This window comes from Equus quagga, chromosome 7 (genome assembly GCF_021613505.1).
Source record: "Equus quagga isolate Etosha38 chromosome 7, UCLA_HA_Equagga_1.0, whole genome shotgun sequence".
Lineage (NCBI taxonomy): Eukaryota > Metazoa > Chordata > Mammalia > Perissodactyla > Equidae > Equus > Equus quagga.
The window spans coordinates 114625944-114736024 of record NC_060273.1 but is presented as its reverse complement, the minus strand read 5'-3'; the positions used below and the strand labels follow the sequence as shown (position 1 = coordinate 114736024).

The following is a 110081-nucleotide window of genomic DNA, read 5'->3' as shown; positions in this document are numbered from 1 at the left end:
TCAGGCAGAATGAAAAATTTTATCAATAACGAATTCATCGTACAACCAACTATGTAAATGCAGAATGCATAAGACACATTACATACACACACATACGCACACCTAGTGTTTATCAAACATAGGGGGAAGAAAACTTTTCTGCCCCACATACAAACACTACATTTTTATTTATTTTACCCATCATAGTGAATACTGGCTCACGTGATATGTCCTAATCATTAACTGAATTAATTAGTTCAAAAGGAGCTCAATAGGAACTAGAAAATAGACACATTGTATTTGATTTCCCCTTTTGCTTTTTTGGTAAATAATACTGAGTATATTAATTGCAGACAGTCTCTTATTCTATATATCTGAGAATGCAAAATAAAAGTGTAGCAGATTAATGGGAGTAGTCTTGATAAATATATGAATAAAGTAAGTGAAAATATGTAATGCAGTAGAGATCAAAAGAATATATACGTAAAAAATTCAAAATATTTATTTTTAAAAAGTAATTCCTAAAACTGAAAAAAATTTGCTGTATATCAAATTGGTTACAACACCTAGAAATGATTTGTTTTGAGTAACTTGAGAACACAGTTCAGAACATCCCAAGACAAAAAGAACTAAAAAGACATCTTCAATTTCATTGTCATTTTCTTGGTAGTATTAATATTGGTTTTGTTATTTGAAATCATGTTCTTCCTAGTGTGAGATAAATACATTTTGGGGTTAATAATGTCAGGAATCAAGAATTTCAGCATAAAAGAAAAAAAGACCTAATTAGAAAATGAAAGAGCAAAGTAAAACACTGTGATGTTAACAGAATTGAAACTATCATCATGAACTCATGCTTTTTAAAAATACATTTTTTCTAGCTCTACAGATGGAAATGGCTAGAAACACTGCCAACTCAGTAGAAAAAGCACCCCTCATACCTAGATTCTGGGCTTTAAGATCATTCCCCACTGCAATGAAGAGATAGCTGATATTAGTCCGGGGCAGGAGAAGTACAAGGTGAAGCAGGGAAATCTCAGGCCAGAAAGGAAGAAAGTTTTTTGAAGATTAATGGGGTCCTGTTAAAAGGACACAGAAGCCAGCTTGAAGGGGCTCCTACTGACCTCCATTGTGATGATTTGCACTTTACAATGGAAGGATCAAGCCATCATCATGCAAATCCAATGGTCAATATAGGATCACTAGTTATGGGACAAACAGATATTATGTGTCTCCTAATATAATGCAATATGAAGATGATACCATCTATGACATATCCTAGTCAAAAATGTTGCAACCTGAATTAACTTTTAGATCTGTCTTCCAGTTTCCAATAAATACAGGAGATAGACAACCTAAATCAGTACTTCTCAAACTGAAGTGAAGGACCAATACTTTTATAAATTAAAAGTAAATTATCTTTGAAAAAGATATATATATATATACATAAAGCTAAATTCTTATTTATTTTTAAGTACTTATACAGTCAAATAAACTATCTTTTCTTTTTAAAGCTTCTGGTTTTCCTGTTAAGGAAGTTTTTCCAGGCCCTAAGTTATACATATAATTTCCTAAATTTTCTTCTGTTTTCTTTCTTTAAAAGTTAATTCATTATTTTAAAATTTTCAATCCATCTGTGCTGTATTTTTAATAGGCTATTATGTTCTTCCGTCTGAATATTCACTTGTTTTAGTATCCCTGATTAAAAAAACTGTTGCGTTCTCATTGATAAGAAACATCACTTCTGTTACACACACACACAGGGAACTATTTCTGAACTTCATCTTCTCGTCCACTGGTCTGTCTATTTCTACGTCATTGCAGTACTGATCTGACTACAGTGGCTTTACAGTGTGCTTCATTGTCTGTTAAGCAAAGTCTCTGCCACACTTCTTTTTCAGTCTGTTATTTCTAGTAGTCCCCCCCCCCCCCCACCCTGCTTATCTTGGCTTTTCCACTTGAATTTTCTACATATTCAGTATTATCTGAGGGGAAAAAGATTATTTTATCTCTTCTTTTTCCGTGTCCATACCAAGTATTTTTTTAATCTTATTTAACTGCATTCACTAGGACTTCCAAAATAATGCTGAGTAATAATAATTATAGCAGGAATGTCTATCTTGTTGCTATTTTCCATAAAAATAGCTTCAATATTTTGCTGCTTACCAAAACCAAAAGCAAATATTATCCTAAACAATCTTTATCATATTTAGTTTCTTTCCATTCCCATTCTGATTTTGATTGCTTTTATTGGGAATGGTTGTTGAATTTTATCAACTTCCATTTCATAATCTATGGATATGATCACTTTTTCCCCTCAATTTGTTGACATAATAAATTATGTATTAGCTTTCCTGATATTGGAACCATCTTTGCATTCTTGGAAAAAGAATTTGTACTTGATTCTAGTGTATTATTCCTTTGCTATTTTGCTGGACTTCATTTGCTAAGTTTTCATTTACAATTTCTGTGACTATATTCATAAGTGACATTGGTTCATGGCTTTCTTTTCTGTACTTAGGTTAGTACTAAATTTATGTGATTATGAATTAAGAAGACTTGCATCTTTCAAAGCTGTCTAGAACAATACCATCATAATTATTTGGAATTCCTTTTTCTTTCTTTTCTTTTTTAAAACAGATATAACTTACGTACAGTAAAATTCCCTATCCTTTTTTTTTAATGCTAGCTAGAACTCAGAACTATTCGTTCCTGATATTTTTTTAAAAGCTAGATTTACCAACTTTTAAATTTCATATATGTCTATTTATATATTGAAATTTTCTTCTTCTTGGGCAGTTTTGATAATTTATGTTTTATTAGGAAATCTTCTTGTATAAGATTTTCAAAATATTGTCACAGAGCTGCATGTAATTATTTTAATCTTCTGGATCTATATTATTTTTAATTTTATATATTTTTCTTTCTCTTTTTTCTTTAATCCATGCTCAGGATGAATTTAAGTGCAAAATTTCCTTATTTTCAGTCTTTCTTCTTTAATAATGAAGGTACTCCGAATGTATCTTTCACTTCATCCCATAGATTTTTGAAAGAAGAGTTCTTTTCAAGGCCTCCTTTGATTTCCTCTTTGCTCCAAGAGCTATCTTAATTATGTGTTATACTTTCCAAGTAATTAATATTTGATACGCTATTATTATTTATTTCTACTTGATTGCCTTTTAGATCAGAGAATATGGCGTGTAGAATCTCTACTTTCCTGATTTTATAATTTGCTTTGTGGCCAACTACATAAACAATTTTTCATAAATGTCCTAAGTCATACAAAAGAAACACATATTCTTTAGTCAAAGAATGTAAAAATACGGTAAACTGAGTTTATTGATTGTATTATTCATTTCTTTTCTAGCCCACTAATTTTTGCCTATTAGCTCTATTACTGAAAAAGAAATGTTAAAATCTTCCACAAATTGTTTTTTCATCAAGTTTTCCTCACATTTCTCACCATTTTCATATTGTATCAAGTTCTAGCAAGGATAAGGAGCTCAGAAATTCTCACACACTGGTAGTAAAAATGTAAGTTGGCATACCTACTTTGATAAACAATTAGTATTACCAAATACAGTTGAAGCTATGCATAGCCATGACCACCGATTCCAATCCTAGAAATATCCCCACAGCACCAAGAGACACGTACCAGAAGGTTCACTACTGCACTAATTGTAATGTCAGGAAATTGTAAGCAACTCAAACATCCATCAACTATAGAATTAATAAATAAATTAGAATACATCCATAATGGTTACTATACAGCATAAAAATGAAGAATTATAGCTACATGCAATATCATGAATAAATCTCAGAAATGTAATAATTTTGAATGAGAAAAGGCAAGATACAGGGAAAAAAAGCACAGTAAGATTCCATTTATATAAAGTTCAAACCCATTCAAAACTAAGCAGTATATTATGAGTACACATATATGTGGGAAAACTATAGAGAAAAAATCAAGGGAACAATTAACATAAAATTCAGGCTAGTGGCTGCTACCTCTGAGGGAAGGATGGATGTTTAAGAGACAGTATTGGACAAGCGCACATGAGGATTTCAAAGGTAATGGTAATGTACTTTTTCTAAAATAATCATGTGTGCAGATGTCAATGTACTATAATTCTTTATGCCTTACATCAATTTATAAATAAATATATGTATCTTCTCAATACTTAATAAAAACAATTAGATGAAATAACCTGATGAACAAATTGCTGTAACAACTATTGCAAAAAATATCATTAAAGGCTATTCTGGTAACAGTAAGGGGACTTCTTTCATTCATTCAGTATTTATTAAGCACCTACTATGTGTCATCACTGTTCAGCACTGGGGATAGAGTAGTAAACAAAACAGACAAAAACCCTTACCCTACTGGAGCTTAAATCCAGTGCAACAGACTCAAACTAGCTGTTTGCCATTTTCTACGAACCTAGAAAAGCCATTTCTTTCATTAGTAACTTGCTTAGATTTTGAGGTGAATGTTTCACAACTGTGTTCTATATAACATTTGAAAAAATTACATATGATATAAAATATTCCTGATTGAAAAGTAGACCCTATTTTAGCCTTAGAAAATTTTATATTATAAATCTATATTTTAAACCAAAATCTTTCTTTCCTTACATCTCACTCATCAAATCTACAGTCATCACCGTCCAATAAGGATTTTTGAGCAGCTACATATCTTCTGAGAGACTCCTCCACCTCCCTGGAAGCAGGCAATCTATAATTGAAGCATTTCAAGAAAGGCAATATTAAAAACATTTAAATACATATTAAATACATTTAAGTATCCATGGTCCATACATTCTTATGGCCTTTGGTTAGAAGTCTTAGATTTATCCACTGATGCCATAACCTCAGCAGAGCATGACTAAAAATACAGATTTTGTATTTTGGTCTCTCCACCTACAGTCATAGAATGTATAACTTAATTGCCTAGATACTTAAGCAGATCTCCCTGGTCAAACCAATAATGTTCAAACATAATGAAAAGGAAAAATGGTTATTCCATGTAATTCTACATAATTATAAAAAAGAATTATGTACACTCAACAGCGCTAAAAATGAAAACACTGAAGGATGCATTCCGCTCTTTCTTTTGACCCAACACCTTGAGAGCAGGTTGATGACACCTGTTTAAAGCTGAGCCCAGATAAGAGGTAATTCACCCATGTTGCAAATTGATCTAAACTTGCCATGAGACTGCATTTATTTTCACCCAGTACCAAGCAATCTTCTTAGGTATTTCTAAGTTACTTTGTACAGAAATAATTCTTACATGTTAAAAGCATAATAAATTGCCTACGGTCTTAAAGTGTGAAGATTACATATAACACTTATATTGATAACAAAATGCCTTTTATTTTAAAATAAGGTCTTCCTGACCAACGACTTAAATTGTATCTAAATTGTGGCCTTTACTCAATTTTTACATGAACAAGTCAATAAAACTCAAAACTAAATATGTCTAATATGTGTTATCTAGGCCATTAGAGCATTGGGAAAGCAAAGGACTGTTTTGTCTTTTACAGGGATGTTGTAAAACCAGATTCTATTTAAAGATAGGAAACAGAATGGTTATGTGGACCATATATAAGTATTACTATATCTACAAAGGATGAACCAGGCTCTGAGGATTTTAGAAAGTATCCCCAAACCAGTAAGTGGCAGAGCAAGGGCTCTTGTCTAGATTTTCTTTTCAAAACTTTGAATTCTTTTTATCACACATATTGCCTCTCTTAGTTGGAGTGAGTCGCTTTCAAGATTGGGGAGAAAAACAAGAGAATAACAATAGGAGAAATACTATTTAAGATAGTCTAAGAACTTTAGAAAAAGATACAGATTATAAAAAATTCTGTTGTGGATGGCTTTCACCTTCTCAATCAAAATCTGAGTGTTCACTGTAGGCCAGGCGAATGAGATACAAAAATGAACAGAAAAAGCCTTTGACCTAAATGAAGGAGCACATTATAAAACAGATACCTTCAGAGACAATTATAATAAAATATTACACAGGCAATAACACAAGACATGCAGAGGATGTTACCTGTGGAAGCAGGAGAAAGGGCGCCAACTTTGGGTAGCCGAAGTCAGCAAAACAGTTATTTGATCAACAAACATGTCAGGCACTGTGCGGAAAACTGGGCACAACGGTAAATAAACCAGACCGGATGGCGGCTCTCAAAGAGCTTGCATTATAGTGGGAAAAGAGACAGCAAACAAACCAGGTCATCCCATGTAGTATGGGATGCTATAACGGCAATGAAATAGAGCAATGCACAGAGAAGACTGGCCCACTACTTTAAATTGGAACGTCAAAGAAGAACTCCCAGGAGACAATGAAAAACACCTGAGAAGTCAGGGGTCTATGACACTTGAAATCGTTATTGCTTAATCTTTGGGGCAAAATAAGTAAGTTTTTAAAACTAAGCACCTTTATTCCACACACAGTTTACCTTCAGGCTATAGCGTATGTTTGCCATAGCTCAAAATCTCTTGATTCAATTTTCATCCTTTCCCATTTAAAAAAATAAAGATGCAAGAGCCCTGGTTCTGTCAATAACCAGAGCGGCTCTCCGCAGAGGCCGGTCCGGGGCGGCGGCGGCGTGCCGACCGCCCCGAGGGCCGTGCTCAGCGGGCCAGCTCTCCTGGAGCGCGGGGTCCCCTGAGGCCGCGGTGCACCTGGAGAGGCCAGAGGCAGGACCAGGGGCCAAGCGGGGGCCATCGCCGCGCAGCGCCCCCAGGCCCGCGCCGCCTTCGGGGCTGCAGCCCGCGCCTCCGCCCCGAGCTCATAACGCAGCATCCTAAGACACAGCTATTGCCAATTCCCATCACTCGCGACCAGAGTCCTTCTTTCCAGGTCCTCGCAGACCCCGTGGCACGTGCCTGACGTGTGTCGTCAGCACGTTACGCACGGGGCGGCGCGACGCGGGGGAGCCTGAGACAGACGCCCAGCTCCAGGCACAGCTGAGTCACGTGAGTTAGCAGGTCCTGTGATGCTCGGGGCTTCTCCAGCCATCCCCAGCCGCACTCTCCACTCCTGTCGCCGATTGTGGCGAAGGCACCGTGGGGGCAGGGGGCCGGGGAGGGGCTGTCTCTTCAACTGACCCCCCAACTCTGGACCCCCTTAGAGCCTTGGCGCCTGAGGCTTAAATGCCACCCCGAGAACCGCACTCCTGCCTAAGAGCGGAGACCCTCAGGCCACAGGGGTTTGGAGCTTTGCCTGTGGAGAAGAGCACATAGTGCAGAATGTGGCTGATTTATTTGTGGTGAAAACAAAGGCTCAAGGGACAAGAGCCTGGGATGCATCATTTTGAAGAAAATGGATGATGGTTTTAGGGAGAAAGCCTAAGAATAGTAACAGAAAGCTGAAGCATTTAATCTTAAAAGCTAACACTTTTTAATTTTTGTCAACCCAGTATCCCTTAATTTTCAGAGGTTTCTTCACCCCTCAATCCCCCTCCTCCCAAAGTATCAAGTTCCTCTTAAGTCACACCAGGAATAATTTTGGAAAATATCAAAAGTGATGTAGTATGATGTGCTGTGAATAAGGGACCCCAGGATTAGAAGTCAGGAGACTCTAGGATGTTAATACCAGGCTTGATCTGACCACCTGTAGAAGTTCCAGTCACTTAATCTCTTGGCTCAAATTTATTTATTTATTTTTATTTAATTTTTAAATTTTTTTAATTGTATTATTATTATTATTTTTTTTTTTGAGGAAGATTAGCCCTGAGCTAACTACTGCCAGTCCTCCTCTTTTTTTGCTGAGGAAGCCTGGCCCTGAGCTAACATCCTTGCCCATCTTCCTCTACTTTATATGTGGGATGCCTACCACAGCGTGGCGTGCCAAGCAGTGCCATGTCCCCACCCAGGATTGGCACCTGCGAACCTCAGGCCACCTAGAAGCGCGAACTTAACCGCTGCGCCACTGGGCCAGCCCCTTGGCTCAAATTTATTAATCAGTAGAGTGAGGGAGTTGAAATAGAGATCTACAAGATTTTGTCTGACCTTAGCAGTTGTCCTACATTATCACAGATAGTTGGTGCATATTTTTGTAGCTGTGATTTCCCCGAATCAAATAAAAAATTAAGGCATTTAGTATGGGGAAATCAAGGAGGTACCTAGAACATATTGACAGGGGAAAAAAATTAGAAAAATTCTTAGTCAAAGCCAAATCTCTAAAATTTAGCTCCTTAAGCCATTCGGTTTAAAAAATTTAATGCACGAATATAATTCCAAATTGGCCCTTCTCGGTTTGTATAAAGAATACAGGCTGTTGCTAAAATTGTTCAATTGTAACGAAGAGTGGGAAGACACATTTAGATCTCCTTGTTCCTTAGATCTTGCAACTTTCTTTTGTTACCAGCCAAAGTTTTCTCTTCCTGTGTTGTCTCAGCTTTCTTACTTCCTACTTAGATTAACCCTTTGCATTCTGGTCTTGTGGGGGATTTTCTTTATAAAGTCTCTATCACCAAATCTAAGCCTTTTCTCAGTCTTCATCTTTTTCAAGCTTTATAATATCTGATGTTATTAATCGCTTATACTTCTTAAGATAGCCTTTTTTTCTTTCGTAAGTTAATTTCCTATTTTATTTCCCTAGCTATTCTCTATGTCTTCTCTTTCTTCTTCCTGTCCTTTCTTCTCCACACTCCAGTCTTATACTTTATCCTTTTTATCATTAAACTCTGTTCCATGGCAATCACCTCTGAACCTTGGCTTAAATCATTATTTCTTGGTAGAAACTTCATAAATCTCTAGCTCTGATACTATCCTTTGTCCATAGTTTTCCAAATACTTGCTGAGCAAATAATAATAAATTATTGAATACTGACAGTCTAAGCACGTAATATATTGAATAAATATTATTAAAAAATTTAAAATGAAGTAACCTCAGATATGTGATAAATATACGGTATATACAGTACATATGTCTTGATACCATACCTCCTGTATATGTAAATGTGACAAAGGCTACTATATTTCAATATACATTTGTGTATCTTATAGTGCAATTATAAATACTGTTTTGGGGGGGGACAAAAGTTTATAGTTATGAATAATGATAATAATAAGACCTGTATTATCAACTCCTGAATAATGTCCTGCATCTTTACCATGTGGAAAGTGAATATTTGTATCATTAGAACAGCAGTTCTCAAGCTTTTTGTTCTCCAAATGTGTTATGCTCTTACAGATTATTGAGGACTCCATATAGCTTTTGTTTGTGTTATATCTATTGATAATGCCTTATTAGAAATTACTACTGAGAAATTTATAAAATATTTATTAATTCATATGGTAGGCAGCCTCTAAGATGGTCCCCAATGGTCCCTACCTCCTGGTATTCATGCCCTTGTGTAATCCCCTCCCCTTGAGTGTGGGCTGGATTTATCGACTCTTTTCAAAAAATATAATACAGCCAAAATGATGGGGTGTCAATTCCACGGTTAGGTTACAAAAGGACTGTGGCTTCTGTCTTGCTTGCCCTCTCTCTCTCTTTCTCTCAATCTCTCTCTCTGAGGAAACTCAGCTGCTATGTTGTGAGTTGTCCTGTGGAGAGACCCATGTGACAAGAACCGCTGTCTCTGGGCAACAGCAGTGAGGAACTGGGTCCTGTCAACATCCACATAAGTGAACTGAGAAGCAGATTCCCTTCCCCCGCAGTCAGGCCATAAGGTGACTGTGGCCCTGCTGACACCTTAATTACAGCTCTGTGAGAGACCCTGAGCCAGAGCTACCCAACTAAGCTGCACCTGGATTCCTGACCTACAGAACTGGCGAGATAATAAACATTTAGTATTTTAACCTGCTAAATTTTGGGGTAATTTGTTACACAGGAAAATACAACTAATACAATTCATTTAAAAATAACAATAATAACTTTTTCTATGAAAAATAACTATAGTTTCCAAAATGAAAAATGTAGTGAGATGCGTGGTATTGTTTTCATTTGCAGATCTCTCTAATGTTTAGTTTCTTAGAAGACATCTAGTTTCTCATCTCTTCTTCTGAATTTAATCTGTTGCAGTACATTGTTTTGGTTAAAACACATGTGGAAAATCCAGCCTTACACAGATATATAGTTGTAAAAGGAAGGAGTATCTTAATAGTCTTTCCAGATAATTGTGGATATTCTGCTTTGATCCTACACCAGCATTCAACAAGTGGTAGTTTCTTAAAGGTTAGTTGCGATGTAGAAACCATGTACTCTGTTGCGTTAAAATTGATCAGTCTGTCTTGCACTTTGAATGAATCTTTTATTAATGCATCATGCGTTGATCATTTGGATAATATTGGTTCTCTGAGATATGGAGATGTTCCACTGACACGTTTCATTATACAACAACCTCCCTGCACCACCCCCCCCAAACCCTTTTGTTTAAAAAACACTTTGATATTAATCACCACTGCTCTTATGAGAAAAGTCTTTAAATTTTAGGAAGCTGTTGTACTAGTTATCTAATATTGCATAGCAAATTACCCCAAACTTAGTAACTTTAAACAACAAATTTTTATTATCTCACAGTTTCTTTGGGGCAGGAATCCAGGAGTGGCTTAGCTGGGTGGTTCTGGTTCAGTATCTTTCAAGAGGTTGCAGTGAAGGTGTTGGCATTTTAAGGTTCAGCTGAGAGACAAGTCTACTTCTAAACTCACTCGTGTGCTGTTTGCAGGCTCCAGAAGATCCACTTCCAAGTTCACTCACCTGGTTGCTTGCAAGCCTCAGTTCCTTGCCATGTGGGCCTCTCCATAGGCTGCCCAAGTGTCCTCCTGATGAGGCAGCTGGCTTCCCTCTCCCAGGGCTACCTCACAACCTGGCAGCTTGTCCCATAGTGAGTGCTTCAAAAGAGAGAGGGAGAGAAAGAGAACAAGAAAGCCCACCCAAGACAGAACCACAGTTATTTTATAACCTAATCTCAATATGACAGCTCATCACTTCAGCCATATTCTATTTGCTAGAAATGGCCCAGCCAACAGTCAAGGGGAGGGAAACTAAGCCCTACCTCTTGAGAGGAGCTGGATCAAAGAATGTGGAGATGCCGCTACAAAACCAACATAAGTTGTCAAGCTCCTGGTGCCAGATGCAAGTTTTCCCAAATTCTATTTTTTTGCTTTAAAGCTCAAAGTCATCATTGACAATAAACACTGTCAGTTGTTTTCCTTGAAGTGACAGGCTTACTTCTTTCATTTTTGAGAAAATGTCTTGCTAAACATTCAACTCTGTACAACTGTGGTTTCTCTGTCAGCCATTCTTTTAAGTGAAAATGATAAGAAAAGCAGCAGGTTCAGCTCAAACAAGCATACTATTGCTTTTCCTTGGGGCAATCATGGATATTTCAGAATGCAGCAGAAGGGTTTTATGCATACTTCCTATTAAATCACACAGAATATTAGAATGGTGTATACTCAAGGGTCAATATTCAATCAAATTATCATTTTTACTGCTTCACCCAGGATATTCTTAAGTAAAATTGACTTTTTGGGGGAGGGATAGACTAGACTGCTCAGAATTTGACACTGGGAAAATCACTGTAAGAGGGGGTAAATCAGAAAAAGCTTTGTGGGAAAAAGTGTATCTTGAGATTGTCTGGGAATTACATTTAGACTGGCAGAGAGGAGGAAATGTGGGAGAGGAAAACAAGCAAAAATAGTGGGGCTGGAATGAAATGAGCCTGTTATGATCAAGAATAAAGAGAGGGAGGGGCCGGCTCCACGGCCGAGTGATTAAGTTCGCGCGCTCTGCTGCGGTGGCCCAGGGTTCGGATCCTGGGCGCAGACATGGCACTGCTCGTCAGGCCACGCTGAGGTGGTGTCCCACATCCCACAGGTGGAAGGACCTGCAACTAAGATATACAACTATGTACTGGGGGTGCTTGGGGAGATAAAGCAGAAAAAAAAAAAAGATTGGCAACAGTTGTTAGCTCAGGTGCCAATCTTTAAAAAAAAAAAAAAAAGAAAGAAAGAATAAAGAGAGGGAAAGCTAAGTTGGGAGCAAGCTGTGGACTTGATATGGACACACGTGAAGGGAACCAGCCCAATATCCTCACAAAATAGACCCCACGTGAAGGGGCAGTGTAAGAGACCAGGACTACTAGGAGTCCAAGGGCTTCTCAGGAATGTTATCCAGCCAGAAATGCAGTGGGAGGCTCCCAGCAGGGTTCCATGAGACTGTCACCTTTGACTATTTGCCACTCCTCAGGGCACCAATGCAAGTCACAACTGTACAGTTAAGTAAGAGCTTTCCCCCATTTGACCTTTTCTCCTTCCTTCTTGCAGCTTTGAAAAGACCAAAAGGAGCAGCTGATGAGGGAGAAGGGGTGCTGAGAAGAGGAAAAGCAGCTGACCACAACTCCTTCTCTTCTCCACTGTAGACTTTCAAGCCTGGGGCAAAACTCCACTGGGAGAGGGAAGAAGTTTTAAACGGAGTGAGATTGCAGTTTGGATTACTACACTCTGGATGGGACTTTCATTACTAAAAAGAGACTATTCATTTATTACCTGAGAGCAAGCACAAAACTGTGAAATCTCCCTGAGATCTCAAGGGAATGGGGATGGAGCACCATGAGATGACCAAGTTAACAGTGCAAGTTTGAAGGCAGTGGGAGAAAAGAGAGAGTTGCTTTCAGCATGTGCCCTGCTGAGTTCCACTCCTTTAATGAAGTGGTTACAATGAGTCTTCCCTGAACATATTTTTGCCAGGCTTAGGTTCTGCCGGGCATGTTTAAATGGATGCACAAGATGTATGCGTATTTAGGAGAATGATGTTTTCAGAGTGATTGGAGCCAGGCTAACCTGAGTTCATATCTTAGCTCTGCTACTTAAAAAATGTGACACATTGTTAATCTCTTGGCCTCTGAGCTTCCTCATCTATAAAATGAAGATAAATGATGTCTACCTCACAATGTTGTAGTAAAGAGGAAGTACGATAATATGTGTACAGTAACACAGTGTCTGGTACGTAGTGGGGACTCAATAAATGGTAGCAATGATTATGATCATCATGATCTTAGTGTCTCGACCTGACAAAAATGGTAGTTCAGAAAAATTTACCAAGCATTAGCATGCAAGATAGATTGAAGATGAATCAAGACTAGGAGCAGGGAGAAAAATTAGAAACATTGAGTAATAAAATGAGGCTAAAGTGGTAGCCACAGGGATGAAATAGAGGTGAAGGGACAAATTATAAGGAATATTTGAGAGGAAAATGAACAGAAGAGATAATGTCTTAGATAGAAACTGGTAAATAAAGGAGGATGAAGAGTCAAAGGCAGCTTAAATTTTTAAAGCTTGTTTGGATGGGAGAATAGTAGAAAAGGGAGAAATACAGACATTGGCAGAATGAGCATGTTGGGTGGGTAGGAGTGGTGGGGAGAAAATAGTTTTGTTTTGCTACAATTCAAATTTAGGTGATGGCGGGACTTCCAAGTGCAAATATCCTATAGATATTTGGAAAGTCATTTATTTAATCATTCAACAAATATTTCTTGAGAGCCTACTTGGTGTCAGACACCATGCTAGACTCTAGTGAGAACAATCTAGTAAAGAGTTGGAGTTTAAATGGGACATCTGGGTCAGACAGAAAGATCTGGGGCCTTCAGCAAGGAATGGGTGCCTGAAACCATACATATTAGTCAGTTTTCTAATGGAGAGTGTGAAGAAGAGACAATTTCTGAGAATATTCACAGTCAGAGGGACACAAGAAGTGGACAAATGGGTGAGAACTAAACCAGAATCACATATTGTGATTATTTTTATATTAAATTCTGACCATTTAATTATGACAAAAAAGCGGTTTCGTAGTAGCTGTTCATATTTTTTAAACTTTTTATTTTGGAATAATTATAGATTCACAGGAAGTGGCAAAAATATTAGAGCGGTCCCACTACCCTTCAGCCAGTTTCCCCCAGTGGCTACATCTTACATAACTATAGGACAATAGGACAACCAGGGAACTGACATTGGCATAATCCACGGACTTTATTCAGATTTCACTAGTTTTATGTGCACTCATTTGTGTGTATAATTCTGTGCCATGTTATCACATGTATGGATTTATGTAATCTTTCCTCTTTAATTATTAAAACTTTTTCTTTTTTCTCACTCCAGTTACTAACGTGATGTGAAGAATCCACACCACAGAAATTTTTTTAAAGTATTTTTTGTAGTTTACTGATACTCCCTAATGTTCAAACAACCAAATATAGCAAAGGTCCTAAAGATTTTTAAAATATTTAATTAGCAAGGACCTTGTATATGTTTTACTCTATTGACTATATTAAGCCAGAGAATATTCTGAGACCTTTAGCCAGTCACTCATTGTTCCTCACATTTTTTATCAGTAAAATATGTTATGATTTCTAAAGTCCTTTATAACCCCGCAGTTCTACAATTTTAGAATTCTAATTACTAGGTCTCTTGATGAAAAACAGAAACTTGTGATTACTACGATAAGTCTTGTGAGTCAGGGTCATTCTCTTCCTTATCAGGCCAGTGGCCAGGGGCACGGTTAGTCACTGTGTTACTGTAGTAAATAACGCCCTGTTAGCTTGAAAGATTTTCACATATCTTCCAGGGGTGGCTGCTTCCTCTGAAGGGCTTGCATGCATTAGGTAATGGGAGAATAAACTAATAATTGTTCTAACAAAAATAACATATTCTTTGAATGAAAATATTTATCACTCCATTATTTTTAATAACAATTTAACTAAAATATCATGAACTATTTCTATTTTGGCAACACACAGCATATTAGCATTGAGCTTCATCCCTCCTTTTTTTTTTTTTCTAAAGATTGGCACCTGAGCTAACAACTGTTGCCAATCTTTTTTTTTTTTCTCCTGCTTTATCTTCCCAAACCCCCCGTACATGGTTGTATACCTTAGTTGCAGGTCCTTCTAGTTGTGGGTTGTTGTGGGACGCCGCCTCAACGTGGCCTGACAAGTGGTGCCATGTCCGTGCCCAGGATCCGAACCCTGGGCCGCCGTACTGGAGCTCGAGAACTTAACCACTTGGCCACGGAGCCAGCCCCCCATTCCTCATTAATTAAATCAAAATTTGTGATGCTCTGACCTGGGCCAGATAAGGGGGAAGCTTCCTCTATTGAGGAAGAAAATAATATTAGGTCAATTGCCAAGAAAATTAGTATTTAGAAACTGGATCCTCCCTCCCCCCAAAAAAGATCTGTAATTAATTTCATGAAAGTAGTAAAAGCTTTTGTGCTTGCACAAAAGTGTTAGGAGAACATCCATGTGAGTAACATCAGTGTTAAAGTAAATATCTGTAGGCTGAATAAACACCACTTTGTAAAAGTGGCCATGAGATGTAGACTTTGTACAATAGTCACACTGGAAAGCTCGACAGACTTCCTGTGTTCTACATATTGATGGAAACACACAGAAATAGTAAACTTAGGTTTCTAATTCAGTAATGTTCTAGAAAAAAAAAAAGTGGACTAAATCACTTCCTGATGTTCCCCTTACTGAACTAAAGTTAATGGAGTATATTTAAATCTTGAAAGGATTGTTCAGTAGCTTGTTCCGTTTCGAACTGTGCTAGTGGTTCCATTTCATGACACCGAGATTCTCTCAAGGGAAAACTTAAGAACACAAAGTACTTGCTTTTAGTCAACAGAGTCGGCAGAGAAAAAAAACCTTCTCTCCAAGAAGTATAAAACATGACACAGTAAAACTCGTGTTTAAAAATAATTATGGCAAAAACAAAACAGAATATACGTATTATGTTATCTTCAAATTTTTGGAACCTGAGCCCAATCTGGGGCTCCAGATCTAGTTTGTTCTCATATTTAAGAATAAGTATCCACTTTGGAAATACCCATGAAGGAATGGAATAGCACACAGAGACCATTTGCTGAGCGCTACTGGGCACTAAGTCAGGAAGGGAGGCCTGAATATGCCCTGAGGTGTTAAGTGATTTTCCCCTGTCACACAGCTGCTGAGGAGCAAAAATGAGGCAAGAACCAAGTCTGTCTGACTTAGAATTTACTACTCTTAGGAATGCTCTATGCTGATATCCACAAGTCCTTCCTGTATCTTTATTTAAATAGAGCGGAATCTCTACGGAGGAGCATTCAGTATTTTGCTCCTATATATTGCATTCACTTCATTTACTTTCACAATAAAGCACCATTTGTATTAAATCAGATGACTTTTTAATTAAATTAAACTATATGTTTGAATGTTATTTTCTATTATTTTGGAAAAGGAAGATTAAAATTAAGTACAGATGGGGGAAAAAGCATTTGTAATGTATATAACAAAGGACTAAAATCTTCATTTCATATGGAATTCATGATTAAATATGTAAAAATACCAAAAGGAAAAAATGCTGGCAAAGACAATCACAAAGCATTCCTCCGTTTACTTAACAGAAGCTTTCTGAATGCTGTCCATAGACCCTGCACTGTGCTATGTGTTAGGGATAGAATGAACAAATATTTATTGACGTTGTGCCATATTGCTAAAAATGCTTTAACTAGGATAATTCCATTTTGCAAAAATATGTAAGTATATATATATATATAAATATCTGGAAGGATATATATCAAGCAGTTATCAATGAATGGTCAGATTTGTTTACTTGAAACAGAAAATAATGAACATGCATTTCTTTTTGTAATAAAGTTTTATAAAATAAAGTTTAATACTTTGGACTTAAAATTGTTCAAGTATTTCACCTATTGTCCAGGGTTTTCTGGTAATAAAAATATATTTCTCTTTTCTTATCCAATGGAAGATGGATTCCATTAGAAATGGGTTCCTTTCTTTCTGTTATACCACTATACCACCTCCTGGATCCTGCCCCAAGACACAATAGATATGCAAACACTGACAGACAGACATGCACATAGAGACACAAACACATAGACACAGGACAGTCTCCCCTACAGTAGACACTCACACACACTCCCCATGGAAACACACACAGAGATTCACAGTCTCATTAAAACTGACTTCCTTGTAAGTGAAAGAGTTTGCCGAGATCTGACGATTTTAATCTTGGAAATAGCTTTCACTATTCTCTAGTTTTTTTTCATTTGCAACTCCTGGATGCAATATTTTTCATGCTTGCATATTATCAAATGGATACATTTTTTTTTTTTAGTGGAAAAGTAGCTCTCTGATTGACCCCTTTTTGGGGTTTTGCTTTTGTGCCTAAATCATCTATTCTATTTTTTTCTGAGTACTAGACTATCTTGGGACATGTGACAGACGCATGGCTGTAGCAGCTGCTAGTCTAAGGAGACGGCAAACAGTTTTGGAGAATCCAAACAGATTAATATGGAACAGTTGATAGGAGACAGTAATTTTTTTCAGTTAATTTAAAAAATTGTTTTGTCTAGACTCATATGTATATAATGTTAAATGTTGTTAATCTATAAGAAATAATTTTCAATAAAATATGAGTATCCATTAATTAATAAAGTAAAGCATACATTAGATAAAACAAGCCCCCACAATACATCCCACATAAATATATATTATTAAATTATTTCACTCATGAAATACAATAATTTCATGTTAGTAGCATGTCAATTACTTTTTTTTTTTTCCAGTGAGGAAGATTGGCCCTGAGCTAACATTTGTTACCAATCTTCCTCTATTTTGTATGGGGGATGCTGCCACAGCATGGCTCAATGAGTGGTGCAGGTCCATGCCAAGCATATGAATCTGCAAATCCCAGGCCGCCAAAGCAGAGCGCATGAACTTAACCATTCTGCCATGGGCTGGCCCCGGTGACTATTTTTAAAAACATATTAATGGTTTAGCCACAATGAAAAGTTCTCTGATTCTCAACTTTTTCAGTTATACAACTATGTACAGAGCTAGTGATTAAAATTTTCTTTAAAAGTACAATAAAGTTTAGTTCATAATGTTTATGAAGTATATTTCCTAAATATAATTTTGTAAAAAGAAAACTGAGTATTTGTTGAGAGCCTGCTTTAAACCCAACACTACATTTATTTGAATGATGATAGGTGAGACTGAATTTCACTGTAATCTAATAGTTATCCAATTTTTTACCTCAGTATAAGAAGCCTTTTCATTTTTTTTAACGTTTTTTTTTTAAAGATTGACACCTGAGCTGACATCGTTGCCAATCTTTTTTTTCCCTCCTTCTTCTTCTCCCCAAAGCCTCCCGGTACATAGTTGTATATTCTAGTTGTGAGTGCCTCTGGTTGTGGCATGTGGGATGCTGCCTCAATGTGGCCTGACGAGCGGTGGCCATGTCCACGCCCAGGATCCAAACCGGTGAAACCCTGGGCCACCGAAGCAGAGGGCACGAACTTAACCACTCCGCCACGTGGCTGGCCCCTAAGCTTTTTCATTTTAAATGATTTTTTATAGCTAATAACTGTCAAGAAACACACAAACATTAACTGAAATCTCAAACAACACAAGAGTACTATATTTCTATTGTTTGTCCATGGTTTCTAATTCAAATGTAAATAGCTTAAGATTTCCATTATTCAGAAACCTTCCCAGATTTTCTTTTTTGATGAATCAGAAGGATTCGTCTATCTCCTTATTTTCCTACTTCTGTAAGGAAAGCTAGAGAGGCACAGAAGGAGAAAAGGAGGAAAGACGACATGTTTCCTATAGCGTCTGGGGGTCCTGGATTCCTGAAGCTCATCCGTTTGACCTCCTCCCAGCCCCAGCGACAACAAAAGAATCCGTCCCCCAGACCTTCTTTTAGACTGGTGAGTAACAAATCCTTTGATGGCCCATTTGGTTCCTTTAGTCCATGAAGTGTTCCAGAGTCAAGAGTGAACTCGGTTCCCTCCTAGAGGAGCTGCTCCACAGGTCAGTCTCAGAGAGATCCCAGGGCGACCCCCCGCTTTACAGCCAGAAGGTAAATTAAACTATTTCCCTCCCCACTCATTCCTTTAATCATTTAAATAAGTTCTTAAATTCTAATATTTCTCTCAGTAACCAGAAAAGAGAGCAATTTCTCTGCTTCTCAATCTTATCTAAACAGAAACTCTGAGTACATCATACAAACTTACAATATTCATTTTCCTTGAGAGATATATATATCATATAAAATACATTTATCATATAAAATTTGTAGTTTCAACAATATTTATTTTAATATATATCATTTAAAAATATATATCATATAAAAATTTGTATGTAAAATATATGTTTATTTTTTGCTTAATATTTCTGCTTTACAGCTAAAGAGACAAGTTCCTCACTAGCAGGAACACACCTTATCAAGTTACTTGTATAAAATAATGGGGCAATGGAAGGTTTGGTCTTGTCATTTTGACTCTACTGTTTTTGAACCTGAGGGTGTTTTGACACAAAAGCTTTTTTTTTTTTTTGCTGAGGAAGATTCACCCTGGCTAACATCTGTGCCAGTCTTCCTCCACTTTATATGTGAGTCACTACCGTAGCGTGGCTGATGAGTGCTGTAGGTCCATGCCCAGGATCCAGACCTGCAAACCTGGGCTGCTGAAACAGAGCACGCCAAACTTAACCACTGCACCATGGGGCTGGCCCCAGAATGTTTTAATTAAAATATTTAGCATCAGAAACCAACATTAAAGAATCTTAGAATTCTATAGTCAGCTAAGTTATCACTCAAGAAAAAAAAGTGAAATAAAGGGTTTTTTTCAGACAAAAGTCAGAGGAGTTTTACCACAGCTAGGGCCTATTCACTCTTATTCTTGAATGGTAACTTAGATGAGGAATTTTAGAAGAAGGAAATTCTGAAGGAAGGATGGATGTGAGAAGCAATATTAGTAAAAGGGACCTATTATCACATGGATAAATCTAAACAAACTTTGACCTTTAAAATAACAATAACAAGGACTCAGTTTAGTAGTTAAAAAAAAAGCTAAAATACTGGATGAGAATTACAAGTAAGGGGGGAATGGGATGGAGACATTGTATACATTAAATTTTACACGTTAACTGATAAAGAATTGACATTCACATGATGTTAAATTGTTCTATCCAAGAACATGTGTGCCAGATGACATTTTCCAAAGATGCTGCAACAACATCTCCCATTCCACATGCTCTTCTACAATGCAGCCTTAGCATTCTTCTCACTAAAAAATGGGGTCTATGTCCTCTCCCCTTTAATCTGAGCAGGCGTATCACTCACTTGTAACTGACAGAATGCAGCTGAAGTTACGCTTTGTGGATTCTAAGACTAGGTTACAAAAGGTGATGCAGTTTCCTCCTTGTTCAGTGGGACACTCTCTTCCGTATCCTTGAACAACCAAGCGAGAAATCCAGCTGCCCTAAGGCCTTTACCTTGTAAGGAAGCCACAAGGGGAGGGCATGTGTAGGCCATCTGGTTGTCCCCCAGCTGAAGTCTCAGCCAACTGCCAGCATCAACTGCCAGACATGTAAGTGAAGATGCCTCCAGATGATTCCAGCCCCAAGTCATTGGGCCGCTCAGAGCAGTTTCATCACTGCAAGCCATTAGAGTCTATGCCCCTGAGGCCCCAGACATGGTGCAGCAGAGACGAGTCCTTCCTCCTGTGTCCTGTCTGAATCTTTGACCCACAGAATTTGTGAGCATAATAAAATGGCTGTTTTAAGGCACTATTTTCAGAGTAATTTTCTTTGTTGTCCTAGAAATAGTAGCTAGAGGAAACAGGGAATGCTTTTTCGTTGGTTCAGTTTTTCCTACTGATGTTTAAGTTTTCTTCATATAGATTCATATGGTTCTTGTTCATTGAGTTCCAAAAGATTTTATACTATATGTTGCTATTATAAATAGAATATTTTCTTCTATTATATTTTCTAATTAGATGTTGTCTATATATATATGGATTAATTACATGCAGTCATTGTTCCTGGCCAATTTTCTTATTGTTCTAACAGTTTTCCTATTGATTCTCTTGGGATTTCCAGGCATACAATCATAGCTTCTGAAAATGATTTTTAGGGGCACCAAAGTACATAGAGCAATTATTAACAGATCTAAAGGGAGAAATTAAAAGTGACACAATAATAGTAGGGGACTGCAACACCCCACTTACTTGAATGGACAGATCATCCAGACAAAAAATCAACAAGGAAATAGTAGATTTAAACGAAACACTTGACCAGATGGACTTAATAGATATATAGACAGCATTCCATCCAAAACCAGCAGAATATACATTCAAGTACCCTTGGAACATTCTCAAAGATGAAAATGATGATTTTATTCCTTTTTTCCAATTTTTTATGTTTCTATTTTATTTTTCTTTTCTGTCTCAGGTAAATTAAGTTCTACACATGCTGAGTTTACATAAATGTATTAATTTTTAAGTGGCTACAGTTATCAAACTTTTCTTTTATGAGTAAGTTTTCTGAGGAACGACCAAGTGAAGATGCCTGGGCAACAGGATATATAGGGCTAATACTCAGGTGAGAAAGATGGGATCTCAGAGTTTGAAATTTGAGAATCATCAATGTATCGACAAGTGTAGAAGCTCTGAGAACAGATGAAAAGTCTCCAGGAGGAACAGGGTATAGCATGAGAAGAGAAAAGGTCTAGGATGGAAACCTAAGAAACTCCAGCATATAAAGACTGGCAGAGCAAGGTAACCCTGGGGGTGATCAGCAGAGAGGTGGAAAAAACAAGGAAGGTGCTTAGTAGTAGAAGGAAGAAAGATGGCATCTCAAGAAGGGGGGAACGGTGGATAAGTTCTTAAGAAACCTGAGGAGAGTCATTGGGATTGTGCACTATGGAAACCGTTGGTGACCTTGAAAACAGCGGTGCGACTGGAGTAGTGGGGATGAAAACTAGATTGTAGTGAGTTGAGAAATGAGTAGCATGTGAGAAAAGAGAGATTCATCTGTAAACAACCCTTTGAAGAAGTTTGGCTTAATCATTAGAATTAATAACAGGATTTAGCAAAATGTCTGAAGGCAAAAATCAATGTCAAAAATCAACTGTACTTTTATACATCAACAACAAACAGGTAGAAGATGAATAGGAAAAATATTTCCTTTATAATAACATCTAAAAATATCAGGTAGCTAGGAATAAACCTAAGAAAAGTCATGTAATGCCTCTATGGAGAAAGTTATAAAACTCATTGAAAAACATTTTAAAAGACCTACATAAATGGAGAGATATACTATGTTCATAAATTGGAAGATTAAATCCCAAATTGATTTATAGACAATGCAATCCCAATTAAAAATCTCAACTGATTTTTTCATGGAACTTGACAATCTGATCCTAAAATTTGTGTAGGATTGCAAAGGCCAAGAACAGGAAGAGAGACTTGAAAAAGTAGGATTGGGTGGAAGACCTATCTGAACACTATAATAATTAAGACAGCATGGTATTGGCAGGATAGCCAAATAGACCAACGGAAAAGCCCAGACCCAGGCATTCATAGACAGTGAATGTGTGAAATAGGGGGCAGTGCAGAGCACTAGGGAAATGATACTCTTTTCAATAAATGATGTTTGAACAACTGGATATCCACATGGAGAAAAATAAAGTTGCACACACATCTACTTTGCATCATATACAACAGTTATTTCCAGGTAGATTAAAGACCTACCTATGAAAGGTAAAATTTAAAATTTCTGAAAATAATACAGAAAAAATTTTATGATCTCAGGTTAGGGAGGAATTTCTTAAACAGGACAGAAAAAGTCCTAACTGTAAAGGAAATACGACTGATAAATTTGATTTCATTAAATTGAAGAACTTCAGAAAGGCAAAGAAAGTGAAAAGATAAACCACAGAATGGGAAGACACATTGGTATATAACCAACAAAGGACTACAATCTAGAATACAAAAATAATTCATTCAGATTAAGGAAAAAAGACGACCCAAGGTAAAAATGGGCAAAAGATTTCAACAGATACCTCATAAAAGAAGAAGTCCACAGGGCCAATAAAAATCAATCATATTATTTGTCAGGGAAATGCAAATTAAAATCAGAATGGCTTACTTCCCACCAGAACTGGCAAAAATTCTACAGTCTGAAAGTAACAGGATAGTTCCTTTGGTGAAGATGTAGAGAACCATAATCACTTATGACTATGTTTGTGGTGTAACATGGAGCTACCACTTTGGAAAATTGTCTGGCATTATCTGATAAAATTAAATTCATGCATATTTTATGATGTAGTAATCTCAGTCCTACATGTATACTGTAGAAAAAATAATGTACATAGGTGCATGGACAAGAATGTTCATAGCAGTAGTATTTATGACAGCCCCAAACTGGAAACAACACACATATTCATCAACACGAGAACGGGTGTATAAATCATAGTACATTCAGGTACTAGAATTCTACTCAGCAACGAAAATGAATGAACTGTTGTTACATGTAACAATATGGATGCAACTTCTGTAAATAACACTGAACAAAGGACGCACGACACAACAAAATACACACACCATGACTCCACTTAGATCAAGTTCAGAAGCAGACAACTATTTCCTCTGGGATTGCACACACGGTCGTGTATTGGCATACTCAAACTTGGTAACTGAGGGTTGTTTAATAAAAGGTGTGGGCAGGGCTTAGGAAAAGCTATCAGGAACAATGCAGTGTCCTAAGGCTCCTAACAGCAAGAGCCATAACCATCCCTAGGCATAAAGGGGTAAGCAGAGGGAATCCAGTAGGAGAGCAACGTGAAGAGGTAAGTTTCACAGGAACTGTGGCCTTTGGTTAGTGTGATGTTTAATTTAATGCTGGGCCGTGGTGCCCTGATATTTGGTGAAAATTTATCTGGATTTCTGTGACGGTGTTTTTTTTTTTTAATACAAAATTAACATTTAAATCAGTGGGTTTGAGTAATGCAGACTACTCTCCATAATATGGGTGGGCCTCACCCAATCAGTTGAAGGCTCTACCAGAATGAAGACTGACCTCCTCCAAGCAAGAAGGAATTCTTGCAGCAGATTGCCTTTGAACTTGAACTACAACTCTTCCCTAGTTCTCCAGCCATCTGGCCTTGCTGCAGATTTTGGATTTATCAGGACTCCACGATTACATAAGGCAATTCCTTAAAATAAATCTCTCTCTCCCTCATATATATATGAGGGAAAAAAAGTTGCTTTGAGCCAGATGGGGAAGAAAGAATTGTAGCTAGAAACTCAGACATGTCTAAAGGCTGATAGTAAAGAACAGTAGAGAGGTTAATGTTGAAGACACAGGAGAAGAAAGGGGAAATAGATGGAGCGCAGTCCCTCCAATAGTGACAGAGGAAGCACACGCAGCACTAGCAGAGGGATTGGGCTCAAATTAGATAAGGGATATTTATTGCACTGTAACTGAAGGAAAAAGAAAAGGACCTACGTGGCTGCCTGTAAATTTGTCAGCTTAGTAGTGGGAAGCTGAAGGGGGGTTCCCCACCTGATGCTTTGTTTTTCTCTGTGATAGAAAACATGAGGGAAGAGAAGCGGGGAAGGAGGATGTCAAAGTCAGAGATGGAGGACAATGAGGAGGCTTGAACCACTTTGGAGAAGAAGAGCGAGCACTAGCTAGGTTTGCCGGCGGTACTGAATGCCTGATTGAAGTTGGAGATTGGGAATTTGCAGCACCATCAATCTGCAGAGTTTTGAGATTTTCTACAATAAAATATAGCAACCCAGATATGGGTACAGAAAAGTCAGACACCTGGGTTGATCCAGGATTGAGGTTTCAGAATGAAGGACAATAGAACAAGGCATGTGAGGGTAGGAACAAGAAACACAACTTGAAATCTCAAGTGGCGTATGAAGGAAATGAAGACAGGAGAGGGCTGGCAGAGAGAGAGAAAGCGGAAAGGTCAAGAGTTTGGAGGTTCTACTAGAGCATGAGCAGGGAGCAACTGAATTATGGCAACAGAAGGATCGAAGGCTGTATGTCCCGGTTGCGGAACATTCAAATGCATTATTTTAGATGAGGAGTAGTTGCAGGTGGTAATAACACCTAGCGCCTGGCCATGGGAAACAAGTGATGAAGTGGAATGGAGGTGAGGGTCGCCAAAGATGAAGAAGTTGAGATGTTCAAAGGGGAATTCGTGCAGATATTGACATCATGGATGACCACAGACATATTGGAGCAGGGAGAAGAACAGTGAACGGGGTATGTGTGGGGAGGGTGAGGTGGGAAGGTTGACTGGGATGTTGCTGAATGACAGCAACAGGAGAGATAGAGGGGAATATAGTCTTCAGGAGGATGGAGGAGTAATGGTCTGGCTCTCTCCCTCCGCTCCAACTGGAATTCCAGAAGGTAAGCTAGAGCGGTTTGGCAGGAAGCAAAGTATGAGCAAACCTAGATGAGCAGGCTGTTGTAGCTGGGCCTGTAACAAGGATCTCAGGGAATGGGGCATGCTAAGTTAAACTGGCTACAAAGTTTTCAGGAAGAATTAGCCCTAGAAATGTCCTGAAATTGAGCAGTGGATGGTATTGGCGGCCTAGATGCCCAGACTGGCTCTGGAAGACTCAGAGCGTTTAGGTCACTCACCCATATGAGAACCTGGTAGTAAAAAGCACATGTGCATTATACACAATTATTTGCATACCTGTTCAGCAGGTTATCGGATTCCTTCAAAGCTCTAGGTTAAGAATCATACGTAGAAGGTGGCTTTGTAAATGTGGCTATTGGACGATTTTGGTGGCTAATTCCATGGTGCAGATAGATATGAATCTCTCCTAAAAGGCTGACCCTGCCAATCAGAAGCGAAAATATCAAATTGAACAAGGCATAAATTGGCTTAATGCAGTTTGCTCTGGAAAATAAGCTCTCTATGACAATTCAATGCTGCCATAATTCTAATTAAAGTATTTATATATGCAAAACATCCTGGGATCAAAATAACCTGTACCTTAGGTGCTTAATAAATGTTTGTTGAACTAAAAAGATAACAGTGGGCTTCCCATGTAGACTTTCCTACAGGGAAAGGACGATGTTGACCACATATTATAGATTCCTAGGCTCTTTTGTAGTTACCATTCTCATTATAAATGAGCAAATTAGTATTCTAGTTTACACACTGTCCTCTTGTGAATTGGGTTAGCACAAGCCTTGTCCCTTGAGTATGACCAGCTCTGGGCACTCTGACAAAATAAAGTTTCTGGATTTGCAAAACCAAGGAATGAGTCCTGGAAAATGTGACTTGACTGAGGCAATGTCATTCTGAGGCCAGCCTCAGCAGCCCAGCTGGCCTCTCCTTGTGACATTTCAAGCTTGGTTGTTTAGAACAGTGACTCTATTTAAATCAATTTGACCTCCTGCAATAAAAATCTTTGAGACCACGACGGAGTCATTAGCAAAACATTGTTGTAATCATAGTTAATGCAAGAGGGCTGAGTAATTAATTAGAAATCATAGAGAGTTAATAAAACATGCTGGCTGAAAATGCCTCCTAATTCTAGAGTCTAGCGTGGGGAGTTACTAATAGTGTAGAATTTGTAACTGTTCATGGGTAGTGGCCTAGTAACAGACCATTCCATTTTAAGGCTACAGCTAGTGAGTACTAAAATGCTTGTAACAAAACAAAGCAAAGAAAAGCAAAGCAAACTGCTTTTTTGTCTGTTTTATTGTGTTTGTATTATATTATACTTCATTGCTCCTTGTGTTATGCTAGGGTTGCACATTTCTGAGTGTCTCATTCTTTTTGTTCATAGAATCACAGACTTTTCCCACAATTCTGAAGAGTTAGACATAATGACCAGTAAAAACAGGATTTTTTTCCAGCATGGCAAACATTCCAATAACAATTTCTTTTTTTTTTCTGCTTTATTTCCCCCACCCCCCCCCCCCCCCCCCGTATACAGTTGTATATCCTAGTTGCATGTCCTTCCAGTTGTGGGATGTGGGACGCCGCCTCAACGTGGCCTGATGAGCAGTCCCATGTCTGCGCCCAGGATCTGAACCCTGGGCCGCCGCAGCGGAGCACACGAACTTAACCACTCGACCGCGGAGCCGGCCCCCAGTAACAATTTCTGATTATTCTTTTGTTTCTGTTCACCTACAAAAAGATAGTTTCTAACCAACCAGTCCAATGAAATGTCATTTCATGGCAGTTTTCACTGAAGAAAAGAGTTTTCTTGCCCCTCAGAATTTCATATATTCTTTTTAAGATTTACCAATTTCAATAGTAGTAAACCAAGGTACATGGAAGAAAAGTCACAGTACGAACAAGTCCCATCCTTTAATTCCACCTTGCATCAAGTAATTTAATTCTTCTTTTTATATTAAATCAGCAAGGATATGCTATGGCTTACAGGCCAACCTTGAGAAGACTTTTTAAAAACTCCTGGGTTTGCAGTGGGCAACTTATGCTGCTAGCTGGGTGGGAGGTTAGGGATGAGAGTGTTGGAGGGTTTGTTCAAGTCCCTCTCTTTGAGGGATATTTCAGTGGAAAGTTTGAGAAGCTCTCTTTGCCCCTGGGCTAAGTCCAGAAACACGTTTGCTCTGTTTTCCTTACTGATCACTTTACTGAGAAAGTCCGAATGCCTTTTAATATAGATTGAATTGCCCTTGTCCCTCCCTGATCCTAACGCTGGAAGGAGTTTGTCACGCGAGAACATCCTGAGGAAGCACAAGGAACAGGCCCCTTCATTAGCAGAAACTGTACAGGCCCTGCAGGAGCGGGGACAGCTCTTGGTGGGGAAGGGGTTTCGATCCGGTTGCAGTGGGGAAAGAAACTGGTGGTGTAGCTGGAGAGATGACAATAACTACACAAGTCCAGATATTTTCATTTGAAAGTGAGAAGAGAGAATAGCAATCAAAAATCACATCGAAGCCCCAGATTAAGATTTTTAAAAATTGAATGAGCTCTAAAGAGGAGCACGGAGATCAGTGTCAATAAGAATATGCTCAAGGGGACTGATGGAGAAGATGAGAAGCAGAAAAAATGTCCTTAAGATAAGCCAAAAAATATAAATGCCTCAGCCAAGTGATCTGTTAGAATGCCGAAAGGACTATTCTCCAAGTATACAAGCTGCCAACTTCACGTTTAATGGTATCAGTTGGGCTTTCCTCAGAGAAAAGATCTCTGAGAAAATTTCAATTGCTATTCACTATAAAATAGAGTTTTTAACTTCAGAGAGAATTATAGACTCAGAAGTGAAAAGTAAAAGTAAAAGGCAAGTCAAGAAAATAAGGATCAGAAGTATTGTGTGAGCGCAGAAGTCAGGTTAAGTGGCTTGTGATAGCTATTGAATGAAAAAGAAGAACATGTCAAAGCATGTGGGTGAAATACCCCCATTGGGATGATGCCCAATGGATGGCCGTAGCAGAGAAGCACGTACCCAAATACGGCAAGTAAGACGAATACAAGAGATGGGGAAGACTTAGGAATTTATCATTGTAAATGGCACATCTTTTAGTACAGTTAAAACTAGAGCCAGATTACAGGAATATTGAAAAGAATCTATTTTTTAATGTATTCAAGTTCTTCAAAAAGAAGGCCTATTAACAAAGTAATAGTGTGATTGAAATTACGCCATTTAAATCTAATATCCTATATTTCTGTATGGCTACAAATGGAAAACTTCACAAAATATTGTGCATAAATAATATTATGCTTGATTGTGATACTTGTATATCTGTTTTTCAAGGGCTAACTAACAGAGCAGGCATATTAAAGGCAAAACAATCAGATTTCTTTGAAATTCAACCCTTTGAAAAGTGCTTGTAGAAACAAGAAGTCCTGGTTCAAAGGAACATATGTTGTGGTATTTTTACGTAATATTTTAACTGGAAAACAGAACGGTTGTTTGAAAAACTTGATTGGGCACAATGATAGAGCTGGTGGATAATATAAATCCAATCAAATTAGCATTTTAGACCTTTTCTGAAAGAGCTTAGGCTAGTTGCATTTGGCACACAAATAACATCCTGGATTGCCACTTTACCGTCTCCAAACAGAATTGACGATATCACGGCCTTGCAATTTAGAAGTCCGCAATTCAGAAGAAAAGTGCAAGCTCTAGTTGTAAAAAGAAAAAAAAAAAAAAAGCTAATCTTGAATTTAATGATTTCTGTGTAAATTTGCAAACTCTATCTCTCATTAGATTAGTTAATACAATGCAAATACATTATTCACTGGGCTGATTTCTAGGCAAGCAGGTCTGCAGTTTATCTGTGTGCCTTCTATCTCCTCTTTACTTCCTCTCTCACAGCCGCCCTCGCCCAGCAGCCAGCCCCAAGCCCTGTTCTGCTTCCTGGCAGCCAGGCCTCCACTGTGGTGCCCTTCTAAACTCGCTCTCTAGAGCACAACACTAGGCACCTGACTGGAAGTCTCCAAACTTTTCTGACCGAGCACCCTATCAGAAAGGATTCTGCGCACACCCCCAAAATCCTTATAAAATACGTGTATATATTACTGTTAATATATTATGAATACAATAAAACATACTGAACTAGAAAATTTTCAATAGATGAGATAAAAATGAAGTAAATCATATTTTAAATAATTAAAAATGTATTAATAATAATACAAAATACATTTTCCTCTAACGTGTTACTGTTAATAATGCTTTTTAGGGAGAACAATAATTGAAGATGCCTCCTTATTTTTTAAATCTTGGTTGAACTTTTCATGCTACAGCAAGGCAGCTGTCTGCTTTTGTTGCAGTTCATTTAAAGGCTCTCTGAAAAGAGCTCGCAGAGATGTATAGATTTAAATGGAAGAACTGCCTCATTAGCTGGGTTACTAAATCATGATAGTACTTATTTTTCAGTCCTTTCACTCATCCGATTTTGGTTGAAATCTGATGATTACATTTCTGTCTTGTCTAATGTTATTGATTTGTTCCTGTAAACTAATCAGAAGATGTTGAACATTTTTATATTTTTAACAAATGGCTTCAAAATCCACAGAAATTTTATTAGGAGAATGTTTAAGTGGGTTAAAAAATCCTGTAAGCTATAAGAGTTTATATAGGTCACATGCATTGTTTTCAATCACAAAAATCACACAATGAAGGAAATATTTTCAAACATCAACAGAGCATAGTGGGTAAGGGCATAGGCCCTGGAGCCAATTGTCTAAGTCAGAATCCCAGCTCCTCTACTCACTACTTGCGTAGCTGTGGGCAAGTTAATTAGCCTCTCTGTGCCTCAATTTTCTCTCCTGTAAAATAGGATAATGATAGAACCTACTCAACAGGGGTGTTATGAAAATTAAGTCAGTCAATATTTGTAAAGCACTTAATATCTGGCATATGGTAAGTATATGTAAGTATGTAAAGATTATGGGGAGAATTCTCATTCCCTACTGTTTTAAGTGTAATAATTAAAATCCCTGTTGAAATCAGTTGGGTATTATCTAGCAAAGGTGGACATACACACACCCTGTGACCAAGCATACCCACCAAGATACTATGTTTTAAAACAAGAGTGGTCCTAGCAGCTTTGTTTGTAATAGACAAAAACTATAAATAACCCACATGTCCATCTACAATGGAATGGAAAAGTAAGTGGTCATTTATATATCCACTGGATGCTATTCAGCAATAAAAAGGAATGAAAACAGCAAACTACAGCTACATCAACATGAATGAATCTTACAAATTCTGATGAGCATAAGAACCAAGACACAGAAGGGTAAATACAGTGTGATGCCACTTATACCAAGTTCAAGGAGAAGGAAAAGCAAAATATTAGTTTAGGAATGCACGTATAGGTAGCAAAACTATAAGGAAAAATAAGTAAATAACCATCACAAAAGTCAGGCTCCTGATTATCTCTGAGGAAAAGAAGAGGATTGTAACTGAGGAGGGGCACAGTGGGTTTGTGTGTGTGAGTGTGAGTATGAGTGTGTGTATGCGTGTGTCCACCCTTGCATGTGTGTTGATAATGCTCTGTTTTCTGACCTGGGAGATGTTTAGGAATGTTTATTTTATAATTATTTATTAACTTATTGCACACTTATTATGCACTTTTCTGTATCTGTGTTATATATCACAATGAAGACACCTTTAAAAACTGCTATACAAGTCTCATTTTCACCAAATTAACTGCATTGTTAACATCCTATATTGTCGTGTTTCTGGCTCCAACTTCTTGGCTGGAATAACTGCTTATGAGATATACCTTGAATGAATTTCATGTGGTTGCTCTCACTGTATCCTTAGTATAGAATCCTTCCTTTTTTTAAAAAAAAAATACTTCTTTAGTCTAAACAATTAATCCATCAGTGGTTACACTTACACAAGTTTTGAATAAAACATAGGTGTTTTTTTTTTAAAAGTCTGTTATTATTTAAAATATCATTGAAAGACGTAGTAGGAAAAGAATATCTTTTCCAATATAGCTTGCCTTTAGTGGCTCACAAAAAACTGTCATTTTTAAATGTATTTCACTGTTGAAACACAATGTAGTAAACACCACACTGAAACAAAATCTATCAAATACCATAATTGAGACATATTAAAAACATCTGTGCTTGCAGTGTAACCTTACAGTAAACTTCCCACATTGTGTAACTTGTTCCAGCACTTGTGTCTTTGGGTCTTTGGCAACGTTTTATTTGCATATTCTCGAGGTATTTGCTGTCAAAGGAATGCAGTTGCTTTTTTCCATTTGTGTTCCATGTATTATTTCAGACATTTTTTCTTGGCAAGAAGAAAACTATTTTCCCAATCGTATGTTGCTTTTCGACTTTCATTTTTAAGAAAGTTCAGAAGAGGCTTTTTAGCATTTGCAATTGGTGAGTTTTCTTTAAAGTATTGGCTTGAATAGTATATTACTTACATATGCTGGAAATATTGTTGAGTTTTATCTTCATCTTTGGATGTCTTGTTTTTACATGGCCAGCTAATCATAATCAGATCAGAATATCCAGAATATAATTATCTGTTACCTATAATATGCACTTAGGATGAGGTCGATGTTAGCAATAGTAGATGTAAATCCATATTTAAAACAGTGTTCTTCATAATTTCAATTATTATGGTCAATTTCTTATCAGATCTGATTAGTCATTTGTTTTTTATTTTGTAATGTGCTCCCAAAGAGTGTTAGAAATGTCAGCTTAGCCAGTTGTGCCTGTTCTTGCATCATTAACACTATCTCCATTGGTCTGTGCTTTAACAGTTTGCTTAAATATCATCCATAAATCCACTTAGTCAGATTCAAAAACTGCAACATGGGGCAATATGTGGAAAGAGAACAAAGCACAGAGCCCTCCCCTCCCCCACTGTGTGCTGCTGTGCCCCCACCCTCTCCCCTGAACCCCCTCTACCTGCCCATTAACACAAGTGGGGGTGTTAGTGCCAATCTTCACATTAGATGTTAGTAAGGCTTAATTTATTCCCCTCCTTTTTTGGTAAAAAAAATATCTATCTATCTATCTATCTATCTATCTATCTATCTATCTATTTGTAAATAGGCGTTCCAACACCTTATTCTGGAATTTCAGAAGTCACCTTCTTCACCCCACTTTGCTCTTGCTCTAGATGGGCTTAAAATTTTGTTTGTTTTTAATGTTAGAAACCCCATCTTTTTAATGAAAATGAACATGAAACGCTGATACATATTAAGAAAGAAAAAAAGATGGCAGTAAGACTGCTCCGGTTGACTTTGAAACGGGAGGAGGAGGCGCTTGGACCTCTTTAAGCATCTCTCTTCCCACCTCCTCAGGCAGGCTTGAAGTTTCCTCCATGGAAACCTAGTTTCCTTGAAACACAGTTGGAAAAAATCTTATGCCAAGCCTCGGTCTTCAGACATGCCCTTAGCAATACTTGCTTCCTCTCTAGTCATTAAGGAACCAGCATGTTTTTCAAAGGCTGGTATGTTAATATTCATGATCTGGGGACCAGTGATAGCTCACTGAGTTACTGCACATGTACCTTACACTCATATGTGGGTACATTTTATCTGGGGATAAGAACATCCATCAGAATAAACATGAAATGGTGGCATTTCAGTCCTGAAAATAGGAAAACACATTGTTTGGACTGGAGGCCCTTCCTTGTGTGTTCCCCAGTGACCTTGAGGTTGAAGAACATATGATAATCTAGTTTGTTACACGCTGGTAAAAGCAAAAAATTTTTTTAAATGCTACAAATGAAGAAAAGTACAAACATATAAACCAAACAAAAATTGTAAATAAAAGAGGAATAATTATAAAAAAGTGGACTTAAGATAATTATGAAAAGAATCTTTAAAATATCAGGAAATGGACCATCTGTGATAACGTATTAGCCAAGATGAGTAACACTAGCTGCTGTAATAATTGACCCTGAAATGTCTGGCTTAACTCAATAAAGATCTATTTTCTCATTCATATCACAGTACAATGCATGCTGTGAGAAGGCTCTGCTGTAACCAGTCATTCAGGGACCCAGGCTCCTTCCACACTGCAGACCAACAGATTCAAACACATGGCTCCAATGTTTGACCTAGCTTCATCCAGTTGGTAGACGAAAAGATGTACGATAAAACAGAGTGGAGGGGCCAGCCCAGTGGCATAGTGGTTAAGTTTGCACACTCTGCTTCGGCGGCCTGGGGTTTGAGGGTTCGGATCCCAGGCATGGACGTGCACACTGCTCATCAAGCCGTGCTGTGGCAGCATCCACATACAAAATAAAGGCAGATTGCCACAGGTGTTAACCCAGGCACAATCTTCCTCAAGCAAAAAGAGGAAGATTGGCAACAGATGTTAGCTCAGGGCTAATCTTCCTCACCAAGAAAAAAAGGAAGAGAGAGTGGAGAAGGCACACCTCTTAATTGCTCAGTAGGGATCATATTCCACTAGTGAGAACTAATCACATGGCACTACCTTCTTGCAAAACCTTTGGGAAACGTAGTTTAGTTTTGGGTCCTGGAAGAGAAAAGGGGTTTGGTGAGCTTCTAGCCGGGCTTTGTCATATACACAGAGGTTGGTCTAGGGATTCCCGATCTATAACTTGAGTATCACCAGGTCTGACTTTGGAAATCTCTTGGGAAGCCTCTAGCACTCTCTTTTCTGCCTGTTGTAATAAAGGAATCTGCACACCAGCACAAATTCAGCTTTTGCTGTTCCGTGACCAAGCCATGATCTTCCATGTCTCTACACCTTTGCATGTGATTTGCATTTGATGTCTGTTCATTCTTTCCAATATTCCTTCTCTTCCAATCTCCTCTTCTTCCAAATCTAGCAAGTTCTTCCTCATATTTTAAGACCTAAGAAAATGTTTACTTCCTCTATGAACTTCTCTCTGATGACGCAGAAGGTGCAGATCTCTTCTTAATTCACTGAACTTTATCCTTGTACTTTGTACCTACCTCTATTATGCATAAGCCTATATTATAATTATTTAAGGAACGAGTATGTTTTCAAAATGATCGGATGCATTAATGCTCACAATATAGTGACTATAAACAAGAGACTTAGCTTCATGAGGATAAGGACTGAGTCATGTATTTTAGCATCTCCCATGCCTACTCAGCCCAGGCCTGGCTCACATAATTAATAACTGAAGAAAAAAATGAATGCTGTCTCCTTTCCTGTCACTTCCCAGTGTCTCTCTCACTCTCTCTTTTTTTGTATTGTGGTAAAAACCATGTAACACAAAATTTACCATCTTCCTTTTTAAGTGTTCATTACAGAAGTAACTAGAGGTACCTTGTTTGCAACAGATCTCAAGAACGCTTTCATCTTGCAAAACTGAAACTCCATCCTCATTGAAAAACTCCTCATTTCCCCCTCCCCTCAGCCACTAGTAACTACCATTCTACTTTCTGTTTCTGGGAGTTGGACTACCTTAGATGACTCATGTAAGTGAATAATGCTGTATTTCTCTTTCCATGACTGGCTTATTTCATTTAGCATAACCCCCTCAAGATTCATTACTGTTGTAACATATGACAGAATTTCCTTCTTTTTTAAGGCCAAATAATATTTCATTGTATGTACATACCCCATTTTTTAAATCCATTCATCCATCGTGGTGTCTTTAACTTACAGTTGCTGAAGGGGACTGATGAGGAAATCTATTTTCTATTGACCAAAGAGAAAGTGATCCTGTACTCTTAAATATTTCAGAATGGTTTAGGTTCTAGAAACTAAAAGAGAAACTATACTGAGTGGAAAGGGAAATCAGACTTCTTAAAAATCACTGACTACCTGAAGAACGGCTCCTATCACACCCTATCTGAGCAGAGACACTATTACACTACCGTCAACTGAGCAGCAAGGGCCCATAATAAACAACTGTTCACATTCCAAAGGCCTCTGACCCTGGTCTTTTCACGGCCCTGCTCAGTATCTCCTGTTTCATACCCTCAAAATAGCTCTGTTGAGAAAAGAAATAGCGAAATTTTAAAGTAGGGCAAAATAAATAAATGCATAAAGGAATAAACAAGAACCTTTTCAACACAGAGCACTTATCAGAGTTTTCACGTTTGTGGAGAAGCCGAGCCCGGAGAAACCTCTGACTTTCTCGGCGTTAGTGGCTTCCAGCGTTCATTTGCGTGGAGGTAGTTTTGAGGCCCTTTAGGGACCTTCCCAACCTTTACTTCAGTGCGTTATCAGGAAAGAATCTAGAGTATCCTTGCATTAGCATGATGCTTATTTTTTCAGTTAGTCTGAGGAGCTATTATTAAACATGTCGCCATTAACATGTACTGAAAAATCTTCAAGTAAACTTGCATTTAGCTTGTAAACACGTTAAACACCTCACACGTAACTTTTCAAAACTATCACAAGAACTCCAGCACTTAAAAAAAAATCCTGCCGTTGTGGGTAAAATATGCCAAATACAGCTTCAAATAGTAATTAATTCCCCCCAAGCGATATTAGCAAATTAATTGGTGTGTGAACAAAGAACCCTTTCTGCACCAGCATGAATGTTGCCTTTATTTTTTTCTCACAAGTATGATTTTGGAAAACAGCTGTAGTACATGTTGACAAATGACAAAGCAGCACACGTAGTAAAAGACTTCGGTCAAGGCCAAGAGAGGAAAACAAATCGGGGCTGCTGGAGCGGCCAGCGGGCTGCACCCCCTCGCCTCCCTCTTTCCCAGGCTTTCGGGAGCGGGGGCCTCCCCGCCCCACCCCCTTGCCCTGGCTCTGGTTACACCCTTTCGAGTTGAACAAACTTGCTGCAGGCGGATTGGCGACCGGGAGCTCCGGGGCTCGGATGGTGTATTTATTAATTTATACTCCGCCGCGCCCCGCGCCGGCCGCTGCTTTGTATCCGGCCGCCGCCGCCCGGCCCGGGGCCTCGGCGGGGAGCGCGTCCTCCGCATCCGCCCGACCCCCAAGGCCGGCACGTGCTGCGCCCGCCCGCGGGCCCGCGGAGGGGGCGGAGGCCCCGGCGCTTCTGCTAACCCCTCTCGGCCAGAAGGAGGAGCAGCGGCAGCAGCAGGAGGCGACAGCAACCCGGCCGAGGGAGCGCGGCGGAGAGGGGGCTGCGGCGCCCGGGCGCCCGGCGACGCTCGGCCGCGGTCGAGGAGGCGGGGAGCGGCGCGGCCGCCCGGGATGGTCCCCGGCACTTCCTGACTGGCTGGCAGCGCGCCCCTGGCCCCTCGGCTGGCTCGCTCGCTCGCTGGCTCGCGCGGGCCCGCTCTGCGTCGGCCGCGCCGCGGTGGAAGCGCGCGGGGGACTCGGCCGGGGATGAGCTGATTGCGGGTAAATCAGCCGCCGCCGGGCCCCGAGAGGCCGCGAGGAGCCGCTTTTCTCCGACTCGCCGCGCTGCCCCTGGATTGGCGATCATGTACGTACGCGTCGCGGTCCTGCCATTGTCTCCAGCCCAGCGCGTGCCGTGCGCCCCGGGCCGAGGGGCGCGTGCCCATCCTCGCGGCGCGCTGCCCCCCGCACTTCCTGTTCCGAGGAAGGCGATCCGCGCGCTGACCGCACGCCTCTTCTCCCCCTCGCCCCCTCTCTGTCGTGTAGGTCCATTCACATCGTGGCGCTGGGGAACGAGGGGGACTCGTTCCACCAGGACAATCGGCCGTCGGGGCTCATCCGCACTTACCTGGGGAGAAGCCCGCTGGTCTCAGGGGACGAAAGCAGCTTGTTGCTGAACGCGACCAGCACGGTCGCGCGTCCTGTGTTCACCGAGTATCAGGCCAGCGCGTTCGGGAATGTCAAGCTGGTGGTCCACGACTGTCCCGTCTGGGTAAGGGGCGGCAGCTGCTCGGTCCGAGGCTGACGGAGCTTTTCTTTCCATCCCCCCCACCCCCTTGTCCCCTTTCATGAATGTGGAATGTCCGGGTCATCTGGGCAGAGTTTTCAAACATTTTTGAGAAAATCTTTGGTCCTTTGTTTCATCGGGCAGGGGGCAGCCCAGTAGGAGAACACTCTTAGGAGGCAAAAAGCCCCAGTGGGAGAGTGGAGCACTTACTCGTATGCTGCACGACCGTGGGTTGTCCCTTGGTAGACAGCTGACAGTTGAATGTGTCAACCCCAAGGGACGGGGTCACTAAGTTTCACCAGCAGAGAGCAATGTTTTTTCATGCCTACCCTGTGGGTGATAGTGTAATATTAGTGTTCTAAAAATAAAAGTCTCTAAAAGTTCAACACAGGCAAAAATACTGTCCACTGGGGCAGGTCAGAAATAGGACCCCCGGAAAGGAGGGGAAAAGACGGGGACTGAGAATTAATTTTGAACGACTCATTTATAGCAGTATCCAGCTCTGAAAATTTTAATTTGTGATTTGACTTTTAATGGTGTAGATGCTCTTGATATAGTAGCCATTTGTTTTTAGGGACTCATAAATCGGAAATAATATTACTGATATTACTGATACTATTGGGAATGTTTAAAATCTTTAAAATTTGTCATGATTGAAATTGTAATGAAGTCGATAAATTCTAGTGTAATTCTTGAGTGATAAAAAGCAAAAGGAATCTACTTGACACATATACATGTTTTCAATACACAATAACATCGTATTTGGAATGTTTTCATTTAATCTTATTTGAATATTTCTGATTCTTTGCTGGTACTGGAGTTATATTGCAGCTAAAGATTACATTTCATAACAGAAGAAAGTTTAGTGTCTGAAAAGAAAATGCAAAGTATCATTATGTGAGGTTTTACATTTAAACAACAATTTTTAAAAACTTAATTGGGGGCTATAAGGGACTAGTGCATCTTTCTGAAGAAATGTATAGACTATACATAGAAAAATTTCTTATTTTGGAATTTCCATATTACAGAAAGAAAGATCACTTGTCCACGTAAATTTTTGCTTAAAGGGAAGTCGTGTTTTCATTACCAGGGACGCTGTTAAACTCCCAGTTATGACAATGATGATGCTAATCATAGTCAGCATTGATAGAGAACTTTTTGGCCGTAGTCTGTGAGGGCAAATGAAACACTTCTTTTACTTTGGTCATTTCATTGTGAAAGATCTTACGCTCTAAAAACTTACTGGTTCTGCATGTGGTTGAACAAATATTGAGTGAATAGAGTAAATAAATGTGGGAAAAAAAATAAGCTGAATTAGGATGTTAGGGTTACCTTTCCTGTTTTTTCTTTGAGCTGTTAACTCTTTCCTGTTTGTGTTGTTAACTTAGCAAAAAGCAATGCTTGTGATCGCATGTATTGTAGTAAATGAAATCCTCCAGATAGATTAAAATAAGCCTCAGTAGTCTGGGGTTTTTTTTGCCATGTACTTATTGTTATGTTTTGTTATGCTAATCACCTTTTGTTTGGTTAGACTCTGGTCTTGGGGTGTTGAGTTTGTGACGAGGTGCAATTTTCGGGGTTATGGTGGTTTTCAGATCTAGTAGAATATATTTGTAGAGCTACTCCTTATAAGGTGCTTTTCTTCTCGTGGTGATAAGTAAAAGCCCGTCAGAGATATTAAAGTTGCTTGTATTCATCAGTTGATGTTTGACATATGTACTGAATCAGAATATTAAATATGGCCGAGCAGATAGAGCACAGGTTTTGATATTAAAAGGACCTGATTTCAGATCCCCTCCTTGCTACCTAGTGGCTGTGTTCCCTGTAAGTCGCTTATCCTCTCTTAGCCTTACTTCCCTATGTATAAAATAAAATAAATGTAAAAACCCCTGTCTCCTAGTGCCGTGCTGAAGAATAAATGAGATAGTACATGTGGAGTTCTTAGCCCAGAGCCTAGCATGTAGCAGGTACTCAATAAGTGGTAGCTGCTAGAATAATAAAGTGTTCATCACAACTTCAGTATAGCCGTGTGTCACTTATGCTAAGCAAAAGTGAAGTGTACCCCCACGTCATTTAGGATTTGCACAAATACGGTACATTGAGGTAGCAGTGTTCGTACGTAGTAAGTGCTGTATTTGGAGCCTCACAATCAAGTAGAATAAACTTGTTTTACTGTAAAAATTCAGATTATTTTTAAAAAGATGAGTTCCATTCTCCAAACGTGGCTCCAGGCCTTGTGTTGCATAACCTCCTAGAGGAAATCCTGGAACTGATTTACAAGGGGTGGGAGAATTTGATTTCCTTCATGTTTCTAGAAACCAGTCGAGGATTTTCTGTTCGACATAGTTTTGAGAAGAAACGTGGCGTTGTTTCCTTGGAGCTAGAATGAGAGAGTTGTGCTTCTCTTTCCTAGTTTTCCCCTAGATCTGTAGCCTGTTTCTGGATCCTTGCCGTATATCCTTGGCAGTTTCTAAATAAATGTGGTTCAAATTCATTATCTGTAGCTCATTAGTTAGTATGTCTCTCTTGCACCCGCCCCTTTTTTGGCGCAGTTATATTATTATTTTATTTCTAGATCTTTTCCTGTTTATTAAAAATATTCCATAAAAAGCCGTGAGGTAATATATGCCGAGTTTTCTTGTGCAGGGTTTGAAGCTCTGATTTGTATTAAAAATAAAATTATTTTTAGTCTCTATATTCTCAATACCACTGTGTTGATGATGCCAAAACCCATTTTCTCGTGACATTTTCCCTTACATGTTTCCTTTTTCCCTGTACACCTCCCCAGTCATTCTGGAATTCCAAACTATTTGGAATGTGAAGAGCAGTTACTTTTGATTTGTTCTCTCAGAGTTAAATGGCTGCTTAATATTGGTCCCACTTGTATTTAGCGTTTTCTTTTTTTTTATCCCATTCATCTGACTCTCCTCTTTCTTTGTTATGCTCAGATACCCTGTTATATTTGTGTACTTTGAACTTGAATACTATAACAGATACAGTTGGAACGGAATGGGTTTTGTGGTTTGGGATTTGGAAATCAGCATAGAGCTCTGCTGGGAAGCTTTTCAATTTCTTGATCTGTGTCCCATTTCACTTCTCCCCCCCTTACACTTTCTACAAAGATCAAGACCTTGCATTTGGTGTTTATATTCCATAGTTCGCCTATTTTTAAAAATTGTTTTACTCTTCCTTAAAAATGCTCTGTGCATCCCACTTTCACCAAGGCGTTTACACCTGAAAATTCTGCAGTTCTTGTTACTCTGAGTGCACTTGTAGGAAACGGGTGGGAAGGGAGGGTATAGGGAATCGGGAGAGGCCTTGCTGGGGGCACGGGAGGTACTAGTGAGAAGAAGCTCTCTCTGCAAAAGGGCATTGCTGTGTGAGGCTTTTCCAGAATTTTCCATCATAGGATAAAAGCTCTGTCACATGGATTTTGGTTGAGTGATTCAGACACTGTTAACCCTATTTTGGACTCATAGTTCAGAGTGCAAACTTTCATAGCCCAACAGTTTTTGGACCTATTAGCCACATCTAGCTGTCTACTTTCTTAATCTAGATTTATTACATCCTAGAAATACACACCAGAGACCATATGAAAGGACAAATAATGATTAATAGTTAACTGGAATATGAGAAAAAACCTACTTGTACATATTTGGCAGTGGTGTTTGGATATATAAAGATATTTTCCTTATATCAATAGTCACACAAAAACTGAAAAATTGTTTCTAAAATATCAAAGCAATTTAAGAAGTAGCATCTGTAATAAATTAGTTTGGCCCTAATTCTAAATATTAATATTATTAACTATAGTCCAAAAGTAAAGATTTCAAAACTGGAAAGATTTTTTCCTGAATTTTTACTTTACATGAGCAAAATACATGAATTGCAAATATATTCCTTACCCTGTTAGCACCTTAGAAGACACAGTATCTTTTTGTGGAGGTATGTCCTCCCATACACGCTATATGTATACAGTACTGTCCAAGGATGGATAAAGTTGGAGATTATATTTGAGTTTTGAAAATATGGAACTCCACAGAATTCACACTGTACTACAATTCAGAACACTGAACAATCCTGCAGTGTCTAACTGGGTCACAGAAAATCCTTCGAAGCTTCCTAACTCATACTGATGCTCTTGCGTCTAATCCATAGTGTTACATTTTTGAAATTATTAGGTGATAAAAATATGGCATTATTTTAAAACAAAGTGCTTATTTTCAAGTACAAATGTTGAAAGAGGTTGCTTATTTCATCAGACTCTCAGGAATTCTGTAGAACTTTTACGACTGTATAGTCATCTAGGCTAAATGAAGAAGAATTTTTAAAAAAAGCTGGTGGGCTTCAAACATTTTTAATTTTATGTAGTTACTGTTTTAAAAAGTAAACTTCTTCGTATGAATTCTGAAAATTAAAATATAGCAAAGAATTTAAACAAAGATGTTACCATGTATTTCTTGATTGATTTGAAGACAAGCAGACTAAAGATTACTCTCTACATTTTGGTTTAGGACATTTTTGACAGTGATTGGTACACCTCTCGAAATCTCATTGGGGGCGCTGACATCATTGTGATCAAATACAACGTAAATGACAAGTTTTCATTCCATGAAGTAAGAGACAATTATATTCCGGTGATAAAAAGAGCATTAAATTCAGTTCCAGTAATCATTGCTGCTGTTGGTACCAGACAAAATGGTAAGTATTTGATCTTCTTTTTTATAATGAGAGTGCAGGTACTGTATTCATTTTACACAGAGCTAAGTTTATTAATGATTAATACAGTTTAGGAAAAAAACCAAAATGGTTGTGGATTCCAATGCCAGCTGTTCTCTCTTCATCATGGGATAGGATAATGAGACATCAAAGGAAAGTGTTGCAAATTTCTGCTGTGATTCTGATGGTTACAAATTTGTCTTCTAAACTGCTCTTCTGCAGTAACGAAGGAAGTTAGTAATTGTGTTTTGTTTTGTTTTGTTTGAGGAAGATTAGCCCTGAGCTAACTGCTGCCAGTCCTCCTCTTTTTTTTTTTTTCTGAGGAAGACTGGCCCTGAGCTAACATCCGTGCCCATCTTCCTCTACTTTATATGTGGGATGCCTACCACAGCATGGTGTGCCAAGTGGTGCCGTGTCCACACCCGGCATCCGAACTGGCAAACCCCAGGCTCCTGAAGCAGAATGTGCGCACTTAACTGCTGCGCCACTGAGCCAGTAATTGTGTTCTTTTGATATAGGAGAGATAGTAGGCTGATGCTGAGCACTGGAAAACTTTTTGTGTGTGTGTGAGGAAGATTGGCCCTGAGCTAACATCCTTGCCAATCTTCCTCTTTTTGCTTGAGGAAGATTGTTGCTGAACTAACATCTCTGCCAGTCTTTCTCTATTTTGTGTGTGTGATGCTGGTCCTTGCCTGGGATCCAAACCCGTGAACCCTGGGCCACCGAAGCAGAGTGCGTGAACTTAACCAATGTGCCACCGGGCTGGCCCCTGGAAAACTCTTTTTTGACAATCTAAAGGTCCATCCAGGTGGGAAGGGCAATTGTCCACATAAGGACGTGGGCTTGGGCGCTGGGCTTAGGTAGCTAGCAATGGGTGAGCTGAATTCTCTGACAACACTGCCCTAGGGGATGGATTATTTACTCTGTGGCTGATGGATCAGTTTGGTTCAGTCCGTTTCAGTAGTTGCTGCTATGCTTATTTTTGTCAGCTATCTCAGCGCCAACTCAATTCACTTTGATTTGGTGATGTTTTATAGTTCTTCTTAGTGGCATTCCCTCAGTAAAGCTGTCTTTAAAATTTTATTTTTATTCATTTATGTTTTGTACTTTTTTATTGAGGTGTAGCAAAGTAAAGGACAAAGTTCATTAATCTTAGTGTGCAGCTTAGAGCATGTTTACGCATAAGTACACACATGCACCTTTCACACAGACCAAGATGGAGAGCCTCTGCAGCCCTCTGGAAGGCTCTCTCATGCCTCTTCCAGTTAATAACACCCCTCCCCAGAGGGAACTGCTGTTCCAACTTCTAATAACATAGGTTAGTTGTACCTTCTCTTGAACTTCATACAAATGGAATTATACAGTGTGTAGTGTCTTGTGTCTAATTTCAGTTAGCCATGGTACTTTTGAGATTCATCTATGTTGTGCTTATCTATAATTTGTTCTTTTTATTGCTGCATATTATTGCATGATATGAATATGCCATAATTTTCTCACGCATTCCTTTGATGATGCTTAGGTTGTTACTTAGGAGTAGGATTGTTGGGTCATAGGGTGGGTGTATGTTTAGCATTAGAAGATCCAAATAAAGCAGGCTTGACCTTTCCTTGACCCCACATCCACTCTACTTCCCTATCTTTCGCATTGCTGGCCGTGATTCTTGAAAGAGTCATCCACGCTTCCTGAGCCCACTTCCTGGCTTCCCATTCATTCTTCAGTCCACCACAGTCTGACTTTGACTTTCACAATTACACTGAGTTTGTTCTCACTCGGGGTCACCAGTTATATGCTTATTGCCAAATTTAATACATTTTAATAACAATTCTCTCTTTGAAATGATTCAAACACACCTCTTGCTCCATTTAATAAAGCCACCCTTTCTTTCCCAGCTGTGCTAATTCTCTGTCTTCTTTACTGGCCCATCCCCTTCCCCCCACACCTGCACACTTACACCAACACTTCCTGTAGTTGTTGCCCAGGGTTCCATCCTTTGGTTTCACCTCTTCTTGCTGTTTACTTTGAGCACGAACTCACTGATCCGTTGCCCTAGCTTCCCCTGGATAGACATTGATGATCACCCAGTCTGTTTCTCTGGCTCCAGTCTCTCTCCTGACCCTTATCTCCACAGACATCTTCCTCTTTCTGCTGAATTCCTTGTCTCAGTGAATGATGCCAAACCGATCCATTCATCCGAACTACAATCATCCAGCCCAGCTTTCTCTCCCATTCCCCATATCCAGTTGACTAAGAAGCTCTTTTGATTTTCCATTTTATATAAATCTCAGACTCACTGTTTTCTCTTCACTTTCACTGGCTGTCAGACCCTAGTCATTTAATTCTCTGTCATAGTGGCCTTTTTGGTCTCCTAAAGGGGCAGTTCCAGATTTTGTAGGAGCTGAAATGTATACAATTTTAGAGGTCCTTTGTAAGGAAAAAACTACAAAATTACAAAATTAATTTCAAATTGTAAAAGTACGTGTATGTACAAAAGTGAATATTTATTTAGAAAGAGAAAAGAAAGCACAACAAATTTTAAATCTAAAAAAGCTGTCAAATACCACAAATATATATTTTAAAAGTTTCTGTTATTTAACACCTTGACACTTTAACTTTTCTTGTATTTGTTGGGCTGCATAGTCTCTGATCACCTCTTCATATAATAACCACTTTTTGATATTTTCTGTAGAGAGAACAAAAGATAGTTTTTCTTCCAGCATATTTCTTCACTCTCCACATCTTTTTGGTGCTGGGCTCTACAGTTTGTGTTGTGTTCGTCTTTCAGCTTGGCATCTTAGTGTCTTGACACCAAATAAATCCGCACAGTGGGTGGCAAAAGCATTCCCGAAGGCCATTCATGTACCAGGACACTTAACCATACAAGGAAGTGATGACAGACACAAATAATATCTCACTAAACCTAAATTTAAATTCCCCTTAGCATGATCCCCAAAATGCCCATGGTTACTCCAGAGCTGCTCTCACAGTGAAGTGAGTTGGAGTGGAAAGAGACATGGTCTTAACCAAATGTAATTAAAATATCTTATTTTGCAAATTTTACAAAAGCATATAACCACGTAAAAGAATCTGGTGCTCAGGGTTCTCCCAGGGCTTTGGGAAGAACCCACAAGAAAAGGGCCTTGAAGCTTAAGCTTCATCAGCTTCATGTTAAATTGGCCCGTGGTCTCTTATTCCTGCATTGCCTCTTTCTGAAATAAATCCTCTGGGTATAATCATCTCAGAATACAAGTCAGATCATGACACTCAATGCTTTAAATTCTTTAGAAACTTTCCTCTTTTCCCCTAACTTTTATTTGCTAAATTTCAAACCTAAGAAAATTGACAAAAGGACAATGAACCCCAGAAATTGCAAAGACACACACATGCGCGGATACACGCTTTTTCTCTCTACAACATTTGAGAGTAAATTGGAAACATTATGGGATCTCTTCAGTCCTAATTACTTAAGCCTGTATCATCTAAGAACAAAGCCCTCCTCCTATTAACCAGAATGCAGTCAGTCATCACTCAAGAAATGTAACTGTTATCTATTATACTATTATTTAAAATATAATTCATATTCATAATTCCCCGGTTGTTCCAAAGCTTTTTCCAATCCAGGATGAAATTAAGGGTTACTTATTGCATTTAGTTGTCTTGTCTCTCTAGTCCCTTTTAATCCAGAAGAGTTCCTTAGCTTTTTTGCTGGGGTAGGGAGGCATGAAGGAGGTGTCTTTCATGACATTCACATTTTTAAAGAATCCAAACCCATTATTTTGCATAAGTCCTTCAGCTGTGATAACTGTGGTTGCAAAATAGTGATTTTCTATCATCCCTTCTACACTTATTACTTGGTATTCTTCTGTAAATAGAGCCTTCCCTTCTCTCTGCTACTACATCTTTCTTTCAGAATCATTTTGATTCATGGGTTTGTTTTTTAAGTTCAATACTTTATAATCTCTTCTTCTCAGTATTCTTTCTGATGTTCACATTACCCCAACTTTTCCCAGAGGGAGCCTCTTCAAGCTGGCTTCAATTAATTTTTGAGTCTTTCCTTATTTTCTGGCATGAGATGTTCCAGGCTCACCTTAGACTGTGCCTACCCCAGCCCTGGAATCAGTTATTTCTTCAGGGAGCCTTGGTTTCTTTTAATGAGTAATGGGATTTAGAAACCAAGATCTGGGCTCTGGGGGTGCTCATTACTTTAGGTGTCTTTGCCTCTAGATACTTTCATTGGATAGAGCCATATATATGTGTATTTTAAATCATGGATTCCCACTGATGCCCTCACTCCAATCCAGTATTCGTATCCACTTTAATAGTTTTCTACTGTAAAGTCTTATCTGAAATACAAGATCCTTCATGATGTAGCCCCTGACTAATTCTAGGACCTTGTAGGACTCAATCCTCTGTGGCTTATATACCCATCACACTAAACTACTTGAAGAGCTTAATGTCTTTCTTTAGATCTGGCAAAGTCAACTTTCTAAATTCTTCAGATATCACTTTCCATCCATTTTCTCTATTCTCTCATTTTGGGTCTCTTGTTAGACTAATGTTGAAATTTCTGGATCTCTCCTGCATGTCTCTAATCTTTCTTTTATATTTCCTATTCCTTTATTTCTCTGTGTTGCATTATAGGAGAATTCCTTGGGCATTTTTTCTAGGTCACAAATTAGTTCTGCTGGGTCCGTTCTGCTATTCTGCTTTAAAATTTCAACAGCTTTTCATATCCAAGATCTCAAGTTGATTTATTTTTCATGATTTCTTGTTCCTATTTTAAGGATGCAAATACTTAAAAAAAAAAGAAAAAAAGAACCTTCTTTCAATTAATTATCCTTATTTTAAAATTCTGTTTTGATTGGTCTATTAAATCTGGTTTTGAGGGGAGCGTACCAAGTCTTCCCATTTGATGAGATTTTATTTCATGGTATGGATGCTTCTCAAATGTTGGGTAATTCTTAATTTCCCTAGTTTTGTAGTTTAGATACTCTGTTGAATTGATGCCTTCCTCCTCCTCTGCCCAACAGCTCTCTGGGGTAGGGGTGAGAATATACTCAGGATTCACAGGCCTGGCTGCTTCCACTGGGGTGCTCGGCCTAGTCTCCGCTCTGTTGCCCTTGGGCCGCCTCCTTGCTTCCGCATCCCATCGCTGAGCAGGGAGCACTTTTGATGCTGCCACAGTGCGTGAGATCCTGCCTGTACTCTGAGCTTCAGCTTCCCTCTTTGGTCCTGTGCTGTCTGCCGTCAGCCTCTCAGGCACTCCTAGTTTCTGGGCTAATGAGAATCTCTTCTCTAATTTTTGAGTGTTGCTGTATGTGCACACCTCCCTTCCTCCTTCTCTGTCTTCCTCCCTCCTCCGTCCCTCCTTTCTTCCTTCCTTTCTTCCTTCCTTTCTCCCTTCGTCTTTCTCCCCCTCCCCCTTTTTATTTCATCACTTTTTTGGTTTGGCAGGGAGGGGAGATTGCAGTGTGGGCTTAGCTTGCTATCTTGAAACTGGAAGTGACGCTGTGTTCCCTTTTTTCTCACATCCGGGCCTCTGCATATGCTATATCCCCTGATCAGAGTGCCTCTCTACACAACCCCTATGATGTCTGTGGAGCAAATTCATACTTGTCCATTAAATCGTTACCTCTTCTGTGAAGCCTTCTATGGTCCCCTCAGCAGAGTTAATTTCCTCTCTTCTGTTCCCATGGTGATTCTGTACACCTTTATTTTAGTACTTATTATATTGTGTTATAATTGTTTGCCGTCAAGTCTATCTTGGCTCCGTTGACTATGAGCTTCTTTTATCTGTGTATCCTTATATCCCTAGTATTTGATGGTAGGTGCTCAGTAAATATGTGTTCATTGAGCGGCCGAATGGTTTTATGAGTATACATAAGTGAAAAAAATCACTTTCACTAACAAGATGAAATTAATTTACCATATAAGATGTGATCACAAATCTAAACCTGGCTATTTAACTCATGGACATTTATTGTACCCCCCCCCCCCCGCCTATCTCTTGAAATACAGTGGTCCCCCCTTATCGCCATTTCACTTTCCATGGTTTCAGTTAAACCAAGATTAACCATGGTTCGAAAATATTAATTGAAAATTCCAGAAATAAACAATTCATAAATTTTAAATTGGTATGTCATTCTGAGTAGTGTGATGAAATTTCGCATCATCTAGCTCCATCCAGCCCCGTGATCATGAATTGTCTCTTTGTCCAGCGTGTCCCCGCTGTATAGCTGTATACTGCCACCCACCCCTTTATCACTTGGTAGCCGTCTTGTTATCAGATTGACTGTCACAGTATCGCAGTGCTTGTATTCAAGTAAGCCTTATTTTACTTAATAATGGCCACAAAGCACAAGAGTAGTGATGCTGGCAATTCGAATGTGCCGAAGAGAAGCTGTAAAGTGCTTCCTTTAAGTGAAAAGGTGGAAGTTCTCAACTTAATAAGGAAAAAAAAAAAGGTATGCTGCGGTTGCTAAGATCTACATAACTTTTATTACAGTATATTGTTATAATTGTTCTATTTTATTATTAGTTATTGATACTCTCCTACTGTGCTTAACATAAATTAAACTTTATCATAGGTATGTACGTACTGTATAGGAAAAAACCTACTATATATAGGGTTTGGTACTATCCAAGGTTTCAGGCCTCCACTAGGAGTCTTGGAACGTATCCCCCACGGATAAGGGTGGACGGCTGTACAAGAAACCGTGCTGGGTGTTCTCCTCTGGTAGCTCCTCTCTTGAACTCTTTTAGAATTAGTTCAGCAAACACTATCAGTCTCATTTCTTTCCTTTGTGATACATGTTTTGACAAGCTTGACTGTGTGTATATCTTCTTCATCATCTATGGCTCTGAATAAATTTTTGGCTTTTACTAAATCTCGAATCTATCTTTAAAGTAGAAATTTTTTTCCAAACATGCCTAGGGTGTATTCATCACCTGAAACTCCTGAAAATTCGCTTCCTGTCTTTGTGAAGTTCTGATAGAGCCTACTACATTGCTAGGCTAGAATTCTTAAAAGGATTTCTAAAACTTTCAAGCATTGGCAACATTGTAAGAATCACCCTATAGGTTCTGAAAGCCACTGCTTTGAAAAAGATGCCATTCATTTGAATTCCAGAGTTACATTGTGTTTGCTTTAAAAAAATAGACATTTTGTGATAACATCTTAAAAGACAATATGTAAGAAAGAAAAAAACTACAGTAACACTGTAGAAGTGTAACATTCTAATTCACAGAGTCCCCTGACTCTGAGGTAGGCTCACAGGAGTGAGCTCCTGAAGAAGGCGCCGTGATTTAAAATTCTTTTGGGTCCTCTGATTGTTCCTGATGAAATGCTTAACGAAGATTTATTTAATCCATAAATGTTGGTTGATTCTCCTACCCAACACATAATGACTAGGCATTTTTCCTTTTGAATGCATGTAAACAAAAGAAATGTCTTCTGTGTCGTAGAGGAGACATAAGGATTAGGTATAAGGAGGAACTTCCTAGGCATGTGTGTCAGGAAGATGCTTATGACTACACATGATGGAAAACCCCCCTCAGCTGAGTTAAACCTGAAATTAATTGTATTTTCCCTCAAATCAAGATTATTTGTTAAAAACTATTTCACACTATGTTCACTTAATTTTTCACTTGAAACATTACTGACTTTGCTTTATTTTTGTCTAGAAATAAAGTTTAATGAGATGATCTGCCTACCCACCCCATTCCATCAACATAAGGAGAGCTTTGTGGACATAAGAAGGACTCTGTCTTTAGAAACCAAAGGCACCGTTTATGAAGGCTTTGTAAAGAATGTGAAATACAAATGTGTTATTTTTCAAGATAGGCAAAATTTTGTATGAAAACTATATTTGCTCCAAACCTAAAATGATCTTTAAAAAAGTAAATGCAAAGACTCAGATTAGAATTTATAGCATAATTTAGAGAACCCAAACTTAATTTTTAAATCATGTATCTTTGAAATTAATAATTCTTTGCTCAAACTACATTTTTATCTTATTTTTTGATGTCCCTTTATCAGGTGGAACAAGTAACAGTTTTGTTGTTTCTCCATCTCTTAACACGCAGAGAAAGTTGGACAAGTGACGTGACTTCTCTGAGCCTCATTTTCCTTCTATGTAAAATGAGGAAGTGACTTCATGGTTTCTGAGCTCTAAAATGCTTTCAGTGAAGCTGAAATTATCTAAATCGTGTGTGTAGTACGCACATGCACTAACTATCCTTGGTATACACCCTATATGTGTGTATATGTGCTCCATCTATATGCAGTTCCTTGCTAGGGAGTGTGTCGTGTGTGCTGTAGGGAGTTGCCCAAATGCCCTTTCAAGGCCATTGTACTTACTCCCTCAGTTACTGGGCCTCTTGGCTGCTGATGGCTCACAGCTGAGTCCCTTTCCAGGCATTACCCTCTGCTGATAGAAGCTGTTTGCCCAAGGTTGTGTCCCCTCCATGCAGGCAGCCCTCCTCTAATTCCTGGTGGATTTAGGGATACAAAGGCCCAGCTGCCTTTCCCCAAATGGGGAACCACTCTAGAGCTCCAGAGCCCCTTGTAGAATCAGCTGAGGTCCCGGTTGCAGCTATATTGCAGTTTGCATTTTTCCTCTGCCCAGTCCTACTTCCCTCACTCCTCAGAAGAGTTGATCCCAAGATCACCGCCCAGTAAACCTCCTGCACACCAGTCTCTATCTCAGAGTCTGCTTCCCAGGGAAGCCAACCTACAACAACATGCATTTCTAGAAATGGATTTACCTTCTTTTGGCTGCCTTTTGAACAATGACATATCTGATGTTGTGGCATGAAACAAAACAAACCTAGCTGATGGATACAGGTTGAACGTATGTTTTTAGCCTCATTAAGGAGTGTCCTTATAGATAGGTTGATGTACCAGTTTCCCAGCCATAGATCTGTACATGATACAACCATGAATATTGGGACAGTTCACATTTCGAGTAAATACTTTTTATTCCTTCAGTTTTTTAATCTTGAAGAAAAAGATAAAGAGGGTCTGAATTTGGTCTCTGCAATTGAATGCTTTAGAGTCTAATAATGGAAATGTATGGATTAGTAAGAATGTACTTTATATGAAATCTACAAAGAGAGTGGCAATTTTGCAGCCTCAAAGAGTCAGGTCAATTTGGAGACTCTGTTAAAATAAAACTATAAGGCCTATTCAAACTTGGTGAATATATTTAAAGTTCCTTACAAAAAAAAAAAACCAACCCACTGTTTTCCATAGTTTCTAAGGGCAATCAAGTTGTTAAATTTGTATTGATACTCAGGATGTCAAGGTTGTGTAAAAGAAAGCAGGCCTGCCATTATTGGCTCTTCGGTCTAATTACTATAATAGCCTTGGTAATATCCATTCACCTATTTTTAAATTCTTCTATTTTCTAAAACACTGTTCATCCTTCTTGCAGTTAAAGCTTGTTTATTTTAGGGACTTTTCTATTATCATCGACATTTTTCATTCAGAGTCTAGTGAATAGTGGATGTACAAAATGCCCTTGAACTGTGGTTCTGGTATGAGCTCTTAATTTGTTGTTTAATGTTCAGGTTGTCTCTGTACATTTTTTTTCCTGTTTAATTTCAAAGCTCTTTGTTACTCACGTTCGTTTTCTCAGAAGAATTACCTTGTACGTGCCCACTGTGTACCTCAGACCGGGGGAGCTGTGTCAGCACGACGGAAGGGATCCAGCTTGCTAAGGAACTAGGCGCTACCTATCTGGAGCTGCACAGCCTTGACGATTTCTACATAGGAAAATATTTTGGTGGAGTGGTGAGTGGAAATTCTTGTTACATAAATTAAAGTCGTTTGTCAGGTTGGCTCTTTAGCTATTTTCCAGAACGTCAATTACAACTTTCATTTTAAAAGCATGATTTGTTTCAACCTTGAGAAGTAAAATAAGAGTAACTAGAAAAAGAGTTTTTTCAGAGTAAAATTACGATTTTATTTTTGTCTCCAAATGAAACACTTCCTATTGTCTAATAGGATATTTGGTGATACTTTATTAGTCTTTGTCGCACATAACAAAAGCATGTTTACTTACACAAACCTGTGATGTCGGTTTTGATAGTAATCTTTATACAGCTCAGTGAGCCTGGCAACCTGAACCAGAGGGCCCTGAAGGTTCTCTTTCATTTCTGTTTGCCACCTGAAAAGAATAATTTTTCTTCTCTATGTGTGCTTCGGCAAGATTTCTTGTACTTCTGGACTTGGTGTAGCTCAAAAATATCCAGAGGAGCTACTGATACAAATAGCTTCTTGTTGGATATGTGGGGAGCCAGAGCTTGCTGCTGTGTTGCAGTGGTGTTTACTGGGTCCTGTGGGCATTTTGAGGCCCATCTCAGCACACAGCACCTACCCTACAGTATTCGGACTGCATGGACTAGGTCCTTGGAGAAGACTGTGGACTTGTATCATTTAAGTATTAACTGACTTTGGAACTATCTTTCCAACTCTCTAAGAAGTGACTTCTTTAAACAGACAAATCTAGTAAACATGGATAAGAGGTTTAAACCAAAGTAAACCTTACATTAAGCAGGAGCACTTCGGTCTTCTCCATCAGTGCCCTAGCTCTTTGTCAAGGACTCTTTCCAATATGCCAGAATATTCATTATGTAGATTCCTGTAGAAATGTTGAGGTTTCCACAGATGACTATCGAAATTTCATTTGTTCATTTCTTGGAGTTGCTACACTCCAAATAAGAACCAAAAATAAAGTAAGAACCAAATATAAATGATTCTGACTTCTCTCAAATGTAATTGGCTGTTATTCACCCAGTAAGGGAAAGAAACATTAATAATACAGCATTAAGGAAGATATGCTCACAATATTAATATTATCAATTACTGTAAGAAACTTTTATCTTATTTATTGGTAGTGATAGGCAGTGGCTAGAAAGGTAGAGAGGGGTGGAATCTGATTTTCCTGTCAAGCAGATTACATTTTAGTGGTTTTAAAAATAAATCTTAATTTGGTCTAAGAATCTTGCATTTCCCTGAAATACCTAGGGAGTTAGGGGAAAAAATGTAGTTTGGTTTCATTTGTTGGAGAGGAAGTGGCTGGTTCTCTTGGGGGCCTTAGGTCTCCTTGTCCCCCATTTTAGAATCAGTCTTCCCACCTCCCAGCTCCCATTTTCCCATCCCTCTCTTCTTTCCCCTCCTTGTTTCTCTTTGTTCCTAATGCCTAGTTTTGCAGTTAGGGTTGGCGGCATGAGGAATATTGAAGATGTGGTCAAGGTGGGGAGAAAGACATGGTGGTCTCTTTTTTCCTTAACTCACAACTTGATGAGAATGTGGAAATAAGATCAGAATGATCTGTTTTCAGACTCTTGAGTAGTAAAGTACAACTGAGATCTTGAGTGTAAGAAATAATGGCATTTTCAAGAATATGGATGGAGATGATGTCAGACTGAAAGGAGCATTTAAAATCTTGTGTTTAAGAGTCAGGGATGAAGATCTGGCAAGAGGGGCAGGTGCCTCCAACTTTTAAAGAGCCCCATCTGGTCGTCCTCCACTTGCACTCCTCCCCACAGGGCATGAATTGATGGGGCCCCTTCTAGACCTGCACCATCCAACATGGTAGCCACTGGCCACATGTAGCTATTTGTATTTAAATCAGTTTTTAAAAATTCAGTTCTTCTGGCGCACTAGCCACGTTTCAGGTGCTCAGTAGCTACATGTGGCTAGTGGCTACTGTACTGAATAACACAGATATCACAGATATAATTTCCATCAACACAGAATAGAAAGTTCTATTGAACAGTGCTGTGACCATGCTCCAAAATCCAGGACCCCAGAATTCTCTGATGAGCCGGCCCTGAGTCTGTTGCCCCGGCCTATGCAGGCCTCTTTACTAGGTCCATCCTCCTGAAGGTGGACCACGTTGCTGCTGTGTACATCCCTAGGTCTGAGAGGTGGCCGAGGGGTGACTGCTTTTGAGGAATGGGAAAGGGGAAAGTGAGTGGAGCTTGGATATGTGAGTGCGGATGTCTACTTGTTTGCATGAAGATCCTCAAGGTGTGGGATGGAGCAGGGATGAGGAGAGAAGGGGCAGTCTTGGGGCCCAGGAGCTAGGGCCCAGCTTTCCCTGTGCCACATGAAACTCCAAGGAATCTGAGAATTTAAATCCGAACCTAGCCTACCAGACTTTTGTGATGATGTATTTGTCAGAGGAGGATAGAATATTTTTTACATGACAATTTGTTTTCTTGGTTTGTGATATTTAAATATTTGTGAATGTGGCATGTGATCCTCCATTTGTACTTTTGCCCCAGGCCTCATAGTGTAAGGCACAGGCCTGGAGCTGTGTAAGTGCATGTGGTGAAGATTTTTAATTTATAACATAAAGGATATATTTCAAAGTAGTTTTATTCAAGAAAAAAATAGAGCAGATGTGAACTTCCCTGGCTGATAGGAGCATCTGTGACACAGAGCCAGAGCTGTCCTGCCTTCAATTTTTCTAGTATTAACTGCTTTGGGTGCCACGAGACAGTTATTGACAGTCACACAGTTGTACTGCTTGGCTTTCTTGATTATTCAAGAGAATAAAGAGTTCTTCTTGAATGGATGGTTTATTTATGGTTAGACAAGGCACAATCTATTCTACTTGATGCATTTTTTTAAATAAAAAAATTGTTGAAAAGTGCTAAAGCATACATGTAAATAGTACTGTCATTAAAAAATATTTGGCAAATGTGATTTGGGGTATAAATTGTCATGTCAGATAGATAGTTTCTTGGCACTTTAATTAAAATTTGGTTCATCTTTTAGTTGGAGTATTTCATGATTCAAGCCTTAAATCAGAAGACAAGTGAAAAAATGAAGAAAAGGAAAATGAGCAGCTCGTTTCATGGAATTAGACCACCTCAGCTTGAACAACCAGGTGCGTTTATAACCCATGTCTACACTTTCAGTTGATATTTATTATAGATCATTTCATAAGTCCTAGAGCAATTGTCCTCAAATTTGAGTATGTTCAGGACTCACCTGACATTCTTCTTCGGGAAATCTGGGATGGGGCCCAGAATCTGCTTTTCAAATAAGCTTCCCTGGTGATTCTGAAGCAGGCGGTACTTGGACTATATTTTGAGGAATACTGGCTTAAAATCTTGAGCCTATCAATTCTTAAAAAAATAATATGTGTGGTGGAGAGCTGTTCCAGATTAAAGTCTGATGAGAAATAACAACCAAACACACTGCATGACCCTTGGTTGGCCACTTGTTCAATAAAAACATCTAAAAGACTTTCTTGTGACCGTTGGGTAAAACTTTAATATCGACTGGAAATTAGATGATATTATGGAATTACTGTTAATTTTCTTATGTGTGGTAATGGTATTGTGGTTAATGGAAGAATGTCCTTATTCTTAGGAGGTGAATGAGAAAGAGCCGAAGTATCCTGATAATTACAACTTACTTTTAGATGGTTCAGCAGTATGAGTGTGTGTGGATGTGAGTGTATCTATCCATCAATAAGGCAAAAAATGACAAAATGTTAATAATTGCAGAATCTAAGTGAAGGATATATGTGTGCCCGTTGTATCATTCTTTCAACTTTTTTCAATGTTTGAAAATGTTCATAATACGAAGTCAGAGGAAAGTAAAATAAATAAAATTACATCAACTGTTATCAGAATTTTTTGCTTAATTTTGTGATAGAAATAGAATAGTACTCTATCCAGATCAATTTGTTATGGATATTGTTTTAAAAAGTAGGGACTTGATAAATATTTGCTAAATGAATGGATGTAAATAAAAATCAGGAGAATGTAAATTAGGATAGGAGGTCAACTCCAGGTTTAAAAAAAAAATGCAGATATAGAGACCATAAATGACCCACGCTTGGCTTTGAGTTTCTGGTGTGCAAAGTGAGAGGGGAGACATGGTCTGCTATGTAGCAAACACAAGCGCTTTAAATACTTTTTGCATGAGAATATGGGTGAGGAAGAAGCCAAGTAAATAATGTAGATAGATTATTCTTTTGTTCTTTTTAATCAAAAAGAGAAAATACACCAGTTCCTCAGAGAAGCAAAGCCCTTCATGTCATTTAGCATTAAAAGAAATTTCTCATGTTGGTCTTCATTTGGGGGCACTAGGTGATAGTGTGGACAGGGCCTTCAAAAGCATCCTGTCGGCAAGGCAGTCTCAGCTCTCACAAGGCTGCTGCTTGTACCCTTGTGTTAGGAGAGCTGTGTTATTTCGCAGAACATTACCCAGGGCTCCAGGACGACACAGGTCTGGGTACACGTTCATTCTGGGGCTGACTTGTTCTGAGGGCAGATGCTGCGCTCTGGGCACGTGGCTTTCAGGCATTTCTCAGCCTTTAAGGTTCTGTGAAGGTGCCTCAGGCAGTGGAGAGGAGGGCGGGTGAGGCAGAGTTCAGGCAGAGCCCCTCCTCCGAGTACCTTGTTCCTGTCTGTTTTATAGACTGGAGTTTTGCTTTAGAATAAAGAATTTTTATTGCTAAAGCAGTTTGAATTCCTCTGATTTGGAGGATTGCATGTTCTTCAAGCAACCCTTCATAGATAACGCTTTCCTCAGCTCAGCTTTGGGTAAAAGTTAGACAGCTGACATTTTCCCGTTAGGATCTATGATCAGGCTCTAGGGCGTGGTCCACTGTGTGGATATGTTGAATTGATGAAGGGCTAGTCAGTCTTTGCTGGTGGTCAAACTAGGAAATAGCAAGTTACTTCATCTTTTGGAAATTAAGGAGCCTAGTTAACACTCTCCCTGAAGTGTGCTGAGGGGAAAAAGCTGGTTTGGGGCAAACATATTGTTTTACTAGGAGAAAAGCAATATTAATTTTAGGATCAAAATAAAATGGTGAAAATGGTTTCCAACAGTCGAGTCCAAGACTCAGAGCCCTGGCTTTGAGAGGCTGCAGTTTTCACAAGCTAGCCCTCCACCTCCACTTCCCGTCCCCGGAGGATAACGACCTCACTTGTGAGGTTGGCTTCTTCAGAACTTATTCAGCAATTTGTTTGAAATTTTTGTCGGGCGAAAGTAAAGAATGATGACTACCAGCACACTAAAGTTCAGTGTTTGGAGAAATAGTTTATTTTGGGACACACAAATAGTGAGAAATGCCATTTTATTGCTCTGTATGGCATTAGTATGTTTTTCATTTGCACTATAAAAAATACAGTATTTCCGTATGCCTGTGTTATCCCTGGATAATTAGTTTACATATGTTTATTATCAGGTTAAGCTATACAAAATTGCTATTTTTGTAGGTCAAAAATGGCCAAACAGTGGCAATTTCATATGGTTTAACCTAATGTTAAAAAATATTGTTTTGTTATGTTTAAAATAAACCTGAAATGATTGGATCTTTAGACCTAAAAAATAGTTTGTTATTTTTATTTTCTTTTTTTGAAACAGAAAAAATGCCTGTCTTAAAGGCTGAAGCATCGCATTATAACTCTGATTTAAATAACTTGCTGTTCTGCTGCCAGTGTGTGGATGTGGTATTTTACAACCCAGATTTAAAGGAAGTTGTAGAAGCCCACAAGATTGTTCTCTGCGCCGTAAGCCATGTTTTCATGCTGCTTTTCAATGTGAAGAGTCCTGCTGACATTCAGGATTCCAGCATCATCCGAACTACCCAGGATCTCTTCGCCATAAACAGAGATCCTGCCTTTTCAGGTGCTAGTCAGGATTCTCCAGGCAACCCACCATTACGAGTCATTGTTAAAGACGTCCTCTTCTGTTCTTGTTTATCGGACATTCTGCGCTTCATTTATTCAGGTATCTTGTCAAATGGTTCTGGTGCATTCTCTTGAACTTTTGAAGTGAAGTATGCCTGTGGTCCTCAGGTGAATTGGTTAGTTTTGGTTAGTTCTTCTTCCTACCACCTGAGGCAAAGATTATGCATGAAATAGTCTTTGTTTATATACACGAAGTGGACCAAGCTTTCTATCTTCCTTACAAATACTTGCCTTGGTTTAAAATCTACTTGTAAAAACAATAGTCTCTTTACCTACTGAGCATGTGTGTTAGTATTTTATTTAAAAAAAAATATCCAGAATGTGAAAATATAGGCATTTCTTGTCCAGTTTAACTTTAAAGAAATAATGCTTTTCAAGTGTATGTGAATATAAGTGTCTACATCTTAAAACCTAGCTATTTATTCTCCTTTCTGTCTGACTCTTTGATTTTGGAGGGAATTGAGGACAGAAGTTAGCAAGGTCATTGCATTCAGGTTAGGGACTGGAAAAGGTATTTAAAGATAGTTTAGCCTGAGATCTGATCAACTTTGGCTATAACTATTTTAGACTTTATTTTTTTTTCTTACTGTGCCCTTATATTTTCAAGATTCAACTTGGCAATTATTTTTCTTCTTGTCCTTTTAAAAAGTCAATAGCAACTATATTCTAAAGAACAGAAGTTTTATCTAGTCATGAGCAAATTGAAGGTGTCATATCTGAGGGTCCCATATAAGAATGGAAAAGAATGGATGTAAAATGGTTTTTAAAGTAAGCATCTAAACATAAAATTTCTGAGAACTTTTTCTCTTCTTTAATTTTCTTTTCCCACTTGGAATCATTTGCTGATGAAATATTAGATTAAGGTCATTCCTTCTCTGGAATGTATTAGGTGAAACATTTATAATCTGTTTTTAGACTTCAGAATTGGGGGCAGATAGGAAGTTTGTAAAGGTTTTCAAATAAAAAGTGTCATTTCATGTAGGTAGGAAAGTTTTGGGTAGCCTTCAGTTGAAATGATTGATATTAAAGATAAAATTTTACTTATTTCATTTGGGTTGTGGTTGTATAATTTTATAAGTGAAAATAAAAATTAATGGTTGTGAAAAATACAGTTACAGCATGCAGATTTAAGTGGATTAAAAATGTATATATGTTAGAGTAGAATATAGTGGTGGGTCTTAAATCCTTCGTTCAGTGACTGTTGGCTTGGAAAAGGCATAAGAAACCACTGCTACAGAGCGTTCCAGCACAGTGCCTTCAACATGGCCGCTTTTCTGTGTCAGCTGAATTAATGAGTAGACTCTAGCAGCTGTGAATCATCATATGGATAAACCAGACTAGGTAAAGACTTCAGTTAGTACTACACATTTTTGTGTTTAAACTTAGAATCTCACAATTCAGAATTTAAGACTAATGTTGAAAGACCAAAATGTATACTGTTAAAAAAAAGTCTTTAATGCTATGTTTGGAGAACTATAAAGGAAGTGTTTGGCTTTTCTTTTCAATGATCTTACTGTTGAAATTATGAATTATTCACCAAGTTTCCCACAATATCCATTGAGTACTTTCAAAGACACATGAACACTTTGAGGTCAGTTATATCCTCTCTAACGTGGTAGCAGTAAATAGCTAGACGTACCTCCAGTGACGGCACCTGATTGTCTTTCTCCTAGGGAGTGATTTTTTTTAAATTGCAAAATTAATACATGCAGATGGAATAAAGGGGGAAAGAAAAGAAAAATAAAATTTCTCCTCATCTCCTATTCCCCTTCCCCAGAGTCAATTATCTCTCATAAGTATTTTATGTGTTCACTCTAATGCTATTTGAAAGAATTTAATATATTGGGATATTTGCATTCAGGAAAATGTCATCTTTGGTAACTGCTGTTTTTCAGGAACCACAGGTAATGTCCCCTGACTGGAGCATGCATGGGAAGTGATGGCTCATAGGAGATGAGGCTGGCAAGGCCCGTGGGAGCTCTTCCTGCTGTTCTTAGAAGCTGTTCTAGAATTTTAACCATGATCAGACTCAGTTTTAGAAAGCTCATCTCTGGTGATGGTAGAAGGATGGAATAGAGCAGACAAGACAGAAGTCGAGTCAGGAGGCCCTGTTACTCTGGAGATCAACCTCAGGAAGGCCAATACTCTGACAACAGGTGGTTGGTGTTGGGGCTGGTCCATCATCTGGACCAGTGCTTTTCAAACCTTAAAGTGCAAACAAGTCAGCTGGGGATCTTGCTAATGTGCAGATTCTGATTTAGTAGGCCCAGGTGAGGCATGAGATGCTGCATTTCCAACAGCCTCAGGTGATGCTGATGCTCTGGACCACAAGCAGCTGCAACACCTGTGCTGGGAAGAACTGGGTACCAGCTATCGTCAGGGAATAAGGGCTTGGAATTCAGCACAGAGGCCCAGGAGAGGAACCCAGTTATCAGTCTCAGGGCACAAAGTCAGGGGTCAGATGCAAGACTGACTGATGTGGAGCTTTTTGGAGCTGGGGCTGTCGGTGCCGTGTTGTAGCCCTGGCCTGAAGTTGGGGAGAGCAGATGCTTAGTATTTGGGTGGAAACTAAGCGGGCCTGGGAATAGGATTCAAGGGCAGAGGGCACGATGGCAAGGAGAGCTACAAGCCCTTGACCAGTTCAGAGCATGGGCTTCCTAATCTGCCACAGAGCTCTTGCACTTCTGCTCTGTCCTTGTGTGTCACAGTCCAGACAAGAGGTGGTGTCAGGTATGAGCAGGGCCACAGGCCATTGACCTGGGGCTACAGGGAGACGCTGATTCTGGTTGAGCAGAAGGGAAAATGAATGCTTGAGCAGGTACCTATTAGTTATTCTTTAATTATTTACAGAGTATAACCTCAGACTCAAGGAAAAGTGACTTTAAGTCATTTTTAAAGAGATGTTAAAGCTGTATTTGCACAGTAATGAAAATTATGAAAAATGCAAAAAATTTAAGAGAAAAGAAATCAAATAGATTTCCACTCTCAAATCTCTGAACATTTATTGATGTTTTGTTTTACCCTCTAGTCTTTGTTTATGAACAGGTTACTGTTTTTTAAAAACATATTTTTATCAAATCAAACAAAAAATTTAAATCTACATTTTTTTCTCAGAGACTTCAATAAAGAGGCCGGGCTTGTGTGTCTTTTTGGTTTGTTTTTCTTGTTCTTGACGTTGAACATTTAAAAATTTTTGAACAGCGCACAAGTTTTAAGACCCAGTTATGCAATGGTTTCCTCGCAGAAGCCCCGGCCTACCCACCAGTTATGGCAGGGACCGTAGGAGACAGGAGCCGTTTGTGCTCCTGTCAGCTGGGTTGGTAAGAGAGGTAGAACTCCGTGACATGGCATGCTCAGGAATATTTGCCCTGAGCAAACATGGGCTGAAAAGCCATATTAAACCTATCTCCTGCCCTTTTTTTTAATGAACCAAATTGAAAGAATGTCTTGTTTTTTTTAGATAGTTTAGCATAGTTTTTTTTTTTTAATCTTTAGGAATTTGAAATTTTATATATATTGTGTCACCATTGGACATCTGGATCTTATATTTAGGAAGGACTTGTTTAATAATCTAGCTAACACTTTACACACATATGTACAGCTTCAGTTTATTTTCCTATTCAGATTTCTGAGCAAACAGACACAGTGATAGTGTCCGTTTTGTTTATGTTATTTTTCTATTGGATAAGACCCAACCCTGCATAATGTATAAGTACTTAATAATTAACACCAGAGGAGAAGGAGGAATCTGAAAAGTGAGGCCAGCAGTTTCCTGGTCTTCACAGAGTAATCCTTAAATGGCATATAATTGTGACATTCTTACAATACCCGATACAGTCTTTATGCTTGCAAATTCCTGAGTCACACGATCTCAGATGGTTAGGAATTGAAATATTTCTAAGAGCCTCAAGAATTTAGCTTTGAGCTCTTCCTGCCACAGATGGCTCTTAGAATTTCACGTCACTTACTGAAATGCTGCCAGCGTAAATGAATATGTGGACGAGCGTTCATCTTCAGTTTGCATCGTATTCTTCAGCTCTTGGAATTATTCTGTAGCATGCTCTTTTCTGCATTGCATTAAAAACACAGCTTAGTGTGCACAAACATACCACGCTCTCTAAAGAGTATAATAAATGCTTGGAAAGGAAAATCTCAGTCACTTTTGCAGACAAATAAGTTCTAGAGATCTGCTGTACAGACAACATTATGCCTATTGTTAACCATACTGTATTATACACTGAAAACCATTAAGAGGATATAGATTCCATGTTAAATGTTCTTTTGACAATAAAAAAAAATGAAAAGAAAATCCTAATCTGAGGATTATGGCTTTATTAGGACCTAAAAGTGTCAAAGGTGATTTGATTAGCATTTCTAATTATGAAAACAGCCTGATCATTAAAGTGTCCTGATGAACTAGTCTTACTTTCATTTTCGGTTATTGGATCTTTCTGTGTTTGTTCTCAAACAGATTTGTGACCTGTAGGGATTTACCTGCTCCTAATCCCATATGTTTAGATTTGTTGCTTGCTTTCTTTCAGATAATCTTCTGAATGGAGATATTGTGTAGGTGTTCTTTAAGTAATATAATTTTACTTTTAGGAGACAGTATCTGTGCTGCCCTTCAGCATGCATGAATGCAGACAATCAAAAATACCTACACCTACAGGTTGCTGCATCCCACTAACCCTGGGCTTTCACGATGGATGAAATGTCTAAAGGAAGAGCAGTGGTCATCAGCACTCAGTGCACTTTAAAATGACCTGGCAGACTTTTAAAATTGATGTCCGGACCCCAGCCCTAGAAATTCTAATTTAACTGGTCTGGGGATAAGACCTCCTCTGATGGTATTTTATGAAAGATCTCCAGATAAATTTAATGTGCAAGTAGAGTTGAGAATTACTGGCATAGAGTAAATTTTCTTGATCTGGGGTCCTTTGGTTTCTAAGGGATTCTTCTGCTCCTGACATTTTTATAGAGACTTTATTGTCTATGTGTGCATGGGAAATTTTCTGGAGAGACAATCTGAAGAATTTATCAGATTGTGAAAAAAGTGTGCGACTTTAAAGTTAAAAGTCATTAGTGCAGGAAGAGGGAAACAAAAGCACAGACTTGCTCTAGACTGCACACCTTTGGGAGTTGGAGGAGGAAGGGGAGCTAACAGTGAACTCAGGAAAAGGGTGATCAAAAGTAGGAAGAATCGGTGGTGTGCTGGAGCTGGCTGGCACCAGCTTGTGCGAGCCAATTGGATTTCTCTCTTCCCAATTCTGTATTCTGCGAAGTCATGTTGGTAGGTTGAATTTGGCCATGGTGGAAGTACTTACATCACAGAAATAGCAAATGCCTCAAATCAGGGCTCTCCTTTTCCCTCCCCCTAGGACACACTGTAGTAATCGTGACAGCCAGGTGAGGAGAAGTTTAACGACATGCGAGAGTGCCAAGTGCTGAGGGCTCAGCTGTGATGAGGCCTGAGAGCCGCTGGACCATCAGTCTAACTCTTCAGATTAGCTTTGGATCTCGTTGGTACAGGCTAGCTGCAATTGCCTGACCTCACTGGTTCAATTAATGCTTATTATGTGCCCTCCCCACTCCCATATATCCATGAAGGCATCTGGCAAAGTTCTGGATGTGGGGAGGGAAGCATCAGAAGAGACAGATTGAAAGCAGAAAGAAAAGCATCTTGAGTTACCCAGAGAGGGGAAGCGACTTGCTTAAAGTTACACCAGTAATTAGTGGCAGAAATAGAACTTGAACCTGCGTCTCCCCACTATGCCTGCCCACACTACACCTTTCTGAATTCTATTTTTAGGAGTTAGGACTTTCTATAAGCCATGAGATGGATGGGGATGATCTCTCGGAATATCGTGATCAGTTTGGAAATTTATCAGCATTGAGTAATAGGATAGATTCGATGGGAAAAAGGCCACTAGGGAGCAGAGAGGCTGATCGGAGGCTGCTGCAGGCCAAGTGACAGGGGTGCTTGGGGAGAAGGTGAACTTGTGCTGATCGTCAAAAAGGAGTTTCATAAGACACAGAGAAAGGGCTGACAGTGTGAGACAGAAGGAAGTGAGCCTAGGAAAAGATACCTTGGAAGGGGTTTGGGGTGAAGACAAGGGGAGAGAGGGACCAGGAGGGGTGATTTTGCTCCAATGCCACGGTCCTGTAGCACATCAGAAAATTATCTAGCTCCTTTCTTCAGGTTGGTTCTATAGAGTTGGCTATGGAGCATCCTGATGTGTTCCTGACAGTGCATGAGACCGTCCGAATGCATTTTGTTCCTACTGCTTATTCCTCTACCTGATGGTAGTCACTGCTCTCCATGATCAGAATGATTTAATTCAACCTTAGAAAAGACCACATGCGCCTTCTTACCTAGAGCAAGTAAATAGTTTGGGTGTTGGACCACTTGTGATGGTAACTCATATTCTGGCCATTGCCATTATCACTAGCTGACCACTACTATGGAGGGGTGACAGCTGTTCAGAGAGGAAGACTTTAGGTTTTGAGCAATAATTTAGAGGAAGGCAAACTGATTTTTTAAAAATGTAAGAGCTGTTTAAATGTTTTAGTGTAATTACAAAGATATATATTTGGTAAAGAAAATACTAAAAAAGGGGGAACACTGATATCTAATAAGAGTTTTTTTCTTCCTGCTTTATCAGAAAAATTCAGTATATATTAATTGGTTTACAGGTGCTTTCCAGTGGGAAGAATTGGAAGAAGATATCAGGAAGAAGTTGAAAGATTCTGGGGATGTTTCCAGTGTAATTGAGAAAGTTAAGTGCATTTTAAAAACACCAGGAAAGGTAAATCAGTTTATTGTAAGTTAGTTTACTTTGATTTTCTCTGAATTGTAACTAATATACTATGATGAATATGATATTGAGTTATGAGAAGAGTCAATAATATATAAATTTGTTGGCCTTAAGTCTGTTTTTTAACATTTAAATATTTACATCTTATTTCTCACTGTCTCTGATTTTAATTCATATAAGAATTACAATATGTGTGTGTCATGTCTGTAAAATCTTGGTTTGTGAATTCCGTCCTCTGAAACCTGCCCCTGGAGCTCCAGGAAGATGCGGTCCATGTCAAGAATGGAGGGCTGCTGAATGTGTCTAGTTACAGATAAGCTTTTGGAGGGGATGCTTTCTCACTCCTCACAGTTTAGGTCCACATAGTTTTCAGGAGCAAGGCAGTTTCTGCGTATCCCTTTTTCAGGAGTTCTGAGAAATCTCTTTGACCAGGTAGACAGTTAAGGATTTGTTTCTCATCTAGTATAGGTTCAAATTTATACATTAGGTCCAAAGATTATAAAAATACAGACTTTGTATGTAGTCATACACTTGTGCACGTTAAAACTCTAGTTGAGTTAGATTGTACAGAGTCTGTAAGAGGTTTAAAAGTAAATTTGTTAAGTTTTAAGACAACTACACTACACAATTTAGCCAGTGTATTCTTATTTCAGATTCTGTGATAAACAAATTAGCTACAGTAGATAAAAATGTGAGTTATGTGCAATGCCTGGCAGAATATAGGTTTATACTAAATGTAGGAAGAAGTGATTATTTCTTTAATGTTTTTATACAGATAACTGTCAATTCTACAACCTAAGTTTTTAACATTTTAAGTTAATATTTTAAAACTGAACTAGTTTTTATGAAGATTTGTGATTATTCTTTAATTGAGAAAATGGTCTTTTTTTAACAAACTGACATGGAATTAAAGGGCAAGACCTTTCTTATTTTAATAACATTTCAGCAGATATATAGAAGCTGTCCACTTTTACAGGTGTGTGGCAGGGTGCTAGCTTTCTTGCAGTCTAATTCAACTAAATAATACTTTTGTAGAAATGTGCACATAAACCTGCATTCTGTTGTTCAGAAGTTCTCTGGATTAACTCATTTATGGATCAGTGAAAATGTACATTATGTACAGCTGTGTTCTCTCCAAACTTCTGCCCTCCCATTTTTTTCCCCCAAATTCAAGGCATAGGTGAGAAGGGAATCTGTTTACATAGATTCATAATCTTTATATATATATATATATATATATAGTCATACCAAGTATATACACATAGGAATTTATACATATATTCATACCTAGTATACATCTACATAATATTCATGATATACAAATTCGTAACCTTTATCTGAATGATTAGGGCAGAGTGTTGCCTTTTGTTCTAAACCTGAGCCTTTCCTTGGGCCTGATTTTGAACACAGTCATTCCTTTGAGTACTGAAAATAAAACGAATCCTTGTTATGGAAGGGAAGGCTGAGGGCTGTATGATTCCATGATGTTGAACTAAATTCCCTCCTTTGCGCAGGAAGAGAGAAGAGTTCTGTGTTTTCTTCCCATGCTTTCCTGGGCTGAGGGTCTCTCTCATTCATTGAGTACAACACAGGGCTATAACAATGAATTGGGAATCAGAAAATGTACGTTTAAATTATGAGTCTGCCACGAATTTTCTCTGTGACTTTGAGCAAGTCTTCTCAGGGCTCTCTGTAAAATGGAATAACCTGGAGGATTTTGAAAGCCTGTGCTAGCTCTCAAATTCTCTGATGCTTTTTGTCTGTTTCTCTCCTTTATGTGTGGCAGTCACCTGAATCCTCTCCACAAACTCCTTCACTGGGGGTTAAGTATATTGTCAATAGGATCTGAGAAAATACTTTAAGGACCAGGAATTGTTTTGGTTCTCTGTCTTGCTCATGGGTATCATTCTGGAGAGTGTTGTCTTCTTCCTAATGAGGAAGGATAATATTTTTTTTTCCCTCTCACCAAACATTTTAACTTGCCACCATAGAAGATTAATCCGAAGTGGGAAGTAGGTGCCATTTATTCTTATTGCTAAAGTCATATGCTTGGTTATTTCTGAGGGATAAAGCTTTCTGAATTCCCTAGCTGGCAAGCAGAGGTCAGCATTCTGGCTGGGCTGAGGTTCTGAGATTCAGCAGGGGAAATGAGTAGAAGGTAAAGGAAGAGGGGCTGGCCCTCGATTTCTGGGATTGGCACAAAAGAATGTCTGAAAGATGACAGAAAGGATAAACAGAGCACCCAGTCCTGAGTGGGGAGCAGAGGAAGGCTGGAGACCACTGGGTCAGGCAGAGAAGCAATGGTCCTGGAGGCCGCCAGCTAGAGTGAGCCAGTGTGTGAGGACAGACAGGGCAAGTCAAGGAAGAGGTTCTCTGACTCCAGAGCAGAGACCCAGGCAGCCTGTCACGGGTTCCAGCAGTCCCGGCTGTGGGTAGGAAAGAGATCTAGGACTATAAGATTGTAGATTAAGATGGAGGTGAACCAATGTTTCACCCTCAGCTATTTTAATGTTGATCTAGTAGGCTGTAGGACATGGTGCGATAGGGGAAAAATAGGTATTTTTCGTAATTACAAGTGAAAATTTTGTATAGTATGTACCTTCTTTTTTTTATTGAGTTAATGATAGGTTACAATCTTGTGAAATTTCAGTTGTACATTAATGTTTGTCAGTCATGTTGTAGGTGCACCACTTCACCCTTTGTGCCCACCCCCCACCCCACCTTTCCCCTGGTATCCACTAAACTGTTCTTAGTCCACATTTTTAAATTCCTCATATGAGTGGAGTCATACACAGATTATCCTTCTCTAGCTGGCTTATTTCACTTAACATAGTATGTACTTTCTTAATTAGTGAACAAAGGAGCAGGCTGTATGTGTAAGGACTTTTTTGTGAGGCATTCATATGAGGTTGAACTGCTGTTGTCTGTTTCTCAGATGACAGAGACCCGTGGGGGAGCTCTGGACCCCACAGCTTCTCAGCCATAGAGTTGAGTGCTTGCTTAGCCAGTTCACTCACTGCTCTGAGTGCCGCGGAGGCCGCGTTGCTCACTGTCAGGCAGCAGATGTAGTTCTGGAGGATAAGTTCCCATGAAAGCTATGATCAGAGATGCCATAGAGTAGGTAAGCATTATTTCTTAAAACATTTAGGGCAATTTTCCAAATTCTCTAACCAGCCCATTTATGTTATCAAAGCATATTGTTCAATATTTGCCCTTGTATTTTTGTTTTTCCTTATAGATTAATTGCCTAAGGAATTGCAAAACCTATCAAGCCAGAAAACCTCTGTGGTTTTATAGCACTTCCCTCAAGTTTTTCCTTAACAAACCAATGCTTGCTGATGTTGTCTTCGAAATACAAGGTATAGTTCAATTTTTACAAAGTTCATTATTTGTTTTTATTTCTTGTTTTCTAACCTAATTTTCTATTTCAGCTTTGAATATTTCAGGTAAAGTAATGACTATTCTCTGTTGTGGGATGTAGATTAATACTGCCTAAATTTCAACAAAATCTTCAAGGGAAATGAAATGTTTTATCAAAATAAGGAAAGAAAATTATATTTTCCTTAGCTTTTTTTCTCCATAGCGTATGCTTCATTAACTTTCAGGGATGAGCAAGAGATGGGGTGATTTATAATATCACCCCATAAAATATTTTTGTTTGTATATTTAAGATCCTAGTTTTTTGAATCCTCTGAAACCAGCCCACTTAAAATTATATTGCCTCTAGCTTATTTTATTCAGCTCTCTTCCTTTTTACTGGAGGAAAAGGAACTAACCATGGGTTGAGGGTCATGCCTGGCTTACATCAGGCATCTGTAGATATAGCTACTTATTCCTGACGGCACTGAGAATTATCACCAGAGCAACTGAGAGCTGCTTTTTCTCTCTGTAGGAAAAAACTGCTACTTAATTTTAATAAAGATGAGCTGTTTAGTGCCCATTATTGATTATTTGCTTGGATAAGTTTGTCACTTTAGTAGATTAAAAGCATAATCTTAAAACAAATGGTCAGATACCCTCAATTATGCAAGAAGGATAGCAGTTGTTTCCAAATGAATTAAGTAGAACTTCAGATAGGCTATTATTTAAAGGAAGATATAATTCTAATTTTATGGTAGAAATGTATGGCAGCTAAGAGTCATTTACTATATAAAATTTTCCCCCAGAAAGATTCATTTTCCTTTTAATTTTGGCCATTAGCCAAGACAAACAATGAATTGGACATTTTCCAAAGTGCCTTCTGATACGCTGCAGTCAGCGCTGTCTGTAATGTGAGTGTAGGACATTGAGAATGGGACAAAAGAGTGACCTTGAAAGACATGAAAAATGATTTGGCAAAAGGAAAGCTGAGACCAAATTTACTTATAATTTGCATAGGAGTCATTAACACCTGCTTATAATTTGCGTTGATACCAAACATTGTGTTAGTGTAACCTACTGAAAAGATTTTCAAAAGGGAATATGCAACACGTGAAAATATGTGTTATATTAAAAGAAAAGAAAGAGCAGCGATGGGCTGGAAGGGCTAGTTGGATGGCAGCACGGATGCTTTGCAGCAGCTGCTGTGGTGTTCTTCGTAGCCTCCCCAGCTCGAAACCCAAGGCTTATCAGGCAGTCACGAGTAGGGAGAAGCAAGAATGAGTGGAAGCAGAGTGTGGCGACAGCTTCTGTGCTGTCAGCTGGAGGAGAGGCAAGCCTAGCTTCTGAAGAGTGAGGGGAGGGAAGCTTCCAGTGTGTAGAAGGCAGCAGTGTTGTCTCCTCCTCCAGAGGGCTGAGCCTGTGGTCTGGGGCCCTCGCTCCAGCCTTGGCTTTGCATTCAACCTGTGTGTGTCCTTGGGCAAGTCACTTCGCCTGTCTGGCCTTAAGTCTTCTCATTTGCAAAGTGAAGGTGAACCATATAGATTCTAAAAGGTCCCTTCTGTTGTTAAGCTTGATGAGGTGGTAGTCACAGGGCCTAGAAAGACCTGGCTGGGATCTTGCTTGGCTGCATACTTAATGTATAGCTTTGGCTGTGTTACCTGACGTTTCTGATCCTTTGTTTCCTTGCCTGTAAAATGGGGATACTCGTTTCCACCTGGTAGAGTGGTCACAGGGATTGAGAGGGTGTGTGTAAAGGTAGACACCCCTCCCGCCCCCCGCAATGGCAGCCAACACTGGTGAGTCACTGCACTTGGCCTGCGGAACCCAGGGCCGTGGGAAATCCTTCTTTTAAAATGTTCCAGGCCGTCACCCACAACCGGCTGGAGTTGACCTGGGGTATAAAACTTATTTACTGGGGCTGGCCTCGTGGCTGAATGGTTAAGTTTGCGCTCTGCTTTGGTGGCCCTGGAGTTTCACTGTTTCGGATGCTGGGCTTGGACCTAGTACTGTTCATCTAGCCATGCTGAGGTGGCGTCCCACACAGCACAGCCAGAATCTACACTATGGAATCTGCAACTAAGTACTGGGGGGCTTTGAGGAGAAAGCAAAAAAAAAGAAGAACAAGAGGATTGGCAACAGATGTTAGCTCAGGTGCCAATCTTTGAAAGAAAAAAACAAAAACCTATTTACTGTCCCTATAATAGATAGTCATTATTTATATTTATATAAATATATTTATATATATATATATATTTTTTTTTTTACTACCACCCCCAGTTTGTTGTTTGGGTTTGTATCTTTTTCCATTAAATAATTTTTTTTTTTTAAAAAGCTACTAGAGCAGCTCTGAAACTTGGTAAACATTTAGACCTGATCTAGAATGATATTAGTTTCCTTTTGACATTTGAATCTGCATCTCATGAAAAATACCTTTAGAAAGTCATGTTCCGTCCCTGTCTCCTTGTGTGGTACATATTCTAAGTCTCTTGAACCAGGGAAGTTTCCTGTTTTCAGAATAAAACCAAAAACAATTCTCAGAATTTAAGTTTTAAAACTTGGCAAGTAGTGTGAAGAATGTATGACAAATGTAGTATTTTATTCTACTATAAAATAAAAACAAAGACTTTAATAATCTATGCAAAGTTACTAGAAAACTTGGGCTTTTAAATTTTGTTTTACTGTTAAAACTCTTTTCCTTAAAAAGTTTCTTACAACTGTTAACAGCAATTAAATACTACAAAGGAAAGATTCTTTAGGCCTTGACATTTTCAAAGAACATGTTTATCTTTTAACTAGAAAATTGATGTCTTTTTCCCCTTGAGTAATTCTTCAGTGCTGTCCTATTGCTGTTTAGTATGTAAACACTGCATTATGCTCTTTCAGCATGTTTTAAACAGTGTTTATATATTTATACAGTTTATATACAATGCTTAAAAATGTGACTATACTGAGGTGTATTGTATTACAGTTTCACAACAGAACAATTTATAACACCAAAACAGCAGTTGAAAAAGGTGAGAAGCAGAGCTGGCCTGGTGGCATAGTGGTTAAGTTTGTGCTCTCTGCTTTGGCAGCCCAGGGTTCACAGGTTCGGATCCTGGGTGTGGACCTACACACTGCTCATGGAGCATGTATATAGGAGGTGTCCCACGTACAAAATAGAGGAAGACTGGCAACAGGTGTTAGCTCAGGGCCAATCTTCCTCACGAAAGAAAACAAAACAAAAAAACCAAAAAGTGGTGAGAAATAGAAGTTGATATTTTCTTAACTGGAGATATAATGGTTTTCCAAACTAAATTTTGAGTTTGAAATCGGCTTGAAAATGCTTTAAGATACTGAGTGTATTATTGATGATTTTGTAACCACATTATCAATGGAAAATTTCTGTTAAAATTCCAAGGTTACTTATCAAATTCCTTCCTCATCTACTGTCCTTTTGGTATTTTTGGCCAGTCTTAAATCCCTCTGCTTAACCCAAATGATAGTTTATCTAGTTTTGTTTAAGCCATGCTTCTAATTTTCCTTTTCTTTTTTTCATAGTACCCTATTTAAGATTTTAAAACCTTAAAATTACCAGTCAAATTGCTTTACCTGTTTGAATTCTTTGTTAATTACTATATACAGACATACGCAGCATTCTTTAATCATGGAAACTGGTTGTCCCTCGTCCATGAACACTGTAACATTGGGGGCAGGCGGCCTAAAGGCAAAGAGGCAGAGGGCCCAGAGGGGAGGATGCCTGCTGTAGGTGTGTGGTGACTGGCAGGGATGCTCCTGCGGCCGCTTCTCCCTGCTCCAGCAGGAGGTGCACCTGCGCAAATCGCAGTGGCGAGCAGAGAGCTGAGAACTGGCTACATATGTCGGGTGTTGCTTGTAGATCCTGAGGAATTATTGGCTTTGGAGAAAGTCGCTGGGCTTGATGGAGCTCTTTTTTTCTGAGCCAGAAGATGTTTTGCTTGGATTTAAAGAAGGCGAAGAACCCCATAATTGTAAATATTTAGAGAAGAATATATGCCCCCAAGAAGTATAAGATTTTTAGGGATGCATAGATGAAGACTCTTGGGCTGAGCAGAGTGGTTTGGCTCATAGAGTTGCTTTCTGGGAAGGGTCAGCTTTGTCACTCACACTGGCTGTGGTGTCATCCGCCAAACTAAAAGCTTGACTGCTCCAAAGCAGGGCAGCTTCGTCTTCCTCATCTTTGTATCTTCAATAGCAAACATGGTGATTGGCACATGGTGCGTGTTCAGTAACGATCCATTAAGCTGATCCAGACTGAACTGAAGGCTGGCTGTGGATTCATGGTTTCCTAAGGTGGTGGGAGTGAGAGAACTGCTTCTCCACCCCTGAGCCCCTGGCCACGTGTCCCCCATCTGGGGCTGCCTTGGTGCAGTGGCGTGGTAGCTGGAGGGCTTAGCAAGCTTTCCCTGGAGAGTCAGTTTAGTTTAATGAGCTTCAGTGAAGGGTATGAGCTGAGGGGCCTTTAAAATTGAAAGTAGCTGTGGCTCTCCCAGAAGCAGGCATTGTTCATTCAGGAAAGAGAGGTTCCCTGGGGAGGCAGTAAGCTGGGGAGACAGCAGGGCACCACCCCATCCCCCTCCAAATTTTCCGTGAGGTCTGAGATGCCTCCCTTGGCCTCACGAGAGATTCCCTTGCCGTTCCTGCTGAGATCTATGGACTACTTAGGCCAAGGATGGTTTACTTCCTATAGTCCTGTTTCTGACAAGGGAAAGCCTGGCCAGGACTGTTCTGTGAGTTGTTCAAGAAAGGTAATTGTGTTGTTTTCTCAGGAGGCATGTGGGCAGGAGTGGCTGGTGGTATTTCAAGCCAGTTGGAAAGGATGGATGTTTGGCTGTAAACACATGAAACAGAATATTTTATTCCCATGTTTCTATCTTCAGGAAATATAACCTAAGTAACAAATAGTTGCCTGACTTGCAAATTGTTGGTTTCAAAGTCAACTTTGAAATCTCTTTGTCAATTAAAAATTGAAAAGTCTCTGAATTAATGCTGTTTATCACCCCAAAATTTGGTTTCTGTACATCAGCTCAGCTGTGACTAATGCAATACCACTCTAATTAGAAGAAAGATTGGGAGAATAATACCTCTGCAAGTTTGTCTTACGAAGCTTTGTTTATCTTTTGAATCTTGTAGGTACGACGGTGCCAGCCCACAGGGCCATCCTGGTGGCCCGCTGTGAAGTGATGGCGGCCATGTTTAATGGGAACTACATGGAAGCAAAGAGTGTTCTCATTCCAGTTTATGGTGTTTCCAAAGAGACTTTCCTGTCGTTCTTAGAATACCTGTATACAGACTCCTGTTGCCCAGGTGAGCAGTATAAATGTCAGATAATATCTCACAATTCTTTCTTTCCCTGTTACCGATTTCGATAAGTTGCTTCCTGTGAAATCTGTTTTCATCTAAGGTTTATCAGAGTTGACATCATGGAATGTGCTAAGCAGGAGGATGTGGTGGTGGGACAGCAGTGTATTTTCAGTCAGTTCAAATGGAAGAGCAGTCATTGGGTACCTCTTATGGGCCCTCAGACTCCGGCATAAGTTCACATGTTCCAGCCGGTACCAACAGTGTGGTGACACTGTTGGCGCCCTAGAAATGGAGATGTCTCGTGGTACCCAGTGGCTACTCTGATTCTACAGACTGGGGCAGAGAGCTCCTTGCAGCACTGTCCCTTCCAGGAGAAGAAGAGGGTGGACAACTGCTTTTATGGCTCTGACTTCTGATGGAGGCACATTTAAGGACTTTGAATATTCTGAGACCCACCTTGGTCATCTCTCTAGCCCAGAGGATGTGAGGTTGTTTAAGGCCTTCTTCTCACATCTCCTAAAGTCAGACTCTCCTAGAGCTGACCTCTCTGGAAACTTTTCCTAAGATGTTTCGAATGCTCAGTGGACTGTAGGATTTATTTTCCTATTTACTGACCTAGGACTATCTTTGATTAGGAACTAACCATCTATGGCAGCTACAGGTTGGAACAGATCTTGCTGGGTTCCTCTACCTGGAGGCACCTTGGAGAAGCTGCACAATCCTTTCAAGGGGCCTTGGCGCCTTGGGATACTGGCATGGAAGCCCTTCCCTTTGATTAATCTTCATTCTTTGTCCACCAGATGGCTCCCACCACAAACATAACTAGAATAAGCCCCTCCTGGCTTCATCCAGGAGCCTGAGACCCTGGCTACAGACCCTAGCCAGGTGCCCTAGCAAATATAAAAAGAAAACACACATTTCAGACCATACCTCTCTTCAGGTTTACTGCTTTAATTTTTAGATTTGGAAGATTTCCTATGTTTGTTACTGAATACTCTTAAGTTTTAAACAAGTCATGAGCCCTCTAGTGAAAGGTATTAGAAGTTCCAAAAAAGAAAATTCTTTTTTAAATTGAGTTAATTCTGGTCTTGCAGCTGCTGCACAGTTTTAGAGCCAGTTAGAGTTGCTACTGTCAGTGTTAAAGACTGGTTATAATTTTTGCTTAATAAAAATGAGAGCATTGATTCTCATCAGAGTGCCTTATTATTATTATTTCAATACGAGCAAATTTGTATATTAAATAAAAAATTTGACCAGATTTGAAATAATAAGAAAATTTGGTGTCTCAGTCATCCTCTCAGTAGGGTAACTGAAGCTTCAAATTTTAGGTTTTATCTTGCTAATTAGGAAAAGTGCTCAGAAAAGCGATAATAACTATAGAACAAAAGCACTTTAAAAATAGATAAAAGGTGTGTGGGGAAAAGGAGTCACAATGAATAATCAAAAAGTTAAGTTGGACACTGGGATATTTTCACTGGGAAAATCACAAAAAGGTAATCCATTCATTATGTTAAATATTTATCATATACAGTGTTCTTGGTTCCTAGCTACAAAAGAATGTAAGAAGTTTAAGGAGGGATAAGAAAGAGAATTACAGTAGTCCCCCCTTACCCGAGGGGGATATGTTCCAAGACCCCCAGTGGATGCCTGAAACCATGGATGGTACTGAACCCTATGTGTATTATGTTTATTCCTAACTAGCAGGCTCATGGGCAGGTAGCATATAGAGTGTGGATACACTGGACAAAGGGATGATTTGTGTCGCAGGCAAGGTGGGGGACAGAGCTGGACGGTGACAGATTTTGTCATGCTATGGCGCACAATTTAGACCTTATGAATTATTTATTTTTGGAATTTTCTATTTAATATTTTTGAACTGTGCTTGACACGGAAAGCAAAACTGCAGATAAGGGCCGACTACTATTCATGAAAAATCAGATTCATAGAGAAACTGTTGAAAAAAAACCCCAGAAACAAACCTAAGTGATTGCCTAAGTCGGGGATGGGGCAGTGGGGAGTTATTGTTTAATGGACACTGAGTTTCAGTTTGGGAAGATGAAAAAGTTCAGGAGATGGATAGTGGTGATGGTTGCACAACAATGTGAATGTACTTAATGCCACTGTACTGTACACTTAAAAATGGTTAATGGTAAATTTTATGTTTATTTTATCACAATAAAAACAAAACAGACATACCTGGGGACTAAAGCCTGGGGATGAAAAATTGCAAGGATTTATTTTAGCTAGCAGAAAGAATTACCCCATAGCCCTAGAATCGATTATTAAGGGCAATTCTAGAATCTCCTTCTCTGGAGAGTTAAAAACAAAAGGAAACAAAAAACAATGCATAGATTCACTTCTGAGTGTGAAGGCTTAGAACGCTGACTTCTTCGGGGCTTTTTCTAGGCTTTCTGTTCTACGTTGGATGACATAGTCAGCATTTTTGTTGTTTAGTTTTAGGTCATGAAGGAAATGGCTTTATTGTCCGTTTTCTCTTCTTTCCCTTCCTGCATCAGCCGGCATTTTCCAGGCCATGTGTCTCCTGATCTGTGCCGAGATGTACCAGGTGTCCAGACTGCAGCACATCTGTGAGCTGTTCATCATCACACAGCTGCAGAGCATGCCGAGCCGGGAACTGGCGGCCATGAACCTCGATATAGTTGACCTGCTCAAAAAAGCCAAGGTAATTGGCCCTGTGTATCTGGTTATTTGATTTTTTAAAAATCTTATAAAAAGTCGTACTGCTTTTAAAAAATTTCTGTTTATTAAGAAATATATTAGTGCTTGTCTCGGTTTGGAATTTTGGCTAACTGAGGTTAAAGTACCCTCACAACAATTTCTGTGGCTAGATAATTTTGAAGCATAGGGTTTTTGAGCAGTCCATTTCTAAGGAGATAGAATTTTCCAATATGAATTTTTTTCAACTGAATAGTGGCCCGTATTAGAATCATTTGGGTATGGTACTCTATTATGTTGTATAGGCATTATAGGAAGTAGAGTTTACATTGAATTTCCCCAAAACGATCACATCTTAGGGTTCCTAAAAGGAAAATGACAAAATTGGTCCATACATACGATAGAGACGGTTCAGCTAAACTCATTTATTTGTTCATTCATTCATTCATTCACTTTGTGAACATATGTCAAAGTTCTGGTATTGTAGGAGGTATGTAGGAGGTATTGATGTACCTCATTAATCCTTTCGGAATGCCTTTTGTTGATATGTCTCATGGTATCAAGAAAATATTCAGTAGAAACATTTGAGTTGAGAATCAGTACAATACACCATGCTTCTTCTGGCTTCTTCTAAGCTTGGGCTGTTTTGTTGTTAAGAATTATATTGCCGCACATCTAGGCAACAGAGTTTACACAATTAAACTAGTTGTGAGTAACTACAATTACAAAGACTCTAGCATATGAGTTGGACAAAGGACTGGGCCAGGTCTGTAAATAAACTGGGTCTGCTTTCTTGAAATCTGCTTCTGGAACTCTCAGATGTTGTCCCAGTCCAACATCTGCCACCTCCTCATGACAACTCTCCTTTATCCCTGGGAACAGGAAGTTTACCTAGTTGAGTCATCCTGCCCTTGGTTAGTCCACCATTCCATCCCCTGCCTTAAGACAGTGCAGGGCTCATGCACACGGTCACGTGTACTGAGCTTGCAGTAAGCTGAACCTTCTAGGACTTTTTCACGGGAATATATTTGACCCATCATTACCGACTATCAAGACTTCGTAAAATATGATCTGGCAGACCACATATTGGTTATCCTACCAACTTTGACATCCAGAATTAGAAAAATATGACAACTTTGTCTTCATCCAAGTTGCTAAAATGGAGCCACACAATGGGCCAAAAGACAGACCTGTGACAGCCAAAGGCTTGCCTCCAGGTTGAGATGGATTTAAGCAACATGTATATTTCTGGACATAGAAGGGAATTCATTTAAAGCATATAGGTCTTCTCTTACTCTCTCCTTAACTGTTTTGAAGTTCATTTCTCTCATAATCAAGTCTTAAGATCCTATGTATTTAATATGAGAGATAAAAACAAATTAAAAAAATTGAGTAACTCTGATCTCTCTTTGTAATATATTTACATTGAGCTTGGGATAAATACCTGCCCTCTAGATTTAGTTTAAAAATTCTTTTTTATTCTTTCTACCATTATCACAACCTCAGTTCATTTTCGATGTGTCATTTTCATGCTGTTCTAACAAGTCTGTCATACTTTAAAAAATTGGACGCCAGCTCCTCTTTCCTTATCTTGTAGTATCCTTTTAAATAGTTTATGCAGAAGAGAACTTCCTGTATGGTTGCACTGATGTCTCTAGGTGTTCCCCGCCCCCAAACACATAGGCACTTGATTCCTTATCAGGGAGCGTCATTTATGGTTGCATTGTCATAAGTTCCTCCTGACCTGCTTTCCCTGACTGTGTGGTTTCTGACTACCTGATTATCCTTATTTTTTTCCCTTCAATTTTAAAAGTCTAAGACACCAGCCCTTTTTGAATTTTACTGTTTGTTTCTGAAAACTTTTCTATGTGGTAAGATTAAACCTACAGCTACTAGTTTTCCTTTATTCTATTCCTGGTGGTCCCTAATTTGGCAATTATGAATCCCAGCTAACAGGATAATGTTTCTTTCCCACTTCTCTTTGAAGTTCCTAGTTTGAGGTTCCACTTTACCAGCCAGGTCATCTGGTTGGTCAGAATTCAGTTAACCTTTCCCTCATTGTTTCTCTGACTTCTGGGAGGTGAAATTGTCTTTTAGCAGAATTAGACTTCCAGTAGCTCCCGGAATAATCAAACTTTCCAGTTACTCTGTTACCATCTCTGCCAGTTTTCTATTCTGTATCAGGAAAGCATTAGTTCATATCTTCGATATAGTTGAGCAGTTTTGGTATCTCTCACTTCTGCTTGCACTTTCCCCTAACCTCTCAATTCTTTACCATGGTCCTACCTTCAGCTTCATATATTTCCATTAAGTTGAACTCTTAACATGCAAGAGACGCGTCTTTCCCTTAATCCGATCAGTTCCTTCAGATTGAGGTGGAAATTTCCTTATCTTTACTTTCTTTAAACCTTATTCAGCCAAACTTTCCTATGAAGTCCTATTTACTCTTATATTAAAGTTTTAAACTCAATTTCTTCACTTATAATCTGTACATTAATATTTGGCTGCTTCAGGCCACCAGTTTTGTTTCTGACCTTTTTCTTTTGAGTTTCTGGATACTTTCTCCACCATTATAATTCTTCACAGAGCTGTTAAAGGCTATAGCATTTGGTTCATGTTTTTTTTTGTTTTAATGCCTTTCTTTTTTCTTCTGTTGTTTATTTCAGTTTAAACCAATTTTCTCAGAACAGCATATATTCTTTCAAAAACAGTAGTTCTTGCAGTGAGATTCATGCTATTTCTTGCCAAGAGCCCACAATTATGATATCTTAAATCTGGTCAACAATGAAATCCTTCATTTTAATCATGTTTTTGTAGCCAGATATTCATTTCTGTGATGTCTCTTCTCTTTAAAGTCACTGTCCTCAGACAATGTTCTAAACGTTTTTTGTAGGTTTTCTGCTCTGGTGGCTTCTGTTAAAATAGCTACACAGTCTTGCTCTATTCCCTTGAGATCACTCACATTCATCTGCTGAAAGATAAGGTGAAAAAAGATTGTTAAAATGTGACATGGGGTTAAATAAACTATAAAGTCTCTTAGAATTCAAAAATTCAGATTTCGTATAATGAAAATCAGAGACCTATGAATTTATGTGTTAGAATATTCCCGTGTTTTAACTTTTCAAAAGAGTGATACTTTAGTTTCTTCCTTAGCATCTGAGATTACAAATCTTTCTTCAATTTAGCGTTATTTATTGCTTATATAGTATTTTTGAGTGTCTTTAAAAGAGCTATATTTAGTCTAAAGATGGAAACAACCTAAATGTCCATGAACAAATGAATGGATAAACAAAATGTGGTATATACATACGGTGGGATATTATTCAGCCTTAAAAAAGAATGAAATTTTAATACATGTTGCAATGTGGATGAACCGTGAGGACATTAGGCTAAATAAAATAAAACAGACATAAAAGGACAAATATTGTATAATTTGACTTATATGAAGTACCAAGAATAGTCAAATTCATAGAAAGAAGGAAGAATACTTGTTACCCGGGACTGGGGTTGAGGAAAAGGGTACAGAGTTTCAGTTGGGGATGATAAAAAAGTTCCGGAATAGATAGTGGTGATGGTTGCACAATAACATGATTGTACTTAGTGCCACTGAACTGTAAACTTAAAGATGGTTAAAATGGTAACTTTTATGTTATGTGTATTTTACCACAGTAATAATAAGAGCTGTGCTCGTGCACCAAAGTTGCCTGCCAGCAAGTTGCTGTAGTCTGGATTGAGTGGTTAAGTGGATCAGTGAGTGTCACTGGGTGGGTACCAAGGTGATGATGTCATGGCCAAGTTGCTCTAAGTTTCCCTTCCATTAGCTGTTGGAACTTAGAATGAGAAATGTGCTGCTCAGTGTAACAGTCTAGTTAAGAGCAACTATTCAGACATAAGCTTCCCACAGAAATATTTATACGTTGCAACCCATACCCTTAGAATGATATTTCCTCCTTAAAATATTTTTTGGTTCACTCCTCAGGTGAACTTGTTTAGATATGGCCAAGGGTATACCTTTGCTAACCATAATCTTTTCTCTGCTACACAGATACAAGTGTAGTTAGTGAAGGTCATGACCTTAGATTAAAAGCTTAAACTAAGTCCTCAAGAACCTCAAATAGTCTGTTAACCACAGACGCAGCCGTGCATCTGCTTCAAGACTTCAGCCACTCCAGCAGCAGTAGCTCATTGTTTTTATGAGCCAGTGTCTTCATTGAGGTAATTTTGTTAGTATTTGTTAATAATACTCCGTATTCCTTTCTGCTGTCAGAGTAGGCTGAAGGCTGCGTTGTATACAGACACATTAAACATGGGTTTGGGCTCTCCATGAGTCCACCCAGACCACTATTAATCTGATCATCATGGTGATGCGTTATGAGCGGTATTGTTTCACTTTCCATTTTTCTTGCAGTTTCACCACTCTGACTGCCTTTCCACCTGGCTACTTCATTTCATTGCCACTAACTACCTCATCTTCAGTCAAAAGCCTGAGTTTCAGGATCTTTCAGGTAGATTGCCAATTACTGTTTTGAAAAGAAATCTTTATGTTGTTTGTAGATCTGAGACATAGTTTGTAAGAATAGTAGTTTTAAAAAATAAAAAGTCACTGTAATTCATTTCCTTTTAAATACGCAGTGTGGGAACTGATGACACTTTAACTTATGGTCACCTGTGTTACATAAGAGGCTTGACCTGCGTTACACCAAAAGTTTTCTAATGATTGGTTTATAGCTCCCATTTATTTTTAAATACATTTTTTCCCCTAAGTAGAGAGCTAAGGTGTCCTCAAGTGGCATTTGGTTGTGATAGACGAGATCTTGGTTTTAACCACCTAAGCAAGCAAAATTTAAACAGTATGTATTTTAAAATTTTTTCTTGTAAAGGAATTGTAACTATTATTTATTATTTACAATATGTAGTTCTATTGTACTGACATCTGTATCCACTAAGTATATCTATATAGGAGTTCATTATATTACTTGGAAATAATAGATTTTATTGATCAAAGTGTTGCAAAACTTTTTGAGCAGAGAGTATACATAATGTGATTTTTAAGGTAAATTATAAAGATTAAAACCAGTCACAGGGTGAGCTGCTCAGTGCTGCCTAAGAGGAAAGAGAATGAAAATAGAATAGTCATCAGAGTAGACCATCAGTTTAGATTCAACGTTTGCTCATGTTATTACCTAGAAGAGACTCAAAGAATAAGGAAGTTAAATAACACCTAGTCAAGTAGTTTCAAACTCTAAACAGAGAAATCTCCTTGGAGATGCCTGGAGGTCTTCTGAGATGGGGGCAGAGAGTGGAGAGAGGGGGAGGGCAGAGGGAGGGAAGAAGAGAGGCTGAAATTTCTAATTCTTTGACTCCTCCCTTGCACCTTCAAACAGTAGTTGCACTTGTATTTGTTTTATATTAGAATTCTCCATAAAATTTTACCTGTAAACGAGAACTTGCTGCTAAAAGATGTGAAAATCTCCGGTTTTACTCAGCTACTCCTTGTACAGTTAAGGAAACCAAGAAACACACAGTCAGTTTTGGGCAGATGTATTGGCAGAGGTATTTAGCCAGTCAAAAATAGGCATTGTATGCCTACTGGGAGCCTCCTTACGTAGAATTCACCTGTTAGTGCAATAGAGTAACATAATAAATCAAAGCAGAACAATAGATATTTACTAACCATCTACTTTCTGAAGGAAAAAACAAACTGATCCATTCATAAAAATAAGGCGTGCTTCTGCTTGCTGTTAGTGCCATCTAGTCAATTCCGACTCCTAGCGACATCGTGTACAGCAGAGCGGAACCCTGCCCAGTCTTTTTGCGCCATCCTCTCACCTTCCAGCACTCTAGCAGACGATGCTTCACTGCTATTCACAGGGTTTTCTTGGCCATTTTTTTGGAAATTGGTGGCCAGGTCCTTCTTCCTAGTCTGTCTTAGTCTGGAAGCTCCACTGAAACCTGTCCAACATGGTGACCCTGCTGGTATTTGAAATATTGGTGGCATAGCTTTCAGCGTCACAGCAACATGCAGCCACCACAGTATGACGACCAACAGACGGGTGGTGTGGTTCCCTGACCAGGAAATGAACCCAGGCCACAGAGGTGAGAGCACTGAATCTTGATCATTAGACCCCTGGTTGGTTAGTAGGGACATTGTTATAGAGTTATTCTTTAAGAATTCAATTAAAAATGAAAGTGAGTGAACCACCTTCATTGTGCCACCTTAGGTCACCTTCATTTATAAAAGAAGAGCAAGATTATTTGTCAGTTGCTCTTCTGTATAGATGTATGATACACATAGAGTACTATTGCTACCTTGGGAGAAAGATGCTTTATAAATCCTTTGAGTTATTAGTTTTTATTTTATTTTATTACTTATACAATTGCCTATACAATATGTTATGACCACCCGGCATGGTGAACAGCAGGTCTCCAGGGCGTAATCTGAGAAGGCAGGGTAAGAAGATGAGGCTGTGTCAGTGATTATCTTATGTTCCTTTGATGGGCACTCAAAGGGCATCTTGAGTGCTCTGACTCAGCAGTACCTGTTCATGTCTACGACCTGCTGTGATGTGTCCTCCTGGGCAGAGGAAGAAATCCCCGTGTAGATAAGAGAAAACTCAACAGTCTAAATCAGTGGTCGCAAACTGGCAGTCTGTGGGTTGAATGTAGCCTGCCAAGGGGTTTTATTCAGCCCACACAGTATTATTATTTTTTCAGTGTCAATATTTAAAAATTGTAACATGTAACATTTTAAAATTCCAAATTTCCGCTTCTTTTGAAAAGCTGGGATGTGGCTACTCTGGGCCCATCTTCCTATGTGGCACCAACCCGGAACTGAGCAGTAGCTGCCCATTTTAAAGGACCATGTCCTCTCCAGAGTGTCATAGTCACCTCTCTTCCCTATTGCCTTACACTAGGACTACTTCACATGGTCACTTGAAGTTGAAATGGGTTCTTAGCACAATCACTTTACAGCTTCCTTAAAGAACTGCCCATTTCCGGCTTCAAAAATTGTCAAATTATTATTGGAATTCTGTGCATTGTTTCCTCTTAACTGAGAATTTTTCTTCTTTAGCGGTGTTTAGAAATTGAAAAGTAATACTGGAAAAGATCTCAGGTCAATGCTGGCACTGATACATCAGAACACAGTTAAATAGCTTACTAAGTGTTAGATGTATTTTATATACTGGACTCTTATGAAAACAAACAGCAATGCACAGGAATATGAATTACCCTTGGTATTTAAGGATTTGTTACTCTCACAGTTTAATTTTCAATATTATATTTTGTATTATTTATTGTGGAGGCTTTTTTCGTGTTTTGTTTTTTGCTGGCTGCCAGAGCTCATCTGTGATGACTTTTCTCTTTTTTGTCTTAACTCAGGGAGTAGTCTTATGTAACCTTTGCTTCCTAATGAAACGTATAACTAATTTCCCTGAGCAGCTAGGTTGTTCCTTTTTGTCCAGTCCTGCATCCTGGATCAAGACCTTCATAATCCAAATTATAATACATGAAGTTAAACAGTAGATGGGAAGTGGAAACTGACTTAGCAGAAGGAAACCTAAGTGCCCTCATGTTCCACCACACGCCCAGCTGGTTGAGCAGTCTGGGATAGGTTGCTGAATGACCAAAGAAAAGACCCGGAGACAGCAAACGAGACATATGGGTCTACTGGAGAGTTACTTACAGGAAAGGTCCATTGGTGGATGGCTGGACAGGAAATGTGCACTTGCTACCACCCCCTGAGAGAAGCTTGCTTAAGTAGGCAGAGGAACAAAGCCTGCATGCTTGCCAAGGGGGACTGTCCCTATATGACCTGCATTCCAAGGACCAGAGTGCCCCCTAGAGGGCCTCTGTGTTCCCTCAGACCTGGAGGGTCTTTGTGCTAACTGTCCCATAAGAAAGCAGCTGGGTTGGTTAAGCCCAGGACTCTTATCATCATGAGTGCTGGTGCATAGCCCAGACAAGCAACCTCAAGGACACATGGTTTTAAACGGGGCGTGCTGGGTAGTGCCCCTATACCTCAGAAAGGAATACTGATGAGAACCAAGCTGATTCACCCAGCAGAATACCAAAAGCCTTAGGAATTCGAGGGAGTAGCTATTTCACAAAGCAGAATGAGGCTTGGGGCTGAAAGTAGTATAATTAGTTGAATGTTAAGAAGGTTTTGCTACACTCTCTCCCACCCAGGCAGGCAACTGCTTCTCCCTCATCATCACAGGAGATGGGAGGTTTATTCCCGGAGAAATTAAACCAAAAAAGTTATAGAATCATGAATTCTAGGGAGAATTGGGGTAAGAAGCTGGATTGAAAACATGGGGGTCATGTGAAAATATACACATTGTATAGTAAGCCTCCAGCCTCCTTCCCATATCCAGATTCTAGAATTCTGGCAGCCAGGTATTTGCCATCTTGAGTCCCATACTCTGGACATGAAATTGAAGCATCCTTCTCTGACCTCAGAAAAAAAACATATAGGTACAGTCATTTGGGAATTCTCTCAATGAACCCAACAGATATCTGGTCAACCACGGTGCAGTGTATTCCACCAGTCTAGTTCTACCCATGCCCAGAAGATTCCCAAACAGCTTTCCAGCATCTCACTCTTAAATACAAAGAGATGACTGAGGATCAACAGATGTTTGAGGCAATGTCCAACATGAAAGATACGAAAGCCAAATCAAAATGAATAAAAACAGAAGAGAAGGAACTTAGAGGAACAAAGAATAGAAGGAAACCTAAAATTAATATCCTCAAAGAATAAGAGATGTGTATCCATAAAGCAGGGTTAGAATGTTATAGAAAAGAAACAGCATTCATGGAGACAGAAAGTAGAATGGTGGGTGCCAGGGACTGGGGAGGGGAGGTAGTCGTTGTCTGATGGGTAAAGAGTTTCAGTTTTGCAAGAGGGAAAGAGTTCTGGGGATTGGCTGCACAACATTGTGAATGTACTTAACACCACTGAACTGCACACTTAGAAATGGTTAAGATGGCAAATGTTATGTTATGCATATTTCACCATAATTTAAAAGAAATAATAAAAGAGCAAGAAGTCGTTCTTGGAAATTAGAAATATGGTAGCAAAAAGAAAAAAACCCCAACTAAATAAATAAAGGAGTTGAAACATAAATAAAAAGAGTTGAAAGATAAAGGTAAGGAGATCTAGAAAGTAGGACAAAAAGATAAAGAGACAGATAGGAGAGAAACAATTTTTTAAAAATTGGAGGCTCAATTCAGGAGGTGAAGTATCTGAGTAATAGAAGTTAATATAGAAAAAAACCACTGGGGAGGAAATTATCAAAGAAATAATATATGAAGTTATCTCAGTACTGAAGGACCTGAGTCACCAGATTGAAAGGATCTGCTAAATGCTGAGTGCTGAGCTTGATGAATGGACGAGGTCCATCACTGAGACATGCAAGAACACCAACTATAAGTAGGAAAATCTAAAAGTTTACTGGATAAAAAAAAACCAACACAGAGTACTTACCAAGGACTATGAATCTGAATGGCAGTGGAGTTCTTAACAACCTGGGAAACTAGAAAGCGGTGGAGTACTGCCTTCAACATTAAGAGGGAAGTTTTCAACCTAGAACTCTATACCAAACCAAATTATCAGCTGTGTGTGAGGATAGATTAAAGACTAAAGACATTTCATCACAAGCAAGGTCTCAAAAATACTTATTCTGTACCCTCTTTTTAAGGAAACTAATAAAGGTTGTGGTTCACCAGAACTAGAGAATAAACAGAGTGAAGGGCCTGGAGGCCAGGGGTGGAGGGATATGACACAAAAGCATGAAGCGGGCCTGGAAGGCAAGAGTGCCAGGGCTCTGATGAGAAGGGAGGTCCCCAGGGCAGCAACTGCAATGACACCAGTACAGGAGTGGATAGATTACCCCATAACTGTGGCTGGGTGGAAAATAGAATTGAGAGGACTGTAAAGAGTTTGAAAGGTTTAGTTAGCTACAAAGAAAACTGATTAAATGAAAAAACAAGTTAGTTATCATCTCCAGGAAAAACAAGTCCCATTTGAAAAAAAAGAACATAATCAAATATTACCTGATTAATCAATGGACAAGATGTATATAATTGTAAATCACATAATAACATAAAGCCTGGTGACTGATTTAACCCAGAGTTGTGTTAAATGATTGTGGAAGGCTTGAGGAAAGGGTAGGGGTCCTATAGCAGAGCTTGGATCTCTTCTGTTAAATAAGAAATCAACAGTTAATATCTAAACTTGATCTAAAATAAGATATATTCAATTAACATTCTTTTTCTAAAATTTTTAGTGGAAGAGCGCAGTTTTGTTGAAAAGCACAGATGGCCGTCGAATATGTACTTGAAGCAGCTTGCGGAATACCGGAAGTATATTCACTCCCGGAAGTGTCGTTGCTTAGTAATGTAACCTGACGTTTTTACATACATACGCTCTTTTTATTATTGTGAAGAATGGGATACCTCTGGGTTCCAGTAAAATTCTTCTGACCAAAACCAATATGGGCGTTAAAAAAAAACAACAGAAAATCACCATACTGCTTAATGTTTTTCTTAGTTCTATTGTGATCTTAAAAGGGAACAAAATCTATGTAGGCTAAAACTAAGGCTTCACCCTAGTATATAAAGCTGTTGTACATCCATTTTTTCCCTTTAAGATGCCTTATTCCTCTAGTGATATTAATACCCCTCCCAGTTAAGCGACGTTTAAGTTTTAAAAAAATCATATAAGATTAATACAGAAATTTCATCATGTCTGATTACTTGCTCTATAAAAATAAGGGGCATTTCAGACCCAGTATGACTATATAATGAGAAATCTAGGGTAAGGCTGATCAATCTGAAATTTTAGGAATAGAAATTTACATAGGATTTTGAAAGTAAAATGCCACTTGGTTTCAAATCAGTGACAGTGTTTGAACCATCGTGAAAAAAAATTTCTGTTTGTATCTGGACAACCCAACTGAGACACCTTGTCTCTTCCCTGGGATTCTGGTTAGGCAGGAAACCTCAACAGGGCTGGCTTTATGGCCATGTAACCTGTGTAGTTGCACAGGGCTCTTCACTTGGTTTCATGCTCTGCTATCACCACCTTCAAATTCTTAATTATGTTTGAAGAAAGGCCCCTCATTTTCACTTTGCACTGGGCCTATAGTTACGAAAATTTCCTAGCAAGATATGTACCATGTTTTCTTGCCAAATATCGTTCTCTCTGAAAGCAGAAGAGAGGCATTGACATCAAGGAAAGAGAAGGAGGCTTGCTGAGGGAAGGGATCACATGGGGTTTCCCATCTTTGGGGAAGTCTGTACCACCCAGGGCCTCTCTCCACTACCAGTTTGGCTGGCAAGTCAGAAATACATCATGTTATCTTAGCTTTAAAACACTTACAGTTCTGGCTCTATCACAGATGAACAATACTTTCTCTATCGTTCTGTAAGACCAGGATGTTGGTAAAAGTGACTGACCAGCATGACTTTAATGTGCATTTATAAAGATGCTCATAGTAAAAGATGCTTTCTAGAGAATTCACTATCGAAAGCTCAAGACTTTTTTGTTGTAGAGTATTTACTAGGATTAGGATGTCAGTGGCTTGAATTGTTTGAATTCTTTCTGGGGACTGCAAGGTTATTTGATGAAGGGTAGCATGAATCTTGTCCTTCAAGGTTACCCAGTAAGTTAAAAGAAAGGATAAAAAGCCTTGTTTCATGTAGAGAAAATGGTACTAGGATAGAGGACAGAATTATAGTTTCTCTTGTATCACATGTCAACAGAAGTAATTACATTAGAAACTTACAAGCCGAGAGATGGAAAACTAGATTACTATTTATTCTTAGCATTATTTTTATCTGTAATTCAATATTAGAATATATTTTTCTTTTAATTTCCAGTGACCTTAGAATACACATAGTTTTTCCAACTATGCAAAGGTTTGGTTAAACAATTTTATGCCATAGTATTAGACATAATACTATACAGTTAGTCCTTGGTTGTGTACCAACACTGTCAGAGTAAAACAGTAAAAAGTCCCTACATATATCTTCTAAGAAACCTGATTTTAATTGGATTGTGTTGATGAAGATTACTGGAATGCATTTTATTTGTTTTTAATTTTAATCACTTGGATTAATCAACTCTTGGCAAATCTCATTTGATAAGGGTTAGCATTATAAAGAATAGATGCTGTAGATTTCTAAAAATTCATTCACATTTAAGACCTTTTAAAATGCACTGTTAGCCTTTCGTTCTTCATAAGCATATTCTTACCCCTATGTGGATTACAGTACTTAAAATTCTAAATCAATAACTTTTAAACTAGGAAATTGAAAAATAGAAATTCTAAAGCAAAATAAAGTATTTTCTTGAAAATACTATTTAACATTTAAATAGACCATAGTTTGTTTTTAGGTTGTTTGGCCTGAGCGGAAGTTGGTTTTGAGAGCTGGTGCTCTGTTGGTGTTGAGCATGTAGTTTTTATTATGAAAGTTCTTTATCACCTGTGTTAGTGACACAAACACACAGATGTCATAGCTCTCCAGAGCTAGTCAGAACAGTAATCAGTTTTTAAACCTAGGCTCTTCAGTACCTTTGAATTAACTCAATTTAGAATAACAAGAAATTTAAAAATACTTATAAACTATCTTGGAGAAAAGAGTACTCTTTTTGAGTGGTTTTTTTTTTTTTAATTGAAAGATGATTTCTGAAGGAATATATGCTTTGTGCTGATCTCTCCTTCACAATATTTGCAATCATTTTAATTAGAGAAGATCCTGTATGGTAGAACTAAGGCCTTTTCTTCTTGGGCCGTGTTTTCACCTTATATAACCCTTTGTATACTTCTGACTACTCTGTGCTCCTATTATAGGCGAGTAGGCTTGTAATATACAAGTTTCAGTAACATAAGTGAAATTCACCCTGTCACAAGCCAACATGGTTGCTTCACATTGGGCTGTAGCAGAAACTGAAGATTTGGATGAATTTGACTTCTAAGACAGCTAAACTTTTCAACTATAATTTAAAAAACTACACTACACTGATATAATTAATCAGACAAAAATGTCCTCAAGAGTACTTTATTTTATTTAAAACATCTGTTTAATTCTACCTTTAATAATTTTGCAAAGAAGGGTATGTGTGTATTTTAATATAGCCTGACCTGAATTTGTATGTTTTTAGCTTTAGTATTTAACATTTTGTAACAAATAAACTTTTTTTTAAAACAAGCATAACACAGTGTCCTGAGTTATTTTACCTTGGTTGTTGAAATGCTGAAATAAATTTGGGAATACTGCCTTTTGTTTCTCAAGCATAATTATGTGTCACAGATAATTTCCATTATGTGTAAAATATTTAGTATGTTGCTAGTAATGGTAGATAACTCGTGATCGTGATGAGATAAAGAAATTTACGTTACCTTTAATGGCTGGTACCAGAATTTTTCTTGACAAAACTGCCTTTATTTAGGAAAATGCTTTGATAATTATTTAGCGTAGAAGGAGCCCCTGTAGGCTGGAGTGGTGGCTGGGGCCAGGACTTTTGAGAAGTGGAGAAGCTGCTCTGCATAGTTGAGAGATAAGAATTTGGAACTTTCCAACAAAATGAAAAGGCAACCTACCAAATGAGATAAAATATTTGCAAACCATATATCTGATAAGGGGTTAATATCCAAAATGTACAGAGAACTCATACAACTCAATAGCAAAAAAACCTCCAAATAATCCTATGAAAGGATGGGCAAAGGATCTGAACAGACATTTAAAAAGAAAAAACCATACAGATGGCCAACAGGTACAAGAAAAGATGCTCAACATCACTAATCATCAGGGAAATGCCAATCAAGCCCATAATGAGATGTCAACTCACACCTGTTAGAATGGTTGTTATCAAAAAGACGAGAAATAGGGGTTGGCCCCGTGGCCGAGTGGTTAAGTTTGTGCCCTCCACTTCAGTGGCCCAGGGTTTTGCTGCTTTGGATCCTGGGTGCGGACATGGCACCACTCATCAGGTCATGCTGAGGTGGCATCCGACACAGCACAACCAGAGGCAGACACAACTAGAATCTACAACTATGTACTGGGGAGCTTTGGGGAGAAGAAAGAAAAAAGAAGATTGGCAACAGTTGTTAGCTCAGGTGCCAATCTTTAAAAAAAAAAGACAAGAAATAAGTATTGGCAAGGATATGGAGAAAAGGGAACACTTGTGCACTGTTGGTGGGAATGTAAATTGGTGCAGCCACTATGGAAGATAGTATGGAGGTTCCTCAAAGAATTAAAAATAGAACTACCATATGATCTATCAGTTCCACTTTTGGGTATTTATCCAAAGAAAATGAAAACACTAAACTTGGAAAGATATCTGCACACCATGTTCATTGCAGCATTATTTGCAATAGCAAGATGTGGAAGCAACCTAAGTGTCCGTCAATGAATAAAGAGTGTGTGTGTATATATATACATATATATATATATATATATAGTGGAATATTATTCAGCTATAAAAAGAGAAGGAAATCTTGCCATTTGTGACAACATGGGTAGACTTTGAGGGTGTTTATGCTAAGTGAAATAAGTCAGACAGAGAAAGACAAACACCATATGATCTCACTTATATGTGAAATCTAAAACAAAAACAAATCAAAAAAACTCCAAAACTGAACTCATAGATACAGAGAACAGAGTGGTGGTTGCCAGAAGTCGGGGGTGGGGGGGTGGAACATAGGCAAAATGAGTGAAGGGGTCAAAAGGTACAAACTTCCAGTTATAAAATAAGTCATGGTGATATAGTGTACAGCATGATAACTATAGTTAATAATACTGTATTGTATATTTGAAAGTTGCTAAGAGAATAGATCTTAAAAGTTTTCATCACAAGAAAGAAAAATTTTTAACTATATATGGGGACAGATATTAATTAGACTTATTGTGATGATTTTGCAATAAATACAAATATTGAATCATTATGTTGTACACCTGAAATGAATACAAGTCATAGTCATGCATCGCATAATGACATTTCGGTCAATGACAGACCACGTATATGACGGTGGTCAGGTAGGAACAGTACCACATAGCCTAGCTGTGTGCTAGACTGTACCATCTAGGTCTGTGTAAGTACACTTTATTATGTTCGCACAACGATGAAATTGCCTAACAAACCATTTCTCAGAATGTATCCCCAGCATTAAGCAACACATAAGTGTATATGTCAACTATAGCTCAATTAAAAAAAAAAGGAATTTGGAATTCTCTTTTGGAAATGAGGAGCCCAGAGAGAAGGGGGAGAGAGACCAGGCAGCCATAACATGAGGATAGGGTGTGACTATGTTATACAACCCCTCAGAAGGTTCCCAAATTGCCAGTGAAGTCTACTAAACCCATAAAGGTCTCCACAATTCCATTGGAATTATGTTCTTAACACAAATCCCATCTGGGAACACACCCTTCTAGAAGACCCCTATTGCCTATAGATGAACCTCCACAGTTCTCACTGCCAGCAAGGCCTTTTTCATAACCCAGCCCCATCTTTCCTGCCTTGACATGTGGAACTGTCCATCCAGATTGTCTGTGTACTTGCACACCTCATACTCTTGCCATGGCTTGGGTTGAGTTGCCATTCCTTGTCAAGTTTGCAAACTCCTGCATATCCTGTAAAGCTCCACTTAAACATTATATCTCTTTTGCTTTCTGTGACTCTCCCAGGAAGAATTAATTGCTTCCACCATGTGTCTTTCCTTAGCTCTTATACCTTTTTTATGGCATTCTTTGCATTTTAGGTCTTTATGTATTGATGGTCTCTATTGGCTATAACTTGAGGGCAGGGACCATGTCTTGATTTATCTTTGTGACCCCCACTTTGCAACTCTCCATCAGGCACAAGGACTGACATAGACTGTGTGTATAATAAATGGCACTGAAAAGGCCAGATTGCCCCAGATGGAAGAATAATGAAAAACTTGCAGGTGAGAAGTATGCTTATACTTGAAGCTTTTTTGCTGTCACAAGTAGCCAGAGTCAGCTGGCACGTGGGATCTGGAGTGACCAGGGTGGCTGTCTCTCTTGGGAGTTGATAAACATATGGAATGGAGGAGTGATAAGTGGTGGACCATTGAGGTTCCTCAAAGAATTAAAAGTAGGGGATGAGGCACTGAGGGGATGCAGAATATGTACAAAATGATCTTTGGGGACACCTCTGCCTGGGAGTCTCCTTTGGAGGTCAGGCAATAAGATGGGAAGGGGGATGAGGTGGGGGCGGGCAAAAGAATTTCTGTTGTGCATAATGAAGGCAAAACAGCTCCCAGTGTTACACATAAAGTTGTATGCAAATGATGCTTTAATTGCATGTAAATGATTTCCCTGGCATGGGGCTGGCTGTGTTCTGCAAATCTTAGTTGTCCTGCTCTACTGTTATAGCTTAATGTTCAACAATGAGCTAATGATCAGTACTAGTATGAGAGTGTCTGACATTATCTTACATGTTCAGGGCAAGGAGCTCTCTTAGTTACTCTTATTTAAGAAAATAACATGCAATTTAGTGGACACAATATATTATTATTATGTTTTAAGTGGAGAGGAGATGGGATATCAGCCTCCCTTCTTTGCCGGAAACTTGGACTGGGAAGATCCGCCGGAGAACTCTCTAACTCAAAAATAAACTACCCAAAACCAAAACAGTGACTTTTCCTTGAAGTCTGAGCTTAGTCCCTCATCTATGACTTTGAGTCTCTCTTGTTTTGTTCACATCCAAGCGAGATGGGCCATCCTTTTATCTTGTTTCTTCTTCCCCTAGTAACTACATCACCACTGAAACCCTTTTCTCTTATACTTATAATTCCTATGACTCCAGAGTTCCCAGTGGTTTAGTCTCTGTCATGTCATGTTCAAGCAGAACAGTTCGACAGGCAAAAATTATTAAAAATGTTTCTCATTCCTTTTTATTTTTTAGTGTTATCATTTTGTCATAGGTAATATATTTGCCTGGCTCAAAATAATATAAAAAGTATACTTTGAGAAGAGAGCCCTTGTTCCTATCCCTGTTCCCCTCACCCCACTTCCCACATTCCCTATAGGTAATCGCTTTCATTTGTTTCTTATGCATCATTACAGTGTTTATTTATGTGAATACAAGAAAGTGAAAATGTATATTCTCATCTTCCTCCCTACAGTAAACAGAATAATGGCCCTCCAAAGATGTCCACATCCCTAATCCCCAGAGCCTGTGAATGTTGCCTTTCATGGCAAAAGGGACTTTGCAGTTGTTGTTACCAAACCAGGTTCATTTTTGCCTGCCGCCCAGAAAGCCAAACACCGAGATGACGAGACTGCAGCAGAGAGAGGGTTTACTCACAGGGCACTCATGGGAGGAAGCGAGAACAGGAGCCTCGAATTCGCTTCCCCGAAAATAGGGACTCAGGGATATTTATGGAATAGGGGGCAAGGTGTTCTGAAATGTGGAGCAAGGTGATTGGAGGTGAGGAGAAGTGACGTAACTGTTGATCTGCACAAGCATAGTCAGACTCCATGTCTCTTTGTAGGACCCATGCTCACAAAATGGCGGCTTTAGCGTGATCTGAGGGTGGAGCTTTTAGCCTGTTGGCATCAAAAGGCCACCTATTGGACATCTGCATGGGCCCAGGTGATGAGTTGGTGGTCTCAACCTGCCTGGAGTGGACAAAGGGGTTCTAATTCCTGAAAAACAGCTCACACACCCATTACCATGGTGACCCAGGCTCTAGGGAGCTATCATCTATAGGAGCCTGGTGGGAGTTGACAGCATATTGCCTAAACAGCACAGTTAACAATGGGTGGGTTAAACAGCTAAAAGCTATAATGAGTAATTGCAAAAAAGGAAAAAATCTTTAGTTCCTAGCTAGTTAATCATCAATGGCTAACTCCCTGCTGGTTTCAGTGTGATTAAGTTAAGGGTCTTGAGATGAGAAGATGATCCTGAGTTGGTCCATTGTAATCCCACGGGCCCCTATAAGAGGGAGGCAGTAGAGTAAGAGGACAGGAGGCAATGTGAGGAAGAGAGATTTGAAGATGCTACCCCTTGAAGATAGAGGAAGGGGTCATGAGCCAAGGACGAAGACAGCCTTTAGAAGCTGGAGAAAGCAAGGAAATGGACTCTCCTCAGAGCCTCCAGAAGGAACCAGCCCTGTTAACACCTTGACTTTAGCCTAACTGGACTGATTTTGGACTTTTGAACTCCAGAATTGTAAGACAATAAATTTGTGTTGTTTTAAGCCACTGAGTTTGTGATCATTTGTTACCGCAGCAATAGGAAACTAATACACCCCCTTTCTTATACGAAGGTGACATGAATTACATCCTTTGTTCTCAGTACCATTTAAGGGAAGGTAGGTGGGGTCAATACCTTGAACATAACAATTCATTAAGCCAGTCGTTCTCAAACTGTAGTAGTTATCAGAATTATCTGAAGGGCTTTTTAAAACACAGGATGCTGGGCCCCAGTCCCAGAGTTCTGGTGTTGACCATCTTGGTTGGGGCATGAGAATTTTCATTTGGAACAAGTTCCCAGGCCATGCTGATACTGCTGGTCCATAGAATGTGCTTTGAGAATCCATTAAACAATTCCATTTTGGGGGGGGGGTCTGAAGCCCTGGACTACTCCAGAGCCTTCCTCCTCCCCCAGCCCGCAGGGGCTTCCCCTCCCACTCCCCTGTCAGCTTGACCTTTGGCTTCTAGACTTAAATCCCTCCTCTGTCTCCTTGATTATTTTACTAGCTCTGTCCTTCTCCCCTCATTGTGCTAATTCTGCTTGACAGGGTTTCCCCTGAGGCGTGGGCCTGTGAGCAGCCAGGATGATTTCTCCTGGTTGGGGTTGTGGGGTTGGGGTGGCACTGCACTCACGCGCTCAGCCTCCTGCAGGCCTCCCTGTCACCCGTCTCCCCATCTCTCTGGCTTTCTCTGGGCTTATACTCAGTGCTGGGCCTGTGGCCCTCCTGTCCAACGGATGACGCAGGCTGTGAATTCTCAATGAGTGAATGTAAAACTAAATTCCAAAGGGACTTAGTCCTGTGTGCACCATTAAACGGGAAATTTGCGTTCCCTCAACCATTTTTGTTTACAATGACAGATTTTGCTACTATTGCAGAATATAGTTTTTTTCCTGAAAATTGTCTACCTTTTTGTTGTTATGATTTAAAAAAAATACTCAGCTGCCCCGTAAGAATTGGAAGCAATATTGGAGCACAATGATAAATAATTTTTTTTATACCACAGGCCCTTTTAGGACAAAGTTGGGTTAAACCAGTTTTATGAGCCCTGGAAATTCCTGTCACAGGGAGCAGGGAGTTACCCAGTAACTGCTGCCCCCTCACACATTTGCTTCAAACTTCTGAGTGCTTCTCCCTGTCTCCTCTTGATTGGAAGTAGCTTGCTTTTGCTTTTACTTTTAGTAAGTTTAAACCTGTAGAAAAATACATACAATTTCCTTAGTTTCTGTGCCCATCTGCCTCTACTTTATATGTGGGACGCCTGCCACATGGCTTGACAAACAGTGCATACGTCCGCACCTGGGATCCGAACCAGCGAATCCCGGGCCACCAAAGCAGAATGTGCGAACTTTACTGTGCCACCAGGCCAGCCCCATGTGTAGACCATTTTTACCTTCCTAGAGATTTCTTATCTAATTCTCTCCCCATGGTCACCTGGGTAACTGGACACATTGCTGTTCTTTGGTCTTGCGTCCCGTCCCCTTGGTTGGAAGAGGAGTATGGTTGCTTTTCTAGTTTACAGTGACTTCCTCTGAGGAATGAAGTACTTCAGAGTAAACTAGGACATTTTGGTCTAAGGTAACTATATACCAAAATCCCGAAGAGGCCGCAGCTAGAAGCCCTGGTAATGGGTGGGAGGGCAGATTACAGGGCTGCGATGCCCAGGCAAGGTTCAAATGCTTTCCTTGACTAGATGGAAAGCAAAAGTTAAGATATTTCCTTGACAAGAATTCAAATGTAAAGATGATCATTTAAATAAGTAAATAGATGACTATCAACTCTTACCTGGGCATTTTCCCAAGTGGCACACTATCACCACCACCACCACAAACAAGAACAAAACTTTCTCTTTAATAACCCTCACAGTTTTTAATGAATATGGTAAGAAAAGCTGACCTTGTATGAGACCTTACCATTAGTAGACATCAGGGGTTCCTAAGCTGCTGTTGGGTGCCAGTCTGGCGTGGACACAAAATAACCTATAACTATGCGATAGATAAGAGAAATAAAGTGAGTTTACTTGAGCCAGAGTGAGGATTATAACCCGGGCAGGCCTTAGAAAGCATTCTGTGGAAGCATGGGTTTCAGTACAGTCTTATATCTTTTTAGAACAAAGAACATACGTTAAACACACCCAGGATACATTTCCATCAAAATTTCAAGGAAGTATTCAGTTGCAAATTAGCAGGTCAAGATGACCCTGATGTCAGGAAAGGGACTATGCGGCTGTTACCAATAGGACATTACCAATAGGGCGTAGGAGGGGAAGTAGGCATTCTTATCCTAAGAGAGTGCCTTCTTTACTTTTATGGTTAAGCCGATGTACAATGTATATTTGATAGGGCATAAGTGAGGCTTGCTAGTTCAAGCCGAATCAGTTTTGAACCCGAATAGTTACCCCATATACCTTAATATGTGAAAATCTCTTGTCACTGGATATACTGATTGCTTATATTTTACTTCATTTTTATGTCTTTTAGCACCATTTCTGAAACGTGATAGTTGCTTAAAAAATGTCCATTGCATTGAACGGGACACGGTTGACAGAGAACCCAGCAGTTCCTCGTCTTCGTGCTGACGGTGTTGACTGTTATGGCCCAGGTGCCCCATTTCTACTTAGGGACCAGTGAACTTTGATGCGGGGTCGGTGAGCTGAGGAGTCGAAAGAAAGATTTCTTAGACTCTTAAGATCTGGCAGTAGTGCTCTTTTATTTAGAGAATAGTATAGAATAGCATGGGGACAGGACCCATGGGCAGTCAGAGCTCCTGCTGCTGCCCCGAGTTGAGGGTTAGGGCTAAATTTAAGGCATAGGTATGTGAGTCATCTCTTTACGAAGACAAAGGAAAGAACGAAAAAAAAGTTAAAATGGTATCAGTGCAGGTGGGGTCTGGTCATTGGGTGATCCCATGACTTTTAGACAAGAATCAAATTGGATTAAGTAAAGGTTAGAAAGGTTAGACGCCACCACCCTAAACCAGTTACATGAGATTGCCAGACAGCAACCAACTTAAGTTCTTGCCTTCTCGATTAAGAGTTTCTAGGGATAAGGTCATCTCTCTTCTTCCTGGTACAGAGAGGGAGGCACCTTTTACAGATAGAGATTTACCTTACAAATGTAAATGTGTCCCAACAAGGGTAAGTTCCATTCCCCAGAGCCTCCTTCCCTGTCCCAGTTTATCAAAAGCAATCAGCCCAAAACAATCCTGATGCCAAAGAGTCATATCTTGGGGTGGCCAATTTCAGGTCCCTACAAGCTCATCCCCCTCTTCCTTCACAAATGCAAATGTCTCTCAAAAGGGCAAGCAAAATTCCAGTCCTCGGAGCCTGCTTCTCATCTGTAGTTTTAAAAGTAACCAGCCTAAAATCCTCATCAAACTTGACTAGACAGTTTGGGCCCTGGGAAGGGGCACAGAGGACGCCCACAACAGAAGCAGGGTGAGACCCCACCCTCAAGGGACTTCAAAGGCAGGGCCTTCAGGGAGGGGCAAGTGTGGAAGCACAGGAGGGCCACATGAGACACCCCAGGAGTAACTTCAGGAGACTTCAGGTGGAGGCATAACTGAGTGAAATCTCTGTTATTACTGTTTGTATGAACTCCATAGGCTGGTGAGGCCTGGGGAAATTGAAGTATTATTTATTATTTCAACTTTACCACTTACTGCACTTGTACTTTACATATATAATTTCCTTTAGAAGAGACACTATAACACGGGAAAGTAGTCTGGTGGGGCGACTGAACACAAGGGTGATGAAGCCAGACCAAGCCAGATGTAGCCCAGGTTGTCAGATCCCAGGTCTACCTCTTACTGTGTGACTTCAGACAGGTGAAGTGGCCTCTCTCTGGACTTCATTTGCTCATTTACAACAGGTAACTAAAGGAGGCAGCCACCTTATGGTTTCATTAGGAGGAATAAATGAGATCAGACAAATAAAATGCTGAAACCAGGGTCTTGCACAGACTTAGTACTTTGTAAGTATTAGTGTTGTCATTATTATTATCACATTGTCTCAGCAATGAGCCAGCGCCATCAGTATCTCCACTCGAAAATGAACACAGTGAGTAAAGGCCTAAGGTCATGTAGTTAATAAGTGGCAGAGGTGGGAAGAACCCAGACGTCACTCCAAAGCCCATATGTTATACCAGCTAGCAAACAGCCTCCGTGAGCATTCTAAGAAAAATGTAAAATAATCCAGCTAACACTAGAATTGATGCTCCCTTTGGAGGTGCTGCAACAATGCTGGCTTTGTGCAATGTGGCAAGACAAATGGAGACTGGATGTGTCCCTAGAAGACATATTCATTGAGGTTCCTTGCAAGCTGACTCCAAAGTCAAGGAGTCATCAAGATAATCACCCCTCCCCCACCTCCAACCCTACTCTCCTCTCTGGAAACTATTCCAAGGTTGAATTTGATCATGATTCTTCAAACGTTATGACTGGTTAACACCCCACCTTTGTGGTTAATAATTGAACTAAGTAACCCAAGACTGATGACGGGAAAACAAACAGCATATCCTGCTATGAACTGGTCAGAGAGAAGGGGAGCTGCTTGCAGGGCCCATTCAACCCCAACAGCCAGAGAGTGAGATTTCTCTGCTAGTCCTCTTCCATTTTAATTAATTTAAATTTAATTAATTAACTTAATTAATTCTCATGGTAAGAAGCCAAGCTGGAGAGATTTGCTTAGCCACAGGACACAGCTAGGAGATAGCCTAATCAGTATTTGAATTCAGTCCATCCTGCGTCTAAACTGTAACATTCTGCCCTTGGAATTGCAATTTCAGGTTCTTGGGCCAGTTCCTATAGGAGCTGTGCAGCTTACATGGACATTCTCTCATTGAACTGTACAACAAAAATGGGCCAATTACGTGAGCTATAAAATATACCCAAATAAAGTTGGAAAAAAAAGAAAGAGAGAAAGGAAAAAAGAAAAGAAGGAAGGATGGGAGGGAGGGAGGAAGGAAGAACAACATGAGTAGCCATAAAAATGCTTTCTCATTGGCTCAATAACCACTGTAAAATGTGACGTGAGTTCACTGAAGGTCAGTAGAACTGAATCAAAATGGAAAAATTTTGTTTCTGGGGAAATACTTTGCACACCCCCTTGTGAACTTCTTACCCGCCCCTCTATGTCAAGCCCACAATACAGCCTTGCGACCAATGCTCTTCACTCCTTGAAGAGCAAGTACAAACATTTGTGTGTGTGTGTGTTTGTTTTTGGTAACGGTGTGCTTGCTGTAGTTGACAGAGTCCTAGGATCTATGACTTTCTGAAGGAGCTCAATCTTTTTTGAAGAAGAAAAGTTAGCCCTGAGCTAATATCTGCCACCAATCCTCCTCTTTTTCTGAGAAAGACTGGCCCTGAACTAACGTCCACGGCCATCTTCCTCTGCTTTATATGCGGGACACCTGCCACAGCATGGCTTGACAAGCAGTGCGTAGGTCCGCACTTGGGATCTGAAGTGGCGAACCCCAGGCCACCGAAGCTGAACGTGTGAACTTAACTGCTGTGCCACTGGGCCAGCACCTGAAAGAAACTTTGACTTTCCCCCCAACTGCCTAAAAGAATTTAAGATAGAAGGCCTGTCCCAGGACAGGCCATCGCCATAGATAACTTTGTGTATCGGTAAACTGGAAGAGTCCTTGCTAAGCCCATTTTTATCAAAAGATCTCTTTCAGGTCCCACTGTCCATAGACGGCCCAGCAAACACTTGTTTAACAAACATTTGCGTTTCCATCTCCATGTAAATTGTCTTCCTCCCCTTTGAAGCCCCAAATCACTACCCCCAATATCCTCCTTTGTCTTTAGCTAAAAATGGTATTTAAGGTAGCAGCTTTGGCCATTCTGGTGAGGCGCTCAGTTTTCCTGGATTTCTTCCATGTATATGTGTTATTAAACTTTGTTTGACTTTCTCCTGTTGGTCTGTCTCATGTCAATTCAATTCTTAGACCAGCCAGAAGGACCTAGAAGGTAGAGAAACTGTCTTCCTCCCCTACAGTGTCTTTCAAGGAATTGGTTCATTTCATCTAGGTTATCAAATTTGCTGGCATAGAGTTGTTCATAGTATTCCTTTATTATCCTTTCAATGTCCATGGGACCTGTAGTGATATAGTCTCTTTCACTTCTGATATTAGTAATTTGTGTCCTTTCTCTTTTTTTCCTAGGTAGCCTGGCTAGAGGATTTTTTTAAAATTTTATTGAACTTTTCAAAGAACCAGGTTTTGGTTTTGTTGGTTTTCTCTATTCATTGCGTGTTTTCAGTTTCATCTATTTCTGCTCTAATTTTTATTATTTCTTTTCTTCTGCTTAATTTGAGTTTAACTTGCTCTTTTTTTCCCTAGTTTCCTAAGGTAGAAGCTTAAAAGACTGATTTTAGATTTTTCTTCTTTTTCGATATATACATTCAATGATAGAAATTTCCCTCTAAGCACTGCTTTTGCTGCATTCCACAAATTTTGATAAGTTGTCTTTTCATTTTCATTTAGATCAAAAATATTTTAAATTTGTCTCAAGATTTCTTATTAGATCCATGTGTTATTTAGAAGTGTGTTGTTTAATTCCTATGAATTTTAGGATTTTTCAGGTATCGTCCTATTATTAATTTTTAGTTTAATTCCACTGTGATCTGAGAGCAGACATTGCATGATATATTTCTTTTAAATTTGTTAAGGTATGTTTTATGGTCCCGAACGTGGGTTTATCCTGGTGAATGTTCCATGTGAGCTTGAGAAGAATGTGCATTCTGCTGTTGTTGGATGTAGTCTATAGATGTTGATAATATCTAGTTGATCGATGGTGTTGTTGAGTTCAGTTATGTCCTTACTGATTTTCTGCCTGCAGGATCTATCCATTTATGATAGAGGAAGGTTGAAGTCTCCAACTATAATAGCAGATTCATCTATTGTTCTTTGTAGTTCTGTCAGTTTTTGCCTCAGGTATTTTGATGCTCTGTTATGAGGCACATACATGTTAAGGAAGGTGCATTTCTTCTTGGAGAATTTATCCCTTTATCTTTATGTAATGCTTCTCTTTATCCTTGGTAATTTTCCTTGCTTTGAAGTCTGCTCTGCTTAAAATTAATATAACTACTCCCACTTTCTTCTGATTAGTGTTAGCATGGCGTAACTTTCTCCATCCATTTGTTTTTAATCTATATGTGTCTTTATACTTAAAGTGAGTTCTTGTGGACAACATATAGTTGAGTCTTGTTTTTTTGATCCATTCTGACAATCTCTGTCTTTTAATAGGTGCATTTAGACCATTGACATTCAAAGCAAGTATTGGTATACTTGGATTAATATCTATCATATTTGTTGCTGCTTTCCATTTGTTGCCTTTGTTCATTGTTCCTATTTTTGTCTTCCATTTTTTTTTCTGCCTTTTGTGGTATTAATTTAGCATTTTATATGGTTCCATTTTTTTTTCCTTTTGTAGCATATCAGTTATGTATTTTTTTACCTTTTTGTTTAGTGGTTGCCCGAGAGTTTGCAATATATATTTACATCTAATCCAAGTCTACATCCAAATAACTCTACACTGCTTCACAGGTAGTGTGAGTACCATAGAATAACAAAATAATCCTAATTCCTCCATCCTGCCCCTTGTATCATTGCTGTCACTCATTTCACTGATACATAGCATACATATGCCGGTGTATATATATACATTCCCTTACACATAAGCATACATAATCAAATACATTGTTGCTATTAGTATTTTGAGCAAACTGTTATCTACTTGCTCAATTATGAATAGGAAAAATAAAAGTTTTTATTTTACCTTCACTGATTCCTTCTTTAGTGCTCTTTCATTCTCTATGTAGATCCCAGTTTCTGACTTAAATCACTTCTCTTCTCTCTGAAGAACTTTTTTTAACATTTCTTGCAAGGCAGGTCTACTGGCAACAAATTCCTCCAACTTTTGTTTGTCTGAGAAACTCTTTATTTCTCCTTCACTTTTGAAGGGTAATTTTGCAGGGCAGAGAATTCTAGGTTGGTGGGTTTTTTCTTTCAACACTTTAAATATTTTAGTCTACTGTTGTCTTGCTTGCATGGTTTCTGAGAAGAAGTCAGGTGTAATTTTTATCTTTGTTCCTCTTTAGGTAAGGCATTTTTTTCTCTGGCTCTTTTCGAGATTTTTTATTTATTTTTTATTTTCTGTAGTTTGAAAATGATATGCTAGGTGTAGTGTTTTTTTTGGCATTTATCCTGTTTGGTGTTCTCTGAGCTTCCTGGACCTGTGGTTTGGTGTCTGATATTAACTTTGGGAAATTCTCAGTGATTATTGTTTCAAATGTTTCTTCTGTTCCTTCTCTCTTTATTCTCCTTCTGGTATTCCCATTACGCATATGTTATTGTCTCATAGTTCTCAGGTACCCTGTTCTGTTTTTTTTTCTCAGTCTATTTTTCTCTCTTGCTTTTCAGTTTTGGAGATTTCTATTGAGATGTCCTCAAGCTCAGATATTCTTTCTTCAGTCTTAGTCTGTTCTGGCTACTGTAACAAATTACCACAGACTGGGGAGCTTATAAAGAACAGAAATTTATTTCTTACATTTCTGGAGGCTGCCAAGTCCAAGATCAAGGTGCCAGCATGATTGAGTGAGGGCCTTCTTCCTGATTCATAGCTGGGGGCTTCTCACTGTGTCCTCACGTGGTTGAAGGGGCTAGGCAGCTCTGTGGGATCCCTTTTATAAGAGCACTAATCCCATTCATGAGGGCTCCACCCTCATGACCTAATCACTTCCCAAAGGCCACCTTCTAACACCATCATATTGGGTGTAAGGATTCCAACATGCGCATTTGGGGGATGGGGAGGAGGAACACAAACATTCAGACCACAGCACATTTCAAGTCCACTAATGAGCCTATCAAATTAAGTCCATTCTTTTTTTTTTTTTTTAAGATTTTATTTTTTTCCTTTTTCTCCCCAAAGCCCCCGGTACATAGTTGTATATTCTTAGTTGTGGTTCCTTCTAGTTGTGGCATGTGGGATGCTGCCTCAGCGTGGCCTGATGAACAGTGCTATGTCCGTGCCCAGGATTCGAACTGATGAAACACTGGGCCTCCTGCAGCGGAGCACGAGAACTTAACCACTGGGCCACAGGGCCAGCCCCTGAAGTCCATTCTTTACTTCTGTTACAGTACTTTTGATCTCTAGATTTTTTTTTTTTGATTCTTTCTCGGGATTTCTGTCTCTCTGCTTGCATTACCCATCTATTCTTGCATCCTGTCTACTTTATCTATTGGAGTCTTTAGCATGTTCATCACAGTTATTTTAAATTTCCAGTCTGATGATTCCAACATGCCTGCCATATCTGAATCTGGTCTGATGCTTGCTCTCTGTCTTCCAACTGTGTTTTTTGCTTCTCTCTCTCTCTCTTTCTTTTTTTTTTTGCTGAGGAAGTTTCGCCCTGAGCTAACATCTTTTCCAATCTCCCTCTGTTTTGTATGTAGGTTGCTGCCACAGCACGGCCACCAGTGAGTGGTACAGGTCCATGCCCAGGATCTGAACCCAGGCCACAGAAGCAGAGCTTAACCATTAGGCCACGGGGCTGGCTCCATGTTTTTTGCCTTGTAATTTTTCCTTGATAGCCAGACACAATATACTGGACTGGGTACCTGCTGTAAATAGACCTTTAGTAATGTGGTGATAAGATATGTGGAGGGAAGAGAAGCCACCTATATTCCCATGAGTAGGTCTCAGTTTGTAGTGAGCCAGTGCCTCTGGCCTGTGAGCTTCACATGTGCTTCTCAGTCACCCCTGCCTCCCCCTCTGCCCGACCCCCAGCCAAGTCAAATAGGATGGCTAGTATGGAACTGGGTATTTCCCTTCTCCCTATGGAAGGCTAGAGGGGACTGAAGTGGGGTTTTCCCCTCCCCCAGGTCAGTTAGGCTCTGATAAAACCCCAGCAGTTTAGGCCCTAGTTAAATAGTTAACTCCTGAGGACAGACTTTGTTAAGAAAAGCAGAGTGCTCTAGTATATTTCAAAATGGTTCCTTGTCTTCTTCGCCTGCTGGAAGCAGAAGAGATTGTTTCTGAAATTCAATATTTATCGTGAGAACCTAGTTAGAACTCCAGGAAGTAAAACTCACAAAACTGTGGGAGCCCCCTGATGACTGGGTCCCCCTGGAGATTTTTACTCTAGACTTGTCCACACTGAGCCTCCAGCAATTTGTCAATTACAGTTCCGGTTTCCCTACCCAGCGCTAATTTTCACCAAGCTCTCTGCTCTGTAAGTTGTGATTCTCTGTATTTGCCTACCAGTCTCTCCAGTTTGGTGGGCAATGGTTTACCCTGTGACCTCAATTCTCTTATGGATCTAAGGAGAGTTGTGGATTTTTCAGTTTATTCAGCTTTTTACTTGTTAGGATGGAGTGTTGACTTCCAAGCTTCTGACATGCCGAATTGGAAACTGGAAGTCCTCAAGAGCACAAGTGTTAAAGTAGATCAGATAAAAGGCTTGGACTCTCAAAATGAGAGTAAGCCCTGTAGGCCAGCATATTGTTTAGCCCAGCATTTCCCAAATTCATTTGACCATCGAACCCCTTTTTTCGTGTAACATTTATTAACATGTCATGGAACCAGCGTTCTGAAGAACCTTCTCTGGGAAACACTGAGCTAAGAGACAGGCCATGCTGGAGAAGTCAAATCATTTCTTGTGTTGTAGCTCAAAGCCCAGAGATCCAGGGAGGCCCTTCACTCATTGTGCTGGACCAGGAAACACGAGTAGGTCTCCATAACAATGAAACAGCTAGTGAAAGGCAGAGTGGTTGTGAGTATGTACTCCTGGAAGCCTGCTGGGCTCACATCCTGGCTCTGCTGAGAGACCCTGGGCAATTTACATAACCTCTCTGTGCCTCAGTTTTTCCATCTGTAGAATGGAAATGATGATGATAGCAGTTGGCTTGTAGGGCTGCTGTGAGAATTACATGAATGAAAACATGTTCAAAACTTAGAATGTGCTTAGCACCCAGTGAGTGCAGCTGGTCTTTCTAAGCTTCTATCACGACAGCATGCAGACTCTTACATTCACCTATTTCAACCAATGGGGAGATTATATAGCCTCTTTAAAATGCCTAGGAAACACGGGATAAAACTCATTATATGTTGACTTGGGTACAAGTTAACCATAATTTGCTACTACCTTTACACTGCAGTTACAATCTGTGTAAGCAGGAAGACTGAGAACCAGTGCTGTTAGCCGTCTCTTTGGTACAGGGCAATAGTCTCCGGTATTTCCAAAATTGTGGACTCTCCACTTTCTTTTTTCAATATTAGAAGATGGGGCAGACCAGCATCTCTCCATATGTAGCGGTTGTGTGTTAGCCATTGACTGAGAAAACAGTCTATCAAAAGCCACTGTGAATGCTGGACTGCTTTGTTCAAAAGTAAGTTAAATATTTTGAATAGATAATTATAGGGGTATGTGTTACCCAACCAGGTTCGTTTTTGCCCACTGCCCAGAACACCAAGACGACGAGACTGCAGCAGAGAGAGAGTTTATTCACAAGGCAGCCCCATGAGGAAGTGAGAACAGGAGCCTCAAATTTGCTTCCTTGGAAATAGGGACTCAGGGATATTTATGGGATGGGGGCAAGGTGATCAGAAATGTGGAGTGAGGTGATTGGAGGTGAGGAGAGATGAGGTTATTGATGATCTGCGCAAGAATAGTCAGACTCCATGCCTCTTCATAGGACCCATGCTCACAAAATGGCGGTGTTAGCATGATCTGAGGGTGGAGTTTTTAGCCTCGTGATATCAAAAGGTCGCCTATTGGACATCTCCATGGGCCCCGTTGATGAGTTTGGTGGTCTCAACCAGCCTGGAGTGGACAAAGGGGTTCTAATTCCTGAAAAACAGCTCACACACCCATTACCATGGTGACCCAGGCTCCAGGAAGATGTTATCTATAGGAGCCTAGTGGGAGTCAGATAGCATATTGCCTAAAGAGCAACATTAACAATGGGTGGGTTAAACAGCTAAAAGCTGTAATGAGTAATTGCAAAAAGGAAAAAAACTTTAGTACCTAGATACTTAATCAACAATGGCTGTTTGCTGGTTTCATATGCACTGATCCCTTAAATGGATTTATATTTTATCCTCTGCCGCTGCTGTCACACAAGAAAATAAACCAAGAAAAACTTCTAACTGGGTAAATCAATTGTTCACCTTTATTAAAATATTGGAAAAACTAGATGCAGTGAAAGATACATAGAATGGCACCTTTCTATGCACCTGTGGCAAATTGGAATGTCTGTGTAGACTCTCTGACCCTCTCAATAGCCCTGAGATCCCCCAGGGGCTCATTCTCCTGTAGGCAAAGAACAGTGAGTGGAGAAAACTGTCCTCATGCTGAAGACTGTCGGGCTACGGGGGAACACCTCCCTCCTCAGATTCCTGTGGAAGGGGATTTCTCCTCTCCTGCCAGCTCAGGCAGTGTTCAGGGAGCATTTTGCATCCATTGCTCCGTCCCTCTCGTAGATGAGGGGAATTTCTCTGGTCATATTAAGGACAGTCTATCAGCCATTGGGTCACACCTGGGGGGGGGAGGGTAAATTGTCCTCAAAAGTGTCCTGAAGCCACATCCTCCCCTCCCTGGTGCTGCCTGCCTTGGGCTTCCTGGATGGGGAGAAGAACGAGGGCTCCTCCTTGGTTAACCTGCTGTTTGTCTGTCTGTGGACGCCCACACTCTTCCCTCTCTGGAAGCAGCCTGTGGCCCATCCTTTTCCTCCCTTGCTACTCTCTGGCACTCTGCAATCATCCAGCAACTGTGTTAGTGACTGGGATCTTCCAAGCAGGGTCCTGATTAAGGACACTGAATCAGCTTTGTGCACCACTCTCGTCACACATGGGGTTGCATTCTAGATGCTGAGGGACAGCCCTCAGGGCCACAGCTTCCAGCTGATTTCTCTAATTTGACCTTCCCAAGAGTTGTCAGCCTGTTCCCAGAGTGGATCCTTTGGTCCCCGTTTGACACCTCTGGTCAGAACCCAGGGCAGATTATGTTAAAGATCATCCATACCCGCTCCACAGGATGACTTGGAAGTATAAGGAAAGGCAGTGCAAAGTCTCCACTGTAAAACAACGTGTAATCCTGTGTATGACGTTTTCCAAGTTTCACAAAGCACACGAGGAAAGAGAGAAGGCAGTTGCTCCACTCTCTCCTGAGAAAGCTCAGCTCTAGGGGGCCAGGGGCTGTAACCTTGGTAGCAGGGAAGGAAGACCCCAAATGGGCAAGAAGAGCCCCCAGGAATAAAACCCCAGGAGCGCTAACTGCAACCCCAGAGAGGTTACCAGAGGTTCGGCACTTTCATTAACTCTCCTAATGCCCCTTCTTTTCTCCTCCACCTCAGTTTTGCACAGCTCACCAGAAAAGTCACCTGGGGACAGGAAATGTAAATCTGACTCGTGTTTAAATATCACCTGTGCTTAAAGGGATGTGGGCAGATTCTCTTAAGATTAAAGTCTGCCCCTTCAGACTTTATGCTCGCTGTATTTAATAAGAAAAGATCACTATTAATATAAGAATGGAATTTTACTTAAAATATCTCAGGAGCCCAGTTCTTTAAAATATTTTCCGGAACCCACTAACCATTGCATGGTGCAGTGAAATTAGAGAACACGGCTCTCCCTTACAACCAAGTGTCAAGATAATGGCGTAATGATACTCACTGGGGATAGAAATAGTGCCACCTGTCCCACACACCCATGTATCACCCCCAGTTGTTACTTCCCTTTAAGGGCCGTCTTTGGACAGCCTTGAATTGGGGGAAGGGCTGTCAGTCACCACCTCCAGGGGCCAGGAAGCAGCAGACTGAAGGCAGTTATTAAAATGAGACACGTGCAAGGGATTGAATTGCTTGCTTTTTAAAGTAAACAGAAGCAGAGCTTTGGCTATGAATTTTTTGCGTGTTATTTTTGTTGCTTTCCTCTGCCAACCCCTTGTGCCAACCTCTCAGTGCTCTTTGGATGATAGTGCTTTCTATTCCTGTGTAATAACCCAGAAACACTCAGCAAGGAGCCGGCAGAAAACAGGAGATTACAGGAGAGTCTGCACACTGACCAGGGGGCTGCCGAGTCTCTTTCCCCTGCTTGGCAGCCAGAACCTGGCAGCAAGGCCCAACCCCCTGACCGTGAAACTGGAGAAGCTGAACGGCTCCAGAGAAAAACATCCAGGAACTAACACGTGGGGGATCTGCACCTGATCATTCATTCATTCATTCATTCAGACACCCAACAGATATTTCTCAGTGACTACTATATGCAGGCAGTCTTCTTGATGCTGCAGATACAGCAGTGAATAAAACCAATACGCATTCCTGGCCTTGAGGGGTTTACATTTTGGTGGTGAAACAGACAATAAAGAAAATAAATAAACGAATTGTACAATATATTAGGTAATAAATGCTATAGAGGAAAACAAAACAAGGAAGCGGGATAGAATGCTAGGTGAAATTTTAACTAGGCTGATGTGGGAAACCTTGCTGAGAAGGTGACATTTGAACAAAGACCCTGTGATGAAGCCAACCAGTAGGCAAACCCAATCCATGCACACAAGTCTTCCAACCAGCTGTTGGTGCCTCCTTCTTAAATATCTAGTCAGACCTCCAGACATTTGTGGATGGCCTTTAAATGTAGAGCAGAAACAGAAAATAGGGACTCAGAGGGGAAGGAGATAAAGCAGGAATCAGAAGACAGCTTTTTAAAAAGCTCCAGCCATAATTAATATCCTTCCAGAGATGAAGGAAATGATTGTATCCATAAAAAAAGAACAAGAAAAAAAAAAAAGGAAACAACTAAGAACAAGAAAGAACTCTTGGAAATAGGAAAAAAGTCATAGTTGGAATAATTCAGTAAAGAAGTTTTTAAAAAATCACAATCACCTCAGAGAGATAATGTACTACAGCCATGAAACAAAAACAGTTCTATAAAAAGAGGAACATTCAGATACTATTGAAGAGCTATTGGATATTAAGCACATTGACATCAGAATTAAAAACTCAACAGAACGGTAGGAAGATAAAGATGAGCAAATCCCCCGGGGGGAGAAAAAGAGATTGAAAATAAGAGAGAGAATATAACAAAAATTAAGGACAAGTCCAGGAGAGCCAATAGGTGATTACCAGGAGTTCCAGAAAGAGAACTCAGAGAAGATAGAGGAGAGGAAAGCATCCATGAAACAATCCAATGAAATTTCTAAGAACTGAAAGACAAGAGAGAAGATTGAATGGACCGCCCAAACCTCCGAGTAGCCCCCAAAATGTATGAAAATAGCCCCTCTCCAAGGTATGTCAGTGTGCTATTTTAGAGCACAGGACCCCAAGGGAAGATTTTGTAAGCTTCCAGAGTAGAAAACAAACAAACAAACAAACCCAAACTGGTCATCCACCAAGTATCAGGAATCAGAATGGCTTCAGATTTCTTAACAGCAACACGGACAGCAGAAGACAGTGAGCAGCGACGTCAGAGTTCTGCAGGAAACCGATTCCTAACTAGGAGCTATATCTGGACAAACTATCAACCAAATACGAGGGCAAAATAAAGATATTTTCAGATAAACAAGGTTTCAAAAAGCTTACTTCCCATTCTCTCTTTCTTAATAACCATGGAGGATATATGGTCCTCCAAAATGGAAAAAAAAAAAAAAAAGGACATCATCTGCTAATTTTCCTTCAATATCCATTCCTTTGGTGTGGACCTCCCTGACTTTTAGCTGGGCAAGGAGCTTCTCAGCAGGGACACCATTGCCCAGCCTCCCCTGTGGCTAAGGGAGGCCCTGGACGAAGTCCTGGCCAAGGGATGGGAGCAGAAGTGGTGCATACAACTCCTGGGTTGGTGGGAGTCCATGGGGCAAAGCCCCTTTGGACTGTTATGAGAGAGACAATTAAGCTTCTAACGTAATTTTGTCACGGCAGTTTAGCTGTAACAAATACATATGGGGCGTGGGAAATAGGAGATCAGGAAACTGAATCCCCAGGATGATGAAGGGACATCGCGGGAAGAGAGCTGTGCCCTGACACACACGGCAACGATTCCAGATTGCAGTGGTGTAATTCTCCATGTTGAGGGCTCTCCTGCTGTACCTTTTTTTTTTTAAGATGGACACCTGAGCTAACATCTGTTACTAGTCTTTTTTTTTTTTTCCTTCTTCCTCTCTCCAAAGCACCCCAGTACATAGTTGTATATTTTAGT

General features: G+C 39.5%; 1 protein-coding gene across 1 annotated transcript; it reads left to right on the top strand.

The window, feature by feature from the left end:
- The first annotated feature begins 36053 nt into the window (after positions 1-36053).
- On the top strand, positions 36054-88878 carry RHOBTB3 (Rho related BTB domain containing 3). Its single transcript, XM_046665613.1, has 12 exons — positions 36054-36631; positions 36811-37036; positions 41566-41752; positions 51406-51560; positions 54558-54669; positions 57168-57533; positions 64187-64299; positions 67547-67667; positions 72820-72993; positions 75507-75673; positions 80075-80171; positions 85956-88878. Coding segments are annotated over exons 1-12 (1836 nt in total). The 5' UTR covers positions 36054-36629; the 3' UTR covers positions 86072-88878.
- Positions 88879-110081: the final 21203 nt, after the last annotated feature.

Bases quoted from the DNA above. Each gene is read 5' to 3' on its own strand.
- RHOBTB3 (XM_046665613.1), top strand. The intron at 37,037-41,565 runs GTAAGGGGCGGC...ATTTTGGTTTAG, and splicing joins TCCACGACTGTCCCGTCTGG to GACATTTTTGACAGTGATTG. The intron at 80,172-85,955 runs GTAGATTGCCAA...TAAAATTTTTAG, and splicing joins TGAGTTTCAGGATCTTTCAG to TGGAAGAGCGCAGTTTTGTT.